Source organism: Eupeodes corollae, chromosome 2 (genome assembly GCF_945859685.1).
Source record: "Eupeodes corollae chromosome 2, idEupCoro1.1, whole genome shotgun sequence".
Taxonomy (NCBI): Eukaryota; Metazoa; Arthropoda; class Insecta; order Diptera; family Syrphidae; genus Eupeodes; species Eupeodes corollae.
Genome location: NC_079148.1, coordinates 121,262,578 through 121,406,756, shown reverse-complemented (window position 1 = coordinate 121,406,756; position 144,179 = coordinate 121,262,578). Strand labels below are relative to the sequence as shown.

Here is a 144,179-nt window from a genome sequence, read left to right as displayed (position 1 = left end):
ATACATACATAATTATTCAAAATATGTTACTATAAAAAATCGATATTGTCGGTTATATTGTTTGTTCTAACAAAAGAATTCTTTAGTGTTCAATACATTTTTAAGCGTTTCGAATTTTATAAATTCAATACAATTTTATATTTCCTTTGTGTTTGTTCTAAACACTTTTTGTTTTACTAAGCATTGGCCACCATTAACGAGAGTGAAATCAATAATAATTACATTTACTGTTCGTTTAATTTGTTCAATTGTTTCTAATATGAACAAATGAACATTCTCAGCTGGTACTTTCTTTGAAAAGTAAATCCCCAATAAATCTCACAAATCGAATCAAACAAAACAAAAAACAGACTTAAAATCATTATTTACGATACAATTTATTATTATTCATCATTTTTTCTTTATTTGAATTGAATTTCAAGTTATTTTTAAAATGAACAACTATGTTTTAATAAATAGACCTTATTAAGATTGTTTCGAATGCCTCTTTTTTCTTTAGAATATAAGATTCGTTAAATTAAATTCGTTAATTTAAATACAAACTGGATTAATTTTGATAAAAAAAATTATATTCGTGATATTTCGTAAGCATTTATTCACAATATTATTGTTACAACTTATAGTTGACGATCCTCATACAATTGTTTAAAACAAAGTTCTTTATCATCTATTTTTATCATTGCTATGAATTTACTGTTTACCATTCAAGAGAAGTTTTCGAAAAGGAAAGTATTGAAAAAAATCACTATTTTTTGAATAAAAACTTAACTTTATGCGATATACTCGTAATCTTAGAATAAATTAAAACAGAGCTTAACCTACATATAACAGCAGCATGTTGATAGCCCGCAAAGGATACATCAAAAATTTTAACCAACTTTTATGAATATTTACAGGTGGAAGTTTAACAGCTTTTCGTGCGGCTCAGAAATTAGTAGTTATTTCTCATCTAATCAAATTCATTAAGATATAAATCAATGATTCTAAGTGAGATGTCTGTACGTTCGTTTTGACGTACGTATGTTCATATGCCCTTAAGTTCAGGATATTGACTCAAATATCTTTAGAACGAAGATGTTACTGGGAAGATAATAGTGCGGGTAGCATCCTAGTGTCTTTTTTCTAAAGGGGCTATCTGTAGCATTTACCTGCTGTGCTAAAAAATACCGTTTTTAATTTCCGTTCATTAGACGAAGAATTTAAAAATGTGTTATTCGTATAACGCGTATAAAGTGTCATATGCTTAAAATGTACCAGCAACATTTTTTTGGAAGAATAGATGTATTTTGAGTAACATTGTAAACTGCATCCATTGTTATTACAATTCTTTTGTATGTGTAGTTTTCAATCTGGCAATGCTTATTTCGAATTAAGTCTTTTTGGTTTGTTATTCCATAAATATACTAACTCCTAAACAAATTTTGCAAATCGTGGAGTTTATTATCAAAATATTGGTTATCCGAGCACAGGCAGTAATTCAAGCAACGATAAATCGGTTTCGCACCTCGCTTATTCAAGTGCATAATGGTAATTATATAGATGATTTTTCTTAAATATTTTGGTTGGCGGGCTTGCAAAACCCAACTTGTGCTAAAATTGAAGCTGAACGACCCTGAAATGGGCCCAAAACTAGAACCGCACTTGATTAAAAAAAAAATTGTTTAGCGATGAATCCCATTTTTCGTTGAAGAGGTACAAATTAGTCGTATTTAGAATGATCGTAATCAATAAGCAATTCTTATATTCCCAAAAAGTCACTGTTTGGTGTGTTCAAGGGAATGAGGTTATCATTGGTCCCTACTTATTTAAAAATGAAGTCGACCATAATGTTATACTCAATCCGGAACGCTAATAAGGCCAAGATTAATGACTTTTTGGTGCCCGAATTGAAGGATTTTCATATGGACTTCCTTTGGTTAAAACAAGCTGCTCTAAATGTCATACAGCCAATGAAATAATCAATTTATGGATCGTTTGTCTACGCAGATGAAAGTGGGCGATTAACGGCATGGAAGAGAATATTCGGCTCGTTGTAACTGACATATGTCCCTATTTTGGAATTTTGTGGAATTGATTAATTTTTAAAACATTATACCATTTTATTTCTTCTTAAACACTGGTTTTAACCATCAATTTTGTAAATTTAACGTTTTTACTTATGAAGCTTTGTTTTCCAGCCTATCTTTTAATTAAAATTAATTTCTTCATATGTAAAATAATTGTCTGCACAACAAAAGTAAACTCTCATTGATTTCTTACAAACCGTCAGTTAATTTCTTAATTAACTTCTACCCTTCTAATTGTTTCTTCTATTCAGATCTTAATTTATAAACAATCAAACCAATTAATCCCAAATTAAATAAACAAATAGACTCAACAAACTTTTATGTCTTAGACCCACAATACTCGTGTAAGAATTCCAAACACAATGTGAGCTTCTCAATGACCCATTTAGGCTTGATAAAGGTTATATTCTGTTCTGCTATAAAAAACATGATGCCCTTTTTAGAGAAAAACCTATACAAACTTTAACTCATGTCTAAAGTCTATTAGTTAATTACCTCAATCAACAAATTACGAGGTCAAACTGATTCGGGAAGAAGTCAGATAATGTAAGTGCTCGAACCTACTCCAACTTTCATGTAACTAACATTTAGATAGTTAATCGTAGTCATCATTGTCATTGCAACACATCATTCCACGAAACCGAAAACTAAGTCAAGAAGAGCACACTTTCGTCTGGAAAGTAGGTGAAGCAGGTTTGAAAAGGTCTTGAAGGCTTTTTCTTTTCTTTTTGTTGTTGTTTTGTGAAACGAATTCGCACTCCAAAAACAAACATGAAAACTCTAAGAGCCACCAATTTTCGTGTCTTGTTAGCCGCATTAGGCAAACAATTTGCCTGCAATTGCATCGGGTTAATTTCGCTGAGTTCACTTTTGGGCTCCATGGGTTATTTTCACCCGGTGTCGGTGCTGCGATGTTGGTGCGACTTTGCGACCTCAACAATAGTGAACTGATTTAATCGCTAATTGTGCATGGGATGAGAACATCAACTTCAAAATCAAAGTATCGCCTTTGAAGTAGACTTTGGTTGCGGATGATGATGGCGGAAAGGATTCCCACGTTTCCACCGCATGAACTCGCTCGAAGAATGCCGTATTTCGACAAGCTTTACAGTCGAAATCTTTACGTTACGCTTCCAAGAAGCGGCATAGATTTGGTATAAATGCACTTCGTCTGACGTGTGGTGTTTCCATTCATTACATTTGACGTTAACAGCACACGTACACAGTACCTATGTATATAACTTAAGTCAGTGAGTAGTGTCAGCGGATGTTCAAACAGTGAGTTTTACGGATGCGAAGTGAAGAATATTTATGAGAAATCCTGATGAAGTCTGAACAAAATATATATGCAGCAAGTCAGACTGTCAGAGTGTAAGCAATTCGTAACCAAACCAAACCACACTCGTTCTGGTGCAATTGATGGTAGCTTAAGTTTGTTCTTCAATTAGAAGATAGAGGGCTCCATCTTCAAATAAGCCATTGGAGATGTCAGTTTCTAGACATTGCATTCGTTTGTTAGTTCATTTGTAAGTTTGTAGTAAGCTAGTTGAAAGAAGTTAATAAAAAGAATAGCTTGACTCTTGTTTTTTATCATCAGGTAGGAATCGGTCTCGACTGAATTGGTTTGACCTTCCTAGTTTTAGTTTTGGTTTCGGATGCGCGCAATAACTGCAAGATGCACAATACGATGCGATGTTGATCGCTGTTGTAAGTAAGTATGTATTCAATTAGGAAATGCATCCGACTTAAATTATGACACGACATCTTGACTTGCTTTGAGAGCATTCAAAATAAAAAGATGAGTCATTGTAACTCAAGCATTGCAACATAATGCTGTATACTCAGCTATAGCGTATTTTAAGAGGTCAAATTTTGGTGAGAACTGAGAAAGATTGTTAAGAATGTTACAAGTTTGCCAGAATGGTTAACTTGTTATGTAAGCTGATTTAGTTTTGCGTCTGCGCAGAAGATTTATAATTTATAGCAATGTTGGTATTCTTAGGAATTGTCAGAATCAATTATATTTGTTAATTTAAACGTCATTTCATCTGAGATTTGACATAGCTGAATATGAAGTTTCTGGCAATGTTGTTATCAGAAATAATAGGCTATTATTTTAAGATAATTTTGACATTTTTTTGCTGACCGATTTGACAATATGGTAACATCTGACAATCGGCATTAGTTTAAACTAAACATCTGCATCACGGAACATATTTGGTCATCTTCGAATTAAAAAATTTAAGGGCTCTTTTCTGACATTTGTAATCTTTTGAATAGGGGTGATGTCAACATTATTTTAAAATTAACACCAGTTGATAGCTTATTATTAAATTATGTGTTTTGTATGTATAAGACCACCATACCATACCATACCTAATTTGCAAGCATTGTTTGTAGTTTCTGTGAGAAATGATTTGGTGAAATTGAACTCTCAATAAAGATTAATTGTATTTTTTTTTTGCATAAAATTTGAAAGGTATAAATGATGTAACAATGTGTTATGCTTTCCTTCAATTTATGCAATGGTATCATGTCCGTGTTGATTTAAATAAGAATTGTTTTTTCTATTGTAAAAACTTTCATCGACCATTCTGCCTTTTATTTTATTTAATTTTTTTAACACCTTCTTCCACATAATTAATTCATTCATACTGTCTTGTCTATGATGGTCGTGACTTTTGACACATAACATTTAGCACATCAACCATGATTTTTTTAGGGCAATGCTCGATGAATAGTTTAAAATATTTCTCCTCTTTTTCGAATTCGAACAACAATTAAAAATTTGAATGAAAAAAAAAATGAAAGTCTATTCTTATATCTGATAAATACAACGGTAATGAGAAGACGAATTATTTTAAATGAAATTGAAATTTTCAAAAATTTAGCGAATGGGTGTTGATTAGAAATTTTTCAGCGATAAATTCTTCAATTATTATAAAATTTAGTTGTATGACTTATCATTTCAACATAATTATCGCAAAAATTAATTAAAATTAAAATCATTATAGTTCGTTTGATTTCGATTTATGTACCAAATGAAATGACAACAAATTATAACAAAATGTTTTTAACCTCTTCTTACTAATAGCTTTATGCACTCAACAAATAGCATAGCCTGGTTTCCATTCACCTAGTTTTAGTCTTATTCTTAGTCTTAGTCTTAGTCTTAGTCTTAGTCTTAGTCTTAGTCTTAGTCTTAGTCTTAGTCTTAGTCTTAGTCTTAGTCTTAGTCTTAGTCTTAGTCTTAGTCTTAGTCTTAGTCTTAGTCTTAGTCTTAGTCTTAGTCTTAGTCTTAGTCTTAGTCTTAGTCTTAGTCTTAGTCTTAGTCTTAGTCTTAGTCTTAGTCTTAGTCTTAGTCTTAGTCTTAGTCTTAGTCTTAGTCTTAGTCTTAGTCTTAGTCTTAGTCTTAGTCTTAGTCTTAGTCTTAGTCTTAGTCTTAGTCTTAGTCTTAGTCTTAGTCTTAGTCTTAGTCTTAGTCTTAGTCTTAGTCTTAGTCTTAGTCTTAGTCTTAGTCTTAGTCTTAGTCTTAGTCTTAGTCTTAGTCTTAGTCTTAGTCTTAGTCTTAGTCTTAGTCTTAGTCTTAGTCTTAGTCTTAGTCTTAGTCTTAGTCTTAGTCTTAGTCTTAGTCTTAGTCTTAGTCTTAGTCTTAGTCTTAGTCTTAGTCTTAGTCTTAGTCTTAGTCTTAGTCTTAGTCTTAGTCTTAGTCTTAGTCTTAGTCTTAGTCTTAGTCTTAGTCTTAGTCTTAGTCTTAGTCTTAGTCTTAGTCTTAGTCTTAGTCTTAGTCTTAGTCTTAGTCTTAGTCTTAGTCTTAGTCTTAGTCTTAGTCTTAGTCTTAGTCTTAGTCTTAGTCTTAGTCTTAGTCTTAGTCTTAGTCTTAGTCTTAGTCTTAGTCTTAGTCTTAGTCTTAGTCTTAGTCTTAGTCTTAGTCTTAGTCTTAGTCTTAGTCTTAGTCTTAGTCTTAGTCTTAGTCTTAGTCTTAGTCTTAGTCTTAGTCTTAGTCTTAGTCTTAGTCTTAGTCTTAGTTAAGTAAAGAAGTACATTTTTTGTCATTATTATAGTTTTTGCTAGCATTGCTCACATCAAAAGATTATATTTTTAAGTTCAAGTTATTTATTGAAAGAGGTCGTAACGTACTCCTAAGAATATTATTATTTACTGTTCACCTTTTGTGTTTTTGTTGGGTAACTATTTGGACTAAAATATAATTTACTTTATTCTTTTATCTTTCGACAACCAATCAAAATATACCTTATGCTTCATATCTAAATAACTAGAGAACATATGACAAATGAACAATTAACATAAATAGGTTAACATATCAAACGATGTTGCCGATAAGAAGAAAAAAGGTTATCAAATTTTTGTTTTCCTTTTGAACAATATAGATTTATGATTGACAGCTGAAATTATAAAGTGTGTTACTGATGTTCTATAGAATCGACTTTTCATTAATGAAAATATATTCATTTGGTTTATGCAATGCAGTGATAGTTTATAGTAAAATAAACAAGAAAAACTAAATTAAACCCAAAAAATAAAAGAACTTAGGAACGAACACACATACGTTCATACATATGTATGTATATCACAACTCATTTACACCTCGACTTCCAGATAGGAAATGCAAAACGTGATGTTCTAAGTTTTTGCTTTTTTCTACTTCGGGAATGGACTTTTGGTAGTGCTATGTAACGTTTAGGTGAAGCATCTACAACTTATAAGTTCAAATTGAAATGCTAATGAATTTAAACATACGTACATAGGTAACCATCACTTCTACTTCCACGTCCATTCTCTTTCAGCCCAGAACTATTATATCACGATACTGCTATCACCCTCAAACTTCTTCCCCCCCTTCACTTTGCGTAGATTAGTCTAAACAAAAATAAGTATTCGAGTGCATCGGTAAGTAAGTAGCCAATGCTTCAAAATACCGTGAACATGTTATATGTTACCTATGTGTAAAAATTGTATGAGTAGACTTTAAAAAAAAAAAAGGAATTTCACCAAAATTATTGTTTTGATGATGATATTGTTTTTTTTTTGCCAAAATAAGAATTTTCTTATTTTTTTCATTTTCAAATGAGTTTACTTACGCTGGACTTTATCTTAGCCGAGGCTCTAAATCTCGCATCCATCTAATACTGGGTTATTTCTCGGGCGAAGCTCAAAATTCAGCAGATAAGTGAATCATTTATTCAAGATTTCAAATTCCGATATTTTTCAATAAGATTTCATTGGAAAACCCAACCAAATAACTATCGATCAATGGCTAAGGATCAATGGCTTATTACACAATATACGGTTTTGACCGTACGGTGAAACACGATATATGCAAGGTTCCTGTGCTTAGTATACTTTTTCACAGGTTAAGTTCGAAGTCTGCCGCACAAATAAAGTCGTATGATGTGAAAACATGCATTTCGTCACGTAGCCAACTAAGCTTATCGTGCCGTCCAGTTAACGTATATCATAGTAGCATTAGACGGTTGCTTCACGGCCGGCGCGACGTGCTCTCCTTCGCGCGTCTCCAACAAAATGTCGCCGTCCGGTTTTTTGTCGTACGTTCAAAACTGTGTAGTGTGAAACGAGCAATATTTTTTGATTATAATGCTGTATGCTTTAAATTGTTTTTTTTTTTTTTTTTTTTTTAATATTTTAACTTCGAATATTGTTTAACAAAATGTTGTATGAACGAACCAGTGTGTCACAAAATGTGTATCTCAAAAACTGTGTTCTATTTTTATTTATTTGCATAGCTCTGGTATTTTTCTTTAGCACAAACCCACAACTCAATGTATTTATTTTTATTTGAAATTAAATCTAATGAATAATAAATTGAACTAAATATACTAATCCATATTTACAACATCACTGACGGAAATACAAAAAAGTCAAAATTCGTGTAACTTTATATAATTTAACAATCAATATCTTCATTGAAAAAAAGGCATTTAAATTATGAATGGAATCGAATTCTTAAATATTCTTAAATTGATGTCAAAGAATTCAGAATTCTGATCATCCAGAATTGTTTAATATAGAAAATGAAATACCTACAGTGCTTGGACTTAAAGCAGTTTGAACACAGTATTAAAGTCCATTAAATATTTCGACTCCAACTCGAATTTACTCGTATATTACTTTTTACCGATTCTTATCCAAATTGTCCTACTCAATGGAATAATGTAAAATTCTGCATTCAACAAGCATTCATAACATTATTCTTTTAATTTAGCAACTATTACAAACAATATTTAAAGCTAACAATACCCGTGTTTTTCTGGCATTCTATAAATAGTGTAGAAGACAATTCCCAAAAAAAACCCATCGGCAGTAGCCAGATTTTTGTATTTAAAATTTGGTACAACTGAAAGAAGACCAGTCAGAAAAATAATAATAAAAAAAAAACCAATATAAGAAAGTTTTGTGCAAAAGTTAAAATTAACTTCAACGAAAAAACTGGCTAAAACATATAAAGTGGTCAATTTTCAAGAAGAAATGGTAAGAAAACTTCTGCAAATTGAGATTCTATAAAAAAAGGTAATTTAACAATTGCAGCTTTGACATAAAATAAAAACTTCAAGAAGAGGGTTTGTTCGTAGACTACTACATTAACATGTGGTGTTGAAGTGAGCCTGAAGCTCGCCTTAATTCTTTATATTTAGTTCAATTGAGCTTGATTCGACTCGATTTTGATGATTTTGTAAATCTAGTAGAATCAATATTATCACAATTATTCTACTTTAATTCTCTTCAATTTCAAAAATACAAAAATTTGAACAGGACAACAAATTCGAATGTATTACAACATTTTAATATGCTCAATTTAGGAATTTGATTATTGATACATGATGCAGAATGACATTTTTTTCCATTAAGTCCAAAATATCGGCAAACATAAAGAAGGATTGAGCCCAGAGAGCCACTCAATTTATTGAACGAAGTAAAGACTCAAGTTTTTTCATAATTTACGGCTTGGAAATATAACGGGTTATCCATTTTGCGGTATAGGGCTGGAATTCGACATCTGTCAAACTAAGTTGTTGAACCTATTTTTTCAGTTGAAAGTCTGAAAATGAATCGCTTAACTATCGCACAACGTTTACAAATTGTTAAAACCTACTACAAAAATGATGATTGTGCCACAACCACATGTCGTGCCTTAAGAGGAGATTGTGGTTTAGATAATCGTTTAACTAAGAAAGGAATTTGTTAAAATTTCAGGGAAATTTACGTAACCAACTGGATTAAATTGGTTACAGATGTTGTAAGGCGTGTGCATAATCGTTTCACTTGTACCACTGAACATATCACTGCTGTGAGTGAAAGTGTTGCCAAAGACCTGAATGTGTCGATTAATCATCGTTCTCAGGAATTAGAACAGTCAAACAGCACTTTATGGCGAATTTTGAATTTGGATCTACACCTTCCTGTCCATATAAAGATCAGCTCACACAACAACTGAAGCCAGCTGAATATTCACAACGTCGTATATATGTCGAATGGGTGCTTGAACAACAGGCGTGCGGTGGACGATGGCTGTTTTCGAACGGAACTTTTTCCAGCGACGAAGCATATTTCTCACTCAGTGGGTTGTGGGTGGGTATTAGAATCCTCAAGTTATTGAATTGAGGCCATAACATCCACAAAAAATCAGTGTTTGGTGCGCTCTTTGGCCCGGAGGTGTTATTAGACCTTACTTCTTCGAAAACGACAATTTGACGACTCTCACCGACAATTCCTAGCTTTAAGGTCATATGATAACCGACTTTTGTTTGCCTGCTATTGAAGAATACGACTTGAGTAATATGCTGTTTCAACAAGACGGTGCAAGATGGCTTTATTGCAAGAGACGTTTTCGGGCCGCGTAAAAAACTGTCCGTTCGTTGAAACCAACATTTCTAATAAGATAAAATAAGTTCGAAACAATAATCTCAAGTTTTTGAAAAAATATTTGAGTCGAAAATCAATTTTTACCAACTTTTATTAGTTTTTTTGTTTAAGTTCTTATTTTTTGCAAATAAAACCGTCATTTCGATTTTTTTTGAATGTTTAAAACAATATGGTTTAAAAGATAAAAGTAGTTTAAAGCCAATATCTCAAAGTTTTGCTGTTTTGAAACCGTAAAATGGACAATCCTTCAATAACAGCTTCTCTAACTTAAAGAAACTGATCAATTATTCTGTAAATATGTTCAAGAGTATACATATTTAAGTATTTTATTGAAACTAAATGGGAACAATTAGTTTTGAATAAAGGAATTAAAAAAATTGTGAGCGCAATCTCGAAAAATTCATAATTGAATTTGACTTGAATAAATTGCGTATGTTGAATTTATTTCAGGATTGAGAAAAATGTTTGCAATCAACAATCATTTGACATTCAAATAATCACAATCATTTTTTTGTTGTTTAATTTTTTGACTTCAATTAGAAAAGCAATATTCTGACACTATTCAACTTCAAAAAAGATTTATAAGAGAATGTAAATGAAAAACAAATAAGTTTGAATGAGTGAACAATGAGTCCATTCAAAATTGATTGCATTCTTTAAGAATTTATTCTAAGAAGATATTTAAAATGATACATGTTAGATAAGTTGGAGCTTACTATGGATTAAAAATGCATTTTTAAATTTAATAGAAATCTAAGTTGATTGTGAAATTCAACTTAGAATAAGACAAAAATCATGTGCCGGTGGTGTTTAAAATAATGTTTGCCTGCATGTTTTTTGATTTTTGTGAGTAGATACATTATTTTTGTTTTCGTTATTTGCTCCAACAAAAACGAGGTAGGTAAACGATTTGTTGCTTTTTTGTTGTCTGGATTCCGGTCGAATGTATGTACAAGTTGTATATTAACAAATAATGGAATTGCTTGCTGTATCCATCTATCTCTGAGGTAGAAAAAAACATGGAAACAATGATGAGTCCCGAGACTGCCGGTCTATTGTCGTCGTCGTCGTCGTATCGCATAGATACTTTTACTACCGGTCGGTCGCTGTCGTTGATATGGTGGAGCTTTAGAGTGCGGTTGCCGTTGTTGGATGATCGGTTTAAGTTCAATTTTATTCCGTTTTTTTTTTAATTTATTAAATTTAATTTCACTTTGAGTTTTAATGTGGCTTTCCATTTAAAGAGCAATATTAACACTCCGAGAATAGCGTTGTTATCCCCACCAAAACCCCATATTCATGCTGCTGCCGTATTCCAGACTACACCATCAGAACTACAGAATATGCACTGCGAGTATCTAACTATAACTCTATCTTAACAATTGTAGATACATATGTACTTAATGGATACGCACCAACAGATCACTGATCGTAACGTTGTGGAAGGAAAATTCAATTTTCATTCACATGGTGTACCAATGCTGTTATAAAGACCATTGACTTAGTTTTTCGTACATAAAGTTCATTCGTAAATTTCCCACAAAAAAAAAGTGAAACAAAAAATACTTAAATAAAAATTGTATCTAAACACTCATATATGAGTACATACCTTCCTGAATATAGTATCGCAGCAATAAACAACAACGACGTACGGCCGCTAGCAGCGGTGACGACGACGACGGACGTAGTAAACACCAGAACTGGATACACTGGAGAAGACTGGTTGGACAGTTAGTTGATGACTTTTCAACCATCCGGAAGGTAGCTATAGAACAAGTGTGTCTATGAGATACACTTTTAGTATCTAACAAGAAGTGATCTTGCATAAAAACATATTAGGCAGCTAAATATTTTAAGCAACGACGGAAAAACAAACAAAACGCGAAAAAATGTCATATTTTGAAGTTGTGATAAGTGAAAGAACACACTTATGATGCGGTGAGTCATAAATATACATACCTACATACCTATCTATCTATCTACATGTAGCTGCAAAAGATAGATATTGTATCTATCAGATAATCCTCAAAATCAGATTTGGTTGATTTACGTATTCCTTGTGAGTGAAATGCGATCATTTTTGACGTCAGTAGTCATACAGTCATTGTGCTGATTGTTTGTGTTGGATTAATGAAAGAAAGTGCAGATGAATTTCAATTTTAAATCAATTCTTTTGTTTTTTTTTTATTTTATTTAATCGAAATTGAAATCTAGATCAACATCGTCAGATGTTGTAGCCGTTCGTAGTCGTCGTTGGCAGCTTGGAGCACGGTTCCGTTTGTCCACGGTTCTGTACGTGACTAATTGCAATTGTTATTTTTTCTTCACTCACGAGTGTCAGTATATTTTGTATTTTCTACTAACTACTTACAGTTAGAGTTTGTTTCATCAAAAAAGATTCTTTCAAGTGTGATACTGTGATAAAAGTGTGCAAAGCGAAAAGCTTGTTTTTAAAAACTAATCAACAACTATTTAAGTTTCCCACTTAAAAGGCGCCATTTGTTGAAGGTTGAAATTAATTATCAACAAATGCATGTCTATATATATATAAATACAAGTTTATCATCAGAAGAAGTTACAAAAATAAATAACCGTATAATTATTATCTTATCGTTATATCGTGAAACGTATTCGGTTGAAATAGAGAAAGATAGATAGCTTCATTCTCTTAAAAGTTTTGGTTAAGGTGGTAATTAGTTAGTTAATAAACTTCTAATGATAGTGATGTTTTATTTCTCAACTAATTTTAACACACATGGGTTGGTTAATATTTTTTTATGTTTAATTTAATGATCAGTGATGAGATGTCATTAAAGTTGTGATTTTTTGTCAAATGTTTTTTCTAACCTTTTCTTAAAATTTTTATAAAAAAATACATTTCATGTGATTTTTGTGAAAAAAACGAAAAGAACCTGCAAATAATTAAAATACTCGTTTGAATAAAAAAAACAATCAATGACAGTCATGTTCTATTATTAATATACCTTTTATGTGTTGGAACAATTTCAAGTTAAATAATTAAATAAATAATGACACAGTCAATCAACTTTGTTTTTATCTGAATTTTTTTCTTTCATTTTACAGATATTAATTTCGCTGATTGTGGAAAAAAAAGACAGCTGTTTAAATGAGTTCTTTGAAAAATAAATAATACACACTATTTGAAAAAAAAGAAAATTTATTACCTTTTTAACGATGTCAACAGCAACTGGTATTGATGACGCTCAAGTCAATGTGGAAGATCTGCCGATGGAATTTAAGGTGAATATTATTATTCTGCTTTAATTAAAAAAGAACTAATAATATTGATTGTGGTATTATAATTCCTATATAAAAAAAAAAATGACAATGTTAATTTAATTTCCAGAAATTTTTTTGCTATTACAGAGGACATTAATACAATTGTTAGAACTAACAAAAAAATTGTTGACATTTGTCACTCTTAATTTTTTTTTTAAACAGAACTTAGACCAACATTTCACAATTTTTCATCATAAAATATTAAAATATTTACGTTCTAGACTAATTTATGTTCTGGCCTAGTTTTTCAATATATTTGAAAGAAAGCTTAAAATGAAACCTGCATTAAATCACTTAAAATATCATTTATGTATGACAGCAATTTATGAAAATCATTGTTCTATTATTTTCAAGAAGATAATATGGTCTATTCATGATTGGAGTATTTTTGAAAATACAAAACTTATAGAGGCAATATACTCGTACTTGCTCAGAAAATTAGGTACATACCAGTTGAATATTTAAATAATTTCAATTTCTGTTTCTGAAAAAAAATGTTTTTTTTTTTTTATTTCTGCATAAAAAAGAGCCAAAAAATTAAAGGCTGGGATGCGACCCACACTGATAACTTCCCATCGCGTCTGTCGATTTGTCTTGCTTAGAAGTTTCTCTACATGTACTCGTATCAATTTTTACCAAATTTGCGTACTATTTGTTGTAGATTTTATTTTGTATGAAAAAACGGATTGTTGGATTTTTATATAAAAATGACTGAATATCGAAATCAATATTTTCTGTGCAATAAAATAAGTTTGAAGCCAATATTTTTAATTTTTGAAAAGCTATTTGAGTCGAAAGTAAATTTGTACCAACTTTTGTTATTTTTTTTTAGGTTTTTATTTTTTTTACAAAAATTGTCAATTCGATTTTTTTTCAAAATTTTACTGAATGTTAACAACAATATTTTTTGAAAGATAAAAGTAAATTAAAGCCAATATCTACAATTTTTGAAAAGATATTTGAGTCCAAAATCAATTTTTACTAACTTTTAAATATTTTTTTTGGGGTTTTTATTTTTTGTAAAAAAAAAACTGTCAATTCAATTTTTCTCAAAATTTGCCCTAATGTTGAAAACAATATTTCTTATCAGTAAAAATTAGTTTGAAGTTATTATCTCAAATTTTTAAAAAGATATTTGAGTCGAAAATCATTTTTAAAAAACTTTTGTTATTTTTTTTTCGGTTTTTGTTTTTTTTTTTAAGATATTAATGAATGTTGACAACATTATTTTTTGAAAGATAAAACTAAATTAAAGCCAATATTTAAAATTTTTGAAAAGATATTTGAGTCGAAAATCATTTTTAAAAAACTTTTGTTATTTTTTTTTCGGTTTTTGTTTTTTTTTTTTTAAAACTGTCAATTCGATTTTTTACAAGATTTTACTGAATGTTGACAACAATATTTTTTGAAAGATAAAACTAAATTAAAGCCTCTCAAAGTTTTGAAAAGATATTTGAGTAGAAAAACAATTTTTACCAACTTTTATTAATTTTTTGTAAAAAAAAAACTGTCAATTCGATTTTTCTCAACATTTTTCAGAAAGTTGAAATCAATATTTCTTATAAGATAAAATAAGTTTGAAGCCTAAATTTTAAGTTTTTGAAAAGATATTTGAATCGATATTCAATTTTTACCAACTTTGTGTAATGTTTTTTTTAGATTTTTATTTTTTATAAGAAAAACTACTAATTCGATTTTTCTCAAAATTTTATAAAATGTCAAAAACATCATTCTTCGTCCACAAAATTATTTTGGAGATGAAATCATATTCTAGTCGTAAAATTTTAGAGGTGACAAGTTTTTTTGCAGTTTTTTTTTTATTTATAAAAAAAAATGGTTAAATGAATTTTTTTTGAAAAAAATATACTTCTTTGATATCACATTACAATATATTAAATAATATTTAATTCAAGTCTCTAGCGTTTTTGGTTAGTAAGATATTTAGGGTTAACCAAAATGTTTACCTTTTTTTCAAACTGCCTTTTTGCATCTCTCTGCCTTATTATATGTATAACAAAATTTATTTGAAATCGATATCTCTTCTAGTTCTTGAGCTATGGAGGACGAAAAAAACGTCGCGAACGTACGTACACACGCACGCACAGACATCTTTCTAAAAATCTTTTATTCAGACTCTAGGGACCTTGAAACGTCAAGAAATGTCAAAATTTTCAATTTGACAAATCGGACCCATTACAATAACTTAACAAATTGTATTTTAATAATGTTATACTTTGAAGAATGAAGTTTTTCATACAGGTCAAATTTTAAAAACAATTAAATTGTCAGTTTTTTCTTCCAAGAATGAATTCCTGACAAAATACAATAAATAGGTTTAATTTTTCTAATATTTCGACAGAAAACATCTTAATCTAATTATTGATTACATATTTAACGTATTTCTGACAATTTGACAAATAACAAAAAAAAATGTCAAGGCAATTAACATCAAAAATTATGTTTTTGATATATTTTTAAAATAAATGAATTTCTAAGCAACTTTTTAATAAAAATGCAAAAATTCTGATTTAGTTTTGAATTTTCTTTTTTAATTAAACCACTTAAAATTATACAATGGATACAAATTATAGAAAATTGAAAGTTCTGGGAAGTTAAAAAAGTAGGGCTATATAATCCATAATTTGAATGACAATTTCCCATAATACTTGAATACAACAAACGGAATTGTTTTCTCAAGAATCAGTGATATCTCCAACTTTTTTTAATCTTGTATCTCCAATTTTCCAGTCTTGCAAAATTATGAATTCGGTATGTATGCTGATGATGATGTTCTCATACGATGAAAATCCTGTTAATCCTGTTCAAAAGAAAAAGAAAGGAATGTTTTTACCCAGACGTAATATCAGTTTTAATAACTGTAAAATACCGTTGGTCAGCTCCGTCAAGTATTTAGGTATTTATTTAGAGAAGAAGTTAACCCTCAAGGTCGGTATAAAAACGTTATATTCGATTATTAAGCAAAGAATACACAATTTATTTGTAATTTTTAAAGTCGTTTTTCAAGCAATACTATTTTAAGGATCGCCCGTGTTGGGTCATTGTGCTATAATGCATATTAGCAAAAATAAAAAACGATGCTCAAACTTTCTTGGCATTTGTCAACCAAAGCCTTACACAGCACATAGAGACAACAAACATTTTACAAATATATAAGAAAATTCAAATTTTCAATAAACATTTTTCTACAAAATGTATACTAAATGAAAACTCTCTAATTAGAAATCTAATTTAAAACCGTCAAATTATTTTTAACTTCCCATAGGAAGTTATTGTAATGGGTCCGATTTGTCAAATTGAAAATTTTGACATTTCTCAACGTTTCATGGTCGAAATAAAAGATTTTTAGAAAGGTGTCTGTGCGTGCGTGTGTACGTACATTTGTACGTCCGTACGTTCGCGACGTTTTTTTTCGTCCTTCATAGCTCAAGAACCAGAAGAGATATCGACTTCAAATAAATTTTGTTATATAGATAATAAGGCAGAAAGATGCAGAAAGGGCTCTCAAAAAATTGCGTGGGTGGCTTTTTAACAAGCAGTTTGAAAAAAAGTTGAAAATTTTGGTTAACCCTAAATATCTTACGAACCAAAAACGCTAGAGACTTGAATTAAATTTTACATAATATATTGTAACGTGATGCCAAACAGGTATATTTTTTGAAAAAAAATCAATATAACGGTTTACGACTGAAATATGATTTCATCTCTAAAACAATTTTGTGCAACAAAGAATAATGTTTTTGACATCTGATAAAATTTTGAGAAAAATCTAATTGAAAGTTGGTAAAAATTGATTTTCGACTCAAACATCTTTTCAAAACTTTAAGATATTGGCTTTAATTTACTTTTATCTTTCAAAAAATGTTGATGTCAACATCCAGTAAAATTTTCAAAAAAAAAATAAATTGACAGTTTTTTTACAAAAAATTAAAAACCGAAAAAAAATTAACAAAAGTTGGTAAAAAATAATTTTCGACTCAAATATCTTTTCAAAAATTTGAGATAATAGCTTTTAACTAATTTTTTCTTATAAGAAATATTGTTTTCAACATTTGGTAAATTTTTTAAAAAATTCGAACTGACAGTTTTTTTTACAAAAAATAAAAATCTAAAAAAAACAACACTAAAACATGGTAAAAATTCATTTTCGACTCAAATATCTTTTCAAAAATTAAAAATATTGGCTTCAAACTTATTTTACTTCACAGACAATATTGTTTTCGATATTCAGTAATTTTTATATAAAAATCCAACAGTCCGTTTTTTCATAAAAAATAAAATCTACAAAAAATAGTACGCAAATTTGGTAAAAATTGATACGAGTACATATAGACAAACTTTTAAGCAAGACAAATCGACTGACGGAATGGGAAGTTATCAGTGTGGGTCGCATCCCAGCCTCTTTTTTTGGAATGTTTTAGCTCAAATTCATAAATATTAAGCTACAATTTGACATCATTTCTCTGTGCTATGCAATGGCTTAAAAATATTCTGAATTCTGTAACTTTCTCTTGCCGATAAAATGAAATATCTAAAATTTCCACTCGACCCTCTTTTAAATGATATTTTTTTGTGTATTGTGTAAAGCATTGTTGATATAGCATCATTTTTGTAGTTTCGAGGATAAGTAAAGTACTCATAAAATTCAATTTTTCAACACAAAATCCATAAATATGTCATTAAAAGTATGAAATTTTTTAAATAAAATTTGTCAGCATTTGAGTAAAACAAAAAATAAGCGTACGCCCAAGTGCACCCTTTTTACATGTCTAAGGAGTAAATGATATGGTGATGCAGTGACACATTAATTTGTTCAGAATTCATATTTTTTCTACTGTACATTTTTAAAAGTTATTAGAAAGAAAATTACAGTCGTCTTTTTTTTCTAAATTTAGTTTTAAGATTATTAAAAGAAAAATAAACTTCAAGAGAGTACCTTTCCGAATGCAGACAATTTTGCGACATACGAGTATGTATAGGAACTATATATGCATTCGCACAGAATTTCGAACTCGAGTTTTTAATCAAACATGGCATTACGATGGTAGAGAAGTCCAAAAAAGTGGGTCCCACGATTCCGTCCGTATGCCTGTTTATTTGTCCTCGCTCCCAGATCCCAAAACCATTGAGTCGATTGAGTTCAAACTTGGAAATTAAGGTCTTAAGCCAAATCGAGTTAGGTGTATGTTTACCTTTTTTTAAAACTAAAATTACAAGTGGTACCCATGTTCAAAAATCGAAAATTACACTTATTCTGAGATTTTTTTTCTTATTTCAAGAACAAAAAAAATGCTTGTATTGCTTTAGAAGGGAAGTCACCCCATAGAACCGCTATTTTTTTTTAAGTTTACTTAAAAACTTATAATTTTTTTTTCTGCTCAAGCGTTATGATGTCTCAATAATATTTGATGATTAAAAATGTCATTGATTCTATTTTAAAAAAAAACCCATATCTAGAAAGTAAGTCATTAGTTTTTTACTGCATATTTAAAATATCTTTAAACTCAAATAATATTATATAAAATTAGTTTTAAAAAAATCTCTCTTCAGATTTTCAAATACAAATTTTGAAAAATTAAGATTTTTTTGAGAAATCAAATGGAATATACATTTTTCAAGACAAAGACAGGAAATATTTTTAAACAGACTCTTTTTTGTCACGTAGTTCTGTTTTTAAATCTAAAAGGAATATGGTCTCAATTTTAAAACCAGTAATATTTGCACGAAAAAAAAAAAAACAATCCTGCTAATAACAAAACAATTTATGTTCCGTCATGCTTCGTCAAATTAAACTTTTGTTCATTTCTGTGACACAAAAGAACAATTTTTGATCCAATTCTATATTTCCTTTTACTTACATCCGGTGACTACTCGATATGCGTCGACGCATTGCTCTCGGAATTAACTCTTCCTACGATAATTTCCTCTTTTTTTTGTTAATTGTAAGCGGATGCAAATTTATTTTCTTTTTTTTGACGATGACTGCTGACTTCGTCTGTCTCATAATGTTATTTTTCATTTCGAGCCCTTCCCGCCATTTTATCGTAAGCGACATTTTCAATAAAAAAGAAAACTTAATTATTAAAAATTGCTAATAACACATAGAACCTTGGAGGCTGTTGCTATTTCTTAACTTAAGGATAATTACTCATTTTCAATACTGACTATGGGCACAAGTTGTTTCAAGGACCAGCAGTAAGCTTTTGATTTGTCGTTTACGATAAAATTAATTTTGGCGCTTACAATAAATTTGCGGGAAGGGCTCGATTTATCGTGCACTGAAGCCTATCGGTAATGGTCAAATAAAAATAACTATACATAAAAGTACTCGCTTCATACACGAATTTCATGGTCATTACCGGAACAATATAGAGTTGGTCAATAACCGGAAATTATCTCAGAGAGAATCGAAAAACGGTGTTTTTTTATTGAAAAACGCAACATATTCAAATACCATTAATTATTTTATAATAGAAATATACGCAATAATTAAGTGTGTTTTAACAATTGATACGTTTAAGTTTATGATTACAATTTATTTATGTTTTTATTTTGTTCATCAATAGGTCAAGTATGTTGGCTGTGAAGTATCTCGAGGCCTGTGGGGCATCAAGTACACTCGACGACCGGTCGATATAATGGTTGGTGTTGCCAAGAATCTACCACCCAACAAAGTACTTCCACATTGTAATTTAAAAGTATCGACATCCGGTGTTAATGTAGACATCATTGCCCCAAAAGCCAGCATAAATAATTGGAACTATCCCATAGATACCATCTCGTATGGTGTTCAAGATCTCGTCTATACTAGAATCTTTGCCATGATTGTAGTCAAAGACAACAATAGTCCGCATCCATTTGAGGTGCATGCCTTTGTTTGTGATAATCGGGCAACAGCCAGGAAATTGACATTTGCTCTAGCTGCAGCATTCCAAGACTATTCGAGGCGTGTCAAGGAGACTGGGGAGGGACACACTGATAATATTACACCGACTCGGCAGAAGTTTGCAATTGATTTGCGTTCACCGGAGGAACTTCAGGAAAATCTTGACGAAGAAACTGAAGCTTGATGAGAAAAATTAGGAACATTATAAAAAGTGTGAATATATTTTGATATTGTAAATAAATTGTAATTTGTTTTTTCATATATTTTTTTTAAAGAAATCTAAAAGATAATTTTTATATATTGTATATTTGAGTTTGACATACAGCAGAAAGTTCCAAAAATAATTATATATACATATTTATTTAAAAATTTAGGTAACACAATTTAATGTTTGTATTTATTAAATTTTATTGAAAATGTGTGCATTTACGTTCTATATTTAATTTGTTTGTATAGAAAAAGAGTAAGTTTTTTTTTTGTCGTGTGGTGTTTAACTAGTCGTTTAAAGTTATTTTTTATATATGAATGGTACTAAGAATATTAAAATATTTGAAACAATGTTTTTTTTTATTTTGTATTGCAATAAAAGTAATTTGAATTTGTTTTCTTTTATTCTTCCTATTTTTATTTTATTTTCATTTCCAGTTTTGAATTCTTGTAATAGAACTGATATCAATATTTTGTGTTTCTTAGAAGTTCCTTAAACCTTAATGCGTCCTTTCTATTTCATACAAAATTAACTTGAAAGAATTTGAAACAATTTTGAAATAAATGATTGTTTGGATTGGGCAGACATGACTATATCTTCAGCACTGAAAAGGCAAGTCGAATTGCCTAAAAAAAACTTCGATGAACATAACATTTTCTTTGAGTTTCAGTTTAATTATTTTGACAACTTAACTGCTCAAAACATACTCTTTCACATCAGATAATTTTAGAGACGTTTTACGTATTTTAAGTTTAATTTATTTAACATTATTTGGTACTGTTTTTCTTGAATAACTCTTGAATTATGTCGGTTATATTAACAAAAAGATTTTCCTTAAAGCTATAACTTTTCTTTTCGAGTTCTTGGAGTTTCAGAAATTTTATTGAAATGTCAAAAAACTCTAAATCCCTTTAGATCTAGTCTTTCCCAAAACTAATTTTAAAGAATTTCAATAATTTGGACTCTTTATTTATTTTACCGTAGTTTTAGTTCATTAGACGTACAATCAAAAACTACCCGAAAATAATGTATCATTTTTTTACATTCTGTCAAATATTAAAGTATGAAAATTTATCATTTCTTTGACTCTTAAGTCTTAACCTATTCAAATGGGAGTGTGATAAAATTAAGTCCTTTAAGTACCGTCTTAGCCAATCAGCCCTATCACGAATCCAAAAAAAAAACTATTACCAATTAGATTCGTAATGAAAAATCTCATACAATTTTGTATTACTAAAATTTTTCTTGGTAAGGTTTTTCGGAACTATTAAAAGTTTACGATTTAGATGTAATTCATGATAGGCCTTATTGTTCCCAAACCAAATGTAAAAATGAGGCTGGGATGCGACCCACACTGATAACTTCCCATCCCGTCTGTCAAATTGTCTTGCTTAAAAGTTTGTCTATATGTACTCGTATCAATTTTTACCAAATTTATGTAGATTTAATTTTTAATGAAAAAACGGACTGTTGGATTTTTATATAAAAATTACTGAATATCAAAACAAAATTTTCTGTGAAATAAAATAAGTTTGAAGCCAATATTTCAAATTTTTGAAAAGATATTTGAGTCGAAAATCATTTTTTACCAACTTTCGTTAATTTTTTTTAGGTTTTTAATTTTTTGTAAAAAAACTGTCAATTCGAAATTCAAAATGTTACTAAAAGTTGACAACAATATTTTTTGAAAGATAAAAGTAAATTAAAGCGAATATCTCAAAGTTTTAAAAAGATATTGTAATGTTTAATTTTAATTAAATTAACAGCATGCAAAATTAAAAAACTTAAAATAATTTGAACGTGCAATTTAAATATTTAAGCATGCAAAGCAAAAGAAAAAAAACATAACTTCTTCGATTGACTTATTTATTCAGACTGTACTTAAGATTAAGACATTCATTTCAAAAGAAAGCTTTCTTAAAACAAAGAAACAATAAATTTTAAGTTCTGTACATAAAAACAGTTTAAATATCATTCGATCATTGAGTAATAATTTTATACATAAAATAGTTTATGTTTCGAACGAAACATATGTTCAAAGCTTTTCTTTTTATAAAATTTCTTTAAGCTGAACATAATATCGTAAATCAGCGTTGCCGTGATACATTATTTGTATTATTTAAATAAAGTTTAATTGTAAGAGATGAAGTCCCTTACAACTCGGTCATCCTGACCTTAAATCGTCCTCGATTTACGACATCGTGTTCTTACACGTATAATGTACTTAATATAATGAATTATACATTTTTTAGTATTTTGGAATCTTTAAATACATATTACATGTATGTGCATAATTTGGAAATTACATAGTAATTGAGTTTAATTTATCATTTACATTTAAAAATACAAACATTTAAATAATATTATTCTTTGAAATGGTTATTTATATAAAAAAAATATCATTCTGTTGAGATTGTAAGGATGTATGTGCGTTTTTTTTTTTTTTTTTTTTAACATTTGAAGTAATGATAAACAAGATATAATAGTAACATAAAAGAAAGTAGAAAATAATATAATATACATTTTTTAAACATTGATGTATGCAGTTTTAAGCTTATGTTGAATTATAAGGTTTCATATTTTCTGGAGAACAAACTCCTTTGTACGGTAACCGAGATATTTGTAAATTATTTAAATCCTTTATGATATATCTATCATTCGGTAAAACTTTAACGACTTTAAATGGACCCTTATACTTGGCCAAAAACTTTTTATTTGTTCCGGGAGTGTTTACAGTGTTTTTTATTAAAACAAGATCACCAATTTTATATTGATTAGGATTTTTGTGTCGTTTATCAAAAAGAATTTTATTGTGTTCCTGACTCTTAACAATTTTTTCTTGTGCATGCTTCCTTAGTTCATTTAAGTCTCTAGGTTTTTCTTCAATAATGTTGTCTTCTAAATATTCCTTAACGTTATCTTTGATAACACCTTTTTGGGAAACTCCAAAGAGTAGCATACTAGGGCATACACCTGTACTTTTGTTTTCGGTATTGTTTAAAGCAAATTCAACCTTTTGTAAAAACTTAGCCCAATCACTTGAATCACTTTCGCACTCTTTTGAAAGCATGGGAGTTAGACACCTGTTAATTCTTTCAACCTGCCCATTTGACTGCGGGGAACTGGTTGCAACTTGTATGTGCTTAATCTCATGTTTTTCACAGAAGGTTAAAAAATCATCGGAGGTGAAACAACTCCCCCTATCCGAAATAATACGCTTTGGTGTGCTATAATACGAAAAATACGATTCCAGACATTGAATAACTTCTTTGGTTGTCGTACTCTTCACTGGATATAATTTTGTAAATTTTGAAAAACCGTCAACAATCACAAAGATGTGTTTCTTATTATTGCTAGCAGAAGCAGGCAAAGGACCATAATGGTCAACGTGGATTGTTTGAAATGGCTTGTCTCCTTTAGGGATATTATGCAACACCCCCTCTTTCTTTCCGCTTAGTGGAGAAAAATGCATACACTTTAAACAACTACCAATAAATTCCTTAATTTTATTTTTCATTCCTGGAAACCAATATGTTTTTTTCAGGAAATTAAAACATTTTTCTACACCTAGATGGCATAGTGCTTCGTGGTGTGTCTGGATGACATTCTTCTCCATCTTCGCTGGAACATAAAAATATAATTGTTTGTTTATCTTTCTATAAACTAATCCATTAATAAGGTCATAAGATGGACTATCCCTCTTTTCTAACATCTCGACTATACGTTTCAAAATTGGATCTTTAGCCTGGGCTGCAGCAAGTGCGTGCTCAAAGGACTCGGTTTCGACAATTAAAATGTTGTGACACCTACTAAGGGCATCAACATGACCCATCCTCTTGCCATCTCGATGTTCGATAACGTAGTCAAAATCTGATAGCTCTAAGGCCCATCGAGATATTCTTGGATTCAAAATCTTTTTTATTAAGTGTTTGGGTCAGTGATTTGCAGTCAGTGACTATTTTAAATCGAATTCCAGTTAAATAAATGCGAAATCGTCTAAGGGCATAAATAATGGCAAGTGTTTCCAATTCATACGAGTGATATTTGGATTCCTGTGCAGTTGAACGCTTTGAAAAGAAGAAAATCGGATGAAGGAGGTTATCATCTTGACGCTGCAACAATACAGCTCCAAAACCTATACTACTGGCGTCACAGTGTAGTTCTGTTTCGGCCTTGGGATTGAAAATTCTTAAAAGTGGAGCGTTCAATAGTTTTTCTTTTAATAAATTAAAAGTCTGCAACTCTTTTTCACCAAATTCAAACTTCACATCTTTTTTTAAAAGATCATTTAGTGGCTGTGCTATTAAAGAAAAATCTTTAATAAATTTTCTGAAGTATGAACACAAACCTATAAATGAATGCAACTTCTTTTGGTTTGTTGGAATCGGAAAATCTGAGACTGCTTTTAAACCGTCACTATTTGCACCTATGCCATTTGCTGAAACTATGTATCCGAGATATTTAATTTTTTCATACATAAAAACACATTTATCAAGACGAAGTTGTAAATTTTTCTCCGAAATGATATCCAAAACTTTTTTTAAAATCTTAAAATGTTCGTCCTTTGTTTCAGAAGCAATCAACAAGTCGTCAACATACACTAGAAGTTGTCCACTACTAATAAGATCCTTAAAAACTTTATTTATAAATCGTTGAAAAACTGAAGGCGCGTTTTTTAGCCCAAAAGGCATTCGAACATATTCGAATTGACCCAAAGGAGTCACGAATGAGGTAAATTTTATAGAATCCTCGGCCATTTTAACATGGTGGAAACCACTTTTAAGGTCGAGAAGCGAAAAATATTTTTTATTTCGCAACCTATCTAAATGGTCTTCAATAAGCGGTAAGGGAAAGTTATCCTTTACAGTTATTTTATTTAAATTGCGGTAGTCCACACATAATCGCAATTCACCTGTTTTATTCCGGGTCAAAACGATTGGTGATGCAAAAGGCGAATTACATTCCCGAATAATATTGTTTTTTAATAAATCGTCTAGAATTTTATCTAATTCAATTTTATGAGAATATGGAAGACGTCGAGGTGCACAACTAAAAAAACTGTTAGGGTTAGAGACAACTATTTGCATTTCAAAATCATCTGAATAATTTGCACTAGTTTTTGAAACACTCTCGAGAACCAAACGTTTTAACTCTACTTTCTCGTCAAAATTTAAAAGTTCGTTAATATTTAATGAAATATTTTCATCACGTAAATCACATACATCAATTTTTAAAATTTCATTTTCAAAATCTAAATCATCAAAATCGTAATCATAATTATTTTTTGAATTATTCGAATCATAATTAGTTTCATAATCATTTTCATTATTATTTTTATGTTCGGCAATTGTTTTGAAATTATTTCCTTTAACTAATTTGATTTTAGATTCATGCAAAAAATCTCGTCCTAAGATAATTGGATCTTTCATAGTTCCATCAGGAACAACATAAAGACATACATTTATAAGTTCACAACTAAACTTTACATAACATGCAAATTTACCTAAAATAATCAGCCTTGAATTATTTATACCATAAAAGTCATTATTTGCTGCTTCCAAAAATGTCATCATAAAAGGTGGCACGTATTGCCGCTGGATAAAGCTAATAGGGCTCCCGGTATCAATCGTAGTCATCACATGCAGGATTACCCGAACACTATCCAAACTCTTAAATTGGAACTCCAAAACGCCATGAAATTCATTCATCAATGTTGAAATATTGGATGTCATTGGTTGGTCATCTTTTTGCACCATAAGCACCGAAGATGATTGCGGACAATCGTTCAAAATATGGCCCATTTTTCCGCAGCGGAAGCATGAACCTTTTGGTCGACGTGGTTTTGGACACTTTGGGGAAATGTGTCCTACTTCATTACAATTGTAGCACTTTATTTTTGATTCGACTCGCGGCTTTGATTGTAAGACAGGTTTATTATACGAAGAAGTAGATGGCTGTACTTCGGTTTTCATTTTTTCGTACCTCCGAAGAATAGTCTTCAACTCAGCGATTGTGTTAGCCGTAAGCATAAGCTGTTTATTGAAGACGGAATCTGGAATTCCCTTAATTATGTAAGCAATCACATCTTGCTCGTCTATTTCAGCTGAAGAAGCTATCTCTTGCATGGCCAGAACATATTGCTGAAAACTCTCGCTCTTACATTTCCTTCGCTGTCGCAAAGCATTGTGGACATCGGTTGCAGTTGTATGGTGGTGGAACTCTGTCAAAAGTCCATCCTTAAGCTCAACCCATGACCTGAATGACTTTGATCTTGCAAACAACCTTGCAGTGCCCTTGAGCAGGCGCTTAAAATATATGAATGACTCAGACTCATTTAAATGATAGATGACAACAGCGTCGTCGACATTCTCAATCCATTTTTTAATTGGATAATCGTCATCACCTGAAAACGTTGGCAACGAGTCTTCAATATCGCGTGATGTACATCCACCTGTTGGACGAATTTCTCTAGCAGGGCTATTAAGTTCAGCTAGCCGTTTTTCTAGCGCTAGAATTTCCTCCTTTTTTCGAAGTACCGCACGAAGTCGATCTAAACGTTGTTGCACAAAATTTTCTTCGTCTACCAAATCGTTGTCGGCGACGGCGGCGGCAGCGCCATCGTCATCGTCGTCATCGTCGTTACCTTCGACAATATCGTTTTCTGGATTGACAGGGAAATAACCCTCGATTTCATTTTGCTCCATAGCAGAAATGGCTTCATTTAAGCGAGCTTTAAGAGCAGATTTTAAGCCATTTGTAGCAAAACCCATTTCGTCTAATTTCAATTTAAGATTTGGAACAGTAGAAGTTTCCACAAATCTCAACGCACGTTCTTTAGCATTCATTTTCATGCAAACAATTTTACGTAAAAAAAAAATATAGCAAATTAATTACTGGGATTTTTATTCCACTTCTGATTTACTGTAATGTTTAATTTTAATTAAATTAACAGCATGCAAAATTAAAAAACTTAAAATAATTTGAACGTGCAATTTAAATATTTAAGCATGCAAAGCAAAAGAAAAAAAACATAACTTCTTCGATTGACTTATTTATTCAGACTGTACTTAAGATTAAGACATTCATTTCAAAAGAAAGCTTTCTTAAAACAAAGAAACAATAAATTTTAAGTTCTGTACATAAAAACAGTTTAAATATCATTCGATCATTGAGTAATAATTTTATACATAAAATAGTTTATGTTTCGAACGAAACATATGTTCAAAGCTTTTCTTTTTATAAAATTTCTTTAAGCTGAACATAATATCGTAAATCAGCGTTGCCGTGATACATTATTTGTATTATTTAAATAAAGTTTAATTGTAAGAGATGAAGTCCCTTACAATATTTCAGTCGAAAATCAATTTTTACCAACTTTTATACATTTTTTTTTAGGTTTTTATTTTTTGTAAAAAAACATTGTCAATTCGATTTTTCTCAAAATTTGTCCTTATGTTAAAAACAATATTTCTTATAAGTAAAAATTAGTCAGAAGCAATTATATAAAATTTTTGAAAATATATTTGAGTCGAAAATCATTTTTTACCAACTTTCGTTAATTTTTTTTAGGTTTTTAATTTTTTGTAAAAAAACTGTCAATTCGATTTTTTTCAAAATGTTACTGAAAGTTGACAACAATATTTTTTGAAAGATAAAAGTAAATTAAAGCGAATATCTCAAAGTTTTAAAAATATATTTCAGTCGAAAATCAATTTTTACCAACTTTTATTAATTTTTTTTAGGTTTTTATTTGTTGTAAAAAAACTGTCAATTAGATTTTTCTCAAGATTTTTCAAAATATTTAAAACAATATTTCTTATAAGCAAAAATAAATTTGAAGCCTAAATTTGAAAAGATATTTGAATCCATATTCAATTTTTACTAAATTTGAGTAATGTTTTTTTTTTAAGATTTTTATTTTTTTATAAAATAAAAAGGTCAATTAAATTGTTCTCAAAATTTTATGAGATGTCAAAAACATTATTCTTCGTTGCACAAAATTGTTTTGGAGATGAAATCATATTTAAGTCGTAAAATTTTGGAGGTGGAGGAAATTTTTTTTTCAGTTTTTTTTGATTTATAAAAAAACCGTTAAATGGTTTTTTTTTTCAAAAAATATATTTGTTTGATATCTCATTACAATATGTTATATAAAATTTAATTCAAGTCTCTAGCGTTTTTGGATCGTAAGATATTTAGGGTTAACCAAAATGTTCACCTTTTTTTCAAACTGCTATGGTACAAAAACCACCCACGCAATTTTCTTGAGAACCCTTTCTGTATATTTCTGCTTTATTATCTGTATAACAACATTTATTTGAAGTCGATATCTCTTCTGGTTCTTGAGCTATGGAGGACGAAAAAAACGTCGCGAACGTACGGACGTACTAACGTACGTACACACGCACGCACAGACATCTTTCTAAAAATCTTTTATTTTGACTCTAGGGACCTTGAAACGTCGAGAAATGTCAAAATTTTCAATTTGATAAATCGGACCCATTACTAAATACCTAAATACGTGTACTTTTCAGAAAAAAAACGTAAATCAAAGTTCATTTTCAAAGTCACCACCATAAATTTACCGTATAACATATTTTTCAAAACAATGAAAGCATCAAATTCAAGATTTTTGAGAACTTCATACAGAGTCAAATAAAGTCTGAAATAAGTTATCTCATAAGTGATGAGAATTTCCGGAAACTAAGTGAGATGCATCTAGAAGATACAAATTGGTACTTTGCAAATACAATTATAAAAAACTCTTTTTTAGTTTTTTTAAAAATATTTTCAAAGAATATCCTATGTATAGTTATATAAAACCTGATGTTTTGGACAAAAATTAAGATTTGATAATTGAATTTAGGACAACTAAATTCTGTAGTAAAGTTATCCATTTTGTGGTTTCAAAAGTATAGGCCTGAAATTCGACAACTGTCAAAGTAAGTTGTAAAACCAATTTTTTGGTGTTCAGAGTCTGACATTTACGAAAGTGGATCGCTTAACTATCGAACAACCCACACAAATTATTGAAACTTACTACAACTGAAGCCAACTGACCATTCACAACGTCTTAGATACGTGAAAGAGATGCTTGAACAACAAGCGGTGAACGGTGATTTTTGGAACAAAATTTTCTTTAGTGAAAAATCAAATTTCTCACCAAGTGAGCAGTCCCGGTTTGGTGCGCTCTTCTTCCAAAACGACCGACGGTGAAACGACTGTCAACGTCAATTCGGAGCGTTATGGTCATATGATAACCGACAGTTTTTACCTGCTATTGAAGAATAAATTTAGAAGTGGTTTCAACAAGACGGTGTCATGTGCCACACCACTCAAAACAACAAATATGGCTTTATTAGTAAACATTTCCTGGCCATGTAATATCTCGTAGCGATAATCATGCCCAATATGTGTCAAAGTGGTCAAAAAACACCTCAAAAGAATCGATGCTTGCAACAATCGCGGTAGTTTAACATAATGTCAACGTTTAAACTTTATATCAAAAAGGAAATATCATGAAACAAATATTTTATATGAGTTTTATTTACGTTTTCTGATGTTTTGGATAAAAATAAAAAGTTTAAATTTAAATTCAGGACAACTTTATCCAGGGAAAAAACTTAATTTTGCTGAATATTTTATTTCCAAAAAAAAATTTACTTGAATTTATGTTTAAAAAAGCTTGATTACAAAAGTTCTAAACAGTTTTCACCATTTTGACGCCAAACGGAAGTTGAATGGTGCATTATTTTAGTTCTTGTTGTGTTAAAACCTTAACACGCTGCATATTTTTAGGAGATAAATAAGACTAAATTTATCATCAAAAATAATATTATTAAGAAAAAAATGTGCTTACTTTAAAATTCTTGGACTATTAAACGTTAAACTGTAGACCTTTAAGAAAAAGCAATATGTTTGTAATGTAATCTATAATGAAAATAAATCAATTTTGTTTTCAATAAGAGGCTAAGACTTCAAAGATTGCAATTACCTCTTTATGGTTTACACATTAAGTTGAGTATGCAACGAATTTGCTATAGTTATTTTACTGCAATTAGTTGTTTTCAATAAATGTCTTGACATGATTTCAAGTTTTAGCATTAGTTTGAAATCACTTTTATCAATTTTGAATGTATATATGTAAGGCTACGTCTAGAGCGGATATTTAATGTGAGACTGGTGTCAAATTAAGACTTAGACTAAGCTAACTACAATATGGATTTTCTACCACACAAGCCATTTGTTTACGATTTTTCAATAGGTGACATTAATAGCAATGTTGTAAAAACGCTTAAATATCCTTGCAAGATGTCGACTTCAAATGACTTCTAGAACACCAATTTCCCTGTATACAAATATTTGTATCGGTGCAATACTAATCCATCTGACGTTTAAACAATCAAAACGGTGTTTTTAGGAATGATGAATACAAAATAACAACCCTGTCATTTCTTGAACATAATGCGAAAATTAAATTAAATACTTTTTTCATTATTTTAAAATTAAAAGTGTTTTAAATTAACCATGTTCTATGTTCTATAGAAAATCAGTTGGATCACTATTGCACACACCGCTTCAAATAACCTATCTAATAATAAGCATCTCTAGAAAAAGTTTTTGTTAATATTAAAGATAATAAATTAAGCTCAGCATAGGTATAAAACATTTCCCACTTTTTCAAACACATCAGCAATAAGAAACCACCTAAGACTAAGACCTTTAGAAAGTTATTAAGTTTTTTCGACACAAATCCGATTTTTGCACTTTAAATTGTAGATTAAATTTAAAAGTAACTAAACTGATTTTGTAAATATTTGGCAATTAAATCTTTCATTTAATACCAACTTCGTATGCATATGTAATGTTTACATGTATGTAATACACTCTAGGTTCAAAAAATTGGTATTTCAGTTTTTGAAGCCTTAAGACAATTTTATCGATTTAGTCTCGTAGTATAAATTGAACTCATTTCTCTGGTATCCATATCTTTTTAGACAGATCATATGTGTTATTACATACGAAGATGGTTTAAATAGAAACAACCTATCAAATTCAAATTGAAACTCAAACCACAGCTTTTTTTTTAATAAAGTACAAAAAAAAAACAATCACTTTAATTTTTGTTCGCTCAGTTAAATTATGTATAGTAATCACATTTTTTGTCTTAATATCTACGGTGTATCAGCAACGCCAGCTTCTATCCATTCTATGAAATTGGTCACTCTTGAATATACTCCAGGGACCATAGGTCTTGCACAACCAATACCATACGAAACAATACCAATCAAATGGAAACGCTTCGTTTTTTGATAATCCTTGTTTAAAAAATAGAAAGAAATTGTTTTACAATTGAGGTTTATAAAATAATAATTTAAGATACTCACTTCTGGAAACATAAGTGGTCCACCTGAATCACCTTGGCACGTATCCTTACCTCCACCCAAATCCCCAGCACATATAATGGCATTATCGAATTGCTTTTCTGACAAATATGTATTTTGTTTTTTGTATAAGTCCTTGCATACAGAATTTTCATAAATTGGAATTTGTAGTTCTTGCAAAATCTTAGCCGAAGTTCCACCCTCTTGAGTCTTACCCCATCCGGCAACAAATGGGTTAAAGCCTATCAATTTCTTCGAACGAAATTGTGGCTCAAATGGTATACAAATTGGTGTTACTTTGTCTACAAAACAAATTAAAAGATTTTTGCAATTGAAATCCACTTAATCTGTCAACACTCTTTACCTGAAAATTGTACATTTCGACTAAGATACAATAGAGCTATATCATTGTGGCCATCTTTTCTGTCATATTGAGGATGTCTCAAAGTCTACCGAAAAATAATTTGTAAAAAAATAACGTTTTTTGATAAAATAAAAAACATTGGGAGCTAGAGCCTACCTTGACAACAGGAACATCAACGTGATTAGCCTCATCGTCTCTACTCAGGTCGTGTTCACCAAGTCGTACAAAGGTCCTTAAAGAAAGATCAACAAAAATTTGTCAAATTTTCATCCATATCAAAATTTAACATAAAACATTGAATTCACAAAAACAAGAAGAATCGGAATTCGTAATTTTAATATACTCACAAATCTGCTCTAATGCAATGCGCTGCAGTCAAGACATGCCGACTTGTAATCAAAGCTCCACCACACTTAAAAGGAGATGCAGATAGTCCATTGTCCTCGTAACCAATCAAAGCAATCCATGGCCATGCTCCAACTTTGCTCGCCGTGCCACCAACGATTTTCCGATATTCATTATTGACAAATCCGCAGCCATCAGCCATTGTTGGTAGCTTCCGTGGAATCTCATCTACGTTTCTTGGAAATATTACCGAAGGAGTGGTAACTTGAACTCCACTTGGACAACAAACGACTGAATATTGACTCTCACATATTTCATTGGATATCCTCAAAAATCTTGCGAAGGTTTCATCTCTTGGATTTACTTTAAGTCGATCGATCAATTCTGGACATTGCGCTAGGGCTGTTTGGAAACACAAAATAATATGAATAAAATATTATACTAGCTGTCTTGGCTGACGTTGTTCTGTTCTTTTATTTAATTTTTTTATTAAATTTTAATAAAACTTACGTGCGCAAAATCCTGCCTTTAGATCTGGTCCTGTACAATCTTTACCAGATTTAGAGTCGCGATTTGTAACACCCTCCGTTACGGTCGGTTGAGGTGCGGATGTTGTCGCAGGTGTTTGTGGACGCTGATTTCTTGGTGGAGTTGGAGCTATAATAATTGGAGGTAACGTTGTTTGTGGTGTATTTTGTTGGAAAAATGGATTTCTTGGAGTGTTTGTTGTGGGTTCAGTAAAAAATTGTTGATTAACACCACAACATACCTAAATGAATTTTTGTGAATAAAAAACAAAGCAGAAGCCATTCAAGCAATTAATATACTCGTATACGTATTTAAGAAAATAGGACAAGGCTCGAGAGACATGGTAAACTATAAAAGTCAAGGCATTCCAAATGGAAGCTCTTACATTAAAAACTTTTATAAATTTGCATGCCTAAGGTCAATGCTGGTGCCGTGAAATAAAACTAAGTGAAATAAGCAAAACTTTCCAAAATTCGGGATTTTTCAATGCCGCCAATTTTCAGAAATTCGTACCATCACAATTAAAAAGAGTGAAATAAATTTAATTTTTGTTTTAAATTGCTCTTATTTCACTTGGTCGTATTGCATGGCACCATCAATGTTTTATTAATAAGCAATTATAAAAAAAGAGTATGCAAGAGAGATTATATCGTGAAAAGCAAATTGAATTAATATGGTACCAAAATTTAAAAAAAAAAAAAGGTAGAATAATTTCTCTGCATAAACGGTTTTTTTTAATAAGTGTATTTTTATGTTTACCACAGGATCTCCCCGAAAATTGTTATTTCCACAATTTCGTTTAGCTATTCGTAAATATCGCTCAGCATCAGTTCTTGGATAAATATTTAGTACATTTGCAATTGAGGGACAATAGCTTAAGGTTAAACATTGACCTATGTCATTTTCTGGAGTATAACATTGTTGACCTAAAATTTTTAATAAAAAAAGAAACAGATTTTTAAGAACTGTTGGCTAAGTAAAATTTTAAATTGTGTGTTTTTTAAATATTTTTAAATTCATCTCAAAAGGACTGTTGTCTTGAAAGAAAAAATATGTTTTTTTGGTCTTAAGAAAATAGAAAAACATCGCTTAAAGGGAATTTGCTTACATAACTTGCTTATAGGGACAAGGACAGACAGACGGATGGATTTGCCGAAATCATTTCATTTAATTCTGGTAATGTCGTTCATATCAACATAAAACCTCTTATCGGAAAACTTTATACCATCTATTTGTTTACATTTTGTCTTTAATTATTTCTCAAAATAAATACAACATCTTTTTTAAACAAAACTGTTTGATATCGTGATACTCGTATGTCTTGAATTTGATAAAGACTATAGAGCAAAAGAACACACATCTCTTAAACTTTTGAATAAGGTCTTTGGATAGGATCATAACAAGGTGGTGGTGGGCGATAAGATCTTGCAGCGACAAAATTTCGACAAAATTCAGCGATATTAAGAGGACTGGAAACTGAAAATAAATGTCCAGGAGTCGGAGAAAGTTCCGTTCCTGACACTGTTGGCTAGGGCCACGAGGAATACGTGAAAGAATTAGCGCAAGATAATCATCGTTGATCTTCACGTGTTATTCAACGTTGCCACTTCCTAGATGGAGAAGTTTTAGATGTTCCAGCGGCAAGTGTTAACGACGCTGTACCGGCTTATATCGAACAGCCGAATCTTCTTAGGTGCATTACTATTCCAAAGAGGTCCTATAGAACGGGTCTCGAATCAACAGAATTGTCAATTTCGTGAGCTATGTCTTTGACCAACTATTAAATTTTCCTAGCGTTCTATCCGAACGACGAGTATTTTGAGAGTGCATGACTGAGTGGCTTCATTCCACCTCTTCTTAGATAGATGCGGTGATAGAGAACAGATTGGCAGTTCCGCTAATCTACCACGTCAAACGACGAACCATGGATAGTCGACTCCTTTACAATCGGGACGTCATGCACAAGACGAAGCAGAGCTCCTTCTATTCAGTAGGGCTGTGATCGAACGGGACGGAACTGATAGGGTGAAGCAGGAGAACCAGTTTTGGTGGTTTCAATCGGCAGTTTATAGTGGGTAGTTGAGATAGGGTTTCAAGCCTTGGCTTGATATTGAAATAAGTTCTTTTTTAGTTTTCTAATAAATAAATGAAATAGAATTATGTTAAATAAATAGATCTTAGGGCCGTTAGAATTACGTATTAAGTAAGTAAGTAAGTAATTCATTTATTAACGGTTTTTAAAATAAATACATAAACATTTGTTTTTGAAATGAATTACGTATTATTATTTAACTTAGAGTGTCCGTATGGGACCAGTAAGTTAGTTTTAAGTTATGGTTAATTAGTCTAGGTTTATGAATTTTTGTCTAGCTTCAATGATAGTTTCAAGAATGAATTAATAGAAATTAATTTTTACAAAAAAAAGTGGGCGATAAGATCAAATATAGCTGACATAATCTACCCTTAAAATAACGCCATATTTCGATAAAAATAACAAATTTTTGAAGAAAAAATATTTACATAAAAGATAGAAGACTCAATATTTAAACAAAAACGCGTAGGTAAAAGATTTACATTTAAACATAAAAAGTAGCGATCACATCGTGCCTCATCACTCTTATTTTTTTTGCTGTGTTTTGTATTTTGTTGAATTAAAATCAGTTTCTAAGAACGTAAGAGTTTTTAGTTGTATGAATTTAATGGACATATACCACTATATATCATATACCACAATTAAGGAACGTGGACAACCCCTTTAGTGTGAGATACACGACCGCCAGTCTAACTTGATAAAATTAGATACTTATTCGTGCATAGAAGCACAAAAATCCAGTGAATCTTAATGCAAAATAAAATGCGCAAAGTATTCTAATAGATACAAATTCATACACAAACCTCGCAGAATTCTGAGGGAAAATATAACAGTTATGAGAATTATAGTAACGGTACAGCCTTATAACACTTGCGTATGGAAAATAACTGCAACTATTATAATAGTACTTTAGAACAGTATGAATCTATAACAATACCCATACGTCATCCGCACGAGTTTTCCTTTAATATTTATATTGTACGTAATAAAATAAAAATAAAATAGACTTTTTCATTTGGGTTTGGTCTATAAGTAACATTCATATTCAGTTTAAATGATGGTATCTGATAAAAATTTTGTAGACGATTGTATTTTCTTCAGCAAAAATAACACTGGTCGACAAAGGCTCATGGCAAATAAATGTCACTTTTCCGAAGGTTTTGATGACTTCGCTTCGGGCTTTTGAAATATGACTTTTTAAAGTTAAAAAAAAAACACATATATAATACTTTTCGACGCTATGTAAATTCATGAAGTACTTTTTTCAATGAATTTTGTGATGGTTGTCCAAATCTACAATCCCTATCTTCAAAATTCGGTTTGAGTATTTATAGTATTTCATACAGTTTTCAAACAATATTCATAAGTTGTTAGATTTCGCCTGTCTTTTATAATGAAACGCTGAAAGATTTATGCTAAAGCGGATTTAAACAGAAAAAATCGAAATTATTTCAAAGTAAATTTTGTTTTTTTGTAACGAATCAGTCGTCTAAACAAAGGCATCACTTCAAGTATTTGAAAGTGCTCCGCGAAAATATTTGAAAAACTATACAAATTCCAAGACGGATTAGTTACTAGGTAATTTGGGCTTTTGATCTTGTAATTTCGATCGCAGTAATCGAATTTGAAATTCATGTTAAAAACTACAAACAAATTTCAAATAACTTTGTAGTTGTAAAGAACACTTTTGCATCCATTTGAAACGGTAAAAACACATAAATATTATAAATATTTACTCTTACAAATACAATACCACGAAGACCAGTGATAGTGACCATTGAAATATAAATAATTTTTATTTAATTCCTGCAAACGTTTAAACGTAGTACGGTGAAGTTAATTTGCAGTTGCTTTTTGTGCGCGAGTTTAATTTATTTTGTTTGTATACATGGATCGCTGGCTTAAGTCCGGATCTTTGAAAAAAGCAAGTGAATGCTGCACAAAAGCACCCAAAGCTGCTGAAAAATCACCAACTGACAGTTATATTGAAACAAAATCATAATTTACGTAAAATAATAATCCCCGGTTAATAACTTCTCCTTTTTAAGTATAAAATAATTTCAATGATTTTATTTTGTTTGTTCAATTTCGGTATTCCATTATATTTACTTATTTAAGTGCGAAGGAAAATGACGCAATAGAGACAGCGGGGTCAGAGATTTCTGAAGATTTTGAGTTTGATAATTTGCCTATTACTAGTTTCACGGTGATCAATGCTACAGACAAAAAATCAGTTAAAAGTAAATAACACGAATCATATTTGAATTTTGGATTTGCTGAGACAAGTGACAACAAACCCAAATGAATAATTTCTGAAACTGAAACGTCATTTTACAAGGATTCCTCCAGATTGCAAAAGCAAACCGATTGTTTCTTCAAAAGAAAGTATGCTGAACTTAATAAATCTCAAACTATTTTTACTTATCACTCAAAGACAGTGAACGAAAATGGGTTGATATCGTCCTACTTGGTAAGTTTCCGAGTAGCGCAAACTGGTGAAGCCCATACCATTTTAATAGTATTTGTGCGCTATCAATATCTACAGCCCTTTCAAGAAGATCTGCTCTTCTGCAAGAGTTGTCAGTTGTGTTTGATTGATAATTTGTTTTTATTGTAAATGACATACCATGGGTTAATTGCGTGGATTTATGCACCACGGTGTCAAGGCCATGACTCGAAAAACATCCGGTGCCTTCGCAAGAATAGAGCACATTATTGTTAGATGCACCAGTAGCCATTGCGTTCTACACCGCCATGCATGAAAAAAAAAACCGGTCTCCCTTAAAGAGGTGTTGGGCGAAAGCGTGAAAATAATTAACTTTATCAAATCACCGCCAAAGAAGACAAGCCTTTTAAAAGCTTTGTGTGATTACATGGGTAGTCTACAAACGTCTTTACTTTTTCACGCAGAAGTAAGGTAGCTTTCTCGCGGAAAAGCACTGACGCAACCTGGCTTTTCGAAATGAGAGCTGAAGTTATAACCTTCCTCATTGACGACAAGTTTGTTTTCGGGGAAATGTTGTGTAATGAGCGTTGGTTATTGAAATCTGTCAGATATGTTTAAAAAAAAAGAGGCTGGAATGCGACCCACACTGATAACTTCCCATCCCGCCTGTCGATTTGTCTTGCTTAAAAGTTTGTTTATATGTACTCTTATCAATTTTTACCAAATTTGCGTACAATTTTTTTGTAGATTTTATTTTTTATGTAAAAACGGACTGTTAGATTTTTATATAAAAAGTACTGAATATCGAAAACAATATTTTCTGTGAAATAAAATTAGTTTGAAGCCAATACTTTAAATTTTTGAAAAGCTATTTGAGTCGAAAGTAAATTTTTACCAAGTTTTAGTATAGTTTTTTTTAGAGTTTTATTTTTTGTAAAAAAAGTGTCAATTCGATTTTTCTCAAAATTGTACCAGGTGTTAAAAACATTATTTCTCATAAGAAAGAATTAGTTTGAAGCCAATATTTTTAATTTTTGTAAAGATATTTGAGTCGAAAATCAATTTTTACCAACTTTTATACATTTTTTTTTAGGTTTTTATTTTTTGTAAAAAAACTGCTAATTCGATTATTCTCAAAATTTGTCATAATGTTTAAAACAATATTTCTTATAAGTAAAAATTAGCCAGAAGCTATTATATAAAATTGTTGAAAAGATATTTGAGTCGAAAATCATTTTTTTACCAACTTTCGTTAATTTTTGTTCGGTTTTTAATTTTTTGTAAGAAAACTGTCACTTCGATTGTTTTCACAATGTTACTGAATGTTTACAACATTAGTTTTTAAAAGATAAAAGTTTAAAGACTAAATTTCAAGTTTTTGAAAAGATATTTGAGTCGATATTCAATTTTTACTAACTTTAAGTAACGTTTTTTTAAGATTTTCATTTTTTATAAAAAAAACTGTCAATTCGATTTTTCTCAAAATTTTATGAGATGTCAAAAACATTATTTTTCGTTGCACAAAATTATTTTGGAGATGAAATCATATTTTAGTCGTAAAATTTTGGAGGTGACAAATTTTTTTTTTCACTTTTTTTTATTTATAAAAAAACCGTTAGATGGATTTTTTTTCAATAAATGTATTTGTTTGATATCACGTTACATTATATTTTATAAAATTTAATTCAAGTCTCTAGCGTTTTTGGTTCGTAAGATATTTAGGGTTAACCAAAATTTTCACCTTTTTTTTCAAACTGCTATGGTAAAAAAAACACCCACGCAATTTTCTTGAGAGCCCTTTCTGCATCTTTCTGCCTTATTATCTGTATTACAAAATTTATTTGAAGTCGATATCTCTTCTGGTTCTTGAGCTATGGAGGACGAAAAAAACGTCGCGAACGTACGGACGTACGGACGTACAAACGTACGTACACACGCACGCACAGACATCTTTCTAAAAATCTTTTATTTCGACTCTAGGGACCTTGAAACGTCGAGAAATGTCAAAATTTTCAATTTGACAAATCGTACCCATTACAATAACTTCCTATGGGAAGTTAATAAATAATTTGAGTGTATCACTTCAGGGAAAGACAATAACTGTTTTCGATGCCAGTGACAAAATAGAAGCATTTAAAAATAAAATCCAGTTTTGGGCTGTATCTATGAAAAATCGAAACCAAGACAGCTTCCCAATGCTCAAAGAATTAAAAGAAGAAATAGATGTGGACATTTCCGATGATGTTTTAAAAGAGTTTCATATCCACCTAGTAGGTTTGCTGGATAGCTTCCTCCATTTTTTTCCAGACGAATTCCACCTGAACATTAAGGAAAACGTATGGGTACTGGTACTCTGCAGCGTTGGAAAAACCACCTTCCCTGACATCGCTGCAGTTTGAATGCTTGATTGATCTGACAACAGATACAGAACTTTTTGCAACAAAGAAGTCTTTATCAGAATTTTGGTATATGTTGAAAGACGAGTTCAGTTTACTCTCTGAGAACGCTAAAATAATTCTTCTGCAGCGACTAAAAAATATTTTGAACCGCTGTACTAGAAGATAAAGATTTTTACTATTCAAAATCAACAGACAATTAGTTTTAGCGATTATGTTATATTTTGTACGTTAGCATTTAAAGACATAGTTTTTGGTTTTCTTAAATATGTTCAAAGATTTCTATTTTAAAAAACCTTATGTGAATAATTAGAACAATTATCGAGCAACATTACAGTTCAGGAAACTTAATCAAATGAAAAAGTATGGGTGTGTTCGTGCGATTGAAATAAAATCTTAATTTTGTCAACCAGTTATATTTGTGAGCTGCTGAATTAAATTGCTAAATAATTCCATACCTTTTTTTGAATGTGAAAAAAACTAAATTCTTTGGTAAATTTATGTCAAGCAAAGTAGAACGGGCAATGTAGTTCTTACGGTCCAAGCATATAGCTTTGTACCCGTAAACAGTCTCAAAATGTTTCTCCATATTTCAATTAAATTAAATAACTTAGTATCTGCATCAACAATTCATGCTAAGTATCATAACAAAATGAACAACTATAAATGACGTCAAGAACTTCTTTCTCTATACAATTATTATGAAGCTTATATTATTTTTTGTTCCAAAAATATTCAAGCTGAACAATAATTTTGTAGTTATTTTATTTATAAAACAACTGTCTGTCAATGTTTTTTAAATGCATACCAATTATTTTTTATGTGAAGAAAAAATGCAATTGAAGTTGAATTAGTATTTGTTTTTCTTTTAATTGCTTTGACCAAAAAACTGCACTGTCTGAATTTTTGTAAAAATATGTAAAGCTACGTTTATTTGACGCCTTTTCATACTGAACAAATTTGTAATTCAACAAATTGCACCTATTAAAATAACTTCCAATGGAAACTTAAAAATTATTTTAATAGGTCTTATAATTCATAAACTCAATTAATGCTTATAAAGACAATAACACGAACAAACTAAGATGACTCAAATAATAGTTATGAACCGGCAAATTGTTAGGGAGCTGAGCATCATGTTAAAAGATATGAAATATTGAGTATATCACGCTATATTGATTTCTTGAGTTAATATTATTATTTTGAACATAATGATTTACTTTAAACAAAAGAGTTGAGCTCCGAACTTCAAATATATTTCAATTATGTTTAGTTTACTATTTTTTCATATTAAAAAGTTAAATATCATCAAAAATTGTAGTTTAACATGGAACAAATAAAATTCTTACAAAAAAGACATACAATCAGAATGCATCGCTTTTTATTTGAAAATTATAAAAACTATGTTGTGCAATGAATATTAAAAGTAAGAAATTTATATAATCGCTCATGTGTGATATTAAATAGTAACTCAGCAAAGATGATTGGTGTGAAAAATGTAATTCTCAACTTCTCAGCAAAAAAAAATAAGTGCATTTCGCAATAGTTTCGCATTCAAGGACAAATTGCAATTTTTATCATTTTAATATTTTCTACAGAAATGTAAATATGAACACGGTTCACGTGGATAAAAATACGAGTATTTCTTGAATAGCGAACCATTCGGCTAGGATCAAAAAACACATTAAAAAATACTGTTTCTGCACGTGGCATGTAGACAGTAGCGGTCGTATTTCAAAGACATTAAATTTTATTAGTTTTATTTACAAAAGTTTGATTAACTATTATAAAAAAATATAAAATTACCAACAATATTTTACAATATTATAACAGATTGAATTCTTTAAAGTTTTTATTTCTTATATTTATAACCAAATTCAAATTGAATGAATAAAATTAATTCAAAATCAATGACTTCATTTATTAAAGAGAACCGAGCATCAATTTTAACCAAATTTGCGTAAATTTTATTTTAAAGGGTGTCCCAAAATTAACGCAAGATTTGAATTAAAAAAAAACGCCGTTTTTTAGTCTTTTGATAGTTATATTTTTATTGATTCGTAAAGTACATAGGATAGGGTTATGTATGGAATAACACATCGGACAAATGGCCTCCGCGGCTTTGCATGCACATGCGCACTCTTTTGTTGAAATTTTCCATGACCATTCTGCATAAATGTGGCTGAATTTCGTTGGTGCAGCGTTGAATCTCCTCCTTTATTGCACGGGTGGTTGTGGGCTTGTTGACATAGACTTGTGATTTTAAATAACCCCATAAAAAGAAGTCTAATGGTGTTAAATCACACGATCTAGGAGGCCAATTTTGATCACCGAAACGAGAGAGTACATGACCAGGAAATGTCTCATGCAGTAATTGAATTGTTTCACGGGCTGTATGACATGTGGCATCGGCTTGTTGAAACCACATATTGGACACATCAATATTATCCAATTTTGGCAGAAAGAAATGTGTAATCATGTCGCGATATCGAGCACCAGTAACAGTCACTGCTTGACCAGCATCATTTTCAAAAAAATATGGCCCAATTATGCCTCCAGCCCAAAATCCACAACATACAGTCACGCGTTGTGGATGCATTTGTTTTTCGCCAGTCACATGTGGGTTCTCCGAACCAATTTTGGCGATTGACAAAGACATCAAGATGAAAATGTGCTTCATCGCTTAGGATGATTTTGCTCGAAAAATCAGGGTGCATTTTGAAATATTCTTTAATAATGAAGACACGTTGTTCTATTGTGTAAAGCTCCATTTTTAACAAACCTATACTGTTAGCTGTCAAATTGTTTTTTTTTTTTCAGAGTTGCCAACACTTCACTGCACAAATGGCGGCAAATTCAAATCTTGCGTTAATTTTGGGACACCCTTTATAATTAAAAAAGTGGACTTTTAGAATTTTATAAAACAAATTACTGAACGTCGAAAACAATATTTTCTGTGAGATAAAATTAGTTGAAGCCAATATTTAGAATTTTTGAAAAGATATTTGAGTCGAAAGTAAATTTTTACCAACTTTTACAATTGTTTGTTTAAGTTTTTTTTAAACTATCAATTTGTTTTTCTCATAATTTTACCAAATGTTGAAAACAATATTTCAATCGATCCCAATAAATTTTTACCAACTTATAATAATGTTTTGTTTAGTTTTTATTTTTTGTAAAAAAAACTGTCAATTTTATTTTTTTAAAAAATAAAAATAATTTGAAAGATATTAGAAAAAGAATAAACTCCTAATTCGATTTTTTTCAGAATTTGACCAGATTTCAAAAACGTTTTGTATTCGTAAAATATTTGAGGGGACAATTATATTTTTCCATTTTTTTGTATTTATAAAAAAAACCTTAATTGGATTTGTTTCCACATTACTATGTACTCGTATAGTTTAAAATGTCAACATTTTTAATCCCACAAATCGGAACGATAAAAATAGCTTCCTACGAGAAGTTAATAAGCCAATATTCAAGCTTAATTGATCCAAAAATATCTCACGAATAAAAAGTGCTATTGACTTGACTAAACAATTATTTCACACATAATGACGCAAAAATTAATAGATAAAATTTCTATCAAAAATTTTTGTCACAAACTTTTCTTATTACTAGCGACAATGTTTTTTGACATTTAGTAAAATTTGTAGAAAATCCGTTTCACGTAAAACCTACCAAAAAAAAAATTTATGTTCGACTTTAATATTCTTAGAACAAGGAAAGATATTAACTTCATAGTTTTTGTTTTCAATTTATACAAAATATTTTTGTGAGCAATTAGTAAAATGTTTTTAAAAAATTCAACAAACATTTTTTTTAACAAAAATTAAGAATCCCACCAAAAATACGATATGTATAACATATGCAATAGCTAAAATTAAATTAAAGTTTTTACTCGAATAGTTTTTTAAGTTATTAAAATGACAATTTACTTATTGGGAAGTATTCGGCGAGTTATAAACAAAATTTAATATTTTTTTTAATTTCAACACAATAAGTTTTATTTTTGCAAAGTAAATACATTGTTTTTCTAAGACTCATACTCATAGGCAGTGTTCCCATAACGGCATTATTAATGCTAGATCTAGCATTATAGAGAAGAGAAAAGCATTATGAAATCATAAAATAATGCTAAATGCTTTTCTGGCATTATTATTTTTAAGTTTTGCATTCTTGAATGCCAAAATTGATTTTAAAAGATTGATTTGATTATATCATATTTGAAAAAAATAAAAATCATCATCTTTTTTTATTACAAACATTCTGATCTAAGCTTAATAACGTCAAATCCCGAAGATTCACACATACGGTCAAAAAACTTATGAACTTTTGTAAGTATAAGTTGGAGCCTAAGCAAAGTATGAAAAACCTAAGGGCAAAGAGGACTATTTATATGAAGAACTTTGGGATAACTCGTTATTTATCGAAAATTATAAAATGGATAGTAAATTTATTTTTAAAAACTATAAATAAAAATGTGATAAGTCTGAATTATTTAAAATTAAATAATTAACTATGAAACATGTTCTTATACTTAAAAACATTGTGCTGTTAAGACGTATTTACATTTAAGTTTAGTTATTTTTGAACTAATTTTGTTTTTTTTTTCTTGTTATATAATATTATTTTGCATTTTTTAAGATGTTTGTTTTTTAATCATCGATATGAACGTCTTATATGGATTTTAAAATCTAGCATTTTGTTTTTTAAGCTCCCATAGCATTATAAAATTTGAAATCTAGCATTATGAAATTTGAGATTATGGCAACACTGCTCATAGGTACTTTATTTCGTTGGAGTGTGACCACTACTGTATGTAAATCTTTTTTTTTTTGATAAACCACAAACAAACAATAAAAGATTAAACAAAAACTAACCTAATGATGAATTCTTTCAACAAGTTTCTTTTTATATTAACTCGTTCGATTCTTTGTGGTTTTAAAATAAATTTAAAAAACAACAACAAAACCAGAATTTCACAAGAAAAATATAGATAATAATCTATCATCATTTATCAAATCAATTAATATTTCTATTATCAATATTCCAACATGAAAAAAGGTTATAAAACGTTTAGAAAACAAATTAATATAAGCATACGCAAATTAACAAATGGTTGGCCGAACTAACTGCAAAATGTATGAATATTTTACCACTTAATTGTTTTCAAGAGATTTTTTATAAAATGAATATAAATATCTTTAAAAAAAGCCCTGCCAAATATCCCCTTCATTATGTGATTATTATAAAATATGAATTTAAATATTTACTGCCGTTAATTATTAACCAAATAAAATACCGTAAGTATTTTGAGCAAATCAAAACGTTAATTAAGCAGAGCTCACACCAGTTTGCATTAAGTGAGTGAATTCAACAACAAACACAACAATAATTACTTGAATCTTATTTTAAAGGCAACCGATTGCAATTTTTTTGCATTTTAATTTGTCTCTAAAAGTATTTTGCTACTATTTTTGTATTCTTTAAACTTTAAGCACTCACCTTGACGAACACCTCGCTGTGCTAATCCTGGCACAACAATTAACGCTAATCCAATTAAATATATTTGGAGATTCATTTTTTTTTTCAAGCACTGATTTTTTAATTTTTGAAATTTTTTAACAAAATTTTCCACACTCTTTCTTCTAGACTTTCAACATTTAATTATAACACTTCATATCACTTTATCACACATTTGAGACACTTTAAAAATTAAAACAGAAAAAATCACTTCAATTGGTCTTGTACTTATTTCAAGAGCAACTTTTTTTTAAATAAAGCCGTCACGTTAATTCAATGCAATATTATAGTTAATGTATGTATCTAAATAAATAATTCTTATTTGGTAACCCGCTCGGGCAAACGTATCTGTTAAGACTGCTTAAATAAGTTTGATTTGGTTTGATTATAGAGTCTTCTCAATCTTCGACGAGTTGAGAGTTTTGCTAGTTGTTTTTGTTGTTTTTGATGTTGTCGATGTCATTATTGGAGGTAGGTATAGTAGAGGTAGGTACATACATTAAGTTATGAACTGGACACAAACTTATAGAAATGTTTATCTTTTGGAAAAAATATATATTCCCAAGCAAACGATGACGATGACGCGTTAACAGGTAGACACTTAACAGTGAGGTCGATTACTTAGATTTGAAAAACAAAAACAAATTGTTTATATTGTTGTGGGTTTTTTTTTTTCTAACGGAGGGGGAATAAAAAAAACCTCTAAAAATTACTACACAATAATTTTTTACACTATAGGAATATGTATATACTTATATCAAAATCTCAAGTACGAGTACTCGTTATTTGAAAGCTTGGTACGTAAACTTTAAATATGGCATGTATAGGTTGAAAAGTCCAAGTATAATGATCATGAGCAATACTTTAGTACCTGGTGAACAGTACTTCAAGTACTTTAACTTTGAATATCGTGTGGAAAATAATTCTGTATTTGCAACGAAGTTCTTGACATTATCCTTGTTTTATATTTAAAACTTGCTGTGTATTTTTTTTACAGTCATGGAACTTTTCTTGTGTAACAAATAAAAGGATTAATGATGTAATAAAAATTTTAGTTTTATTAACTCACAAATTTTGCATACAATTTAAAATAAACTTTGAAAAATAAAGCTTTATAAACGTCATCCTGTTGGTACCATTTTGCTTGCACCACTTTTTTGAGCATACCAGGTCTTATTACCTCAATAAGTAAATCGATTAATTATTTCTTTTTCAGCAGCATAGAGCAAAGATTTTACGTAACCCCTAAAAAGTAGTTCCAAAGTGTCAAATTGCACAAATAAGGTTACCAAATGTTAATTTCTTGGTAAGATTCGATGACTAAAAGTTTGGCTCAAGCAAGTGATGGTTGCAAGAACTTTATGGCATGTTGCATGTTGTTCTGGTGTACGAATTTTTTTTTTCAATATAGAATCGTTTTAGAATATTGCCTTTTGAAATTTATCTTGTCTTTTGTGGGTGTAAAAAACCTCTAAAAACATTGAGGTTTGAAATTTACATCAATTTTTACTGTGACAACTAACTTCTTAGGTTCTGTAAAAGCAGTTTAATTTGACAATTTTTGTCAAGTACAAATAAAATAGTGTATATATAGAATCCATATAAGCTTTATATTCTCCTGCGTAGGTTGAATCCACCTTAATTAGGAAACGGTACACGTTTGGTCATCAAAAAGATCACGGTAACTATTCTTGAAACCACCATTTTAACTAAAAAATTAAAGGAAGAGTGGCCCTGTTGCCACGTATTACAATAATATCGTCAGATTCTACCATAATCTTTTAGAAGGTTACAGTTTCCAATTCGTTTAGCTTTTGCCATGTCTATAAATAAGTCTCCAAGCCAAACAATGTTCATTTGTGATTTAGTGGCAGCTTTGCGTTGCATGTTCACTGCTAGGAAAACCGGTGAAACTATTTGTGTTAGCGAAAGACATCAGGTTAACCAAAAATATTGTGCACCGATTGGTGTTAAATTAAATTGAAATAAGGAGTATTGATAATTCAAAATAATAAATATTATTGTTAGAAGATTTTAAACTATCCGCCCTAGCTACCTCATTTATATGTTAAACTGTCACATGTTATTTACTAAAAACTTTTTCATATACTCGTTTGTTACGAACTTGAATAAAAATTTGGTTTTTGCTTTTCATCAATTGTACAAAAACTTTGATTTATTGTATTCAAAGTCCTTCCCCTTCAAATCCCAAGCCTGTACATTTTTAAACCAGTTTAAACGTTGCTATCTTCGTACGTAAATAAAAATTTCATTTTAATAAGGGGTAACGATAGTAGAAAGTCAGTCATAAAGGTCGCCATGTTTTTTACAAGTGGCATCTACATATGTTAAAAGACATGTCCATATCTGATGCTCTTCTACCGTTCCCCTTGAATAGTTTACAACAATCTAATATAACGAATAATATACACCACAGCAACGTGTGGACGGGTCAGCTAGTTCAAATATATTTTTGTTTTCATGTGAGGCAGGATATAAATGTTATATCTTCTTTTTTTTAAAGAATTTTGAATAAGAAAAATACAGTAGTGGTGCTATTAGAATTAAAAAAAAAATTCCTGAGCTCACACTTATATTTCCTAAAAGAAAGATTATTTTAATGCTACGCTTTTTTATCGAACTGACCTCACTGTGCATTGGTAATGAAATATTAAACACATATTAAAAAAAAAACTTTAATAAAGACACACCAAATGAACTTGTCGATGTATATTTTTGTACCTATTCATAGCAGCGGTCTTTCTTGAAGGTTAAAAAATAATGTATTACAGTATTATTCGAATACCAGTTTTTTTTTTCATTTTCATACTACAGAGTTAATAATTGGAGAACATAAATACAACCATTTATACATAATAATATGAAACACCGACTATACGCTTTACCTATTATTTAATAATTTTACTTTTTATTACAGACTAATTAGATCTGTCGCATGACGGTCTTTGAAATCTTTGACCTAAGAAATTCAAACTATATTAATCACCGCCAACTCTAAGCTTAACGTTAAGCAGTTTTATATTTAAAAGATCTATAACGATTATCGAATTTCAGTTATTTGACAAACCACATTCATAAACAGTGGACAAGTTTTTTAGTTAATGTTGGATAAAATTAAATAAATACAAAATATTACACTATTTTTAGTTTGGATTTTTGGGATTAATTAAGAAATTTTTTATAACACATGTTCGTACAAAATTTGTTCGTGAGATATAATATTGCTTATTATGATTCAATACTCATGAAGAAGGGAAACTGTTCTTGTAAAAAGTCACAGATTCGATGTTAAATGACAAATCGTTCAATTTAAAAACTTTTCCCGGGTTTTCAGTGGGTTCTTGATAACTTTGTATTAATACATTTAACCACAGAAAAAACTACATTCAATTTCTTAAAAGGTATTTTGCTAATTTGACATCAACGTAGACAAATTTTTAACAAAACTTTGCATACCCAACTCAAAACAGTCATTACGTACTTCGAATTTGCACCAAAAGTTCTAAGCTGTCAAAACTAATTCACGACTACTTTTTACAAAATTTTAAAAACCAAAGATTTAAAATGGTTTTCTGGGTGTGTTTTGTTGAGTTGACGCCTGATGACACTAAATTATCAAAGAAGCTGACCAAAAAACATAGAAATAATAGTACGATTAAAATGTTGTGTTACAAATTTGACACTTATTTGTTTTCTTTTCGTTCAAGTCGGAAAGTTTGCTTACAAAACTATAGAGCTCTGAATTTTCTTTATTTTTGATCTTGACATTTTTGTTCTTAATAAATTTTCTAAATGAAGCTTAAGCGTGTCTCAAAGTGGAAACTTTTGCATACCTATTTTAAGATTTTTACAAAATGTGTACCTATAATGTCAAAATCTAATCCAACGAAACTCTATCTGGTACCTAACATCCAATTTATTACATAACAACTTTTACATAAAAACAAAAATGGTCTGTAAGAAATATCTGATGTGAAAACGTGTTTTTTTACCATTAGAACTTAAGATGTCACTTTCAATGATAAACAGTCCCACTGTCAACCCATCGACACTCATTGATACTTCTTTGGAAATCTTAGAAATCATAAAATACAAGCGGCATATTTTTGAAGGATTTTTTAAGATTCTAGTCATCTAGTCTAAATGGTGAGTAAATGCATTGGCGCCTGCATTTTGTTACTGATTTATCACCTTCTCCGGATTGAGTTGTTCTTCGACAACAACAAAATTCACCCGAAAGGCGGATCTTCAAATGGTGAGCAATTAAGTTAATAGTTAATAAATTACCTACTAACTTATTGCGCCATATTCTAACGATGATTTATGGTTACATATTTTATAATTCATTAGATTATGTGTACAAAATAATTCGTAAGTGAGACATTACTAAATAATAGGGCATTTGTTTGTCGTCTATAGAATAGGAAGTAATATGATGACGAATAAATTATAAAGGACGTTGCCATTAAACAAAAGAAACTACCAAGAGGAACTACTTAAGGATATCTTTTTATAGAGGAACTTATTAAAATTCTAGAACTGATGGCATGGGTTTTCTACTTTATGCTAAATAAAACTTAGTGAAATATCTCATTTTATTGAGTAATTTATTGCGTATATATATGTATGTGTATGAAAGGCCATTAAGTTGTGGCTAAAATTCTGTTTATTTAAGGGAAAATCCCATATTGCGTGCAGACATTGTTCAATTTGGTATAATTTTTGTTGAAAAATATATCTCGTTGAGTTGTCGCATCCGCCTTTTAGAATATTGTCATTTGGTTGACTAAGTTTTCAGACAAGACAAAAATTTAATATTTTTGCTGTGATTTTGCATTTAGGTATGATTCATTAAATAAATTAAGTTAAACGGGTTTTCAATAAGGTTTATATAAATTTGTACAAATGTATGAAAAACAAATGCAAATTTTATTACTATCAGCGTAGAATTACAAACTTTATGGTTTTTTTGTTCAAGTTTTAGATTTGTAAAGCTTATCACATGACATTTGTAAATTAAATTGATAACAAAAATCGAGTTTAGAATTGAATTGAATATTTTGATGAATACTTTCACTGATGCTTTACAATAATTAAGTGTGTAAAAGGTGATTTACCAGGGGAAAATCATAAAATATTGATATTCAATTATACTAATACCGGTGGCAAAAAACAAGATTATCTGTATAGTTTCGTATTAACATATATATAGCGATAATTGATCGTCTAATTGAAATATTAATCAAATTATAATAGACTTGTCATAATAGCTTGCATGATGACATCATATACTTATCACTTGCTCATCTGCAAGTTGAAAAATAATTTGCAAAGCGCTCAATATGATTTCCTAAATAGAAATGGCAATTAAGGGTTCAAAAAATCTATGTCTAATAATATGTCTAGAATACGGTAGTAAAGGGATTTTTCAAAATTCGAAGTCGTTTAAAAGATGCTGCATCCAGGTCCATGAAAAAATATGAAGTAAAGTATCTTACATACATACATCGGAGATGGTGAAAATAAAGCTTACAAAGGGATCCTAGTTATCATATTTAATGAAAGTTTTGAAGGTAATTTGAAAGCAATGTCGGTTATGGGATGCCCTATAGGCCGCGAAGCCCATACTTATGTTGATAAACGTGATGAAAAGCGAATCTCACGTTCAGAGCGGCGCGTATATGATGTTGTTAAGCAAGCCAGAATTGATTCAAGAACAATCTGCTTTTGAAAGAGTTTCAAGAAGAAGAGGAAGGAATACTCTATGGACCAGGCATCACCGATTGAAAGGTAAGTTGATATGTTCATAGCTAAGAAGACTTGAAACTTTAAACGAGTTTTTCTCAAAACTGTATTTTTCAAACTTTCCTCCATCGTATCTCAAAAACGGATTAACTGAATGGCTTGAAATTTGATGGGTTGGATTCAGCACATGTAAACGCATGGAATGAACTATCGACGAGCGAAAATTCCAAAAACTTCGATTTTTTTATAGCAAAAACCAAAAAAAAAACGCAAAATTCGCGTTTTATTTTTGGTATATTCATTTGATGATAGTTCATTTAATGCATTTAGGCTCACAGATTAAAACGCCGTTTAATTTTTTTGTTTAGAAAAGCCAATCAGCCGGAACCGTGGAGGAAGTGCGAGCCCATTTTTTCGAGGTGGAGTTGCTCACACCGGTGTAACTCGTGTTCTTTACAATATTTTAATTCAGAATTTATATTTATACTGTTGAACTATGTTAATAAATGATAATAAACTTAATAAAGTTGTATCTATTTACTGGTCGTAAGAAATAAATCATAAAAATTCCTTATAAAATACAGGCCCTCACATGGGATGACCCCCTTAACAGATGTCTTTTAAAAGCAAGGATAAAGTAATAATTTTTATCTTTTTTTAACCCTGACCCAATTTCCTATTAGAAAAGATACAAATATCACACATTTTTTACCCTAAAAATATGCGAAATTATAAAATCGAATTTATATTTCGAATGGTGATATCTTGGCCTTTTTCTTATACGCATGGTTATGGGCTTGAATGGAATAGAATTTTGGAAACTTGACGGATTTTTGAAGCTTTCGTAAATTATTGAAAAGTTTGCTTTTGAAGCTTGAGCCAAAAAACGTGGTTAAACATTAAAAAAAAATGGATTAACGAAATATCAAGAAATATCCTTTACCGAGAGACATGTACAGCACATTTTGCGCGTGCATTCATCATTTCACGAAATTGACCTATGAATTGGTCACTTCTTTCGAGTGATTTGGCACCTTTGGACTACCTTTTGTAAGGGTTCATAAAATGTCTATTCAGCGAGGATTTATCGTTTATAAAATAAAATTCGAAACATTATTAACAAAATTAAACCGGGTTTGCTACGAAAAATGGTGCAAAAAGAGAAATCAATGTTAGAAGTATGCAATTTATGAGCCAGCTAGCAAAGGTGCAAAAAAGAACCTACTGGGGGCTTTAATACCAGAAATTATTTTTAAACAATCAATGTTAGAAGTATGCAATTTATGAGCTAGCCCTATTTATAAGCATTCAAAAAAAGTTGTATACCTCTAAAACAATACTCGCTATATAAAGTAGATCTCCTGTCTCACTATATGGTAGAACTAGAAGACATTTTTAGAATTCTTTTCTTTAAGGGCTTTCATTTTAATATTTTATAATGTAACTAAAACTAATCTAAATGTTTATTTTAGAGCCTTAAGCCAATTTAACATTATGGCCGAAAAAAGGTAGAGTCGCTGGGCGTTTATCTCAATACTGCGTTTTTTAAGTATTCACTGGTCAGACAATTTTCAGACGATTGATTTAATTGGATGTTGGATGTTTTCTTAATTTTAAATATTGTTTAGAAAGATTTTAAAAAGAAATGAATGTATGAATGTGAAATACACTGAAGGGAGCACCCATTATAATTCTTCACAATAACCAAAAGTAAGGAAGCCTTATGGTCAATATTCCTACTAATTAAATATATATATAAACTTACTTTAAGTTGGAACACAAGAAGTAGAACAATGGCGTGCGTCTTTTTTGAGAGAAGACAGTCTTAGGAAGAAACCTTGAATGAAGGATCGCCAATTTGATATTAAATTGCCTTTTAATTCCTAATACTCGTCTTCAATTATTTCTTGTTTTTGACTCACCTAAAAAATGCAAGGCTGTTTTAAAGTGTTATTAAAAATTGATTTTCTATTAAATACAAAAACTTTAAATATCTTCAAAAATCAAAGAAATATTCTTTTTGAAGTAAATTTACTTTGGATGTTCTAGAAATGATATTTAAACACGAATTTCAAACACATTAATGTCCCAAAACCAACTAACTTCTTCACAACTTATTTGCTTACCTTAATTTGTTTGTATTTAATTTGTATAAAGATAATATAATGCATCTATTTTCTTGAATTCAAGAACCCAACAATTTTCATGTTTGACTCCTTTAAGATCAAAATAATTTCAAAAATACAATTTTTATATTAAATTCAGTTTTATTTTCTTACGAAAAGATAAACTCATTTTTCTGACAAACTTTATTTTTTCTGGGATTTTGCATTAATATTTTTGTCTTGATCCGTCTCGGAGTAGAATGAGTTTGCTACAAATATTTTTGCTATCTCTGGACTTTTGAACTCTTACGAAATTTACAGGATCAGTTTTATTCTTTAAGTTAAAAAGTTCTCAATATTCACTGAAATGTAATTTGATTGTAAAACAATAACTTTCGAATTCGATTGAATGGGCTTAATAGAATTTACAAATAATTTTATGAATAGATGTTCAACTATCCGATATCTTTCAAAAGTTATAAATAAACGAGCTCCAAAATAGATTGGATTCCAAAACCAATATTTTACGGACCTATACCTATAATTTATTTTGATGACTATTATGAATAAAATAAATACTTATCTATCTATAAATAAATTTTGAATCTTTTTTATGACGGTGTCGTTGATGACACAGTCTTGTCTTTCAATCAAATCAGGCTGTGCATATTAATTTGATAAAACATTTTTAGTTTGTGATGTTGATTCGGATCGGAGCTATCAAATCATCATAATTCCTTGTGATTGCGTCCATCAAAAAGGTGTGTCTATCATGTTATTGCCTTCTAACAAAATGAACTCACTTGAAAAAAAAAGCAACAACAAAAACACAAATCAATAGCATCACGTTTGCCATCGTTTGCGAAATTATTGGCTACCGTTTAATTAATTGATGGTGTACTATATTTTTATTTAAATAGTTGTTAATACACCTAGAGGGTATTTTAAACGATTGAATGACACATACAGCTTAAACAGATGATGTATATAAATCGATTTAAAACACATCTCTATATTAAACACCACAGATGTACATTAGCTTGTAACACAGATCTTACAACTCAAAACTTGTTGTTTATATATAGAAGAACATTATTGTAGATATAATAAAATGCTTTTCTCATCTACAAAAGACCAGGTAGTAAGTACTTTTCATAGATCAACAAATTATTTATTCTTATCAAGTACAAGATAAATACATTTTCAATTTTCACATTTTATTTATATATTCATAAGATTGCCTCCTGCAACAGCTCAATGAGTGACACCACTTATCAATTTTTCTTATTTTATCTCAAATTTTTTACTTCAATTTGACAAATTGCTTTTGAAAATTCTATGAATTGTAATATTTGTGTAATTATTTATTCGAAATTTTATTTATTTTTTTATTCAAAAGAAGTGCATAGCGACGTATATTAAAAAGTATTTTTTTAATGACTTAAATAAAATGCTAGAATACTTGAAAACAATGAATTCCAAAAATTCATAAGTCAGAGTTAATATTTTAAAAAATAAAAAGTGTTGTTTATATGTGTCAGCATTTGACACATGAAAGTTTGAAAGTTTCTTTAAAAACAACACGAACATTTAAAAAGACAAGTTTAATCTACCAAGATCTTACTGTGGTCTTAGAGCACTCAAAACATTTAAATTCGTACAAACACTCTCAGTTAAACTCTCAAATATTTCTTTGAAATTTCTAAGAAAAAAAAAATTAAAACGATTTCACAGTCAGTCACTTTGAAATTCTTCATGAATACAAGTTGTTTTCTGACGGGAACTAAATTATAAATGTATAATGTAAAAATGTTTTTAAAATGTTTTCTTTTTTAAATGTTCAAATAATGTACCCACACAAAAAAAAAAACACAATATGGGTTTTGGCAATGAAAAGGTTTCATTTTGATTTTTACAACATTGAGAAATAAAACTTTTCTTGAACAAATTCGATACTTGCGTTCCTCATTTTTGTTAAAAATAAGCGTCGTCCAAGTATACATCTTTCAATTAGCAACATAATTAAAAGAGGCTGGTAAGCTAAGCACACTGATAACTTTTCATCCCTTCTGTCGATTTGTCTTGCTTAAAATTTTGTAGGTTTTCGTGTTTTTTTGACAGTTTTTTTTATAAAAAATAAAAATCTAAAAAAAAAACATTACTCAAAGTTCGTAAAAATTGAATATCGATTTAAATATCTTTTCAAAAACTTTAAATTTAGGCTTCAAGCTTATTTTATCTTATAAGAAATATTGTTTTCAAAATTTTGAAAAATGTTGAGAAAAATCGAATTGACAGTTTTTGTACAAAAAATAAAAACCTATAAAAAAATGTATAAAAGTTGGTAAAAATTGATTTTCGACTCAAATATCTTTTCAAAACTTTGAGATATTGGCTTTAATTTACTTTTATCTTTACAAAAATCTTGTTGTCAATATTCAGTTAAAGTTTGAAAAAATCGAATTGACAGTTTTTTTTTACAAAAAATTAAAAACCGAACAAAAAATTAACAAAAGTTGGTAAAAAATGATTTTCGACTCAAATATCTTTTAAAAACTTTGAGATAATTGCTTCTAACTAATTTTTTCTTATAAGAAATATTGTTTTCAAAGTTTGGTAAAATTTTTAAAAAATTCGAATTGAAAGTTTTTTTACAAAAAATAAAACTCTAAAAAAAAACAATACTAAAACTTGATAAAAATTTCAAAAATTAAAGATATTGGCTTCAAACTTATTTTATTTCACAGAAAATATTGTTTTCAATATTATGTAATTTTTATATAACATCTAACAGTCCGTTTTTTCATAAAAAATAAAATCTACAAAAAATAGCAAGACAAATTGACGGACGGGATGGGATGGGAAGTTATCAGTGTGGGCAGCATCCCAGCCTTCTTTTAAAATTGATTTAGTAAAAAAAGCACCCGATCAATTTTTTGAGAGTTCTTTTTGCATCTTTCTGCTTGATTATCTGCATTACAACATTTATTTGAAGTCGATATCTCCACTGGTTCTTGAGCTATGGACGACGAAAAAATCTTCCGGAACGTACAGACACACAGACATCTCTCTAAAAATCTTTTATTTAGACGCTAGAAATCTTGAAACGTCGAGAAATGTCCAAATTTTCAATTCCACAAATCGGACCGATAACAATAACTTCCTATGGGAAGTCAATGACACTTTTCTTAAGAAAATTCAATAGTTGCTATTTTTGTTAAAAATAAACGTCGTTCAAGCCAATACCTTTCGAACTTCTTTCTATTTTCAAACTGCAAAATAAGTTTATCTCAAAAATTTAATTTAATTTCTCAGGAAAACCTTAATTCATAATTTTTGTTTTCGAATGTTTTTCTTCAAATTAATTTTGTATATATATTTATTTTTAGAAATATTTTTGGTATGCTGTCATTTTATGTTTAAGAATATGTTGAGCCGGGCCAACTCCTAACAAGAACTTACTTTAAACTACTTCCGTTACTTCTCAAGTTTAAACTCAATCAACCCAATGGCTTAGGCTGTAGGAGCAGGATTGACAGACAGACGGACGGTATCGCCAGACTCCATTTTTCCATTTCTGCTTATTTATGTAACCTCCGAAGTGGACCTCATGAAAATGATGAAAATCCTGATCATTTTGATGTATTTCAATCAGCGAAGATGCGACATTTCTGGTGTTTTTCCGGTTTGTGTTCTTGTAGCAACTCGACCTTGAAAGCCTTCAGAGAATAATTTGTATGTAAAATACGGTGTTATGTCGTTTCTAGAATGCATTATTAAAAAAAATCAACGAACCTGGTAAGACTACGAGCTTAAGCATCAGTATTCTCAGTTCTTCCTAAGCGACGTACATAAATCCGGGTCTTTATATCCTTAAGGTTGCTATTACAACAGCTCAAAACTTTTGATATCACAATGACCGGCATAGAAGGTGCTTCACGGTGAAAGAAAAGTATAACTGAAAAATGTTCGCCATTTTTGTATTGAACTTTAACAATTACAAATGCTGCTCTGATTGCGGGCTATTTAAAATGTTCGACGCACAGATTTTTTAAAACTAAGAAATATATTCCACAAAATAACTTTTCTTCGTCTAAGTCTCATTGAGAGGTTATGTGAGATTTTTAAGATGAAAGATACAAATGGGAAACCGCACTCTTTTTGCATCCTTATTGTTTCAAACTTAAATTACCTGCTCGAAAGCAAAACTGTGCATTTACCTTATAAGTTCAATAGGTATCTGTTTTGCTATACTTAAAACACTTAATTTATAGCTAAATGGTGATAGATTAATAAACATTCTGTTTTAATTATATACTAATTTTGTACATAAAAATTAATTTATCAGCTCTAAATAGCAATAATTAAAAGTTTAATTTAAAAAAAACTAAATAAACGGAAGTTATATTTATATTGATAACATATTTGTAAAACCAAATTTATTAAAATTCATATAAATAATTAGATTAGTTTTGATTATTTACAAAATTTCATGTCACATTATTATTAATCCATTGCAAGTAAAAAGCAACACGAGTGTAAACTCCCGGAAAACCTGCTCGAGCACATTCGTATCCATACGAAACAAGGCCAATAACATAATAGTGAAATTTTCTCTCACTTGCTTTTGTTGATAAACAGAAAAGAAAACCACCAAATATATTATTAATTTTGGTAACATGAGTCACATCTTCCACAAACTTACTTGAGGCATCATGAGTGGTCCTCCGGAATCCCCCTGACAAGCATCGGTTATATAATTCCCTGATTCCCTGCACAAATGAGCTTAAGATCAAAACAAGAAATCAGTTCAAGGACATAAAACTCGTACCTTTAAAATTTATGACTTACCGTATTAGTCACTTGAACAGGCTTAAATTTTGTCGAGTAATTAGCCAAACAGGTCTCAGTTTCAATTATCGGAACTTGTGCCTCACGTAAAACATTCGATGGAACACCTTGAAATTTAACTGTACCCATCCAGCAACGAATGGATTATTTCCAACGAAATCTTGTTGCATGAATTTAATGTCCTCCGGCAGACAAATGGGGCTTATGAATTCTACGCATTCACATTTATAGAAAATTTATTAATAAATTCATAATTATGTATATAAGCTTTTATAATGAACCTGTAAATAACACTGGAGCGTTTAATTGGAGCAATGCAATATCATTTGAGATCGATTTGAGGTTGTACTGTTCATGGGCTATTTGTCGTTTGATTCGCACATTGACAGCACTGGCTTCCGTTTTGGTTAGATCATTTGCACCAAGTTGGACTTAAAACAGCGACGACGGATTGAAACAGTTAGCAGTTATAACGTAAGTTTTTGCAACCAAGCTTTGAGAACAAAGAAATTTCAAGACAGTTGGAAGTGTGCTGCCATTCTAGATAGGCTCCCAAAATAAATCATCAAATTATTTTCATAAAATAAAATTTGTTTCTAAGAAAAAGAGAAAATATTTAGGTTTATAAAACGAAACCTTGAATAAGAGATGGTCAAATTGATATTGAAACTCGCCTAAGAAATTCGTAATTCTTAAAAATTTCATACTCAAGCCTTAAATAAAACGAAAAAATTGGGTCCTCCGATTCCGTCCGTCTGTCTATCTGTCATCTCAAAACCTTGTTGATTTACTTCAAACTGCAAAATAAATGTTTTAAGCCGATTAGCGTAAGGCGTTTTGTTAACTTCCCATAGGAAGTTATTGTAATAGGTCCGATTTGTCAAATTGAAAATTTTGATATTTCTCGACGTTTCAAGGTCCCTAGAGTCGAAGTAAAAGATTTTTAGAAAGATGTCTGTGTGTGCGTGTGTACGTACGTTCGTACGTACGTTCGTTCGCGACGTTTTTTTCGTCGTCCATAGCTCAAGAACCAGAAGAGATATCGACTTCAAATAAATTTTGTTATACAGACAAAAAGGCAGAAAGATGCAGAAAGGGCTCTCGAGAAAATTGCGTGGGTGGTTTTTTTACCATAGCAGTTTGAAAAAAAGGTGAAAATTTTGGTTAACCCTAAATATCTTACGAACCAAAAACGCTAGAGACTTGAATTAAGTTTTATATAATATATTGTAACATGATACCAAACAGGTAAATTTTTTGAAAAAAAACTGAACTGAAAAAAAATTTGTCACCTCTAAAATTTTTCGACTGAAATATGATTTCATCTCTAAAACAATTTTGTGCAACGAAGAATAATGTTTTTGACATCTGATAAAATTTTGAGAAAAATCTAATTGACAATTTTTTTTATAAAAGATAAAAATCTAAAAAAAAATTGAATATCGATTCAAATATCTTTTCAAAAACTTGAAATATAGGCTTCAAGCTTATTTTATCTTATAAGAAATATTAATTTCAACATGTTGAAAAATTTTGAGAAAAATCGAATTGACAGTTTTTTTACAAAAAATAAAAACCTAAAAAAAAATTAATAAAAGCTGGCAAAAATTGATTTTCGACTCAAAACTTTGAGATATTGGCTTTAATTTACTTTTATCTTCCAAAAAAAAAGTTTGAAAAAATCGAATTGACAGTTTTTTTTACAAAAAATAAAAACCTAAAAAAAATGTATAAAAGTTGCTAAAAATTGATTTTCGAGTCAAATATCTTTTCAAAAACTTTAAATATTGGCTTCAAAGTAATTTTATCTCATAAGAAATATTGCTTTCAACATTTGATAACATTTTGAAAAAATTGAATTGACAGTTTTTTTTACAAAAAATAAAACTCTAAAAAAAACAATACTAAAACTTCGTAAAAATTTACTTTCGACTCAAATAGCTTTTCAAAACTTAAAAATATTGGCTTGAAACTTATTTTATTTCACAGAAAATATTGTTTACGATATTCAGTAATTTTTACATAAAAATCCAACAGTCCGTTTTTTCATAAAAAAATAAAATCTAAAAAAATAGTACGCAAATTTGGTAAAAATTGATACGAGTACATATAGACAAACTTTTAAGCAAGACAAATCGACAGACGGGATGGGAAGTTATCAGTGTGGGTCGCATCCCAGCCTCTTTTTTCTTTAAAAATCGAAGGTTCGAATTTTTCATAAATTAACCGATGCATTTTTTTTTAATTTGCACTTACGGCCCTTCTTTCCAAGGTCATGAAAATGCTGATTAATTATCAGCTTAGTAAATATTTTGCGGAACGGAGGCTTCTTAATGACCGGTAATACGGCTTTCGCTATCCCGAAAGAAAAAGCTAACCTTTTCGCTGAACATCTTGTCAATATTTTTAATCCTTACTCATCAAACGTGGCTGAAAATAGCTTACAGTTTGTTGATAAGATAGATGAAAGTGAAATACCAATTGTAAAACTTAAAGAAATAAAAAATATGTGTTTACATCAACTATCAAATAAAAAATCACCAGGTTACGATCTAATTACTACGCAGGTTATGAAAGAAATGCAATTGAAAGCCTTCATAAAACTCCAATATATAATATATGCATGCCTTAAGCACCGGTATGTCCCGCACCATTGGAAAATTGCTGAAGTAATTGTCATACCAAAGCAAGGTAAACCACTTGCAGAAGTAACGGCTTACAGACCAATATCGCTTATAAGTAGTATAAGTGGCAAAAGTTTTTGAAAAATTGCTTCTGAAGAGACTTAGCAAAATCATAAAAGAAGGAAGATTAATCCCAAACCATTAGTTTGGCTTTAGAAGTACACATTCCACGATAGACCAAGTTCATAGAATATCGGATGTAATAGAAAAAGCATTAGAAGAAAAACAAGTATGTTCAGGAAAACTTCCAGGCAGTACTTTGAAATATTAAAATCGTACATCTCAGACCGATTGTTTAGAGTAAGGTACGAACAAGAATACTCGGAATTGAAGAACATAGAAACCGGTGTACCACAAGGAAGTGTTCTAGGTCTTACCCTGTATTTACTATACACAAGGGATATTCGAGTTGGTAATCACACCATAATGGCTACTTTTGCAGATGATACCGCAATTTTGGTACCCGATAAATGTGTCTCTAAGGCAGCAGTAAAACTACAAAATGCCGTCGACACAGTGAGAGCTTGGACCAAAAAATGGCGTTTCAAACTCAATGAAACAAAATCTTCACAAAATCTTCTTTAAATCAAGCTGTACCTTACGCCAATACGGCCAAATACCTTGGAACGACTTTGGATGCAAAGCTTAAGTGGAAAGAGCACATCAAAAAGAAAATAGAAGAACTAAACTAACAACTCTGATTTATCAATCGAACACAAAAAAAGAGGCTGGGGAAGACCCACACTGATAACTTCCCATCCCGTCTGCCGATTTGCTTAAAAAGTTTGTAGGTTTTTGTGTTTTGTTAAAAAAGTTGTCAGTTGAATTCTTCTAAACAATTTTAAAATGTTTACCTATGATGAAATTTCAAAATGTATTTTAGTTAACGTGATGTTTAGTCGAAAACCTATTTTTACCAATTTTGAGTAATGTTTTTTGTAGATTTGAATTTTGTATGAAAAAAAAAACTGACTGTTGGATTTTTATAAATAGATTACTGAATATCGAAACCAATATTTTCTGTGAGATAAAAATAGTTTGAAGCCAATATTTTTAAATTTTTAAAAGGTATTTGAGTCGATAGTTCATTTTTACCAAGTTTTAGTATTGTTTCTTTTTTAGGTTTTTATTTTTTGTAAAATTAATTAAATTTTTTTTAAATTTGACTGATTGCTGAAAGCAATATTTCTTATAAGATAAAATTAATTTGAAGCCAATATCTCAAATTCCTGAAAAGATATTTTAGTCGAAAATCAATTTCTCCTAACTTTTATTGTTTTTTGATATGACATGACAACACTAACGGATTAATTCCAGCGACTGATAAGACCTCAGTAAAGATTTTAATTTTCGATTTGGAGGATGGTATAGTTACGAAAGATTTCGATACCACTATTTTTCATGACGGGTTAAAAATGGAGTGTTGGGTCGGGAATCTTCTCTGAGTCCTTAAATGTCTAAGTCAAGCAAAATTACTAGCATTTAAAAAAAGCATGCAAAATACTTAAATCAATTTCAAACCAAAAAAAAAACATGGCTATAAATTCAGTCACAACATCCTCTATACTGGGAGAAAAGGAAAATATTCCTCTTGGAGCTTTGAGGGGCAAAATTTTCTCAATATTACCGACATATCGGATTCTGGCCGATAGGAGAGGATACAGCAAGGTTAGGTATCCCTAACAAACTCAATGCCGGAGTTCAACATAAAAGTAAAACTGTGATTCATTTTCTCTGTAAATTTCCTTCCCTGGTCTGTCCTAGAATGTTATTGTTTAGCTTCTAAAGTGCATTTATTAAAGATCTAAAACAAGATGCCAAAAGTGACAGATGTCAAAAGTGACAGATATCGAAAGTGACAGATGTAAAAAGTGACACATGTCAAAAGCGACAGATTTGCAAAGTGGCATATGCTTAAAGTTTTAAACACACTCTGCTGAATCCACTGTCCATTATTTTAAAAATGAAAATTATAGTAAGCCTTGAAGTTCATAGTTTTCTATAAATACAACCCCGATCCTCCAAAATGTCATTTCCAAAAAGTTTCTGGAGTGACAACATTAAATTTGGAATAAAAAAAAATGATTTATTACCTTGCAAGAAACCTTTTAAGAAATGTGAGCAAAATTAGCTTAAAGAAAAAAACTGAGAGATAAGAAATGGCAATAAAGGGGAATATGATCTTATTTTAATATATTATTTGAGCTTTTGGAAATTCTAAAATTCAAATAATTTATTTTTTAATATGAGAATATTTTCTTTTTAAAGTTCAAGAATTTATTTATTTTATTAATTTCTTTATTTATTAATTAATTTATTTATTTATTCATCTATTTATTTATTTATTTATCTATTTATTTATTTATTTATTTATTTATTTATTTATTTATTTGGTGGTTTGGCAATATATTTGTTTAATTTCAGTTTAAATTTCTGAAATCAAACAAATAAATTACCAAACCACTGTCAATCACACTGTGCTCAGTAGCTCAAATGTGACAACTGTCAAAAGCTACAGATGCCAAAAGTGACAGATGTCAAAAGTAACAGATGTAAAACGTTACTTGAGACTTACACTAATCTAACTATAATATGGTCTTTCTACCACACAATTCATTTATGCACTTCAATATTTGATTCGAAAATCTAAGAAAGTTAAATTTGTTAACTTTTTTCAAACAGGTCTCAAGAATAGCAATGATGTAAAAACTCTTAAATTACCTTACAAGGTGTCGACTACAAACGACTTTTAGAACCCCTATTTTTCTTTTTGTGACGGTGACTGTTGAGTACCCTGTGTAAAAATTTGATTATCTGTGCAATTGTGGCCTATCTGACGTTTAAACTAGTTTTAACGATATTTTGAGGGACGATGAATTCAAAATTAATAACCATGTCGATTCTTGAAAAAATGCAAAAATTAAATTAAATCCATTTTTCCTGTTTTTAAAGCTACAGTTTTAAAATAACTTGTTTCTGCATTGAAAACAATTTACAACACAGTTATACCTCTATTGCACATATGTCCTCATATAATCTATCTGTTAGAACAATAAGCATCTTTTAAGGAAGTTATGTTTTTATTAATATTAAAGGTAATAAATTGAGCTTAGCATTCGTACTAAAAATTTCTTCCCCAATTCCAGAAGACCTTTAGAAAGCTATTAAGTTTTTTTGCCACAAATTTTTGTTCGTAAAATAGAAGATAGAATTTTACTTAGCTGATTTTGTGAGCATTTTACGATTGAATCTTTTATTATATACCAACTTCGTATGTATGTATTATGTGGGTACACTCTAGGTTGAAATATGTTGAAAACCTATTTAGATTTTGTAAACTAAAAAGTAACAACTTTTAAAAAAAAATGGAATTGTTTTAAACTCAAACCACAAATTTAATTTTTTTTAATAAAGTAAAAAATAACAATCTCTTTAATTTTTGTTCGCTCAGTTAAATTATGTATAGTAATCACATTTTTTGTCTTAATATCTACTGTGTATCAGCAACCCCAGCTTCTATCCATTCTATAAAATTAGCTACTCTCGAATATACTCCAGGGACCATAGGTCTTGCACAACCAATACCATACGAAACAATACCAATCAAATGGAAACGAAACACTCTTTGATAGAACTTATTTAAAAAATAAAAATCAAATAGAAAACAATTGTTTAAAAATGTTCGTATATGGAATACATTTTAGATACTCACTTCTGGAAACATAAGTGGTCCACCTGAATCACCTTGGCACGTATCTTTACCTCCACCCAAATCCCCAGCGCATATAATGGCATTATCGAATTGCTTTTCTGACAAATATGTATTTTGTTTTTTGTATAAGTCCTTGCATACAGAATTTTCATAAACTGGAACTTGTAGTTCTTGCAAAATCTTAGCTGAAGTTCCACCCTCTTGAGTCTTACCCCATCCGGCAACAAAGGGGTTTAAACCTATTAAATTCTTTGAACGAAATTGTGGCTCAAATGGTATACAAATTGGTGTAATTTTGTCTACAAAACAAAATAAAAGATTTTTGCAATTGAAATCCACTTAATCTGTCAACACTCTTTACCTGAAAATTTTACATTTCGATCAAGATACAATAGAGCTATGTCATTGTGGCCATCATTTTTGTCATATTGAGGATGTCTCAAAGTCTACAGAAGAAAATTTTGTAAAAAAATTGCGATTTGATAAAATAAAATTACTTGGAGCTGGAGCCTACCTTGACAACAGGAATATCAATGTGATTAACCTCATCGTCTCTACTCAGATCGTGCTCACCAAGTCGTACAAAGGTCCTTAAAGAAAGATCAACAAAAATTTATCAAATTCTCATCAATTCTCATTCAACACAAGATCGAATCCCAAAAATTAAGAAGATTTAAAATAAGTATTTTTATACTCACAAATCTGTTTTAATACAATGTGCTGCAGTCAAGACATGCCGACTTGTAATCAGTGCTCCACCACACTTAAAAGGAGATGTAGATAGTCCATTGTCCTCGTAGCCAATCAATGCAATCCATGGCCATGCGCCAGCTTTGCTTGCAGCACCACCAACGATTTTTCGATGTACATTTTTGACAAATCCGCAGCCATCGGCCATTGTTGGTAGCTTCCGTGGAATCTCATCTACGTTCTCTGGAAATGTTACCGTAGGAGTGGCAACTTGAACTCCACTTGGACAACAAACCACTGAATATTGACTCTCACATTTTTCATTGGATGTCCTCAAAAATTTTGCGAATGTTTCATTTCTTTGATTTACTTTAAGTCGATCGATCAATTCTGAACATTGGGCCAGGGCTGTTTGGGAAAAAAATTTAAATAAAATATTATACTAGCTGTCCCGGCTGACGTTGTTCTGTTCGTTTTTTTTGGTATTAAAGAACTTCATCTTTTTTTAATTGTATTTATTAGTAATTAAATTTTAATAAAACTTACGTGCGCAAAATCCTGCCTTTAGATCTGGTCCTGTACAATTTTTACCGGATTTAGAGTCAAGATTTGTAACACCCTCCGTTACAGTCGGTTGAGGTGCGGATGTTGTTGCAGGTGTTTGTGGTGGTTGAATTTTTGGTGGAGTTGGAGCTATAATAATTGGAGGTAACGTTGTTTGTGGTGTATTTCGTTGGAAAAATGGATTTCTTGGAGTGTTTGTTGTGGTTCAGAAAAAATTTGTTGATTAACACCAAAGCACACCTAAATGATTTTGTATGAATAAAAACAAAGCAAAAGCTATTTAAGCAATAAATGTATGCATGTTTTAAAAAAAATAGGACAAAGCTCAAGACATGGCAAGTTATAAAGGTCAAATTACAAATTTCCATATCCGGAGTCAATGCTTGTGCGGTGAAATAAAGGCAAGTTAGGTAAAAAATTAAAACTTTCAAAAATTAAGATCAAATTCAGGAGTTGGTCCTATTACACTTACCAAATTTTGAAATAAACCCAAAGTTGTTTAATATTACTTTCAAATTTTAAAATTTAATATAATTTAAATTTATACCCAAAATAATGCTGGTTGTTTTAGGTTGAGTACAAATAAGTTAAGTCAAAATATATTGGTGATATTTCACTCTTTTAAAGTACAATAAGGTACATTTTTAAAAATTGATCTTATTTGACGTGGCCTTGTTCCAAGGGTGTGTCAATATTTTATTAATAAGCAAAATAATAAAAGAATATGCAAGAGAGATTATAAATCATTAAAAATAAATTGAATTAGTATGGTAAAAAAAATTGAATACAAAAAAAAAACAATTATTTCTCTGCATAAACTGTTTTCTACACACAGGAGCTCCCTGAAAACTAATATTTCCAAAATTAAGCTATTCGTAAATATAGTTCAGCATCACTTCTTGGATAAATATTTAGTACATTCGCAATCGAAGTACAATAGCTTAAGGATAAACATTGACCTACATATGTCATTTTCTGGAGTATTGTATTGTTGAAAATGTTTATAAAAAAAAATAGATTTTTAAGGGCTGCTGGTTAGGTAAAATTTTTAATGTATTTTAAAGATTTTTTAACTCTCCTGAAAAATATTGTTTTCGTGCAAAAAATATATGATTTTTTCGGTTTTACAAGAAAAAGCGCCTCGCGGAAATCTTCTTACTTAATGTTCAAGTTTAAAATCAATCGACCTTATGGTTTAAGCTTAAGACAGAAGGACGGAATTGCCGGAGCCATTTTATCGAATTCTCTACCATCGTAATATCAACATGAAATCTCTTATCGGAAAACTCCATACCATTTCTTCAGAATAAATTGTTTAAATTTTGTTTATATTTTTTCTCAAATATTTAAACAATTGTTTTTAAATCAAAGTTGTCTAGTTTCGGGAAATCCGTACGGTACTGAGACGGGGCAAATATTATTCGAATTTTACAAGACTATATCGCAAATATTGTTTCCAGCCCTTAAAGCCACACACATCTCTTAAGGTTTTGAAGAAGAAATTTTGAAATGGTCACCTTGAGACTAATACTCCTTTAATCTCACCTAAGCGAATTCACATTTTCTCCAGCTGACATAATCTACCCTTAAAATTACACTATTTTTCAATAATATTAACTACTTTATGAAGTAAAAATGTTTACAGAAAAGATACAAGACAGATTTAAACAAAACCGCATAGGTGTAAGTTTTACTTTTAGGAATTTAAAAAGTAGCGATCACATCGTGCCTCATCACTCTTATTTTTTTGCTGTGTTTTTTGTTTTGTTGAATTAAAATCAGTTGCTGAATTTAATGGACATATATAGTTGTATGAATTTAATGGACATACACCACTATATATCATATACCACAATTAAGGAACGTGATCAACCCCTTTAGTGTGAGATACACGACCGCCAATCTAACCAGATATAAATTAGATACTTCTTTGTGGATAGAAGCACAAAATTCCAGTGAATCTTTATGCAAAATAAAATGCACAAAGTATTGTAATAGATACAAATTCATACACAAACCTCGCAGATGTTTGAATGAAATATTATAACAGTTATGAGTGTTAGAGTAACAGTACAACCTTATAACACTTGTGTGTTGAAAATAACTGCGACTATTATAATAGTACTTTATAACAATACCCATACGTCATCCGCACGAGCGCAAGTCGACAGGACTTTTCCAAATTGTTTTGTCTTTGTCTTACTCAAAAAATGATTTTAAAAAAAATCACATTGTGTAATACTTTTTAAGGAAATTTTAACTTATGAAGTACCTTTTTTCAATAAAATATGTAATGGCTTCCCAATTTCAAAATCCCTGTGTCTAATGTTCGGTTTAAATGTTTATAGTTGTTAAGCGGTCCCTAGACTATCAATATTATTGAACAATATATTGCACAATATTATTGACTGGTACCCCACACTAAACAATATTTCGCACAATAAATCATTTGAGAGTTTTTTATTTGTGCTTCAACATCATGCTCGATGATACGGATTATTGTTGTGTGGCAATTGCTCTTGCTATTTCATTAAAAAAAAAGAAAAAACAAACGCAGATGGATGAAGGACTGGTACAAAAAACTCATCAAAATTTATTAAATGAGCTGGCTTTGAGCGAACCCAATGATTTTAGAAATTTCCTGAGGATGGACGATGGATTTTATAATGAACTGCATGAAATGATTACGCCTATAATTATAAAGAAAAATACCAAATTGCGAGATGCTATTCCCCCTTCCCAGCGTTTGTCAATTACACTACGATTCCTTGCTACCGGAAATACTTTCGAAGACTTAAAATTTACAAGCGCAATATCCCCGCAATCGATTGGCTTAATCGTCACTGACATTTAATTCAGGGAGATGTTTTCACTACGAAAATTCAAAACAAATGACAAAATATTGCGCAAACACATCCACAGACTATACAATAAATTTGGTTGCACAATAAATATCAAAAGGATTTTGATTTCGTACAATATATTGCACAACCCTTCAATATGAGCCCTAGACTCTCAATAATATTGTACAATATCAAAAATTGCACAATAATATTGATAGTCTAGGGACCGCTTTAGATTTCGCCTGTCTTTAATGAAACGCTAAACCATTTGTGCTAAAATAGTTCAAACAGTAAGACAACAAAAGTCAAAACGGTTTAAAAGTAATTTTTGTTTTTGTTGATGTTATATTTTTTCCCTTAACCTTCAAATATATCGTTTTAGGTTTCCTTAAACTTTTTTCAAAGATTCATATTTTTTACCGATTGTGATAAAATAATCATCAAGCAAGATTCGATTTAAGGACAACTTAATCCTTTAAAAAGTATTGCTGTTTATTTATTTGTATGTCAGCTGTACATAGTTAAACTTATAAATAGTACAGGATATAAAACATTGATTTAAGATACAATTAACAAAAGAAGTATTTACAAACGTGTCAAAACAAAATAAACAAAAAAATAATTAAAAATGGACTAAAATTAAGAATTAAAGTTTTCAAAACAAAGAAAAAATTAAACATGTTAATTAAAAGTTATCTGAATCAAGACGCAGGGAAAATACAATTGAAAATGATCAATTTAAAAATATGTTTAGTTCAAGTTTGAGAAATATTCAAAACAAATTGCTTGAAACTTTCTGTTTTCTATTCTATTGGGAGGGAAATTATCTGGGTTTGGTTTGTTTATTAAAATTGGAAGAGCATTCATTTTATCAGGATTGAGTTTAAGTCCGTTCCGTTTTGACCAATCATTTATTGCATGTAAATCAATGTTAATTTTAGATATTGCATCCTTAAGCATCATCTCAGGAAAACTAATATATATTTGGACATCATCTGCATAGATATGAAACTCAAAGTAAGACATAACAGAGATCAGATCATTAATGAACAATGAAAACAGTGAAGGTCCAAGGATTGATCCTTGGGGAACACCATTATTAACAGGGAGGAACGAGGACATTCTACCATTACAAGACACGGCTTGCACAGGATTGGTCAAATATAAGTAAATAAGTTTTTAGTTGTGTCAGGAAGCTAAATAGGTTCGTCAAATTATCACAGAGAAGATTATGGTTAACACAGTCAAATGCCTTTGAAAAGTCAAGTAAGGTTATCACAGTTGTAAATTTATTGTCTAAACCATGTCTTATATCATCAGATACGTTGAGTAAAGCTGAAACACAACAATGTCCAGACCGAAATCCAGATTGAAAAGGATTCAATAATTGCTTGTCTTTAATATAATATTTTATCTGGTTACTTAACAGATTTTTAAGATTTTTATATAGAAAAGATACGATTGTTATCGTTCTATATTCCTTCTTCTTTCCTTGTTTTAGGATAGGGATAATTTTCGATGTCTTCCATAGGATGGGATATGTAGATGTCATTATAATGTGTTGAATATGTGCGTTATGTGGGAAAGTAGGAAGGGGAGGATTATTCTAATAAAAACAGGATGAATATTGTCAAACCCGGTGCATTAAGATACAATGGATAAAGTTGCTTTATCTACCTGATAATCATCTACGGCACTTACCGAAAAGGCTTTTGTAGTATCTGTGTTTGTGGGACAAAAGTGAAACAGAGAGTTTCTGAATTAAATTGCTAGAAACTAAATTTGTAAGTACACTAATGTCATGCTAAAAAGTACGGGCGATGTAGGTTTTACATCTTTTTCCTATCCAGGCATATGTCTCATGTACCTATTCATACTTAGTTAGTATATCAATTCTGTATAAGGGTGTTTTTTAGTGTGTCCATAATTTTTAAAGATTCTAAATTTGTACCCGTACTAAATGATTTTCCGAATTTCAATTTAAAAGGTTAACTTCAGTATCTACATTAACAATACATGCTAAGATCATACAAAGATAACATCCGAATTTAAACTTAAAAAAATTACATAACAATATTCCAGTTGAACAATAATTTTTCAATTTTTTTAATTATAAAACATCTGTCTATCAATTTTTCTTTTGAAATGCATACCAATTATTTCTTTATGTGAAGAAAAAATGCAATTGAAGATGAATTAATATTTGTTTTTCTTTTAATTGCCATAACCAAAAAACTGCACTGTCTGAATTTTTGTAAAAATACTTGAAGCTACATTTATTTGACGCGTTTTCATACTGAACACATTTTTAATTCAACATATTGCAACTATTAAAATGAGTTGCAATGGGAACTTAAAAATGATTTTGATAGGTCTTATAATTCATACACTCAATTGATGCTTATAAAGACGATTGCTTTGTAAGTCGATAGCACGAACAAATTAAGATGACTCAAATATTAGTTATGAACCGGCAAATTGTTATGGCAACTGAGCATCATGTTTAAAATTATGAAATATTGAGTACATCACGCTATATTGAATTCTTGCGTTAATATTTTTAATTTGAACATAATGATTTACTTTAAACAAAAGAGTTCAGCTCCGAACTTCAAATATATTCCAATTATGTTTAGTTTACTATTTTTTCATATTAAAAAGATAAATATAAAAATATTAACAATTGTAGTTCAACATGAAAGAAATACAATTTTTACGAAAAAGACATAAAATCAGAATTCATCGCTATTTATTTAAAAATTAGAAAAACTATGATGTACAATGAATATCAAAAGTAAGAAATTTATATTGTTATTTATTTATGTAAAGATTCTTGGTGTGAAAAATTTAATAAAATCAAAATATTATTTATTTATCAACTTCTTAGCAAAAAATAAGTGCAGGTCATAACAGTTTTGCATTCAAGGACAAATTGCAATTTTTATCATTTAAATGTTTTCTCTCAGAAATGTAAATACAATTCACGTGGATGAAATACAAGTATTTCTGAATAGCGAACCATTTAGCTAGGATCAAAAAATACATTAAAAATTATTTTGTCTGCACGTGGCCTGTAGACAGTAGTGGACGTATTTGAAAGAAATTACATTTCATTAGTTTTATTTTCAAAACTTTGATTAAAAAAGAGGGGGGGATGTGACCCACACTGATAAATTCCCATCCCGAATGCTGATTTGTCTTGCTTAAGAGGTTTGTAGGTTTTCTTGTTTTCTTGTCAGTTGAATTAGGTATAATAAATGATATGATGAAATAGTTTGATTTCAAAATTTATTTCTATTACGAGATTTTTAGTCGAAGAACAATTTTAGTACCATTTCTTAAACGTTTTTATTTTGTATGTAAACAAATACAAATTGGATGAATGAAATTAATTTAAAATCAATACCTTCTTATTCACGAGATATCGAGAACCAAAAATCAATGTTTACCAATTTTGCATACTATTTTTTGTAGATTTTAATTTGTTTATGAAAAAACTGACTGTTGCATTTTTATAACAAAAAATTTACTGAATGTAGAAAACAATGTTTTCTGTCAGGTTAAATTAGTTTTAAGCCAATATTTTTCATTTTTGAAAAGATTTTTGAGTCGAAAGTAAATTTTTACCAACTTTTAGTATTGTTTTGTTTTTAGGTTTTTATTTCTTGTAAAAAAAGTGTCAATTCGATTTTTTTAAGATGAAATTAATTTGAAGCTTCTCAAATTTTCGAAAAGATATAACAGAGTCGAAAATAAATTTTTACAAACTTTTAGTAATGTTCTTTTTAGGTATTTATTTTTTGTAAAGAAAAACTGTCAATTTGATTTTTTTAAATTTTACCAGATGTCAACAACGTTATTTTTCGTTGCATAAAATTATTTTGGAAATAAAATCATTTTGTATTCGTAAAATATTCGATACGACAATTATATTAAATTAATTAATTGGATTTGTTTCCACGTTACAATACATAATATACAATTTAATTCAAGTCGCTAACGTTATTGGTTCTCAGACATCTCTCAAAAAATCTTTTATTTCGACTCTAGGGATCTTGCAACGCCGGGAAATGTCAACATTTTCAATACGACAAATCATACCGACTACAATAACTTCCTATGTGAAGTTAATAAGCCAACATTTAAACTCTCTAGAAACACTTTTTTTGACATTTGGTAAAATTTGTAGAAAATCAATTTTACGTAAAACCTATTAAAAATTAGTAAACATTAAAGTTCGACTCAAATATCCTTGAGACAAAGAAAGATATTAACTTCAAATTTTTTTTTCAATTAATACAAAATACTTCCATTAGCAATAGGTAAAATGTTTGAGAAAAATACAGTTGATTTTTTTTTACAAAAATTTAAGTTTTACCATAAAAACAACACGTATCCAATAATTAAAAAAAAAACTTAAATACTTGCATAAAATGATAAAAGTTAAAACTTAGGTCCCAAGTAGAATACATTTTTTTTAATTTCTACAAAATAGGTTTTACTTTTGCAAAGTTAATAAATTGTTCTTCTAAAAAAATAATGCTAATGGTTGAAGTTGACCACTACTGTATATTAATCATTTTTTTATTTTGAAAAACCTTAAACAAACAATAAAAGATTAAGCAAAAACTAACCTAATGATAATTTCTTTCAACAAGTTTCTTTTTTTTATTAACAAAAACTCGTTCGATTCCTTGAGATTTTAAAATAATAAAACAACAAAACCAGAATTTCATACTAAAAATAAAGATAATAATCTATTATCATATTTCAAATCAATTAATATTTCGATTATCAATATTCAAACATGAAAAATGGTTATAAAACGTGTACAAAAAAAAGCGTAAGCAAATTAACAAATGATTGGCCGTACTAACTGCAAAATGTATGAATATTTTACCACTTAATTGTTATTATCAAATTAATATACAAATCTTTAAAAAAAAAACCTATGCCAAATATCCCCTTCATTATGTGATTATTATAAAATATGAATTTAAATATGTACTGCTATTAATAATTAACCAAATAAAATACCATAAGTATTTTGACCTAAACGTTAATTAAGCAGAGCTCGCACCAGTTGCATTAAATGATTGAATTCAACAACAATAATTACTTGAACTTTATTTTAAAGGCAACCGATTGTTTTTTTTTGTATTTTAATTTGTCTCTAAAAGTATTTTACTCCTATTTTTGTCTTCTTTAAACTTTAAGCACTCACCTTGACGAACACCTCGCTGTGCTAATCCTGGCTCAACAATGAACGCTAATCCAATTAAATATATTTGAAGATTCATTTTTTCAAACACTGATTTTTCAATTTTCGGAATTTTTTAACAATCTTTCTTCTAGACTTTTAACATTTAATTATAACACTTTATGTCACACATTTGAGACACTTTAAAAATTAAAACAGAAAAAATCACTTCAATTGGTCTTGTACTTATTTGAAGATCAACTTTTTTTTAAAGGAAGCCGTCAGGTTAATTCAATACAATATTATAGTTAATGTATGTATCTAAATAAATAATTCTTATTTGGTAACCCGCTCGGGCAAACGTATCTGTTAAGACTGCTCAAATAAGTTTGATTGGTTTGATTATAGAGTCTTCTGAATCTTCGACGAGTTGAGAGTTTTGCTAGTTGTTGTTTTTGATGTTGTCGATGTCATTATTGGAGGTAGGTATAGTAGAACCAATATTTTAATTGGACCTTTACATATAATCTATTTTGATAACTTTTATGAATAAAATAAATACTTATCTATCTATAAATAAATTTTGAATCTTTTTTCATGACGGTGTCGTTGATCACACAGTCTTGTCTTTCAATCAAATCAGGCTGCGCATATTAATCTATCATGTTTTATGAATTATCTTGAAAAAAGCAACAACAAAAATCAATAGCATCACGTTTGCTATCGTTTGCGAAATTATTGGCTACGGATTAATTAATTGATTTTGTACTATATTTTTTTTTTTAAATAGTTGTTAATACACCTAGAGAGGATATCGAACTTTTTTTTTAAACGATTGTATGACAAATACCTACTGCTTGAAAAGATGATGTACATAAATCGATTTAAAACACACTTATATCTAAAACACCACAGGTGTATATCAGCTTGTAACACAGATCTTACAACTCGAAACTTGTTGTTTATATAGAAGAACATCATTGTAGATATAATAAAATGATTTTCTCATCTACAGAAGACCAGGTTGTAAGTACTTTTCATAGATCAACAAATTATTTATTCTTATTAAGTACAAGATAAATACATTTTCAATTTCCACATTTGAATTATATATTCCTAAGATTGCCTCCTGCAACAGCTCAATGAGTGACACCACTTATCAGTTTTTCTTATTTTACCTAAAATTTTGTATTCAAAAGAAACATTGCTTATAAAAATTCTATGAAATGTAATATTTGTGTAATTATTTATTCGAAATTTTATTTATTTTTTATTGAAAAGAAGTGCAGTGTGGTTTTTTTAACGAATTGTTTAAATACTTGAAAACAGTGAATTCCAACAAATATCAGTTTCAAAAATTTATAAGTCAGAGTAAATATTTAAAAAAAATTAAAATGTGTTGTGTTTATGTGTCAGCATTTGACATTTGAAAGTTTGACATTTTCTTTCAAAACAACACGAAAATTTAAAAGGCAAGTGATCTTAGAGCACTCAAAAACATTTAAATTGGTACAAACAATCTCAGCTAAATTCTCAATTATTTCTTTGAAATTTCTGTGAATTTTACAGTCAGTCATTTTGAAATTTTTCATGAATACAAGTAATTTTTGACGGGAACTAAACTAATACTTTAAATAGCAAATATGTTTTTAACAATTACTACTTTTCTAATGATTTTTAAATATAAATTATGTACCCACACACAATAGAAACACATTTTGGTATTTCACAATATTTAAAAACGAAACTGTAAAGAAACTTTTCTTAAAAATTTGCTAATGTTGCGTTGCTCATTTTTCATTAAAAGAAGCGTCGTAGTCCAAATCAATAACTTTCTAATAATACAAATTACCAAGCTTGAACTCAATCAATGCAATGGGTACGGCTATATCGCAGGACTCACTTTTTTCATTTCTTTCTTATTAATGAAGACTCCGTAGTGAAAATGATGAAAATCAGAATCATTTTAATGCATTTCAATGACCACATCAGCGAAGATGCGACATTACTGCTGTTGTACCGGCTTGAATTTTTGTACCGAACTTTAACAATTAGAAATGCTTCCCCAGAGCGGGCTATTTCAAATTTTATTTTTGTAAAACCTTGAAAGTTTTTTAAACTGAGTAATATATTCCATCAAATAACGTTTCCTTCTTCAAAGTGTCATTGACATATTCTGTGAGATTTTTTAAGATGAAAGGTAGAATTAGGAAAACAAATTCTTATTTACCTTCTTATTGTTTCAAATTTAAGTTGCCCACTCGTAACCAACACTGAACAAGGATCTGTAATTCGCAATGTTCGTATTATGGTTATTTTCATCTGATTATTTAGTGAATTTACCTTAAAAATTTTATATCTATTTTGCTATAATTAAAACTTTACATTTAAAGCTAAATTGATAGAATAATAAACATTCTGTTTTAATTATGTGCTTATTTATTACATTATAATTAATTTAATTAATTTTAAAACAAAATTTATTAAAATTGATGTAAATAATTAAATTAGTTTTGATTATTTAATTTCATGTCATATTATTTTTAATCCATTGCATGTAAGAAGCAACACGAGTGTAAACTCCCGGAAAACCAGCTCGAGCACATTCGTATCCATACGAAACAAGGCCAATAACATAATAGTGAAATTTTCTCTCACTTGCCTTTGTTGATAAACAGAAAAGAAAACCACCAAATTTTTTATTAATTTTGGGAACATGAGTCACATCTTTCACAAACTTACTTGAGGCATCATGAGTGGTCCTCCGGAATCCCCCTGACAAGCATCGGTTATATAATTCCCTGCACAAATGAGCTGAAGATGAAAACAAGAAATTAGTTCAAGGACATGAAACTCGTACCTTTAAAATTTACGACTTACTGTATTAGTCACTGCAACAGGCTTAAATTTTGTCGAATAATTAGCCAAACAGGTCTCAGTTTCAATTATCGGAACTTGTGCCTCACGTAAAACATTCGATGGAGCACCTTGAAATTTAACTGTACCCCATCCAGCAACGAATGGATTATTTCCAACGAAATCTTGTTGCATGAATTTAATGTCCTCCGGCAGACAAATGGGGCTTATGAATTCTACGCATTCACATTTATAGAAAATTCATTAATAAATTCTTAATTATGTACATATTATGTTAAATAAGCTTTTATAATGAACCTGTAAATGACACTGGAGCGTTTAATTGGAGCAATGCAATATCATTTGAGATCGATTTGAGGTTGTACTGTTCATGGGCTATTTGTCGTTTGATTCGCACATCGACAGCACTAGCTTCCGTTTTGGTTAGATCATGTGCACCAAGTCGGACTAAAACCAACGACGACGGATTTAAACAGTGGGCAGCAGTTATAACGTACGTTTTTGACACCAAGCTTCCAGAACAAAGAAACTTCAAAACAGTTGGATGTGTGGCTTCAATGTATCCAAGTGCCGCCATCCATGGATAGGCTCCTAAAATAAAAATTGTTAAATGTGTACGGTATAGAAAGTGAATAAAGATAAACCTACCTTTTCTAGCCTCTAATCCTCCAACTACTCGATTGGTGAACTTATTCGATACCCCACACTCTCCAGAGGCTGGAGGGTTCATTGACTTAGTCGCCGCCGATGGCGAAGGTTTAGGATTAAAAGGTGATGACTGATCACCAGGAATTGGATTTATCACAATAAGATCATTTTGTGGGGCAATAGTTACTGATGGTTGTCCAGGAACCGGTGCAATAATTATGGGTTCCATATTTTGCGTCGTCATCTGAGGTATCGATGGCTGCGTAATTGGTACAGAATTTTGAATTGGTGCAGGCGATGAAGGGGAGTCAATTTGATTGCCTAAAGGAGAAAATTGAAATAAAGTAGACGATTGTTGACCATACCATGGATCTTGCTGTGGAGCCTGTTGTTGTTGTAGCTGTTGTTGTTGTTGAACATTATTGTTGGATCTTATTGTACAGCAAATCTAAATAAACAATAATTGAGTTAAAATATGCATTTTTCAGCTAGGTTCATTGAACACAAGTTAATGTGAGCTTGCGTCAGATTAAAAGATGATAAATCTGTTGCGTCTGGTTGAATTTTATTTTAAAAGAAATACAGAGCCTAACTACTTCTCTTTGTTTTTCTAAAATTTAAAAAATAGAAGAAATTCTTACCGAAAAACGAAAACCATCAAAACCGCAAAGACTCTGACTAATGAAGTTTTGAAAATCAATACTATCGGGAAACTTTCGAGCTTGTTCGTAGAATTCCTCGATAAGATATGGACATCCAGATACTGGGATACAATTTCCAGGACGATTCAAAGAGTCCACACAATTTTGACCTGACAAAGATGTTAAAAGCGGGAGATTTAATAAGATTTATCGACGATAGACAATGTAAAAAAGTGGGTCACTAAATGTTAGCCTGTGCATCTATATGTTAAGGATTTTGTGTTTATCTATACAGAAAATAATTAATAATATTTAAATTTAATTTCGAAGGGTATGTTTGGTAAAATCGCTTCATCTGCATTGATTCTGCATGGGCTTCGATATACATAATTATAACTCAAAACATCATTACATTTTTTAGTTTATGTCAGTTTAAAAATGATGTACATGAAAATATCACTTCGAATCATCTAGAACTTGTAGAATGTCGCTGTAGTCCACTTACTTTTTAATTTGAATACAAGGATAACTTGTTATAATTTCGGTATTTCTAATTTTTTAGATACTTGTTTATGATATTGGCCCAATTAGTAATGAGCGCCAAACGCAACATGTTCAAAAATCAGAAAAACCACAAACATTTTTTCGCTTATTGGTATTTTAACTGAAGGGGAATTTTGTAATGCAAGATCCAATTTTAAGGAAAATAAATTAACTACAATTTGAGCTTGAAATTGTATCTGTATTCGTAGATGTAACGGATTTTAGAATACAGTTGTTCAAAATTAGCTAAATACTTAATACGTTTCTTACAAGAAATCGACGAATTAATATTACAATAACAAAAACAGATTTCCTATAGGACTTTACCATAGCCCTGGAGTGAAAATATTGGACGAAAAGAAGAAACAAATTGTAAACAAAAAACAAATAGTTTTAATTTTTGTATGTGACCAATATCAATTTAAATTATTGATCAAACACCGAGAATCCAAATCTAAAAATAAATTTTAGTTTTTGAAAAAATTGCATCTACAGTACTATTTCTTAGTGAAGTCTTTTCCTGGACAGAAAGAGCCTTTAACGTAATTTTTTGTGTTTCTTGAGTTCATTTCGAACATTTCGAAAAATTAACAAAACTGATAATATTGGTAGTTTTCTTTCATGTATTCCTGATATGCTTGTTTCTTCGCCATAAATACACCCTACGTTTTTAAGCTCAATCAATTTTCTTCTTTTTAAGCCCAATCGCGTCTCTGTACATCCATTATTTTCCGAAATACAAGTTTTCCAAATAGTTTTCTTTTTTTTAATTGAATTTTACTGTATTCTGATTTGTTATTTACATTTTCGTTTTTAAAACTGTGTATTTGTTACATACATTTATTTACACACAAAATAATGATTATATTATGCAATTTTTGTTTTATGTCAAGGCTTTAATTGTTCTCAAATCAAACATAAACATCAACTTGGTCAAAATTATAAATCATTGTCAAGGTTTCAAGTTATTAGCGCTAGTATTTGTCAAACTCAGCTGACGTCAGAAATTAAATAATATATATTTTTCTTTACGACAAAATTTGGAAAAAAAACAGCGGCAATATTGTATTTTGGGATGGAAAACAACTTTCCAATGAGTTTCAGACCTCAATGGGAGCCAAGCAAGGATGCGTTTCAGTCGCGCTACTGTTCAGCCTATACATAAACGATATAACAAACTCAGTTAGAGTGCTTAGTGGAAAATCCATTCCTGGTCTCATGTAGTCTTCCTGGCCTGAATGATGAATAGACTTCAGTGCTATTGAAAAAGTCTGGAATTAAAGTCCAAAATAATGATATTTAGAAGCGGTGGATGGGAGATACTCTAGAGTGGTAAAATGGACTTTTCAAGAGAAAGCCGTAGAAATAGTTAAGAAGTACAAGTATCTGGGTATATTGATTACCTCTAACCTGAATCTCGATAGACACCTCCAAGCTAAAGTAGCGGAAGCTAAGAATGCAATGTGTAACGTGTGGAAAAGCTGTTATTTGAGAAATGACGTTTCACATATTGCTAAATGCAAATTTTTTCGAGCAACCGCAACTGATACATGATGTTCGATTCAGTGGAAAAGTTTTTCCGTTTTTTTTTATCAAAAGCACCTTAAGGCTGCCAAATACGACATCCAACTATATGTTGCACCAAGAAAAAAAGGAACAGGCACAATTTTTCTTGCGCTAAGTCACATTATTAATTTAAGAGGAGCATTCGTTGGGGCGAGGTATAAAATGGCGAACGATTGCTAAACAACTTTCTTTAAATATCAACTGAATATAACCTTTCTTTGCTTATTTCGAAATTTGATGACTTGTTGATGAAATTTGGGAACAGAATGTACGATCAGTTAACTAAGGAAGCGGAATCATCATTTTATTATAGAGCTTACTACTGTAAAGTTAACCACATTTTTTATAAAAAAAAGACCTACTCTTTAAATCCAGAGGTAAATTTCTCAGCTAAACTTTATTCCTGACCAGTTTTTGGGGAGTTTGTTTGAGTGCTTTACGATAAAGAACATTTAAAATCAATGAACGTTTTAAATGTATACAAAATTGTATGCAAAATTGTGGAATTTCATTTTTGAAAACGTTATATTAGATTTTTCTTTAGTAATTTTATTATACAAATTAAAATGTAAATTTCAGTCTGGTAGATTCCCTTGGCCAAACCATTTAAAGACTTAAGATAAACTTACAAAGAAAATTGTGAACATTATTAAAATATTGAACTAAACTAAACTAAGCTTTTCGCAACAAAGTCCAAACTTTAGAATGAAATACAATTTTCATCAAAAATAAATTAACCATTACTCTACGAAAGTACTAATATTTACGAATGATTCTGTTGTGTATAGTAATCACTTGTTGGAAAAACAAAAAAACTGTAGTTAAAAAGGTAACAGAACAACGATTAACAAAGCTTTGAAAGGCAAAGTATTCAAGGACGAAGGATCCAAGAATTGTTTTGTATCCTCCACAAATTATACTAAGGCAATTTTGTTATTCTCCTTACAATTTCTAAATTTAAAACACCATTCATCAAAAAACATAAATTTATTTATTTTAGAAAACTATTAAATATTCTTTGGCCATAAATAAATTTCTTTGTGTCAAAATGTTCAACAATGTCTGCTCCTCAAAATATTTTATTTTTCGAACAAAACAAAATTGGAAAAAGAAAATGTGTGCTAAAAGTTTAACTCCTTCACTTACTTTTACTCTCCACTACGATTCCAGGAATAAAAGGAACTACAATCACAATTAAAACACACATCATTTCGTCTATATAAAACACGTCTATAATGAGATAACTTTTTCTTAATTTTTGTTTTTTTTTCTTTTCAATTTATATTCAATTTTTTTTTTGTTGATTTCGAATGATATTAATTTTTAAAAACACTTCTTCTTTTCCGTTTGCGACGGTTATTTAAAGATGAGAACACCATCATTTCCGATCCGACTGGTCCAGCTTGCCGTTTAACAGCATTATTAAATCTTGGATCTATGCAGGGACAATTAGGATTAGGCCGAATTCCTCCTGGGAGACAAACTACTGGAAAAGCTGGACAATTTGCTGGCAATGTTGTAGCGGTTGTTGGTATTGTTGTTGGAATCGTGGTTGGTGTCAAAGTTGTAGGAAGAGTTGGTCGAACTGTTGGAACAGTTGGCTGAGTTGCTGGAGTTGGTTGAAAAGTTGGTACTGTCGGTGCAAGAGTTACGCCTGGAGGCAGAGTTATTATTGGAAATAATGCCGGATTATTAGCATAGTACGATGAACAAAGACCCTTAAGGTTCGCTAAATAGGACAAATATGGCCACAAATATATTTTCAAACAAAAATCTCCAATCAACATTATAAACTTTTCTAACTAACACTATAGTGGGTATTTAAGTTTTGTAGATAGGAACTTTTCCTAAACCGATTTTTTGAGTATTTTTTCTTTTCTTCTATAGGAGAATCTTCATGTCGCACTATTTGTTGATGGAACCATCAACTACTGAATACTAACCGATAAAACCTGCGGAAACAATTTTAAAGAACTTCAACTCGATGCAGACAAATTAAATAATAATTACTATCAAACATTGTTGTTGTACAAAATGATCGCAGCACATAATAGTGCATTTTGAAGAACTAAAAAAACTAGAGCAACGGGGTGTTAAGGGGAGTAAAGAAGAGGGTGGGTGGCTAGAAAAAACATAAATTATAGTTTCATTCTTTAAAAATGATTCATTGTGTAAATTGTGTCATGCTTGAAACAACCACCAATGGATATGACAAATAAATAATTCCAATCAAAATAACTCGGCCAGTTGCTTTTTTTTTGTTCTTTAGGGACCATATTGGATCCATATTGAATCGGTGTAGGTACTAGGTCTGTGCCATGTCAACGTACATCAGACCAACAGCTTAACATCGTCGTCGGTCGTCGGACTTGGCAATCTTGTCAATCTTTAGCATTAACCAAATGAATAGTGTGATACCCATTAACCTGGAAATTCTTCTCTTACAAAAACGAAAAATGATTTACCTATGAAGTTTAATCGTAGGTTTAATTATATTCAATAATTATTTTGAAAGCAACAATGTATAATTTGTTTAACATTGGGCGTGAAATGTTATGCATATGGCTGTGGTTGAAGTTAATAGGTTGAGGGGAAGAGTATAGGGTAATTTAATAAACATTAACGCCACCTCGTTTTAGCTGGTTTTTTAATGACCATTAGAATATTTAAATGATGGTCAATCAAAATAAAGAAAGGTGATATAGATTAAAGTATTCGATATATTTTTTTTTTTAAGTAAATAACACCTTTAACGTTTAATTTAATCTCAATAAAATTATAATTATAATGTGGACATGAGTGTTTTTTTGTCTATTTTTTTTTATAAACTCAAATATGAATCATTTGAAACAAAAACTGTGTACCTTTCTTTTTGCCAAGAAATAATTGCAATTACAGCAAAAATTGTGCACAATTATTGTACATGCAGACATAATTACTCCGAATCATTCATAGATCCGAATTGTCCGATATTTTAAATTAAATACTTATTTTTTTACGAAGGAAAAAATTTAAGTCTTTTTTTGTTGACAAAAAAAATAACTTTGGACAGCTTTGATTTAATAACGAAAGATCACAAAGATGCTTTTGTTATTTCGCTTTGTACTCAAATTTAAGAAAAAAAATAATTTTGTACAAATTTTGTAATTGGATTTTTTTTTTATAAAAAAGGAGATGATATTAGAGATGGAAATTAAATGAGAACGGTCTATAAGTCTCATCCGATTGTATCTAAAAATTCATCAAAGTTAAGATCGAAACGGAAATGCAAATTGTTGACCGTGTCTCATCAGTTTAATGAAAAATGATTCATCCCACTCAACAAGCAAATAAAGAAAAACAAAACCCGATAAATCTATCCATCATTCTCCGATTTGCATACTTTTTGTCAGGATTTCAAAATATGGAGTTTTAAATTGGCACATGAAGATTTTGTTACTTTATTATCAAAATGAGTGTTCTTTAACTCAAACGGTGCACGCATTTTACGATAAACGCTGTGGTCCTTGACAGTCGACTCTTCAACGTTTGTTGGCCAAATATGAGACGACTGTAAACAATCAACCAACACCCGTACGTTCAAGGAGCGCAAGATCGGCCGAGAACATCGTCGCGATCCGTAACACTGTACAACAGAACCCGAAGCAGTCTATTCGTCGCCCTCCACAAGAACTGAACTTGGGCCTACAACCGTACAAGATCCAACTGACCCAGGAGGTCAAATTTTATGACCATCAACAACGCCGTTTGTTCGCTGACAATTTTGGCCGAAAAATCATCTTTAGTGCCGAGGCGGATTTTTAGATGAATGGCCGTTTATGGGACGACACCAACCCATGCGTGGCTCACCAGGCATCCTCAAAAAGTTACCGTTTGCTGTGGATTATAGGCAGGTGGCATAATTGGTACGTACTATTTTGAAAACGACGTTAGTGAGGCGGTCAACGTCAACAGCGAGCGCTACATAACGATGATAACTAATTTAACCGCCCTTATTGAAAAACCCTATGTGCATATGCTTGACATTTATTACTCGGTTTTAAAAGAAAAGCTTAATAAAATTGAAACAGCCATATACTTTTGAATAACATTTTATTTCATTATAAGGTTTGGACTTTGCCAATAAGTATGAAAAACAATACTATGAAAATAGCAGTTGTAGAATATTATTATTTGTAGGTTATTTTAAATTACTTTTTCACGTATTTCTGTCGATACCTCAGACTTAAATTGAGAAATGTTGTTTTTTAATACGTCTAGAGTTTGAAAATTATTCGGTTTTATGCTTACTATCAAACGGTTTCGCATCGTGAAATTATATCAAATCAAAAAATTGTTCATGCAATAAAGTCATACATTCATTTTGTGTGGCTTGTTGCCCCGTCTTTTAGGAACCCAATATCGTCCAAGTCAAAGTCTTCAATCGGGTGCCGACAAAAACTGAGGTACACGACATTTTCAATTGGTGCGAACGCCTGGCTCAATTCAGATCATTAGCAACTTGGAGCCGTTATTTTGCACAGGCCTTTTGAAGTAATACTTCCACTTTCATCGAATTCCTTCACAATTTTACCGATTATCGGTTGATTGTTACGGGCGTCGCAAATTGTCACATAGTTCCCGAAAAATGGGTGTATTTGAATCACCAATTTTTTATTAAGTGTAAATAAACATTATAATGTCCGATTGTTTAATTACCCTAACTAACTAATATTATGAAAGTTCAAATGACAACTAAGGTTGACAGTTGTCAAATTCCAGCGATATCAATTTGAAACCACAAAATGAATGACATTAGATTTAAGTATATCTTAAAACCTTAAAAACTATTCACGAAACGAAACCTAAGCTAGATTGGAAGAGACTTTAAATCAAACTGGTGTAAAATTATGGCAGCGAGACGGGTCTTAGTTGAACGAGGCTTAAACGATTACAACTCGAGACTAATGTTTATCGAATTTCACGAGACCTAGACGAGACTAGAAAATATTTCGTACGGTTTTGCTTCAAAGTAGGGCGGTTAGCTGCGGCTCAAGATGCAAAAATTCAATACCAGCAATCGTTAGAAATTTTGCACATTTTGATCTTAAAAAAATTAATTGTAAGAAAATGTTGTTTGATTTTTTAATATGAAATAAAACACTGAAAAAACAACATCGTCAATTTTTCAAAGAAGGAATTATTCAATCATTTCTGATATATGTACATACATATAGGTTATTAAAAATTATGTGTTATGTATTATTATTTTTAAAATGTTATTTAGTTATGAATATTTATATTTTAGTTCAAAATTAATTATGTTGCTCTATTTTACTATTTTACTTTTGTACTTTATATTTAAATGTGAGCAAAAAAAACCGTGTGTCGTGTTTAAAACTAGCGGACTTCACATTCAAAACCCACAACCATCTCGTTAACGACTAAATAAATCACTCTACAATCGAATCAACTTTGTATTTTATCAATAGCGTGCATCGAAAACCACTTCGAACCGAACCACTCGAAAACCAATATTTCATAACTATTTATATTTAATTCTGATATTAGTTAATGAATCATTTTAATATTTCATTGATTAAAACTTACATTCTCCGAAAGAAAAATTTAAGCAAAACAAAATTATTTTAAAGAAGAACACATTAACCGAATTTATTCGTGAGAACATTTTTGATTTAAATTTTCCGTCTGTTTGAAAAATTTCAAACAGTGACTCGTTGTGAAAATTTTAAAAAACTCTAACCGACACACTATAAACAATTGCAAACTTCTAACTTCATTAAAACCACACTGGTGAGGGCGGCGTTTGGAAAATTTTAAAATGAGACAATATTCATAATTTATTTAACATTGAATTAAAGTTTTGAAAAGGTGTAGAGCTGATGCTCTTCGTGTGAAATGGAAATACCCCATATATTGTTTATTATTGTACTTTTCGTGATTTAATGTAATATTTTTTGTTTTTGCTTTGCTTTGATGTTTACAATTTAAGCTTACGCAGTAATCAAATTTAATACATATTTTCATTTGATGTTAAATAGCGTGAGAAAAATTAACTTTTTGTTCGAACATTTGTTTGTATGGTCACTGGGCAGTATATTGTAGATAATAACCTTATCATCAAGAATCAGACGGGATTGTGGAGTGAGTAAATGGCAATATTCTATTTATACATTCAAAAATTTAGAAGTTTTTTTAGTCCAGGAAAATTAGAAACAAAATGACTTTACAACTCGTCAGAGTTTAACTTGTTAAAGAGTTTCATTTATACGTCTTTAACACTTCCTAAAATAAACATTAAATTTAAAGTCGCCCAAAAAATGTCGGGGTGAAATGATGCTACAAGCAAATTATTTAAAACTTATGGCTTTTTGTTGGAAAAAGTTTAGACCTATAAATTTTAAGAAATTAGTGTTCTTTTTATTTTGAAAATGTCACTTATGATAAATAAGCGAAAAAGGTCGATATGGTAAAAAAAAATGTTTTCTTAGGGTAAAGAATATTTTATTTGGTTTTGAAAAATTTTTTATTTTAAAATTAAATGGCACAATATTGAAAAATATATTTTTTATTTTTCACTAAATGATCTGATAGACAGTGATTTTTTCTTACATTATGCTTTAATAACAATACTGTCCGTTAACTCGTTCTTAAATTATAGCGGGTCAAATTAATTTGTTTGAGAGCTCCCTAATGAAATTCAAACTTGGCGATACTTTTCCGAAGTGAATGTCTTATTTCCCTGGACTATTTCTTTAAGTTTATTAAGACCGTATATATCCTTTGTGATGAGATTGGCTTTTTTAAATGTTTTCGTAACTGACTCGCAAGGTTTTTGATAACATTTTGTAGAAAAAAACTATATTCCAATTTTAAAGTAGAAACATTTAAAGTACAGAACTTTGATTTTGGTAATTTTGGAGTAATATTTATTTTAAATAGTTTTATTCTTTTTCAACTAATTCTCCAAAACAATCAATACATTTTTTCAAGCCTTTCCACCAATTTTGGGAACAGACCTCTTAAACATTATTTTCACTTTGTCTGAGTTGAAAATAATTCTTCAAGAAATTTATTTTTATTAACAAGTAAAAATTAGTTCTACGTATGTCAAATAAAGACTATACATTGTACAGTAGTTGACCCATCCATTCATTGCATTGGGCAGGTTCAGGCAACATCAGGGACTTCATTTGCAGTCAACTTCATTTCTTGAACGTACATTTTGATCAAGGCAACTAGATAGTTTTTCAAGTGTCAGGAATTTCAAATTCAGACCTTTAGTTCGCAAACCTCTACTTTAAGTTCATAGTACAAAAAGTTCCTACCAACAAAATTATTGTCTACAAAACACTCCTCAGGCAAGGTAGAAGTCCACCACGCTTTGTAATTTGTTTTTTTAAGTTCACTTGACTTGATAGTAAGGGAGGTTTTTCTTGACTAACTTTCCAATAAATTTTCAATTAAAGTTGCTTAATTGTTAATCAGATAGGGCAACGGCCTAGTCACTGATAAAGCTTCGGTTCCCATCGATCACCAAAATCAAGCATCAGTGAGCGTGGTTAGTAGAAAGATGGGGGACCGTCTCGAAACCTACCGCGTGCTGTTGTCATGTGTTCTTTCTTTCTGTTGTTCTTTCTCTTCTGTCCTTCTGTCTTGTATTAATGTCTTGTGTTGTTATCACCTTACATAGCCTTAGTTGCTCAAGGTGCTGTGTTCTCTACTCTGCACATTTATGTGCACATTTATGTGCAGAGTAGTGGGAAATGTAATGTAATGTTAATCAGATACTAGAAAGTTGCCTTACTTTCAAGTCCCTTATGTCGTCTGAGCCTGCCCATTGTGAGTGGTATAAAGGCTTCATTCCCGGGTACGGCAAAGAACCAGCCGATCATTTGTTTCGAAGGACTTCGAGCACTAACAACTTTTATTGGATGTGGTTTATCTAGAAATTCCCTTACAGTCGACTCTGTTATTCTGTTAGATCCATGACACAGCTGTGCAAATATTTCATTCATCAGTCAAGTACTCTCCACCACAGATTTTTTTTAAGCAATCGACACTTAATCCTTTTTTCAGCGAGTTTGGAAAATATGTGGATTTTACGTTGTTAAATAAGTGTCCACAAATGAATGTTGATGTAAAATCATTCTCAATGTTGAAGGCAGCCTAACTGCGTCCAGGATTAATATCATCATACCAGAATTGTATAGTACCATGGAATGAGGCTTCAATCTTGCCTTCATTAGACACGTCGAAAATCACTTTACGAATATGAACTCTTTTCAATTCTAGTTTACGAAAATAAAACTTTCAATTAGCTGTAAACAAAATCAATTGAGTTTTAAGCCCAAAGACCAAACTGCGGATAGTACTATTGGACCTTAATTTTTTGAAAACGGAGATGGAACGAATGTCACTGTAAATTTGGAGAATCAAGGTCTTATGATAACCGACTTTCTTTTTGCCTTCCATTGATGAATTCGATTGGGAGAATATGTGGTTTCAACAAGACGGTACTCGAGCGAATATGGCTTTATTGCAAGAAACATTTCCTGGCCACGTAATTTTTCGTCGTGGTGATATTAACTGGCCACCAAGATCAAGCGATTTGACACCGCTGGATTTTTGTGTGGGGCTACGCGAAAGACCGTGTGTATGCAGATAAACCTTTAACTCTTGAGCACTTAAAAACCAACACTCGTCAAGTTATGGCTGAGATACCGCCCATTATATGTCAAAAAGTGGTCGGAAACTACCATAAAAGAATCGATGCTTACAACAATTCGCGTGGTGTCAAGACATTTTATAAAAAAAAATGTTGTATGTGTTTTATTTACGTTTAGTTTTGAAAAAAGTTGTGGAAATAATAATAAATCCTCAATATTACCCCATATTTAATAATTACATTCTTAAAAATAAAAACTATTATTTTTAAAAATACTGTTTCCTTTAATTCTTTTGTTATTGCATCACCCAAAGGATTTGACAACACAAGTTTGCGTAAAATAAATGAAAATAGTTCATACTAAATTAAATATTCATCCTTAAGTAAGGCTTCTCGTTGAGAATCTCGAAATGAATCAATTAATTGCGAAGCCATATAATAAACTCCTATATAAAGACACATAGAAGCTGGACCAATCATCAGTATCATTCAGGATGTCTTCTCTTCTTCGTTCAGTTCTTGTATCAGCAGTTCTTCTTCTCGTTATTGCCATGTGCAATTGCCAGGTTTAAAATATTAACACCTCTTTATCGCTTTGTTTATTATAATTTAAAAAAAATTACAACTTTTATTCGATTTTAGTTAACTTTTTCACCTGGCTGGGGTAAACGCTCATCTTCAGCTGGTCTCTTTGAACCACATCCAGGCAATTGTCGTAATGCCAATGAAATGTTAATGGACATTTTCAAATTCGTTCAAGTAAATTATTTTAAAACAACAAATAATAATATGTAAAAATATTACAACTTATTTATTTACTTTTTTTACAGAACGAAGCTCAAATGTATTTGGACTGCAATCAACAAAAGTAAAATTAATCTTGGCCCTTACAAAATATCAGCGTCTTTTCTTCTTCTTCTAATAAACTAAATGATGTCGCATAGGTTCCGCGCTTTCTGTTTTTTTTTTTAATTTATATAATAACAATTATTAATCAAAAAAATTGTGTGCTCCATAAATTATATAGATAAATATGATACAGTTATAATCAAATTAATAAAATTCAACTGATGCAATGAGATACTTGAGTTTTTGCTTCTCATTTTAAGAACAGCAACTTTTCCTGTTTCATTTAACAATGACCCAGTTGGAATTATCAATTATTAATATTAATCCGGTAAAGTCGCTGTTTTACTGTTTTTTTTAATTTTCAGTTCTTAAGAAAAGCTTTTCCTATTTTCTAAAAAAAGAAGATTAGTGATTAAATTACTTACTTACTTAAGGTGGCGCTACAGTCCTGTGTGAACTAGGGCCTCACCCAACAAACTTCTCCATCTAGCTCGGTCCCTAGCTAGATGACTTGGTCCGCGGTCTTCCTCTACTGCGCTGTCCTGTGGGTGTGGATTCGAAGACTTTCCGGGCCGGAGCATTGGTTTCCAAGCGCTCTACGTGACCCAGCCATCTTAGTCGTTGAATTTTTACCCTTCTGGCCAAGCCTCTACAGCTCGTCGTTCCATCTTCTCCTCCACTCCCCTTCGATGCATACGGGACCGTAGATCACACGAAGAACTTTTCTCTCGAACCGACCCAAGGTGCTTTCATCCGCTTTTGTCAAAGTCCATGCTGGGATGATAAGGGTCTTATATAGCGACACTTTGGTCCCTCGAGAGAGGACTTTACCACTCAATTGCTTTTTTAGTCCGCGAAACAGCGGTTAGCAAGAGTTATTCTTCGTTTGATCTCAGCGCAGGTGTTCTTTTCTGCGTTTACAGCGGAGCCTAGGTAGACGAAGTCCTTGACTACCTCAAAGTTACGTCTGTCGATGGTGACGTTTAGACCAAGACGTCGGTGTTGTATGTCCTTTCTTGACGACAGCATGTATTTTCTCAATACTCACAAAAGCCCCATTGACATCACGTTAAGTTCTTCCGATTATGTCAATGTCATCAGCATATGCTAGTAATTGGACAGACCTTTGAAAATAGTGCTTCTAGGGTTGACGTGTGAGCTCTGCACTATTCTATCAAGCACGATGTTAAAAAAAGTCGCATGACAGCGCATCACCTTTTCTAAAACCTTTTTTGACATCGAAAGGTTAAGTTAAGTTGTTTCCAACCTTTATGGACATCCTGTACAAACGGACGAGTTTGGCAGGTATGCCAAAACTAGACATGGCTCTATACAGCTCGTCCCTGTAGATGCTGTCATGTGCGGCCTTTTTCTAAGTCTATGTTGAATGGATCATCATCCTGCCTGACGGCGGAATTCGGTTCGTCGTCGCCGTTTTCAGTCTGCAGAAGTGGTCCTTCCATATCCTCAGCATTGTCTGCGGTTCCACTATGATGTTTTCACTTTCATCTTTGCAGCCTTCGGTTCTAGGTTTAAGTACCTGTGAATTTCGTTTCACCTGTTCATAAAACTTTCGAACTTCATTCCTGCTTTTAAACCTCTCAACATTTTCGACCCCACGCTTTTCATGCCCTCTCTTTTTCCTTCTGAGAAGTCGTTGTTCCTATCGCCTCTTCTGCTCAAAGAGCTCATAAACAGCTCTCGTACTTTTATGCAGCGCCGCTTTGCGTGCCTGTTGTTTGGCTGCATTTGCAGGGGTTCCTTTTTGGTGGCTGCTTGAAACCCAGCACATCAGAAGCGGCTTCTCTGATTGCATCTTTTGGCAATGTTGCCACTGGTTTTCGATACATTGTGTTGGCCGCACAGAACTTCGAGAGAGGTTACTAGTAACTCGGTCGGAAAGGATTTGGCGATCTCTTGCGATTGCAGCCGTTCGAGGTTGTACCTTTTCCCAGCGATTCCCTGTTTTATCTTGGGTTTATAAACTCGAAGTGCTACCTTGGCTACAAAGAGGTAGTCGTCCGAGTCGATGTTAGCTCCTCGGAAAGTTCGGACATCCATGATGCTGGAAGCGTGTCTGGCGTCGATTGCAATATGGTCAATCTGGTTGACGGTAGATTGATCTGGAGAACTCCAAGTTCCTTTGTGAATGTTAAGGTGTAGAAAACGCGTACTGGCTACTGTGACGTTTCGCCCCGCAGCAAAATCTATGAGCTTGAATCCTTTGTCGGAAGTGTTGTCGTGTAGGCTGTTTTTCCCGATGATTCCACCCAAGATGTCTTCCCTTCTTAGCTTGGCATTAAAATCGCCCAGGAAAATTTTAATATCGGAGTTAGGACACTACTCAAATGCTTTGTCTAAGAGCTCGAAGGACATATTTTTTTTTGTTGTCATCTTTCTCTTCTGTGGGGGCGTGCGCACATATCGGGCTAATGTTGCCGAATGGTCATGAGGCGTTATTATATTCTTTCGACAAATATTACCTACTGTATTCGCTTCAATCAAAGCTTTTGTTATTATTAAGTTAAATCTCCTCTCATTTGATCTTCAACTTCTGTCCAAGCTAAACAAACTATTTTATTATTTTTATTGTTCGTTTTATTCGTTAAAAAAAATTACATAAAAATACATATTGCTATGTTTCATAATAATAATAATTAAACTTATAAAATATGTAGAAGTTATTATTTATTACTCTCTTTTGTTTAAATACAATTTCAATTTGGCAACAACAGCAAAATTGTGTAAATTCTTTAAGTTTTTCTTTTTGTATAAATAAAAATTTGAGAAAAAAGCACTTAAAAATACAATTCTTGTAAATATTTTATATATTGCATGCTTTTGACTTTTTTTCTTGTTTGTAAAAAATTACTATCAATAAAGCAAAAAACATTATTTATTTAATTTTATTGTTTGAACACTCTTTAGAAGCACCGCCAAACATGTAGAAATATATTATTAAAAATTAACAACAACAATAAAGTACCTTAATGAAAAATGAAAAACAAAAACAATTCTTTTTGTGCGAATAGAGAAGCATTAATTTTTTGAGCGAACGACAAAACAAAAATATACAAAAATAGCAAATTTTTGATTGTTAAAAATATAATTTTAGTTTTAGATTTATTCGTCGCTTTTTGATTTGATTTATTTGAGATTTTTTTTTAAATTTTATTCAGGCACTAAATTGTAAATTATTTTGTTTAAGTATTTTGTGTATATAATTTATAAATGTATCTGTGTGTTTTTTGTATTTTAAAAAATTGATTTATTTTACAAAAATTAAATCGATGGGTTAGAATTATTTTTTTGTCTCTTGTTTTTATGTTATTTTGAAAAATTTAGAATAAATATTATGTTTTTTTTTTAATTAATTAATTTAGCTTTAAGCTTTAGTAAATATTTGTTTACTAATGTTTTCTTTTTTACGTGCAATGGCGCGCGCAGTGTTAGTTGGTGTTTATTAATGTTAGTCTTTTGATTATATTTTGTGTTGTTTTTCAACATAAAAACTGTAAATAATTTCGTTTAAGTAAACTATGTTAAATATTTTGAAGCTAGGATTTTTATCCGTTTGAAAAATCCATCAAATATTTGTGATGTATGAATTTTGGCAGTATTTTTTTTTAAATATTTTATTTTTCAAGATAACAAAAGAATTAAATCACGGACATTTCCTTTGCTTCGTGTTAAATACAAAAGAGTCGACAGTATAAAATGCGAAACTTAAAAATGAATGATTGCTACACTCTAAGACAAAGCTAAACTGACGATGCAAAATTTCTAAATCGTTGCGGCTTTGACTAGATGGTGAAAAAATGGCAGAATGTTTGTTTTGTTGAGAGGAGTCGAAATAAAAGACTGAAATGTTCTAGTTTATTACATTTTAAGGATAAGATTTCATGGATTTTGGAAGCCAATTTCCCCTGTGTCAGTTTTTGACAGCAAAGCTCTTTCTAATAGGTGACCACAATTGGACTCCGATATTTTTTGGTTTTACATCATTGAACTTTTACCTTTAGGGCTAAGTGAGAGATAAGGTATATGACAATGCCACACATTCAATTAACGACGTTAAATATGGAGTGCGTGAAGTTATCGAAGGAATACAGCAACAACTATAGGAACATTTCATAAAAGGGATATAACGGTGCTACCGTAGTTATGCCAACCATTTAGCTTAAATTGTTTCTTATTTTGTTAAAGCCATAATATACCTCTTATTGTAAAGCGTTACATTTTATAAAGGGTCATTTTTAGCTTTTATCTTTTTGGCAACACTGGTTTAAAGAGCTGACGCACGTTTCGTATTTTGTTTCACTGTCAAACATCTTCAGTTTGGTCTAGAATTTAACCATGAATCGTCTTACAAACGAACAACACTTGCAAATTATTGAATTTTATTATTAAAATGCGTGCTCTGTTAGGAAAGTTCATGGCGCGCTTCTTTCCATTTAATTGTGTTCAGCGACGAAGCTCATTTTTGGCTCAATAGCTACGTAAATAAGCAGAATTGTCGATTTGGGAGTGAATATCAGCCAGAAGCATTGCAAAAGCTACCAATGCATTCAGAAAAAATCACAGTTTGGTGCAGTTTATGAGCTGGTGGCATCTTTGGAGCATACATCTTCAAAGATGATGCAAATCGCAACGTAACTGTGAATGGCGATTTAACGCCTCTAGACTATTTTTTGTAGCGCTATGTTAAAACTCATGTCCATACAGACAAGTCCGCTTCAAGTGACGCATTGGAAGACAAGAATGGAGCAATGGACCATCTGAGGCGCAGTCAAGGTCAACATTTGCATGAAATAATCTTCAAACATTAAATTATATGGACCGTACTATTAATTCAAATAAATATTTCATGCATTTTTTGAATTGTATGTGTTTTTTTTTTTGAAAAACTTTCCTATAGCTTTTAAAAAATCACTCTTTAAATTTGTTAAAAGTCCATACATTATATTTCTAGATCACATGGGTAATTTTTGAATTAATTTAAAATTTAAAAAGTGTTCTTCAGGAGTTACAAAAATAATGTTTGCGTACAAAATATTGTTTCAAAAAATTATTTTTTTTTTAATTTTGACCGCTGCGAATGGACTGTCATCTTATTATGAAGGAACATTCACATTACAAAAAAAATTAAATAAGAGATAGAAACCCAAGTTTTGTAAGGTATGTTAAGCATTTAACATTCTTGATGTGCGGCTGAAAAATAACCTCTGTACGTGACAGTACACTCGAAATTGAGCTCAAAGGTAAACAAAAGGACATATTCTGTATTTCGAATATCACTGCAGAATTATTTGAGGAAGGGTATACAACGATTTATTTTGTTACTGTGAAAGGTTGAATTATGCTTCAAGAGTTCTAGTTTTAGAAATTTTAACACAATTTCTCCAAAAAACAAAATTGTTTTTTACTTGCTTGCTTTGTGAACTTTTCGTTCTTTCCGTGTCTTTCATTTTAAAGTTTCCATGTCGACTCATTTCGTTGTAGATTTCGTTTTCTTTTTTCGTGTTAATTTGTATTTGGTGTTGAAGTTGCAATATTATTTTATGATTGCAATTTTCATTATTGTAAAATGAATATTCGAAGTATAAAAAATTATTGTATAAATCTAATTATACATAAATTATGTTTACAGACACACATATCCTTAATATTACTTTAAATAGCGATTGCATTCAATATTGGTGTTTCATTATATGGTAGGTATTAATTTCTTTTAAAATACAAAAATTGTTAATGTTCTTTAACTGTTTTTTGTTTTTCTTGTGTTTTTGTTTTTTAATATAAAATTTGTCTACGTAACTTACACGCAAACTTTTCGATTCCTTAATACTTTTCCCTCTTTTTGTTTTACTATATATTTTTTTGTTGTATGTATTCTGTTTTGTCTTAAAACAAACAACATTTTTTCTTGTTTTTCCTTTTATAGTTTTCCTCCATAAATGGCCGTTCGTTGATTTGAAATTTACGAACAATACGAACTAATTCGTGAAATGCTTGGTCAACATTTACTCGCAATTTCGCACTACACTCAATATATGGCATAATTAAACTTCGACTAATATTTTGTGCCTCTTCCAGTGACACTTGCCGTTGATGTTCTAAATCACATTTATTACCAACCATCAACATGGGAAATTCATCTCTGTCCTTGACTCGTAATATTTGTTTTTGGAATTTGGGAATCTCATCAAAGCTGGAATGATCGTTCAGCGAGAATACAAGAAGAAATCCCTCACCAGACCGCATGTATTGTTCACGCATTGCACTAAATTCTTCCTGGCCAGCTGTGTCAAGAACTAAAATGATAAACAAAAATAAAAGATTAAAATCTTGTGGGTTAAACAACTTGTATATAAGACTTACTGTCCAATTTTGCAGGAATGTCATCGATAACACATTGCTTTGTGTACGAATCTTCAATTGTGGGATCATAGTCAGTAACGAAGTAACTCTAAAAAGATTAAAAAAAACGTATTAAATAAAACATAGTGATTTTACTTCTAGAACTCCCAACCAATCTTCTTGAGCGCCATTATGGATAGGATGGAAGGGAACCTAAATTGTATGTATTCGGCATAAAACTTGAAAAGAAACCTTTTATGAAAAGGATTAATCTCTTGAAGAATTTACCAATTGTACTTTAGAAGTTATGCTCCTGCAAAAATCTTGTAGGTGGTACAACCAGAAACAGAAACTAAATAGGCTATGATCTTATTATGTTAAACACAGGAATAATAATCACTTACAACGACAACACCGAGCTTGCTCTCCCTCACGTTGCGTAAAGCTTAGTTTTTGAAAATTACCTAAAGTATTTACATACATAGAAGTTGCTCTCTCGTATTTGAGATCCTCTTTGTAAGCTAACAAGACTTAACAAATTCACTACTTTGTTATCCTTTGGTATTGGCTTTGCCTATCTAACCTCCAGTTTTACAGTGGAAGTTTAAACTCCACATTCGGTTTAAACTTCAGTTAAAGAATTTATTTAGTTTCACAGTTTCTTTTAACCCTTGAACTCAGTCAAATTTGTAGTTCAAGTTAACCGAAATTATTCTGTCGTTTGAACTTCAGTTCAGCGTTTGGAACCACTTCTTATGGTGACATTTCAATTTGACAGCTGTCATCTGATTTTTTGAACAACTAAAATCAATACCCGATGCATATAGGATAACCAAAGCCACCACGAAACGCTCATGATGATCCTATTATAGACTTTGATGAAGTGACATCTAGGAAAGATAACCTTAGTAGTGGTCGTCCGACATCTTAAAGGGATGCATTCAGACGAACCTTATCTACAAGTATACACAATTCTTTCCATGAATGATTTTTAATACCTCTTCAATTGATCTACCGTTTACTTGATTAAACGACTTCTTAATTTACTGATTTTTGTTATACCATTCCATTGATGATTTTTTATCAGTAGTCTTACGCTTGAGCCCCGGGACCGGACGACATACAGTCTGGGTGTATACTATCTTTGGAAAGAATGTATTTAAAGAAGAAAGTAAACCGTAGCTTTTTTCGTTTGCTTACAGATTGACACTTTCCTCAGTTAATATTAAACACAGTGCGATCAATTCAGATTTCAATGGAGATACTGATTTTCATTTCTTTTGAATGTCTGCGAATTTCTGTGAGTGGGAAATAATAAGTCGAGTAAAGTTTTCAACATTCTTGTTTTGCGGCTAAGGAAATAATACTTAACTGTTTTTAGGGAACACTGATGGAAATTTTTTAAAGAACAGTTATTACAGTTTAAGTGTTGGAGAGAAATGCAACTGGTTCTTTAACCACAAGCCCGAAACACAAGGCGATACTCGAGAGATAAAAATGTTGTAAATATACCATACCATCTTTAGAGTTCTTTTCTAAATTATGACTAAGGGACAAACTCAAGTTGGTAATTGCAGAATCTGCCCAGGTATGAGGATGGTACTCGAGTTTGGGATAAATAAAGCACTAATAGGTTACAAACATATGAGAAGGATAAACATAACTTGTTGCATTTGGGGCGGAAGATCACTACACAAAAGATGGTGTATGATGCATGTCAAATGCACATACCCAAAACTAATAGCTTCTCGATGCAAGTATCAGCTATGGAATTTAGCATTGGGAGAGATCAGACCCCTCTTTAACCGCTATTACCAGAGGCCCCCAAATTGCTAGAACATCACTTAACCTCTATTTATCTATTTTCAAGAAAAAAAAAATATTTCGATACAATTTTAGATGCATACAATATAATCAGAATTCGTACTTTCCTTGCTGAACAATTTAAATCACATTCCATTATATTCAAATTAAAACACATCAATCAAATAATTATTTCACTTGAAAGCAGTTCCGCCCATAGACAATCTATGATGACCTACAGAGCACGAACAAAAGTGACAGGTAGATTAGATACTGAATTAATATCACAATGAAGTAAGTTACTGGAGAAATGTGTTGAAGCGGATTGTAGCTGTTGTAAAGTTTCTAGCTTCGAGAGGGCTTCCATCGGATCTTCCTATAACGGGAATTATTTGGCATTGAGTTGTTTAGCGAGTTTGACCCGTTTCTCGTAGATCATTTAATCAAATTTGGAAATCCAAGAAGTGGTCATGCGTATTATCTTTCAGAAAATATATGTAATGAATTTATTATGTCATGGGAAGACGGGTTTTGAAAACTGTTGTAAAAGAAGACAAAATGGCAAAATATTTATCAATTAGCGTTGATGGTACAACCGATCTGTCTCATGTTGATCAACTAACATTTATTATTCGTTACTTGAAAGTTCACGAGCCTGTTGAAAGGTTTTTGGACTTTATTCCAATTAACAAACATAGATCTGATAATTTAGCGGAAACCATACTGAAGTTTTTGGAGGATCAAGAAATTTCGATAACAGATTGCAGAGGCCAAAGCTACGACAACGCGGCAAATATGTCAGGAAGGTTTTCTGGTCTGCAGGCAAGAATAAAAGAAAAATGTAAATTTGCCACTTTTGTACCGTATGCAGGGCACTCATTAAACTTGGTAGCAGTGCATGCCACTGAGTGTATCTTAGAAGCAACCAAATTCTTTGACATTATTCAAAAATTGTTTAACTTATTTTTCGGTATCCTCTCATCGATGTAGTGTGTTGACTGCTCATTTAGGTCCAACAAAAGTTTTAAAAAGTCGTTCCCAAACAAGATACTCACAAAAGCCCCAGTGACCCCCCCATTGACACGCTGAGTTCTTCCGATTATGTCAATGTCATCAGCATATGCTAGTAATTGGACAGACTTTTAAAAGATAGTGCCTCTAGTGTTGACCTGTCAAGCACGATGTTAAAAAAATCACATGACAGCGCATCACCTTGTCTAAAACCTTTTTTGACATCGAAAGGTTCTGTTAAGTTGTTTCCAACCTTCATGGAGCAGCGTGAATTCTCCATGGTCATCCTGCACAAACGGACGAGTTTGGCAGGGATGCTAAAAATAGACATGCATCTATACAGATTGTCCCTGTAGATGCTGTCATATGCGGCCTTGAAATCGATGAAAAGATGGTGGGTGTCGATTTTGTGTTCTTGGGTTTTTTCCAGAATCTGCCGTAATGTGAATTTTTGATCAACTATGGACTTTCCTGGTCTAAAACAACACTGATAAGGACCTATCACGTTGTTGACGATGGACTTTAGACGTTCACATATTACGGCAGAGAAGATTTTATAGGCGATGTTAAGTAGACTGATTCCTCTATAGTTGGTGCAGTTTTCTCCTTTTTTCTTCCTGAGGTTAGAGAAGTTTAAATCAAAAGATTATTTATTCACATAAGGAAAAGTACCGAAGAAAAAATGGAGCTTTGCGGCACACTAGAGTCTACTTTAGTGTTTTTAATAATAGCGTAAAAAATAACCGGCTATTTTTTGGCAACGGCCTAGTCACTGATTACCAAAATCAAGCATCAGTGAGCGTGGTTAGTAGACATAAATCTACCGCGTGCTATTGTCATGTGTTCTTTCTGTCTGTTGTTCTTTCTTTTCTGTCCTTCTGTCTTGTATTAATGTCTTGTGTTGATATCACTTTACATGGTCTAGTCGCTCAAGGTACTGTGTTCTTTACTCTCTACATGTATATGCTGAGTAGTGTGAAACGTAATGTAATGTAACGGGCTATTTGAAGTTAGATTCAGACGACGAAGGGACTTGAAGGTAAGGCAAAATTTTAGCATTGGGCTTTATTAGAAAGTTTACTGAAAAGTTAGTAAAAAAAAAACCTCTCCAACTATCAAGTCAAGTGAATTTATGTCTTTGAGCAGGTTCAAACAACATAAGGGACTTCATTTGCATTCAACTACATTTTTGTGAACGCAAAATAGGACCTAGACAGCTAGTTAATTTTTCAGATGTCATTAATTTCAAACTTGGACCTTAACTTTTCTATCTTTTACCTGTCGATAATGCAGAAAGCACTAAAAACATTGTTATTTTCCTTACACAAGGTACATGTCCATAAGTAGTTGTGTTTTGCATGGTAACGAAAAAGTACTATTCCGTATTCAATATGTAGGAACCACTTTACACAAAACTTTAAATAAAATTGTGCATTAAATAAACTAATCACAGAGTAGAAAATTGAGCTTCAAGTTGAATGTTAAAACATGATCTGCTAACATTCTGACATAAGTAGACTTGAATTGATAGTTAGAGAGATTTTTCTTGGCTAACTTTTTAGTCAGCTTTCCAATGCAGATGCTAGAAACTTGAATTACCTTTATGTCTCTTATGTCGCCTGAATCTTCCCATTATTTTCTAGATTTAGTTTTAAATTTATGAAACATGAATATCTGCTTAAATTGTAACAAATTGTAAGAAGTTTAGCTTGCAAATGTAACATAAATGAGTCGAGTTGCTGAATGCATAGAACTAAGAAAATGTATTTATTTATTCATCTACGGATATAAATCTCACAGATTACTAACAATTTTGATATACAAATATAATTCAATACTTAAAGCTAATTTATAATATGCTTTGCAATTGGATTTTAAATTCACATCTGTTTGTAAAAAAAACCAAATTCATTACATATAGTGTTGAAAAATTGTATGCATCTAGAAAATGCTTCGTTGCAATCATCATTACATCTATGATTAGGATTTTTTAATGAAATGACGAAGACGCAATCTTCTCTCCGAAATATAGATTTCAAAATTATAAATGATTTTTGGGCATTTGATACGGTATGAAAATACATCATAGACAAACAGTACACATTGAACAGAACGACTTTTTGTTAACAATCAAGTTCAATCAAAGCACATCTTGACGGATATGTAGGAGTATCAATTCTCCATTTCAGTTGCCTAACAACAAATCTTGTGAAAGCCTTTTGAACTCTTTCAATACGAGTTATCCCAATGGAAGTAGAAGGACACTAAAAAATTGAACAACACTCAAGGATCGGACGAACTAATGACATGTAGACTGATTTCAGAGCATAAGGGTTAGAAGACTCGTTGCAGTTTCGCTTAACGAAACCAAGCATTAAATTAGCCCTTGCAATTACATGATATATATGTAACGAAAAAGACAACTTCGAATCAAAAATGACTCAAAGATCACGAATCTCAGATTTGCGATCAAGAATCTGGTTGAACATATGTTAGTTGTGGATCATTGTTACTAAAATACGATGTGCCGTAAGCACATTACATTTTGTGATATTTAATGGAAGGATATTCCTATCACACCAATCAGATAAAACATTTAAATCATTTTGAAGATTTTGCTGATCAATTCTATTTTTGATACAAAGAAAAATTTTCATGTCATCAGCATACATCAAACAAGATGCATTTTAAAGAAGAGAGGGGATATCATTAACAAATATATTGAAAAGAAGTGGTCCCAGATGGCTACCTTGAGGAGTCCCCAATTTCACACATTGTGTTCTTTTATAAAGCTCGAAGTTTAGCTAGAAGAATTTCATGACAAACAGAATCAAATGCTTTTATAAAGTCTGTGTAGATAGTATCTACCTGATAACCTGAGATTCTAATGAATCGACGACATATTTACAATAAAGCATGAGATTTGTTGAAGTAGATTTGCCTGACATAAACCCATGTTGTTCAACGCAAATATGCTCTTTTATACTAAAATACAAACGATCTTTTACTATAAGCTCAAATAATAAAGGTATTGCAGAGAGCAAGAAATTCGCCAGTACAGAGAGATTTATTAAAAATTATTAGTAATGGCAACCCTAATGTGAATTGACATTGATTCAGAACCAGAGATGAAATTCCATCTGGACCAAGATTTGAGCTAGATTTTAATTTTAAGATACCATTAAGAATGTCAGACTCAAAGAGATGAAGTTTTGAGATATTAGCATTGCTAATGCATACATTTTCTGTTTGATGAAGTTTTAATTCGGAATGTTGAACATAAACCGACTTAAACATTTTGAGAAAAGTTCACATGAACTCTGTAAATCAGAAGAAATACTACCATCAAATTTCATATTTTCTTGAAGAAAATAAAGAACGTTTATTTCCATTTAAAAAAGTCCAAAAGGCTTTGGAATCTGAAGAAATACGGCTTTGTATGTTCAATATGTATTGCTTGTGCAAATACTTGTTTAGAAAATCATATTCTTTACGAAAAGCTTTCTGTCAGCTTCGGAATTTGATTTTCTAAATTTGCTAAAAGCTTTATTTTTAACATTAACTAATCGTTTATTAGACTAAGGTGTTTTTTAAATTTAATAAATGAACCCTGGTAACACTAGAAAAACGCCAATTATTTTGTAATGCGTTTTTCTCATCGCAATTTATTGTCAACCTTATGCCCTGAGTTAATTGTTTTATTAAGACAACGTTATTACTTTTTTTTGTGTTGTATTTTATATTCATATACCTATTCCAGTATAAATTGATTTATTATTCGAGATAAAATTCGTTTGTTACGTACGCTACTCAGAAAATAAACAATTTCAAGTGCAAATGAATTTTTAAGAGGCTTCATAATGGAATTTATATTACAAACAAAAATGCTACTGTCTAAATGATGATGTTACGAGGAAGATAATTCAAGTAGTTCATATTATGAAACTCAAGAGAAAAAAATGTATTTTTGCATTTTGATGACTATAGAGGAAAAAAAGTTTCATTAAATTAATCAGGAATGTCATCAATTGGAACCTTGAATGTAACAACAAAATATACAAAATGCATTTTAAAGTATTCTATCATTGGCCAATTGTTCCAATCAAATCGACTCTCTTTTAAGCATACTAATGCTTTGCTTATCTCCAAAAGTGCCAATAAAAATATTAACATTTCTACCACCCGCACCACAGGCTAAATAAGGCGGCACAGTTGGGGCAAGACCAATAAATCATAAAAACAGAACACACAAACATTAGTTTTTTGGTTGGCATTATTGTTTCTTTTCTCTTCACCCCTCGGCTCAGCTCTGATCAGATACGATATGTGTTTTAGTTTAGTAGGTAGAGTATGTTTAAATATTCTATTTAGATCAATGATCAACCAGAATTTAAGAATAGCGATAGCGAGAGAGAAGCGCAATGGCCTGGCCTTGTGTGTTGTGTTTTTTTGTGTGTTTTTACTACTGATGATGTTGTGTATGTCATCGTGCGAAACTTTGAATTTCTCATTATTTATAGATGTGTTTTATTGAATTTTTTGAATTTTATAAACTACGCCCTCGAGGTGACCAGCGATTACGATAATTCTTTACTTTTGTTTTGATAACATTAAAAGTAAAGAAAAGTTTGGACAGGATGTGGTGCAGAGTTGTAGTGGTTTTAGAACTGCTGTTTTTTTTTGATAACCTTTTAATTTATAATTGGAACAGTGACGTCAGAAACTAAAAATAAACCACAAATCACTTTTATTTGATGCGATGCGCGTATGTTTCGGTAAGCAGCTGTTAGAACTACTTGCCACTACAGCAATCTTAAAAATGCCAGACACGAACTGCATAATGAGATCAGACTAGTGGCACCTTAAGCATAGGATACATCAAAGAGGCATACGGACGACGACAAGAAATTCAGAAATTCATCAAATCACATCTCGCGTACACTCGTCTCGCCGTTGTCATCACCACATCACTCGTCAGCTCGACTTCCTATGACAAATGCCATTTCGAGTGTGGGCGATTTTTGGGTGATAGCATAAGTAGGTACCCATTTGTGGTCTTGAACGCCAACTACAAACCACTCAAATAAAAGATTAGGCAACAACAAGCTATCTATAAAATCCACTTTAAATGTTAGATGTGGCTTTGGGACTGCTCTTTTTTATGAAACTTTTATAAAACAACAATTTCTTGTACCTGAATAAATTGTATTGTTATTGCAGACTTGCCCACACCACCTCCGCCGACGACAACCAATTTGTAGGTTTGCGTCTGGCCAGGACCTCCGTTATTTTGGTGCTTGGACATGGTTTTTGAGCTTCCGGTGTTTTAAATTGCACAGAAATTCGAATTTATAGTTTTTTTCTTTTATTTTTGTTCGTACAGAAGTCAGACAAAATAATATTTAATAAAAAAAATAATAACGAGATGTTCCACGCCCGAAGCACTTTTTTTCTTTTCCCAAACTGACAGATTTAGCGATGACGTTTCTCTGACAGATATTTTTGGTTCGTTGCTTTTCCTTTTGTTCTCTGTTTTCGCAACATGTGGCGGTTATCAACTTTGTTGCGAGTAGCTAGAAAAGTGATGTAAGGCTACATTGACACTTTATAAAAAGTACTAAAAAAGTAGTTTTAAGGAAAATGAAATATTTATTTATTTATTCAATGAAGTAAAATAGTAGATTGTTTAAACATTAGATTTAATTAACTATTTAGTTTTATGAATAACTATTACATTTTTCCTATTAGATATTATTTACATTAAATTTGTTTGATAAACTTCACCAAACTGTTTTAGTTTTTTTTTTTAGTTTTAGATGTATTAAAAAATAATAATGAAAATGTAAAAACTTGATTTTTTTACAAATAGTTCTAAAATAAATAAATTATTAGGAGCACTTTATAAGTATATTAAATAGTTTTTGTATTTATTTCATCATTTTATGGAGAAAAAGAATGTTTGACATTAAGCTAGCACAACAGTTTATTAAATTAAAATGAAAAGGACGTTTTTTTTTAAACCCATCATATGACTTTTTAGAAACACAGCAAAGAAAATATATTTCGAATGAAATAAAACTGTTCCTTCTGTATTTCGAAGTTTTTTATTTATATCGTTTGAAGACGGCTAAGCAGTTGTAAGAAAAGTTGTACTAAATTTTCAAACAAGCGCATTTAAATAATTCATTGTTCACCGTGATTTAAGAATGCGATGAGTGTGTCGCGGAGGGAATCATGGTCATGTTGACATTTCTACCACAAAAGTGTCAAAAGTCCTGTGTTCTTAACTCTGTACAATTATGTGCTCAGTAGTGTATAATGTAATGAAATGTAATCACTTAGAATGGGTGCGTTCAATCTCAGGTAGATAGAGTATTCGGATACCTTTTGTTAGTGTTTTACGTGTAAAAAAACAGCTGGTCCAAACAGCTTAAGCAGTATTCACATGAGAGCGACCAACAATCGACGAATGAATTACAAAATTTGAGTTTATATACGTTTGAAGACATATTTCCACACAAATTCTTAACAAAACGATAGAAATATAGTTTGTATTTGATTTATGATGCATACTTTTACTTTTCAATATCATATATTAATAAATTAAATAAAACAAATTTATTCGTCGACAAAAAAAAAGTAAATAAACAAAATAATCGCACCTACTTAACCTAAAAAAATCATTCTTGTTTTGGTTTCGGTGGTGAATGGTGCTCTTCTGTGGCTCCTTAAAAAAAAAATATTTTTCCAGCAGTCTTATTAAGGGAACATATTCTCTTCTTTATCTTGTTTTGTTTATTAACAAGGACACCAATAACTTTTTTTTTAAACAAATATAGCTTCGACCGAATTTTCTCAATCGTTTGTTTTTAAAACAAAACACAAAAAAAAACAATAGTCAAAGTCAAACTTTATTCGCGACGAATTAAAAACTTTCATGTGAAAAAATGTCAAAATCGACGAATATTCGTGCATTCGTTGGTTGTTGGTCGTTGGTCATGCTCATGTGAATAGTGCTTTAGATGTCAAAAAAGGGATCCAAATCCAAAGGTATCCGATAATTTCTGGTATACATATGTGGATATCTCACAGAACAGCTGATTCAACGTATGGTTGAATTTGAAGGATCCCGAAAATGTATTTCAAATGTGTACGTCTTTTTGTAAAAATTCAGTGAATTATGAGAATTTTTCATTGAAAACTTTATTTTACAATCATTTTGGACCTCAAAATTTAAATGTTTGAATGCTTTTTGTGAGCAGCTGAAAGTTGTTTTTATTTTCTTTCAGCTTTCATAAAATAAATAGGGTCGCGCAACAGTCCGTTGGAGTACTAGAGATTAGTGACTGACAACTCTCAACCATTCCTGTGTGCGAGTACTGTTGTCAGGGATGTAAGGGACCTACAGTTTTTAAGCCGAATCCGAACGGCAAATTTGAGAAAGTACTTTTCATGGCAAGAATTACTCTTGGAAAATTTCTCAATTCCTCGCAAGAGGCAGTACCCGTGAAAAAAAACTTTAGCTGGCATAGGCAGGGATCGAACCCAAAACCTCTCGCATGACAGTCATGCCACGGGAACTACGTAGCCAAAATATCTGACTTTATTCCAATTTTATTTTTATTCCATACGATTTAAATGATAAAATGGTCGCATACACAAAGCTAGTGGCTACGTAGTCAAGGGATTCTGATTGGCTAAATCTAACTACAAAAGTATTTGAAATTTCCCCTCCGGAGAAGTGCAAAAAATTCGGCTACAAAGTTAATGGAGAATGATTTTTACGTTTCAGAATCAGCTGCTCGGTAAAGACACACAATTTCAAAATGAAATAAATAAATCGTTCATCGATGGTATAGTAATAGAAAAAATTGGATGCCCGGATTCAGTCAGTCTTTCTGTCTGTCCGGGCTCCTACAGCCCAAACTTGAAAATTAAGGTTTTAAGCTTCGCGTTAGGCGTTTTTTTAATATTTAAGGACGAAAAAATAACAGTAATCCAATACACATTTTTTGGCCAAACATCAAAAATTCGAATTTTCTCAAAAACCAATCGATATAGATTTTTATTAAACTTTTTCTGAATTTGAGGCTTCCCTGAAAAAAATTGTTTATATTGCTCCAGAAGGGTACCTCCATAAAACCGTTTTTTTTTGTTAAAGTTTCAACTGATTTCAGTAATATTTGATGATCAAAAACGTAATTGTTTTTATTTTTGATTTTTTCGAAATTCGATATCTCGAAAATAGGTCGTTTCTTTACAAAGTTCTAAATTACTATTATTATAAATTACTTACTAAATATATTTTTAAACTAAAACTGATAAAATATACATACACAGCTGGTCAAAAAAATAGGTGTGAGAAAATTTTTGGTATCCACTGTTGACTTTTTTCTGATTAGCGGTTGTTTTGAATGCAAGTAATGCAACCAATTTTTTTTTAAAGAATAGTTATTCTCTCTATGAGGATGCTAAACTTTTTGCATTTAAGTAATGTAATGCTAAGAAGTTGTTTGTGTTGGAATAAGATTCTGTGTGTTCTAGAAGTTGGCCATAAAAATAGGTGTGCTCCAAATAAAATCCAATCTTCAATAAACTCTTGAGGTGGGTTGTTTAAAATCATTTTATTACCTTCAAACAATGGTTTTTCATTGATTACTGTTTGAATATGGGTCGTAAAGTCCACTGCTCGCCAGAGAAAAGAAAATTAGTTCGGCGACTTAGAGAAGCGGGCAAGACCTACACAATTATTGCGGAGGTCCTAGGTAGATCTCAAAATTTAATAAAAAATGCTCTTAAGTCCAGAGGAATACGCGAAAACAGAGACCGGCCGAAAAAAACTTCAGAACTAGAATCTCCCAGGAAGATTCGCCGGAAAAGTTCCATTCCTTAGGGCTAGCAATATGAGGTCCAGAAAATTATTTACCATGCTAATTGGAACGAAAAAAGTTAATTTGTTTTTATCGGGTTCTGGGCTCAATTTAAGGCGACCAAAAGATAGGGACTACCACCCCCCTATACACCGAAAACTATTAAACACGCAGGAGGGAATATAATGGTGTGGGGCTGTTTTTCCTGGTACGGTGTAGGTCCTATATTCCGTTTGAATAACATCTTAACAAAATACGGATAAAGTGATATTTTGGAAGATGTCATGTTATCGTTTTCTGAGGAAAACTTGCCCTGCCATGACACTTTCACCAAGACAACAATCCTAAACATACCGCAGGCCTTGTGAAAATTTGGTTTCGATAGAAACAAGTATACGTTGTCCCATGGCCAAGTCAATCACCCGATCTCAATCCTGTTGGGAACTTGTGGAATGAGCTCAAATGTTAGTTAGGGGGTCAATATTTTACTAATGTAAACCAACTGTGGGAAGCGTTTCAAAGAGCAAACATGCTGAAAGTTAATAGAGCCAATGCCGTGACGACTTTTTAAAGTTTTGAATAATAATGGAGGATACTCAGGTTATTAAAGTAAGTAAAACAAAAATTGTGATAAGATACAGAAATTTTTGTTAAAAACGATAATATTACTAATTTTGGAAGGCACACCTATTTTTGTGTCCAAGTGAAAAAACCTCCATCCGGAGTTTTGGGGCTATATTATCTATAATTGTAATGTATTTGAAAGCCTTTATGTTTTTTTTATCTACTTAATATATAATATTTAAAAATATGTACGTAAAAATAATATTTAACATGAAAAAGGAATAAAAAATGAATAAATACTTACTTACTTAAGGTGGCGCTACAGTCCTGTGTGAACTAGGGCCTCACCCAACAAACTTCTTCATCTAGCTCGGTCCCTAGCAAGCCTCCGCCTCAATACTCACAAAAGACCCATTGACATCACGCTGAGTTCTTCCGATTATCTCAATGTCTTCAGCATATGCCAGTAATTGGACAGACTTTTGAAAGATAGTGCCTCTAGTGTTGACCTGTGAGCTCTGCACTATTCTTTCAAGCACGATGTTAAATGACAGCGCATCACCTTGTCTAAAACCTTTTTTGAATGAATTAATACAAAAATTAATTATCATACCTATTTTTTTGACCAGCTGTGTATGTATACAAAATAAATTTAAAAAAAAAAACAATCTAACAATTTTCAATTAAACAAATTTAAAAATTTAGGTTTTTTGAGAAATCAAACATTGAAAGTTTTGAAAACTAAATTTTTTTGCAAGTAAATTTTTAATTTTAAAATACAGGAAATATTTTTTAACAGACCCTTTGGATACATAAGCAAGTTCATGCGACCCAGTCGTGCATTTTATTTATAAAACAATCGTTTATAAAATATAATTTGCTCAATATCATTTTTGCTTTTGAAAAATTCGATTCAGGAAACAATTATCACAAATTTTTAGTACAATTTTGTTTAGGTTTAATTTTGTTGACAAAATTTTTGTTTTTAAAATTTTCGAGCTATAAACATTATATTCAGTTTTTTTTATTTATAAAAAAACACTCGGATAATTTTGGTATACCCGTAGCTCTAAAAACGGGGAATTTAGATTCTCAGGATCTTGAAAAGTTGAGAAATCTCTAAATCTTCAATTCGAGAAATCCACAGTAGACTCCGATGAGAATTACCCTTCTCAACACAGAATTTAAGTACAAGCTGTATTTAAAAAGATGTTCAAATGGTAGACATGTGCATTCAAGAGGACACAAGCGTCCACAGGTTTTTCTCAAAACCCACCTCTGTCTATCAACTCCTACTCTCACCTCCCCGCGGTGAACATCGGGTGCCTAGTACCTCAACTGGAGATTGGGTTCCAACCCCAGTGGAAAGTTGTTGGGGGCAGCAAACGAGAGAGGGGGGAGAGGTGTTTCCACTAAGGCACCTCTCCTTATCCAGGCGGCAGCGGACGAATTCTCGAGATAGAATCAACGGTGGCGTCTACAGTTCCAGTAAGGTCGAACTACTTAGTGAACACCTTATAGGGCTTCTTCGACATATTCGGAGCCCAGGCTTATAAGGAGCGGTTCATCCGGCTCCCCTTCCTTGGAGTTATACTAAGGATCTGGCCCTCCAGGTTGGGGGTTGTGCCGTCGGGGTGACTTCCTGGCCACGTAAAAACATCATAGTTTCGAAGCAACAACAAGCCTCGGATACGGACGGATTCACTGTTGACAACCCACGCAAACGAAATAAGGACAACGAACTTCGGATATGTACGTGGAATGTTAGGTCCCTTAACAGACCACGTGCAGCCGAACAATTAGCGGAAGCCCTAAACTGCTGCAAGGCAGATATTACAGCCATCCAAGAAGTGCGATGGGATGGACCGGGTAAACGCAAACTAAAAGACTGCGATATCTACTACGGCGACTGCTACCGAGAACAAAGACAGCGTCTATTTGGGTGTGGATTTGTTGTTGGAACTAGGCTCAGGCAAAAAGTCTTGAGTTTCAACAGTGTGAGCTAGTGCATCACGACAATCCGCATCAAGGCTAAATTCGCCAACATAAGCCTAATATGCGCGCATGCCCCAACAGAGGAGAAAGATGAAGACACCAAAGATATGTTCTTCGAGCTCTTGGACAAGACATATGAGCAGTGCCCTGGCTATGACATTAAAATTGTCTTAGGAGATTTTAATGCCAAGCTAGGAAGAGAAGACATCTTTGGTGGCATAATCGGGAGATACAGCCTGCACGACACCACCTCCGACAACGGATTCAGGCTGGTCGATTTCGCTGCGGGGCGAGACGTTCTGGTAGCTAGTACGCAGTTCACGCATCTTAATATCCACAAGGGGACATGGAAATCTCCTGATCAATCAACCGTCAACCAGATTGACCACATTGCGATCGACGCACGACACTTCTCCAGTATCCAGGATATCCGAACATTCCGAGAGGCCAACATTGACTCGGACCACTACCTCGTTGTAGCCAAGGTACGGCTACGGATATCCCGATCCAAGCCAAAACAAGGAGGTACTGTGAGAAGATTCGACGTTAGACGGCTACAATCGCAAGAGACTGCCATGTCCTTTTCCGATCGAGTCTCTAGTAACCTCCTAAGGAGTCCTATGCTTCCTGCATTAAGCATTGAAAACCAGTGGCAACATTGCCTTGCAGCCATCAGAGATGCCGCCTCTGAAGTGCTAGGTTTCACACGGCCACCACAGCGAAACCCCTGGTTTGACGACGAATGCCGGCAAGCGCACGCAGCGAAACAAGAGGCATACAAAACGGCGCTGCACAAAAGGACTAGAGCTGCTCGCGAGCTCTACGAGCAGAAGAGGAGAGAGGAACACCGGCTTCTTAGACGGAAAAAAAGAGAGCATGAGAAGCGCGCGATCGAGGAGATAGAGGGATGTCACAACAGGAATGAGGTTCGTAAATTTTACCAAAAGGTAAAAAAAACCTCCCAAGGGTACCAGCCACGAACCGAAGCCTGTAAAGACGATCAAGGGAACATCGTAGTAGAACCACAGTCGATGCTGAGAATATGGAAAGATCACTTCTCCAAATTATATAGAACCACTCAACCTCGGCGACGCAGATCAACAATTCCGCCTACCCGACCTTGACGAAGTGAAGATAGCTATATCTAAACTTAAGTCAAACAAAGCTGCTGGAGCTGACGGCATCACCGCCGAACTATTCAAAGCAGCAGGCGATGACTTGGTAGGGAGCATGCACCAACTCATCTGCAAAATTTGGTCGGAAGAAAGCATGCCCGATGAGTGGAATCTCAGCATAGTGTGCCCGATACATAAGAAAGGAGACCCTCTAAACTGCGCCAACTACAGAGGCATCAGTCTCCTTAACATTGCGTATAAGATCCTCTCTGCCGTATTATGTGAACGTCTGAAGCCATTCGTCAACAACCTGATTGGTCCTTATCAGTGTGGCTTCAGACCAGGAAAGTCCACTATCGACCAAATATTCACACTACGGCAGATCTTGGAAAAAACCCAGGAGCTTCAAATCGATACCCACCATCTCTTTATCGATTTTAAAGCCGCGTATGACAGCATCTATAGGGAAGAGCTCTACCGAGCAATGTCTAGTTTTGGCATCCCTGTCAAACTTATCCGTTTGTGCAGAATGACGATGGAGAATGCACGCTGCTCTATCAAGGTCGGAAAAGATCTTACCGATGCATTTGATGTCAAAAAAGGTTTCAGACAAGGCGATGCACTGTCATGCGACTTCTTCAACATCGTTCTGGAAAGAATTGTGCAAAACTCAACCGTAAACACTAGAGGCACAATCTTCCAAAGATCCATCCAATTACTCGGATACGCAGATGATATTGACATAATTGGAAGATCAAAGCGTGATGTCAGTGGAGCGTTTTTGAGCATTGCGAAGGAAGCGAAGAAGATGGGTTTAGTGGTCAATGAGGGCAAGACCAAGTATATGCTGTCATCAAAAAAGGACACTGAACGACGACGTCTTGGACAAAACGTCACCATGGACAGCTATAACTTTGAGGTAGTTAAGGACTTTGTCTACCTAGGCACCGCTATTAATGCAGACAACGACACCAGCGCTGAAATCAAACGAAGAATAACTCTTGCAAATCGCTGCTTCTTTGGACTTAGAAGGCAATTGAGAAGTAAAGTCCTCTCTCGAGCATGTAAAATCACCATCTATAAGACACTCATCATCCCGGTTCTCATTTATGGCGCTGAGGCCTGGACCCTGTCAAAGAAAGATGAGAGCGTCTTAGGATGCTTCGAGAGAAAAATTCTTCGGGCGATTTTTGGTCCCGTACGCATAGATGGAGAATGGAGGGGAAGATATAACGACGAGCTGTACGGGCTGTACAGCGACACTGACCTAGTTAGCAGAATCAAAGTCCAACGGCTTAGATGGCTAGGTCATGTAGAGCGGATGGACATCAACGCTCCAGCCCGGAAGGTCTTCGAATCCAATCCCGAGGGACGGCGCAGTAGAGGAAGACCGCGACTCAGGTGGCGCACCCAGGTGGGAGAGGACCTCAACCAACTTGGCGTGCGAAACTGGAGACAGCTGGCTGGAGACGCTTGTTGGTTGAGGCCCAGGTCCGCCCCCGGACTGTAGCGCCACCTTAAGTAAGTAAGTAAGTGTATTTAAAAATGGATTTTATTACCTACATATGCCCAGTCGAATTCGGTTCAAAGTTATAGGTACCCTCTTCCAATGCAACCATTCCTTCAGAAATCTAATCCTATTCAAAATGGATTTGTGTATCCAAGAGGCATATATTTCCCTCCATTTTGGAATTATAAACAAATAAAAAGGTGTCTATTAGTTTTCGGAAAAATTAAAAACGGAATACGGCGTAGCAGGTTTCTTTCAAACTTTAGTGCCACAAAATCTTTTTATATTTTCTCACGAAAGTAGAACTGCTACCACGTATGTAATGTACCTACATGATAGCATATTTCAGGTATAAACAATCAAAACATTCTACCCTATGCTCAAACTTTGTAACCGGAAACCTTTAAGCGCATTCATTTTATTATTAAATGCTATCATCATCAAAACAAGCTGAATGCATTTAAGACTATAAGTGGGTTGGTAGGTAACTAAACAACATGAACGTACATAATAATGCCACTATGGATTGTGGCCTCTCTAGGTACATACCTACATAAGCAAAACAGTGACGCCAGCCAAATTACCTCGTTAAAACATATTCCAGTATAGTTTTTTGTTTTTATTAAAACGAAAAAAAATCACTTACGATAAAATCATTTGCACTATCAGCCAACTAGCAAGCATGTCCAACTAAGCATCAAACATCTCCGACGAATCACTTCTCGCCACATGATACTTCCTCGCATCAACCCAAAAACACAACAAAAAAAAAGCATACCCCAACCATATGCTTTCTAGAAAAATATCTTTAAATAGTCACATACAAAAAGTATCAACTCTTACGTGTTCATCTCACCATTGGCTGGCATAGATTTATATTCTGGACAATAATCACGTTGTACTGATAAAACAGAAGAAGAAGAAGAAAAACCAAGATAACCCCTGAGGGTCAAACGCCTTCTAAAACCCAAAAATTGAAAATGCATGCCGCTTCCGCTTTCGTTAGTTTTAAAAATATCTTTTTATTTTTCGATTCTTGACAGAAAATAAAAATACAATACATTTGTTTTTAGGAAATGCAACAAAAAGATAAACGACATCCATACTTTTGATCTGTCCATGACACTTCCTTTGGCAGAGGAGAGAGCTCGTTTTAGGAGCCAATGCGGCTCCCACAATCTCCAGGAGCTTCCTCGCAACTTATTTATAAACATTTTATAAAATTTTTCATCTACTTTAAAAACTTACACAACTAAGAGTAAAAAACTAAAAACAAAAATTTGTTAATGACGCTGCTGCTGGCACTGGAGCAGTCTCCAGTTGTAAAAGAGAGAGAGAGATTTTTGAATGTGTAGACTCCAGATTGAGATTCATCGTCGTCATAGCTTAAGTAGTAATCTTTGATCAGAATGGCTAGAGAGAGAGATTCGGGCAAGTGGGCCTAGAACTCGTCATGGCGGGCAAGAGCCTCCCCGAAGTCTGTGGCTTGCGATCCGACGAACAAGTCGTACTTGTCCAGTACTTCTTCTTTCGTCAGCTTTTCGTCTTCGTTCTCGTCAGCCTCAAAGAGCAAATGCCTGGCCTCGCTCTCGGCGTGGTCAAAGTCTTTGGGAACAATCCAGGCTCGTACCTCCTCCTTGTCCAAGAAGCCATCTCCATCGATATCCCTGTGTTGGGCAAACGAATCGCGTTCCTGGATAACCCAGTCTGGTTCTTGGTCGTCGGGCTCTGAGGAGCGATACATGTCTCCGATGTACTCTTCCACAGACACCTTTCCGTCCTTGTCCTTGTCGATGTCTTCGATGGTCTCGATGATGACAATGTCCCTCATGGTTGGGTGATCTTCTGGGTGCAGGAAGGCAGTGAATTCCTCTCTGGTCAGCTTATCATCGTTGTCCTGGTCAGCAACACCCCAACGACGACGATCGCGGGCGAGCATTCGCTTATAGGAGATTCCGTGCTCCTCACGGTCAAGCTCCTCGGGGTCTAACTCATCCAAGAACCCATAAACATTGTGTCTATAGACTTCCCAGTGAATCGAGCTTTCATTGAGAGTGTTGTGTTGCTTCCACATGCGGCCGACATCCTCGTCAATGTATCTCCGCTGTGTGAACTGAATCCATTTCTTGAGTTCTGAAAGATTGATGAATCCATCCTTGTCGTCGTCGATTTTGTCCACAATCAATCCCAGGCGACGTTTGCTCTCTTCCGGCGACAAAGTGTCGAATTGTTTGGCTTCGTCTTCGCCAAGGAACGCTTCGTGGTCGTATTGGGTGTTATGTTCCTCGCCATCGAAGTGACTTTTGTGGGCGGAATCATGTTCCAGTGGATTGTGCTTGTCGTCGGGTTTTGGAATTGCAGACGCAGCAACAACCAGACCGAACATCAACGTCAGCCAAACGAAATCCATTTTTCAGGTGCTATTTTGGAAGCACTATTGTTTTAGGTCACTTTTGAAAAGATGACAAATATAAATTATAATCACAATTACCGCCACTGATGGTGGATACTATTTAATTCGGAAGCAAAATCTGGATTGGTTCTTTTTTGGTTTAAAACAAGAAGAAAACAGTCCGACTGCGAGATGGAGATTCCAACATGATTTTGTCCAACTCACACAAGTTTGACATTTGATATTTTGTCGGCAGGGTAGGGCATTTGGATGGTGTTCAGAAATGTAAATTGCGGAAGTAGATTGTGTGTTTACACTTCGTTTGCATTTAGATGTTGATTTTTCATTTTCTTGAAAATTTTTAATTAATTCTCAAATTTTGTTTAGATTTTATGACACATTAAAAATTGATATTGGTTCACTAATATTGAGGAAATACAGTCAAATACTGAATATTAGTTGCAAAATTGTTATCGTTTGACATTTAACAAGTAAACTCGACAAAAAACACGCCATAATTAAAAATGAAACGATATACGATTTAAAAACGCATTACAATTCTGAAACTAACTAAAAATAGCGAATGAACAATTTGACCTGTTGGGCAAATTAGTTATAAAAAGAATAAGAAGAAGATTCCACATCGATCAGTGATGAGATCAATGTTCATGAGTATGGCAGCCATTTGCCTGATATTGTTTTTTACTATTAAATGTTAATCTTACTAAGATTATACTTATCCCCTAATTTTGTTTTTAGAAATAATCTTTTTGAAAATAGACAAAATACAAAAACGTTGAAATGACTTTTTATTTACATAATTTCTCTTGCTGTAGTCTTACCCTTACAACCTACATTACCTACACCCTTCTCTATTGATTCCATCTCCTCCTTTGTATGAAAACCACACGATTGCTGTCAGAAAAATCAACTTTCAAAAATTTTATTTAAAAAAATAACAACTGTCAATTTAAAGTCTTTTGTGTTAATTTTTTTCCAATTACAACAAAAAAAAGAATTCTCAAGAAAAAAGTACAATTTAAATATAATAAAACAAATATTGTGTATCATCCTCCAGAACGTATTTCTGCTTTAAAAAGCAAGAAAGGAAAATCTAAAGTAAAACACGGAACCCATTCGTTAAAAACAAAAAACAACACGCGATAAACGTGGGTGAAACTCTCGTTTGAATGCTTCAAACTAAACTCAAGAAATGACTTCAAAATCTAATGGACCTTATCTACCAGTTCCTGAAATTCGTGAAGACACTGTACTACAGCATTCCTATAAGGTGAGTGAACTTAAAAAAATATTTTAAGTTTAGTACTCTTAATAATGTCTCATCCCATCAGTCGAATGTAAACAAAGATGATCCCTTCCGGATGAAGCCACCCAAGCTGAAGCCGCGTTACCACGACTTAAATTTAAACCGCAGCCAAAGCTCCCTACCCGCCCATTCCATTTCGTTTAAAGACAGCAGTGGCTTAGTTAGCGATTCACTGCAATCGTCCGTCTACAATCGAAGCTCGGAGGAATCCTACTTCGAGCAATGCTTCCAAAAGATCTCAAAAATTGGTGAAGGATCCTTCGGAGAGGTGTTCAAAGTACGCTCGAAGGAGGATGGTCTATTGTACGCCGTCAAAAAGTCCAAGCAGTTCTTCCGCAGCGAAAACTATCGACAGGAACGTCTCGAGGAGGTCAAGCGCTACGAACAGTTCTCAGACAACGATAACTGTGTGCGTTTGTACGAAGCATGGGAGCAGGACGATAGGTTGTACATGCAGATGGAACTTTGCCAAGAGTCATTGGATCACTATTTGGGAGTGCGTAAACGAATTCCCGAAGAGAAGATCTGGTCGATATTACTGGACCTGCTGTTGGCTGTGAAGAGTCTGCACGACAAGAATCTCATCCATTTGGACATTAAGCTAGATAATGTGTTGATCGGAGACGATGGAATATGCAAATTAGCTGACTTTGGACTCGTGATAGATGTCGATAGAGTGAGTTAGAAGATTCTTTGACTTTTTAACTAGACTTTAATTGTTTTTGTTTTTGTAGGCGAATCGTCATGAAGCTACTGAAGGCGATTCTCGATATATAGCTCCAGAACTAATGCAGGGACATTTTTCGCGAGCAGCTGATATCTTTAGCTTGGGCATTGCCATGCTGGAACTCTCGTCCTACATTGAACTCCCACCAAATGGTCCGCTTTGGCAGGAGCTACGAAGCGGAATTCTTCCAGAGGATTTTATGCAACGTACGATTATTTTTTCTAGCCATCTTTGGTGGCTTGATGCGAGTGCTCCCAAAGACTACTACTTTATAATTTGTTTGTGTTTATTTTTACAGCAATATCTCCAGAACTGAAACAATTGATCAAATCAATGATGACACCAGATGCAATGGCCAGGCCAACAGTAGATGAATTGCTTCGCAATAGAAAATTAGTTAATCTTCAAAGGCGACGAAGGTGGGATCTCTTTAGGAAAGTTGTAAGTAGTTGGGAATTTATTTTTTTAAATTGATTCTAATCTGAGCTTTTTCAGAAACAATCATATCGAAAGTCCAGACGTGCCGTTTGGTCAAAATTGTGCAATTTTAGAAATGTTATCTTCAGATTATTTGTTTCGTTGATAACGAATTTAAAAATTAAAGAACCCCCAGTGACGAAAATAACAAAAACAACAACAGCGACACCAGGAAAAGGAAGAGGAGATATTTCTGTTATGGGAAATATAGAAAATAGTTTTGTGACGGATAATTCTTTTGACATTTCTTACAACCAAGCTACACCCACACATTTTGGTGATGCTTCAATGAAAATTGTCAATTCAACGCCCCTCAATCATCATCATCAGAGTTTTCGATCGCGAAAGGATCTCACAAAAACTAGTTTTAGGTAAGTTACTTAAATTAATCATTTGTATCGAACTCCTTTTTAAAACAGTTGCATTTTCAGACTTGATTCAATTGATGCCAAACACGAAAGCAGCAATATTTTGAGCTTCGAGGACTACGATATTACCCCAAATAGCATCTCTTTGGTTAGGAACCAAATTGATTCGTTAAGAGGAAAAAAACTTTTCTCAAAAGTAGATGATTCAGATTCAGATTGAAAATTTATAATTTCAATTAAATTTAACAAACTCAAAAGAAAACTATTTTTTTTTTAAATTATAAAATAAGTAAAAATATTTACCTATTTACCTTAGAATCAGTTTCTCTGCAATTTAAAGCAAAACTAAACAAAAATTATAAAAACACTAATCTGTTTGCATTGTTTTCTATTTTCTTATATTTCTATTTTTGTTTTATCAAAATGTTAATTGTGTATAAATTTAAGAAAACTTTAACTCGAAAAATAATCTATTAAAATTATGAAAGAAAATTATAAATACAAAAATTTTATAATAGAAAATAAAAAATAAATAAAATTGTTGCACTGTTTGTGATATGTATTAAATAAAAAAAAAGAAAAACGAAAAGCAAAACAAAAAACTTAACACACAAAACAGGAGATGTTTTTTATTCTTTTGGATTTTTGTACTTTTCTTTTCAGTTGATTGACAACAGATTAAACTTTGCCTCTTTAATTCTAGATTCTTGAAAATAGTTAAATGCGAAAATTATGTAAAAATTTGGGGTCAGTTGAGTACACATGCTTGGAATATAAATGTGGGACTTGAGTTTGAAGACCAAAGTCAAACGTGATTCAAAGATCATTTGTGAGTTACTGTTTATGGAGCAAGAAAGCGATGAAAGTGTTTCTTATATGAGATCATTTGGGGGTGTGGTATAACTTGCCGGTTGGTACTGATTCAACACTATATCCCATTTAAATAATTTAAAAATGGTATTTATAACCATTTTAATAAAAATAAAAACTTTTTTTGTGTTTACATAAAATGTCTTACACTAAACAAGATCGATCTTGAGCTGATAAACTAACTTTGTAGTCACTTTCATGCTGATTACTGTTTTCAATTTTTTTTGTTGCTTTGGTTTAAACCAGATAAATAAATTTAGATTTTTAATGTAGATATCCATGTGTACTTTGTATTTATATAATTGGAGATATTTTTTATTACTATTTATGAACTGGATATAACTTTGTGAAGTGTTAATTAAAAATTAATCAATAAAATAGTCGGGGAAAATTATTGCATTTGTGTGTTTGTATGACAGAAAAGTTGAAAAGCGTAATTTATTATGATTAAAGAATTAACGCACAATATAACTTTGTATATCTTATTTTTTTAAAGAGGAAAAGTGGTTAGCTTCTTAATTAACAGTTTTTTTTGGAAAAAACGTCTCGATGTATGGAGACAATATAAGATGTGGGTGAATAATCTAAGTCATTGTAAAAGTTTTGTAACAATCGCGTTTTGATTTCTGGTTTTGCCAAGAAACTAACATTTTTTTACTTGAGGTTAAGATAAAAAGTTTAGCTAATGATCAAAAATATTATTTATGTATTTTCTTATTATATGCGCACAATCAAGGGGTTACGCTTAGGTACCCTAATAAAATTGAATCCTATCACGAATGTCTAAGGGAATTTATTTTCTCTCTTAGTATTTTCTTGTTTCACATTAAATAAATTTTCCTCAAACAAAAATAATAATCTGCAATTTTGTACATTTTTTTTTATTGGTGACTATCCAGAATAGTAATTTCGTCGGAATGTTTCCCTCACTCAAACAGCAACGTTTAAATGATTCTTAAAAAAATCCATCGGAATTATTTGCTTTTGGGTTAAAAATTTAGAGAGAAATTTATTTTACGATTGAATTAAAAATTCCGATGGGAACAAAATCTTTACAAACAAATTTCGAAGGAAAATTTTATCCTCTTTAAGTTGTTAATTAAAATGTGTTGGAAATAGTAAATGGGGGTAAGTACTTCAAATTTGTGGCTAAAGAAAAAATGAAAATGATACGTCCGCCTGAAGCGTTTAATTTTGACACGAGTAGTACGTTGGAATGTCATGCAAAAGGTCCTGGGTTAAATTCCTGCTTGTGTCACCTAAGTTTTTTTTTTCTACGGGTACGAGTGATTTTTGTCATGAAAAGTACTTTCTTAGATTATTCGTTCGGATTCGGCTTTAGAATTGTAGGGCTATTACGATTCCATCCCTGAAATAACTCCAAAGGTTGAGAGTTGATCATCTACGAGCTGTTGCAGCACCAAATTTTTTGTATAATTCACGAAAAATGGTCTCTTATGAACATATCTATATAACTTAAAGTTGTTGTTGTTTCATTCTAAATATTCAATTGTAAAGCTGTTTAGTTTCCTAGAAAAAAGTTCTAAACATGTGGCATTGCAAGAGAGTTAAGCTTTGGCAATAGTAGATTGCATCGAGATACGACATTGGACAACGTTCTGAAAATCAACATTTAATAAGATATTGTAGATTCAGGCGAAATAAAAGTCTTGGAAGGTAAGGTAAGTTTCGAATATCTGATTGGCAAGCTGCCGCCTTCCAGTTAAGACAGTGGGAAAGTACCAAAAACATTATTGTCTACAAAACACTCTTCAGGTAAGCTACAAGTCCATCACGATTTGTATTTTGAGAAATATAACTTATTTCGTTTTCAAATTGACAAGGAACCCTTTTACACAAAACTTTACATTAAGCTGTGCAGAAAGTAAATAAATCCTAGAGTAATAAAGTTCAGCTTTCAGTTCAAATTATCAACTGTCATTTTGGCAGAAGAAGACTTGACTTGAGAGTTAGGGAGATTTTTCTTGACTAACTTTCCAGTCAACCTTCCAATAAAGTTGCCTTAATTAATTAGAAAGCAATTAGGCCGATCAGGTTCTAGAAGCTAGTCGGCTGAACCTGTCCAATCTCCCTTATGATCAAGTCAAGTCTGCTTATGTCAAAATGGCAGCTGACCATTTTTTATCATTTAACTGAAAGCTGAACTTCATAACTCTGGGTTTATTTCTTCGCTGAACATTTTTATTTAAAGTTTATTGTAAAAGGGTTAGTTTTTATATCAGAATAGGACTTATCAAACTTATTATGGTTTTGGTACTTTCTGCACGATTGACTGAAGGTAAGAAATAGTGCTTGAAATAGTATGTTGGTATGTTAAGTATGTTGGTCTAATTTTATATTAAAAGGAGGCTGAAGCTGCCCATCAAGGAAAGTTTTTTGCAATAAGAGAAAAGATACTTATTTAAATTCTTTAAATTCACTACAAAAATGTTGAACAGTTCGCAAAACTTAAGTGGGTCGTTATGAAGCACCTGCTAGTATACCAATAGTAAAACTAATGGACAAATTAGAGCTTCTGGGATAAACAAATGTTGAGCACTGTTGTGTTCAATTTGTTTGATAGTATTATCAAAATGTAACCCAAAATACATTTGAGAGAATGGCAAATCAGGATTTTTACATCCGTATTTATGTCAATATTTTCAAGTTTTATGGAATTTTTCATTAACCTCAACTTAAAAGATTTCATACCCTCGACTAAGAGGTTGATTTGTGTTGTGTCAGATTGAAATATTCTCTTCAAGTCGTAAATTTATTTTTAAATTTAATGCAATAAAATTCAACAAAAATATTTTTTTTTTTAAATAGTAGCCTTAGGATTAGGCTCTTCAAATGAACTTAAAATGAAAAAAAAAATCAAGTAAGGGATTCCACAGCTCTATATAACATTTCTTAAGAAAGCCATCGGGTTTGACAAACTTTTAAAATTTGATGTTCATCAACACCAAGTGCCTTCTAAAAGTTTATGAAATCTTTCTGTTTTTTTTATCTATGACAGAAGTAAAAATATATGTCCTTTAACGATTTTTCAATATGTCAAAAAAGCAATGCAATGATATAATAGAACAATTATTTTTATAACCAGCGAATGTTAAAAGGTGCTATATTTTAAGTTGGAGGTGGTAACATTTCAGAAACCAAAAAATTGGTAGAAATACCACTTAAGTGGTAGAAGTCCCATCACTGCGATGTGTGTAGCTTAGTAGCCCTTAGTGTTTGACAAGGATTGGATTCTTCATCGAACTTTCAGATTATCGATTCCCTTAATGAGATCACACCTTATTTAACATAGAATCTTATGTCTTAAAGCTTTTAAAGTTAAGTCAAACAAGAACCAAAGTCGTTCAATGATTGGCAACGTATTATCTTCGCTGATTTTGCATCAAATAGATCCTGATTTTTTTTTTGGGCTAGCTGTGTAAGCGGACCTTAGTCATTCAAAAACGAATCTGTGTACTCTTCCAAAATGTATTAAAGAGCTTAAAGATAGAATTCGTGAAGTTATCCAGGACAGAGAACTGCAAATACTCGAGTTGTTGACAGCCGGCGGCTGATATCGTTTTTCTTCGTTAGTTTGCTATGCGATTCCCTCTTTAGCTGGGGGTACTATCATCAGCGAAAAACATTTGTGGATTATTGATCTTATGCACAAGCATTTGTGATATGATAAGAGAGCTAAATTCCTAACTCTATATTATTTAAATAAAGCATTTAGTCAAATATATCTCACTTCTAACTGCATTTAAATACAAATTTTATCATAAAATTAACGAAGCAATAAAAAGCCAATTAAAATAAAGCACAAAACGAAAGACGAATAAGAAAAAACATTTATTATATACTCAAAACTTAAAGAAAAAAGAAATCTTTTACTTTTCTCGCTCAGTTCCGGATGCCTTGATATATCGTGCGATTGATATATCCACATGCTGCAATGATCATGTACCTATCTTCATGTACATATTTTTGTATAGGACTATGGCCAGTGGGCTGAATGTATTTTATATACATATTTATATATGTATGTTGCCACTAAATTATAAACAAAAAACCTACCTGCAACAACGATATACATAGGAATGGCATCAGACCATGCAGCATTGAATTCTGGATGCCTGCCAACAACTGCCAAGCCATCAACAATTGGTTGCTGTTGCTTACGGTTCCAAAAAGGCCATTCTCTGAGTCATTCACATCATTGCCATTAATTTCACTTTCACTAATGTAATCCGTTTCTTTATGTTCAAAATACCACACCGCTTCAGCGAGCAGGCAGCTCGCAGAGGCATTTTATGGTACCTTTAAGTATAGTCACATCCATAACTGACTTAAAAGTGTGCAAGGGCTTTCTGGATAGTTTCTGGAAGGTTTTTTTTTTTATTTTTAAAGTTCGACTCGTTTTGATAGCCAAAGGCAAGACACCTACTCGTATAGTTGCACAAACAAATGACGTGCTGATGGGATATCCCAGTAACCCTCCTCTCCCCCTTTAACCTGGACAATCACATTTGATTGATGCACTCTTAGCTATAATATTAGCCTATAGGTATGTAGGTATAAGAAATTTTATGTTATGTGGGTTTGGTTTTCAATTTCTTTGGAGCCCGAATTGAACGAACACGGATGTGGATGGCAGTTTGCCAATTTAGTGATTTGGAGCTCCATCGCTGCGTGACAAACAACGACACGGCGGCGCGGCGCGGCGTCACGCGGCGCGAGGTTTTTCAGATTGGCGGATGGTGTGGCGTTGGTGTTGAGGCATTGGATTTTCTGTTACTTTTTGTTGTGCAACATGTGGAAGCCATCATCAAATGGCATTAGAGAGCAACGACCGTAAGATTAAACTAATTGGCGTAGGTTTTCCATATAAATGTACCTAAACCATGAAATAACTTAAAATTCAACAAACATATTTATTGACATTGAAAAGATATTAAAAGTTGGTCAATAAGATGCATATTAACAACATACAAAGCAATTGAAGGCTGCTGTCAATTCGATGTCAATTATTTCAATCTAAGGTTTGGAAGAAGTATGTAAAATGTAACGTAATATAGATATTTATCAAAAATTTCAATGTTATATTTTACAGATGCTGATAAATTGAAGACATGCAAAAAAGTATTGTGAAACCCACTTTAATGAAGACATTATTATTTATTTAAAACAGTTTATTGTTTATGTTATTAACTTCCCATAGGAAGTTATTGTAATCGGTTCAAATTTGTCGAATTGAAAATTTTGACTTTTCTTGACGTTTCAAGGACACTAAAGAATCTAAGTCAAAGGTTTTAGAGAGTTGTCTGTATGTGCGTAAGTTCGTACGTTCTTTCGTCCGCACATTTGGGATACAATTGTTCGTCGTCCATATCTCAAGAACAATTAGAGATATTGACTTCCAATCGATTGTGTTTTACAGATAATACCGTCGAAAGATGTAGAAATGACTTTCAAAAAAAAAATCAGAGGGTTTTTTAACTTCCCATAGGAAATTATTGTAAAGGGTCCGATTTGTCAAATTGAAAATTTTGACGTTTCTCGACTTTTCAAAGTCCCTATAGTCGAAATAAAAGATTTTTAGAAAGATGTCTGTGCGTGCGTGTGTAGGTACATACGTCCGTACGTCCGTACGTTCGCGACGTTTTTTCGTCCTCCATAGCTCAAGAACCAGAAGAGATATCAACTTCAAATACATTTGGTTATACAGATAATAAGGCAGAAAGGGCTCTCAAGAATATTGCGTGGTTGTTTTTTTTTACTATAGCAGTTTGAAAAAAAGGTGCAAATTTTGGTTAACCCTTAATATCTTACGAACTAAAAACGCTAGAGACTTGAATTAAATTTTATATAATATATTGTAACGTGATACCAAACAGGTACATTTTTTGAAAAAATCAATATAACGGTTTTTTTTATAAATCAATAAAACTGAAAAAAAAAATTTGTCACCTCCAAAATTTTACGACTGAAATATGATTTTATCTTTAAAACAATTTTGTGCAATGAAGAATAATGTTTTTGACATCTGATAACATTTTGAGAAAAATCTAATTGACAGTTTTTTTTACAAAAAAATAAAAATCCAAAAAAAAACATTACTCAAAGTTGGTAAAAATTGAATATCGATTCAAATATCTTTTCAAAACTTTGAGATATTGGCTTTAATTTACTTTTATCTTTTAAAAAATATTGTTTTCAACATTCAGTTAAAGTTTGAAAAAAATCGAATTGACAGTTTTTTTTACATAAAATTAAAAACCGAATAAAAACTTAACAAAAGTTGTTAATAAATTATTTTCGACTCAAATATCTTTTAAAAACTTTGAGATAATAGCTTCTTAATATTTTTTCTTAAGTTTTTTTTTTTCTTATAAGAAATATTGTTTTCAACATTAGGTCAAATTTTGAGAAAAATCGATTTCACAGTTTTTTTGGTAAAAATTGATTTTCGACCCAAATATCTCTTCAAAAATTTTAAATATTGGCTTCAAACTAATTTTATCTTATAATAACATCAACATTCAAAAAATTTTTAAAAAAATTCGATTGATAAAAGTGTACGTTCTATTTAATTATAATAAGTTTACTATTCGGTAAACGAACTAAACGGTGATTTTTTAAGAGCTTGAGAACTTTAAAAAAAAAAAAACACATAAAATTTGCAAAATCTCATCGATTCTTTATTTGAAACGTTAGATTGGTCCATGACATTTACTTTTTGAAGATAATTTCATTTATATGTTGACCGCGGCTGCGTCTTAGGTGGTCCATTCGGAAAGTCCAATTTTGGGTAACTTTTTCGAGCATTTCGGCCGGAATAGCCCAATTTCTTCGGAAATGTTGTCTTCCAAAGCTGGAATAGTTGCTGGCTTATTTGTGTAGACTTTAGACTTGACGTAGCCCCACAAAAAATAGTCTAAAGGATTCAAATCGCATGATCTTAGTGGCCAACTTACCGGTCCATTCCTTGAGATGAATTGTTCTCCGAAGTTTTCCCTCAAAATGGCCATGGAATCGCGAGCTGTGTGGCATGTAGCGCCATCTTGATGAAACCACATGTCAACCAAGTTTAGTTCTTCCATTTTTGGCAACAAAAAGTTTGTTAGCATTGAACGATAGCGATCGCCATTCACCGTAACGTTGCGTCCAACAGCATCTTTGAAAAAATACGGTCCAATGATTCCACCAGCGTACAAACCACACCAAACAGTGCATTTTTCGGGATGCATGGGCAGTTCTTAAACGGCTTCTGGTTGCTCTTCACTCCAAATGCGGCAATTATGCTTATTTAAGTAGCCATTCAACCAGAAATGAGCCTCATCGCTGAACAAAATTTGTCGATAAAAAAGCGGATTTTCTGCCAACTTTTCTAGGGCCCATTCACTGAAAATTCGTCGTTGTGGCAGATCGTTCGGCTTCAGTTCTTGCACGAGCTGTATTTTATACGGTTTTACACCAAGATCTTTGCGTAAAATCTTCCATGTGGTCGAATAACACAAACCCAATTGCTGCGAACGGCGACGAATCGACATTTCACGGTCTTCAGCAACACTCTCAGAAACAGACGCAATATTCTCTTCTGTACGCACTGTACGCAATCGTGTGGTTGGTTTATTGTCCAATAAAGTTAACTGAGTGCGAAACTTGGTCACAATCGCATTAATTGTTTGCTCACTTGGTCGATTATGTAGACCATAAATCGGACGTAAAGCGCGAAACACATTTCGAACCGAACACTGATTTTGGTAATAAAATTCAATGATTTGCAAGCGTTGCTCGTTAGTAAGTCTATTCATGATGAAATGTCAAAGCATACTGAGCATCTTTCTCTTTGACACCATGTCTGAAATCCCGCGTGATCTGTCAAATACTAATGCATGAAAATCCTAACCTCAAAAAAATCACCCTTTATCAAACTTTGTATGATAGGATTTTTTTGGATAAAAGTACACAAATTTGTTTGCTAAACTTAACCAAACGTCTTTGTGACTCTTAATTACAAAATGTTTTTTTTAAAGAAAATACACAAACCGTCACTTTTAAATTTTTTTCCAACTTTAAAAAAAGCTGATAAATAACAAAGCTTTAACCAGATAAATTAAAGGGAAGTTCATGCAGACTTTGTGTAAACTTTCTACAAGTTGCAAATACTTTTCAAATTTTACGAAACATTAATAATAATTTGTTTATAAAATGAAATAAATTTTAACGCAATGTCTGCCATTCTTCTGAAGATAACAAAATCATCTATTTCTTGTTTTATATATAACAATTATTTTTATTCGATAAAATAAGTTTGACTTCGATACCTGTATTTTATTTGTTAGCGAGATTTTTAGTCGAAAACCAATTTTTAGCAATTTTATTTTTTAGTTTCTTATACAAAAGTAGCGATCTGATTTTTATAAGAACATTACGTTGACAACAAAATTCGGCACAGATTGAACATTTGTGTAGTATTTTTAATGGTTTAAAGCTTTATAAAAAACTGATAGTTGGATTTTTATTAAAATTTAACTTTATTTAAAAATTATATTTTTATAAAAAACAATTAGTTAAAAGACAATATTTTTAATTGTTGCCAAGACATTCGAATCAAAAACCAATTTTTTCGAACTTTAATTCTATTTCTAACAAATATTTGTAATTGTCAAGAACGTTATTCTTTTTTGGTTGTAATGTCATTTCTTTTCCAAAATATTTGAGGTGACAGATATTTTTACTAATGTTTTTTTTGATTTATAAAATATCTTTAATTGATTTTTATAAATTTACACCAACTTGGTATGACGTCGAAATGTACAGGGTAATCCCTTTTGTGGTTATAAAAGTAAACGTAAATAAAACACATATAAAATATATTTTTTTATAATACAAATTTCTTTTTAACTTCCCATAGGAAGTTATTGTAATGTGTCCGATTTGTCAAAATGAAAATTTTGACATTTCTCGACGTTTCAAGGTCCCTAGAGTCGAAACGTTTTTTTCGTCGTCCATAGCCCAAGAACCAGAAGAGATATCGACTTCAAATAAATTTTGTTATACAGATAATAAGGCAGAAAGATGCAGAAAGGGCCCTCAAGAAAATTGCGTGGGTGGTTTTTTTACCATAGCAGTTTGAAAAAAAATGGTGAACATTTTGGTTACCCTAAATATCTTACGAACCAAAAACGCTAGAGACTTGAATTAAATTTTATATAATATATTGTAACGTGATATCAAACAAGTATTTTTTGAAAAAAATCCATTCAACGGTTTTTTTATAAATCAAAGAAACTGAAAAAAAATGTTATGACTAAAATATGATTTTATCTCGAAAACAATTTTGTGCAATGAAGAATAATGTTTTTGACATCTGATAAAATTTTGAGAAAAATCGAATTGACAGTTTTTTTATAAAAAATAAAAATCTAAAAAAAACATTACTCAAAGTTAGTAATATCGACTCAAATATCTTTTCAAAAACTTGAAATTTAGGCTTCAGACTTATTTTATCTTATAAGCTAAAATAAGCTTGAAGCCTAAATTTCAAGTTTTTGAAAAGATATTTGAATCGATATTTAATCTTTACGAACTTTGAGTAATTTTTTTTTTAGATATTTATTTTTTGTAAAAAAAACTGTCAATTATATTTTTCTTAAAATTTTATCAGATGTCAAAAACATTATTCTTCGTTTCACAAAATTATTTTTGAGATAAAATCATATTTCAGTCGTAAAATTTTGGAGGAAACAATTTTTTTTTTCAGTTTTATTGATTTTTAAAAAAACTGTTATAATGATTTTTTTTCAAAAAATATACCTGTTTGGTATCACGTTACAATAAATTATATACAATTTAATTCAAGTCTCTAGCGTTTTTTGTTCGTAAGATTTTTAGGGTTAACCAAAATGTTCACCTTTTTTTCAAACTGCTTTGCAATTTTCTTGAGAGACCTTTCTGCTTTATTACCTGTATAACAAAATTTTTTTGAAATCGATATCTATTCTGGTTCTTGAGCTATGGACGAAAAAAAGAACGTCGCGAACATACGAACGTACGTACACACACACGCACAGACACCTTTCTAAAAATCTTTTATTTCGACTCTAGGGACCTTGAAACGTCGAGAAATGTCAAAATTTTCAATTTGACAAATCGGACCCTTTACAATAATTTCCTATGGGAAGTTAAAAAAAATTGTTTAGCAACTTAGATCGACCGCAAAATATAATAACCCGTTAGTGTAATGTACAATTCAATAGAAGTTACTGAAGTAATTGGTTTGATAGATATTTGAGGTCAACTAAATTTTTTTTACTTTTTTCAAAATTGTTATAGTTAAAAAAAACTTCGCATTTCATTTTTTTTTTTTTCAAAACTCTATCTGTATTGTTATATATCTCGAAAAACCTTTCTTTTTGGGACCTTGAAACGTCGACAAATGTCAAAATTTTTAAATTTCGCGTATTCAATTCTTCAAAAAAAAAAACGTAATTCCTGGACTTTTCAAAAATAAATGTCTATTACATCTTTGTATCAACATTACGAAAAATATATATATTTTCATTAATTTGTAATCAATTAATTAATTTAATTTTGACTTGATTTCCTTGATAATTTATAAAAAACACCAGCATAGACATCGATTTTTCATAATTAAAAGGTCATTCAAAACAAAAAATTAAAAAACTCGTGAACCTATAAAGGACCAAAATTTCAAAAATCCATGCAATTCAAAATTACGAAGTACCGAAATTTCGTATTTTTTTGTATTTCGATTACATTAAACATTTTGAACTCAACTCTACTATACTATTTGTTGGGTATTTTGGTTTTCAGCCAGAGTTTATTCAACTACCTAAATAGCTAAAAAAACTATTTAAAGCCTTTTTTTGATAGAAAAATTGAATTAACAGGCGCATGAAATTTGTGATTGGAATTGGTGCAGCGGTTAACTTTATCGTATCCATAAAGTTCCCCTTAATCATTGTATTTGTGTCCAGTCGCATTTGAAAAGGGTGGGAGTAAGAGGTTTGAATAATGTCGAAAAACTCTTAAAAATGTTAAGTTAATAAAAAGAATAAGGTTTAAATTTGTAATATAAAATAAGAATCCAGAGTCTGTAAAAATATCTGATTTGAAAGGGTGTTTTTTTAGTGCTTATACTTCTACCAGAAATTAACCTTCAAAAAATGGTACGCTTATATAAAACTTTGTCAAAAAGTTTGATGATTCAAGACAACTTAGAATCAAAAGAAGTCACACACATATTAAAAGTACAAGGGAGAATAAAGTCATGTCCTAAGTTGTACGATAACTTCTTCGTTAATTTGTTTTTAAGAAAAATACTTTGAAGAGCTATCAAAATCGTAAGAATTATTTTTGGATTCAAATAACTTTCCAAAATAACAACGATATTGATTTGAATTCAATTTAATTTTAAAACAATCACGTTATTGATAGTTTTGGGGGTTTTAGACAAATCTAATTATACTTAAAAAACTACAAACAATATAAATATTGTTTAAATAGCTTTACGTTTAATTGATTGCTTACATTACCAAGCTTGAAAATTTACATTTTGTAAAAATGTTGAAGAAGTTACGAGTATGAGTTTACATTCACACCCAGACTGTTGTTTTATAATTTTTTTTGGCGGAAACGTCTGTGTTCTATGTGACATGCCTTAATTTGAATTTCCTTTATCATATTCAATAAACAATAATCTGATCTGCTTACAAAAGACAATATTTATATACACATATTTTGTTTCTACAACAGATATACAAAAACAACAATACATAGCGAAGAACTCTTATTCGTAAACATGACATTTTTATACTATTTTTGTTTTTCATCAATATTTCCTACAACTATACGATATTTTTGTTGTTAATCATAGAATAAACGATAGGTAACGTAAACGTTATCGCATCATTCGTATTTAAATATAAACCTATAACTATAACACAAATTTTATCTCTTAAAGGAAGCTGTTGTCTAACGCTGATTCAGAAGGTTAAAAGTTTACATAGATAACATTCAGTTACTACAAAATTATAAGTAATTTGAAATTTGATGAAATATTTTTGAAACAGTTGAAGTTTATAAACGTTCACGTTCGTGTTAATCTCCTCTTATTAAAATGGCTCGAGTTGCTCTTATTTTTTTGTTCGCTTTTTGCGTTTTCCAAGTAAATTTTAATAAATTATATATTTAAAAAATTACAGTGTTGCTTTACTGAAAAATAAAACGATAACTATTTTAGCTTTCAACAGGAGCCCCATTAGATGAACCTGCAGCTGCACCAAAAACAATTGAAGATTCATTAAAAAATCTACAAACAATGTTTGAGTCAACCTTTACAAAGGAAAATATTGAAGTATGATTTTCAAAAAATTAGTTAAAATTTAAATAATATTATCAGACAGAAACAAAATTTAAAGATATGTGAAGTTACTCATGTTATTTGTATGTTATTTCTTACTATGTGTGCATAGTCTTATAAAATACTAGGCTAAGTTTGAATGCAAAATTTAATTTTAAACATTATCTATGAATATGTACTAAGTTAACATTTTTTATTGAATATTTATTTTGCTAAATTGTGATTTTTGAAAATTTAATTTTTTAGAAAGTCCAAAACGATCTGGTGAAATTTGGTGAAAAACTTGCCGAGCATGGAAAGCAGCTAAAGGAGAAAGCCGAAGAAGGATTCAAAAAACTCAATGAAGAAAACAAAAATTAATAAAATAACAAAGAGATAAATTTTTTTTTTTTTTAACTAACATCGAAAACAGTTTTTACAATAAATATCCAATAATAAAAACGAACAAAATGATTTTTAATAGAGGATAAAATAAACAATTTACTTTTATTTAATTTAAATAAAATTAAATAAAAATAACAATGTTATTATATTTTATTGTTATCATTTTTTTTTCAGTAATAAGATTGAGGTATTTATTGTTTTGCCTCATCTGTTATTTAATATTGACTAGTATTTCATCAAAAATAAGATATTGATGATGATTTCCGATTTAGCTGCCAAGCTATAGCCTAATCCTAAGGTGCTTGAAATAGTTGAATAAAAGCGCGTTCTGAGTTAAATTTACCTCATTTGTTATTAAATAAATCTGAAAAAAGGTGATGACATAGAGAAGTAAGAAACTTTGGTTGCCTTCTTTTATCCTGGCCTAATTGAAATTTTGCCTGGTTAAAAGTGGTAGGTTTGATGAGTAATTATAGACCTTATTTCTTATTTAATGGATTGGAGTTTCAAAGTAAGGATTATTTAATTCTATTTCGAACAGTAAAGGGATGCCTTAAAAGTTAAGTCTTTGGTAAGCGTAGAAAAATAATTAAATGTTTTATTTATTAACTTCTCATAGGAAGTTATTGTAATCAGTCCGATTTGTCAAATTTCACATTTTGACATTTCTCGACGTTTCAAGGTCCCTTGAGTCTAAATAAAAGATTTTAAGAACGTACTTTCGTACGTTCATTGACATCTGAAAAAAATTGTGAAATATTTAAGTGACAGTTTTTTTACAAAAAAAATAGAAACCAAAAAAAAAAAAAACATCACTAAAAGTTGATAAAAATTGATTACAGTACCAGAAATAAAAACATATAAAAAGCATTGCTAAAACTTTTCAAAAATTGACTTTTGACTTAAATATCTATTTAAAAATTAAAAACATTGGCTTCTAACTAATCAAGTCTTATAGAAAATATTTTTTTAGATATTCAGTGAATTTTGTATAATAATTGACACTCAGTTTTTTTATACAAATTAAAATACACAAAAAAATAGTACGAAAAAGTAGCAAACATTTATTTTCTCTTCTCAATATCTCGTGAAGGTGTTAATTTTAAAATAATTTCATTATGTGTTGAATTATATTGTTAAACTTAGGTGCCTTAGAAAAATCCAAAGAGTCTGTTTAAATTAGAAAAAATTTTTTTGGTATTCAAATATTAAGAATATAATATTACTTACTTACTTAAGGTGGCGCTACAGTCCTGTGTGAACTAGGGCCTCACCCAACAAACTTCTCCATCTAGCTCGGTCCCTAGCTAGATGTCTCCAGTTTCGCGCTCCAAGTTGGGTGAGGTCACCTTCCACTTGTGCGCGCCACCTGATCCGCGGTCTTCCTCTACTGCGCTGTCCTGTGGGTGCGGATTCGAAGACTTTCCGGGCCGGAGCATTGGTTTCCATGCGCTCTACGTGACCCAGCCATCTTAGTCGTTGGACTTTTACTCTTCTTGCTAAGTCTACGTCGCTGTACAGCCCGTACAGTTCGTCGTTCCATCTTCTCCTCCACTCCCCTTCGATGCATACGGGACCGTAGATCACACGAAGAACTTTTCTCTCGAAGCGACCCAAGGTGCTTTCATCCGCTTTTGTCATGGTCCATGCTTCTGCACCGTATAGCAGGACGGGGATGATAAGGGTGTTATATAGCAACACTTTGGTCCCTCGAGAGAGGACATTACTACTCAATTGCTTTCTTAGTCCAAAGAAACAGCGGTTATAAGAATATAATATTAATATGCATTTAAAATTCGATTTTCATAAAATTTTGTTGGCCAAACAGAAAAGTTTTTGAGCATTAAAAATAAGTAGATAATATGAAAGCTTGTGCCCATAGAAAAAAAAATATTGAGATTAGTTGATGAGTTTCAGAGAACATTTAAAAACTAAATAACAGTTAATGAGACCCTTCTAGAGCAATACAAAAGTATTTTTTTAATCGAAAAATACATTTAGAAAAATTTTTAAAGAAAATTTAAAAAAGAGGCTGGGATGTGACCCACACTGATAACTTCCCATCCCGTCTGTCGATTTTTCTTGCTTAAAAGTTTGTCTATATGTACTCGTATCATTTTTTACCAAATTTGCGTACTATTTTATGTAGATTTAATTTTTTATGAAAAAACGGACTGTTGGATTTTAATATAAAAATTACTGAATATCGAAAACAATATTTTCTGTGAAATAAAATGAGTTTGAAGCCAATATTTCAAATTTTTGAAAAGATATTTGAGTCGAAAATTAATTTTTACCAACTTTTGTACATTTTTTTTTAAGTTTTTATTTTTTGTAAAAAAGCTGTCGATTCGATTTTTCTCAAAATTTGTCCTAATGTTGAAAAAAATATTTCTTATAAGTAAAAATTAGTCAAAAGCTATTATATCCAATTTTTGAAAAGATATTTGAGTCGAAAATCATTTTTTACCAACTTTTGTAAATTTGTTTTCTGTTAATTTTTTGCACAAAAACTGTCAATTTTTATTTTTTTTCAAAATTTTACTGAATGTTGAAAACAATATTTTTTGAAAGATAAAAGTATATTAAAGCTAATATCTCAAAGTTTTAAAAAGATATTTGCTTCGAAAATTAATTTTTAAAAACTTTTATACATTTTTTTTAGGTTTTTATTTTTTGTAAAAAAAACTGTCAATTCGATTTTCCTCAACATTTTCAAAAATGTTGAAAACAATATTTCTTATAAGATAAAATAAGTTTGAAGCCTAAATTTCAAGTTTTTGAAAAGATATTTGAATCGATATTCAATTTTTACCAACTTTGAGTAATGTTTCTTTTAGGTTTTTATTTATTATAAAAAAAACTGTGAATTCGATTTTTCTCAAAATTTTATCAGATGTCAAAAATATTATTTTTTGTTGCACAAAATTGTTTTGGAGATGAAATCATATTTTAGTCGTACAATTTTTGAGGTGAAAAATTTTTTTTTATCAGTTTTTTTGACTTATAAAAAAAACCGTTAAATGGATTTTTTTAAAAAAAATATATTTCTTTGATATCACGTTATAATATATTATATAAAATTTAATTCAAGTCTCTAGCGTTTTTAGTTCCTAAGATATCTAGGGTTAACCAAAATGTTCACGTTTTTTCAAACTGCTATGGTAAAAAAACCACCCATGCAATTTTCTTGAGTGCCCTTTCTGCATCTTTCTGCCTTATTATCTGTATAACAAAATTTATTGGAAGTCGATATCTCTTCTGGTTCTTGAGCTATAGAGGACGAAAAAAACGTCGCGAACGTACGGACGTGCGAACGTATGTACGTACACACGCACGCACAGACATCTTTCTAAAAATCTTTTATTTCGACTCTAGGGACCTTGATACGTCGAGAAATGTCAAAATTTTCAATTTGACAAATCGGACCCATTACAATAACTTCCTATGGGAAGTTAAAAAGAGTTCAAACCTAACTTTTTCATTGCAGTTCTTTGAATGACAATTTACAAAAAAATTTAATTTTTAAGGTATTATTCAGACCACCAAAGTCTCTTTTTTGGATTATTTTTGACCGTGAATTAAATTATACACCAACTTATCACTTAAATCAAACATTAAATGAATTTATCTTGGTCCATTTTTTAGTATAAAAATAATTAGCAGTTTGTAGAAAGTGTTTTCATGTTTGCTTAATTTCATTTCCTTTCATATAACCTTCTATTTTGGTAAAAAATAGAAATTAAGGTGCACATATTTTTGTTTTATTAAGGTACTTTAGATGCCATCAACCTTTATACCAACAAAAAAAAAACAAAAATTACATTTCCTCAAAAAGATCATAAGCGTTTCAGTCATTAATTTTAATTTTACTATAAAGACCGCAAAAACTGTTGCTTTTCGTTTTAAAACTCATGCATTAATTTTATTTTGAAAACTAATACCATTGGTTTATATTACTTTCATATATCCAAAAAATGCTATAAAATTCATAAAATACCATAAAAAGGGAAATATAACTAGGAGGTGTATTCGCTCTAAGTATTTATTAATATTTTGTTAAATCATTGAAAATGATCTTTTTTTTAACTTTCACTATCACCGTAATGCCTAAGATTTATTGATCTATGCTAAATTTAACAAAAAAAGATTTGTTTTGTTTTTCTTTCTTTCAGCTTAGCACTAATTTGAATGCCATAATTTAGCCAAAAACCAATTTTGTGAATATTTAAATCTACTTAATGTTTCTATTTGCCAAAACTTTTTTTTCCAAGTTATAAAAAGGTGTTTAAGGAACCAAAATTCCGATCTCTTTTCCATAAGTATATAATCGCATATATTGATTTTAATTTTCTCCTCATTGAGAAGAGATTGTAAAAACAAAAATTGAAATAAAAATAAAAATAAACCAAAAACCGGACCAGAATAAAACATTTGCAAAAATACAATATTTATGTTAATTCCTCCGTGATGATGTTATGTTTGTGTATAGCTGGCGGTATCGTGGTCGCGGTGTATTAATTCCATTCTTTGGCATCTCAGAGCCATAAAATGTCCGTTGTCTTCGAAAGTTCAGGCTGCGCTGTTTGTTGTTGCGTTCGCTGCTTTGGCCGGCACGCCACGCACTATAACTCCACAGACTAAGATATAGAATCGGTACTTTTCACTTTCGATTTGGTTATGCAAATAAGCAATAAAAAAGACCAAAAACAAAAACCAAAGAAATAAACAGACAAACCTGGAAGAGAGATTCTGTTTGCAGCTTGAACGAATATCTCGTGCGTCGTGAAATAGGTATACCTGCCTACACACCAGGCCAGGCATCAGAAATCCAACCATTTTGGCGCATCTTACCAGAAATCAGACGTTCTTGGATTGGCAGTGAACAAAACAGAAAATACAAAGTGTTATTTAGACTCCTGTTAATTATGATGACAGATAGTTTGGGCCCATCGCGATGGTGATGGCGAAGTATTCTCAGGTCTTGAACGTTTAATGAATAGTTCCAACCTTCAATGTTTACTTATGTACGTTTAAATTTAGAATTAATTTGAGGTCGAGATAGCTTTCTTTCTATAGATGTATTTTTTTGTAAATTGGACAGCAACGGACAAAGTTTTGGAAGTTGTGATGTAACATTATTTCGTTTTATGTTTAACATTTCGAATAGAGAGTATCTTTCGCAGATTAGACATCATCAGTTCAGGTTTAGGTTGTAAAATTAGGAATTTAGGTTTTGTGGAACGATAAATTGTGGCTTATACGTAATAAAAAATAATAGATATGTTAAAAAGACCTTGAGATGAACAAAGGTTTATGATTTTCTTGGCACTAGACAAGACAGAGTCGGAGAGAGTGAAATATGGTTAAATTCTTTTGCAAAATAATAGAAGTAAGAAGACTAATTCCGAACATAAGGTTAAGGTTTAGAAATAAACATTTCAAGATAGACCAAGTACATTGGATTAGGTATGTGGAAAGGGCACTTGAAGAAAAACAAGTATGCTGCGTTACGTTCTTAGATGTTGCTCAAGCATTTGACTACGAATTAACACAAACTACATAGGGATTTTCTCAGGCAGAAATACGATATACTGAAACCTTATGTTAGGAATCGATTCGTTATAGTACGGTACGTCACAAATTACTCGGAATTAAAGAAAATATAAGCAAGTGTACTTCAAGAAATTGCCTTAGAACCTTTTATATTTTATATACAAGGGATATTTTAGTGGATATCATGGCCGACTTTGATGATAATACTGCTATACTGGTGTCAGATAAATCCGTTGTAAAGCATACGGGTAAAAATTGCAAAATGCAGTTGATAAAGTAACTCTGACATGTCTATAATAAACAAAGTAATGTTATAAAGGGTTTTTCAATTGGCGCGGGTAGATTTTGATGTCCCGTGGCCGCCATTTTGTTTTTGTGAAATCTGTCAAATCTTTTAGTTATTATTCAGTTGCTTATGCCAAATCATCATAGCAATTTACACGATTGAACAGCATGTTCAAATGATAAAACCTTAACATCAAAATGAGTTTTCGATAACGCTAACGTTATGCGCATTGCAACCATTTTACGGTAGACGTTGTGGCCCTTCACAGTCTTTAGTAGCCAAATTTGAGACGACCGGTTAAGTAAACAATCAGCCAACGCCCGTACCTTAAAGGAACGCAATATTCGTAGAGGAAATCGCCGTGATCCGTAAAAGTATATAGCAGAACCCTAGAGAGTCTATTCCTAGCCGTGCACAAAAACACAGACTTCAATTTTGAGAATTTTTTGTCTGGACTTGCATCTACACCCGGTCAGGATCTAACTGACCTATGAGTTCACTGGGTTTGTTTGCTGACTGGGATTCGAATTGTTTGGATTTTGGCCGAAAAATCATCTTTAGTGACGAGGCGCATTTTTGGATGAATGGCTGTGTATGGGACGACACCAACCCACGCAAGGCTCACCAGGTGATAATGCATCCTCAAAAGTTACCGTTGGATATGAAATTTGAGCCGGAGCGGCGCCGTAATTGGTCCGTACTTTTTTTGAAAACGACGTTAGTGACGCGATGATAACTTATTTCTTATGACCCAAATTGAACCATATGGACCTAAACGACATGTGGTTCCAGCAGGACAACGCTCATTTGAATAATGTCATATTTTACACTTAATGGCATACAAAAATAATTTATTATTTACATATTATGTTAATACCTCACACACAGCTTGTTTTATTCCATTTTAACATCTCCCACGCTTATTGAAAAACCTTTTATAAACAAGTCCTAAAACCATTTGGATTTATGTCATTTAACTATGATGCTGCAAAAAAAAAAACAAATGTTGAACCTATCCAAAACATTCCAAAACAAAGTCCATCGTTGAATAAAATATAAATGCTCCTTGGTATATAAAAAACAGCTATCTACATCGTGGCCTTTAAATTGATATAGTTACAGAAGTAGTCAAAAAACAATCTGTATCAGATAATCAGCGTTTTCAAGGTCAAACTAATTTCGAAATGGAAACCAACTCAAATGTACTAAGTAATGTTCACATATTAAGAAGAACCAAGCCTCATGAGTTGATAGGCTAAAACATATAAACATTGAATTTTTAGTTAAAAAAAATCATTTGTTGATTTTTCAGATACTGGTCCTTGGAACCGATTCTTACCAAATGTCTTTTGAAGATCTCTATCGGATAAAGAAAAAAAATACAATTTATAGATTTAGAAGAAACAATCGAAAGAATTAAAGCTTACAACAATCAGTGAAATTTTTATTGGAATTTTAACGAGTCACTGTGGCGAATACTCGTTGTTTTTTTTAGAAACAAATCAAAGCTTAATGTTGAATTCGAATTAAATCATATATGTACGTATGAATTGTTTTAATAAATATCACTTTTTGTAAAAATCGTTGTTTTTTCGTATGCTTGAAATTATTCTATTTTTTTATGAATGATTTCGAACTTTTATAATTTAATATATATTTAAACCACGTCTTTTAAATATTCATTAGCCCAGAAGCGCAAATAACAGATATTGTCTCCTCTTGTAAATTTTAAGTATTTGATTTAAAAGGGTTTCATCCGAAAAACCGAACGTGTATGAGCCTTTTAATTCAAAATAAAATCTTTATTAATTTCATATTTTAGAAACCTAATACACGCCTGTAGTATATTAATTAGCTTATAGGGTACATATATAGATCTTCATATTTAATCAGGCTTGAAAACTACAGTGGAATAGCAGATAAGAGTTTTTAATTTAATAGCTTCGAGTTACGTTGAAGTCCAAAGTCCGTCCTTTAGCGAATTCTGTGAAAAACATACAAATATATTACTTTAGACTTTATACCAGAAAACATATGTATGTTTCAAAAATGTAATCAATAGTAACTCTTGCTGATTAAATCACAAGAGATCATCTTATAATTTGGTATGCGGAATTTAAGAAAAATAAATATCTTAAAGTGATATAGCGAGGGCTTTATTAATGCCCAACCCCAAACCTTGCTCCATTGAGAAAGTGAAAGTGGATTAAATTTTGTCCGAATGATAAATCTTGTCTGCGTCATTCAAATGTTGCGCAAAGGATACACAAAGTCATGCTGCTCGTGTTTTATGAATCATATCAAGTTTTATAATTTACATATTTGTGAATAGTCTTGATCGAGCATGATTTGAATGCCAATTCAGTTCAAATCGTTCACCCATTCCATATAGGGAAAAATATTAGTTAAATATGAATTAAATTAGCTATGTGCTCCACCAACGCACGCGGTAACTCCGACGCTCTAGTGACAAACGGATTTGATAGTATAATATCCAATAGAGTCAATGAACATCGGAGCTCAATGGGAAGGTACTTATGGTTGTGGACACGCTTATGTGTTGCAATGAACCTCGATTGCGTCGAGCTCACCAGCTGAGTCACACCAAGTGGCGGTTTTAATGAATACGAAATTAATAATATATGTACTTAGCTGTCGCTTACAAAATTACTGTCGGATAAGGTACAAATACTTGCACTATCGTACTCAACTTGTAATAATTTTTGTCAGCTCAGACAAAACAATAACAAATAAATAAATATTTAAGACATTAAAGCATATTTTAAAGTTTCGTGTTGTTAAATTTTAAGTGGTTATTAAAATTTCCTAATGAAAGTGAAATTTACTTTCTGTAGTGTCATAATGCACCGCAGGTTATGTAATTCATTTTATAGGACATCGACGGCGGGGACATGTTTGTTATTTATGGCACGTATCGTTTATGATTGATGTGGATCTACTTAAAAGAAACATATTTACGAGTGTGACCGATGATATTAAATCGGATCAGAAACAGAATTTTTCCTTGACATATTATATTCAAATAAATGCAAGTTTCTCTGAGATTTCTGAAATGTCATCAACAAATGATCATTGTTATATTTTTCAGGGTAACAATTAGCATTACAATGGATTTTTGAATGAATAAGTTTAGTACAAATAAATGAATGAATAGAAACTCTTAAAGATATGTGTTTTTGCAGTTTTTCAATCTTTTTTTTAATTTATAGGTATGAATATATAATTAGGCTTATTTTTGATGGCTTGAACTTAACCTTTGCTTAAGCTTTGACATGTAGATATATTTTATGATGGTGAAGATTTTGATGAAAAGAATTTCGATAGTGAGTTATTATTATTGTCATGAGCAATAACCTTGTTTGGATTTTATGAAAAACAATAGACACAAATCATAAAACAAAAACAATTTATTTGGGGTAAAATTGCTGAAAATTCATTTTTTAAATGTTTTTTAATCTTACATTTGCTTTGTTTTTAAATCGGACGGAAATGTCTTAATAAAAATTGATATGAAATCCGTAATTAATTTCAAGTTGGTGATTTGACACTAAGCTGACGTATTTAATAAATCGATGCTTTAATTCGCAAAACCAACTAAACACTTTCACGTATTTTTGAAAAGAAATAAATCAAATACAAAGGTTATGTTCAAGTTGATGTAAATGAAAAGTTGCGGAGTGTACATAGGAAGCGTCCTTTTCATTTTTTTCTTCAGAAAAGGGGCTGAAACTAAAAGCAAATTTCGATTTCATAGAATTATAATCAAAAATTATTTTAAAAATTGGGTGTAGGGACGTAGGTACTTATAATGTGGATACTGAAAATCACTGGTCTTAGATATCAAAAAAAGTTGGTGGTTTAAAGTTATAATCCAAAATTCGAAGAGTTGAGTCTGAAATCGTCGAGTCGATTTCCTCTACCACACTTTCGTATTCCATCCTGCTTATTTTCGATATAAGATATGTAACTTCGTATGATATTTTAAAATACCACTTTTTTCAGGCGACTTTCGAGTCAGAATAAAATTTTAATTAATGAAAGAAATTCTTACGAAAATATTCAAATTGATTATTACAATTTGAATAACTACTCTTTACTATATATTGAGGGTTTTTTAAATACAATTTTAAAAAAGAGGTTGGGATGCGACGCACACTGATAACTTCCCATCCCGTCTGTCGATTTGTCTTGCTTAAAAGTGTGTCTATATGTATTTTTACCAAATTTGCGCACTATTTTTTGTAGATTTTATTTTTTATGAGAAAAAGGACTGTTGAATTTTTATATAAAAATTACTAAATATTGAAAACAATATTTCCTCTGAAATAAAATAAGCTTGAAGCCAATATTTTTAATTTTTGAAAAGCTATTTGAGCCGAAAGTAATTTTTTACCAAGTTTTAGTAGGTATTGTTTTTTTTTAGAGTTTTATTTTTTGTACAAAAAACTGTCAATTCGAATTTTTTAAAAATGTTATCAAATGTTGAAAACAATATTTCTTATAAGATAAAATTAGTTTAAAGCCAATATCTAAAATTTTTGAAGAGATATTTGAGTCGAAAATCAATTTTTACCAACTTTTATACATTTTTTTCAGGTTTTTAGTTTTTGTAAAAAAAACTGTCAGTTGGATTTTTCTCAAAATTTGTCCTAATGTTGAAAACAATATTTCTTATAAGAAAAAATTAGTAAGAACCTATTATCTCAAAGTTTTTAAAAGATATTTGAGTCGAAAATCATTTTTTACGAACTTTTGTTAATTTTTTTTTCGGTTTTTAATTTTTTGTACGAAAACTGTCAGTTCGATTTTTTTCAAACTTTAACTGAATGTTGACAACAAGATGTTTTGAAAGATAAAAGTAAATTAAAGCCAATATCTCAAAGTTTTGGAAAGATATTTGAGTCGAAAATCAATTTTTACCAACTTTTATACATTTTTTTTTAGGTTTTTATTTAAAAAAAAAAAACTGTCAATTAGATTTTTCTCAAAATTTTATCAGATGTCAAAAACATTATTCTTCGTTGCACACAATTGTTTTAGAGATGAAATCATATTTCAGTCGTTAAATTTTGGAGGTGACAAATTTTTTTTTCAGTTTTATTGATCTATAAAAAAACCGTTATATTGATTTTTTTCAAAAAATATACCTGTTTGGTATCACGTTACAATATATTATATAAAATTTAATTCAAGTCTCTAGCGTTTTTGGTTCGTAAGATATTTAGGGTTAACCAAAATTTCCACCTTTTTTTCAAACTGATATGGTAAAAAAAAACCACCCACGCAATTTTGTTGAGAGCCCTTTCTGCATCTTTCTGCCTTATTATCTGTATAACAAAATTTATTTGAAGTCGATATCTCTTCTGGTTCTACAGACGTACGGACGTACAAACGTACGTACACACACACGCACAGACATCTTTCTGAAAATCTTTTATTTCACCTCTAGGGAACTTGAAACGTCGAGAAATTTAAACATTTTGAATTTGACAAATCGCACCCATTACAATAACTTCCTATGGGAAGTTAAAAATAATTTCTAAACAGTGTGGTGAGTATTCTTACAACTGATGGAAATTCCTTTAATATAAAAACATTATCATTCTAAAAAAATCTATTTTTTTATATAAGTACGAATAGAAGATCTAAAATACTTTTTTACTTTTAAATATAATTAATACATTTATAAAATATCTATTTATTTATATTTGGAAACAGTGCAAGACATATCTCAGTAAATAACAGTTTTATCAAAGTGAATATATTAAGATTTTATATAAGCTTAATAATGCATCAACGTTACTCATTATTTTTACTTAAAGATGCATAATTGATACAGATATCAAGTATACAAATATCTACAGTTAAAATTTAATGAATTTAAATAAACAAATTCAAATTTACGTAATGTTTTGGCTCCATAATACTTTCTAAAAAGAACAACAAATTTAAATTGAATTCCCTTAAAATGTGATTCGTATTACTTAATCCGCAGATTGAAAATGAAAAAAAAAAAATGATGGCCAATAAATTCATACAATTTTGAATTCACCTATAAAATTTATTCGTTGAAAGTAAAAGTTCTTAAGAATTTTTATTATTATTATTGTTACGAAATTTTGATCAAAAAAGAACACAAAAAAGAACGAACAACAAAATCTCCAGACAGTGCGTATTCCCATCATATGCCATGACTTCATCACAACAGTGATGAGGCCATGACCTATAATCATAATTTGAACAAAATAAAATAAGAAAAAAAAACCTCCGTTGACGATGTCTTCTCTGGCGATGGCGGCAGTAGCTCGCAGTTAACCCATTCACACAACGTTAACTTCTTTTTTCTTCTTATAATCGTTTTATTTTTTGGGAACCCGCATGCTTAAAAATAGAATCCGCCAACACAAGTGAAAGTGATATGACCATCCGGGGAGGCCTTAGATAGACTTCAAATGAAATGGGAATCGATAATCATGATGATGGT

At 31.3% G+C, this 144,179-nt stretch overlaps 8 protein-coding genes and 1 long non-coding RNA gene across 12 annotated transcripts; 3 read left to right on the top strand and 6 right to left on the bottom strand.

The window, feature by feature from the left end:
• The first annotated feature begins 11,054 nt into the window (after positions 1-11,054).
• LOC129944523 (uncharacterized) lies at positions 11,055-20,784 on the top strand. 4 transcript variants are annotated; one of them, XM_056054011.1, is made up of 3 exons: positions 11,055-11,729; positions 13,053-13,229; positions 19,853-20,784. In XM_056054011.1, exons 2-3 carry the CDS (start codon positions 13,164-13,166, stop codon positions 20,354-20,356), a joined length of 570 nt encoding a protein of 189 aa, XP_055909986.1. In that variant the 5' UTR covers positions 11,055-11,729; positions 13,053-13,163; the 3' UTR covers positions 20,357-20,784. The 4 variants fall into 4 exon arrangements, with proteins under 4 accessions (XP_055909986.1, XP_055909985.1, XP_055909987.1 ...); XM_056054010.1 differs by having other exon boundaries at positions 11,055-11,906; XM_056054012.1 differs by lacking the exon at positions 11,055-11,729 and adding an exon at positions 12,011-12,260.
• On the bottom strand, positions 11,150-12,464 carry LOC129944527 (uncharacterized). Its single transcript, XR_008781458.1, has 2 exons — positions 12,340-12,464; positions 11,150-12,268 (listed from the first exon to the last, which is right to left on the bottom strand). It is a non-coding gene; the product is annotated as an uncharacterized LOC129944527 (long non-coding RNA).
• A 10,688-nt stretch (positions 20,785-31,472) lies between the features above and the next one.
• On the bottom strand, positions 31,473-74,239 carry LOC129945223 (uncharacterized). Its single transcript, XM_056054882.1, has 15 exons — positions 73,901-74,239; positions 65,816-65,962; positions 65,278-65,677; positions 65,094-65,169; positions 64,941-65,025; positions 64,580-64,878; positions 64,362-64,501; positions 45,444-45,595; positions 33,761-33,927; positions 32,984-33,242; positions 32,476-32,875; positions 32,285-32,360; positions 32,129-32,213; positions 31,768-32,066; positions 31,473-31,698 (listed from the first exon to the last, which is right to left on the bottom strand). Exons 1-15 carry the CDS (start codon positions 73,974-73,976, stop codon positions 31,555-31,557), a joined length of 2,805 nt encoding a protein of 934 aa, XP_055910857.1. The 5' UTR covers positions 73,977-74,239; the 3' UTR covers positions 31,473-31,554.
• Positions 74,240-76,292: 2,053 nt separating this feature from the next.
• On the bottom strand, positions 76,293-81,396 carry LOC129944521 (venom serine protease Bi-VSP-like). The gene is made up of 7 exons (XM_056054007.1): positions 81,298-81,396; positions 78,043-78,212; positions 77,402-77,849; positions 77,051-77,344; positions 76,757-76,968; positions 76,619-76,690; positions 76,293-76,538 (listed from the first exon to the last, which is right to left on the bottom strand). Exons 1-7 carry the CDS (start codon positions 81,359-81,361, stop codon positions 76,404-76,406), a joined length of 1,395 nt encoding a protein of 464 aa, XP_055909982.1. The 5' UTR covers positions 81,362-81,396; the 3' UTR covers positions 76,293-76,403.
• A 71-nt stretch (positions 81,397-81,467) lies between these two features.
• Positions 81,468-82,173, bottom strand: LOC129945222 (G8 domain-containing protein DDB_G0286311-like). Its single transcript, XM_056054881.1, has one exon. It carries the CDS (start codon positions 81,936-81,938, stop codon positions 81,468-81,470), a length of 471 nt encoding a protein of 156 aa, XP_055910856.1. The 5' UTR covers positions 81,939-82,173.
• Positions 82,174-89,128: 6,955 nt separating this feature from the next.
• LOC129944525 (adipokinetic hormone) lies at positions 89,129-89,900 on the top strand. Its single transcript, XM_056054016.1, has 3 exons — positions 89,129-89,385; positions 89,462-89,578; positions 89,650-89,900. The coding sequence occupies exons 1-3, from the start codon at positions 89,314-89,316 to the stop codon at positions 89,689-89,691; spliced, it is 231 nt and encodes a 76-aa protein (XP_055909991.1). The 5' UTR covers positions 89,129-89,313; the 3' UTR covers positions 89,692-89,900.
• Positions 89,901-95,451: 5,551 nt separating this feature from the next.
• Positions 95,452-104,295, bottom strand: LOC129945790 (ras-like protein 2). The gene is made up of 3 exons (XM_056055710.1): positions 104,037-104,295; positions 96,050-96,137; positions 95,452-95,982 (listed from the first exon to the last, which is right to left on the bottom strand). The coding sequence occupies exons 1-3, from the start codon at positions 104,145-104,147 to the stop codon at positions 95,573-95,575; spliced, it is 609 nt and encodes a 202-aa protein (XP_055911685.1). The 5' UTR covers positions 104,148-104,295; the 3' UTR covers positions 95,452-95,572.
• Positions 104,296-113,887: 9,592 nt separating this feature from the next.
• LOC129946004 (calumenin) lies at positions 113,888-115,504 on the bottom strand. The gene has a single exon (XM_056056007.1). The coding sequence runs from the start codon at positions 115,304-115,306 to the stop codon at positions 114,338-114,340; it is 969 nt and encodes a 322-aa protein (XP_055911982.1). The 5' UTR covers positions 115,307-115,504; the 3' UTR covers positions 113,888-114,337.
• A 754-nt stretch (positions 115,505-116,258) lies between these two features.
• On the top strand, positions 116,259-119,090 carry LOC129946003 (membrane-associated tyrosine- and threonine-specific cdc2-inhibitory kinase). The gene is made up of 6 exons (XM_056056006.1): positions 116,259-116,579; positions 116,641-117,291; positions 117,350-117,548; positions 117,641-117,783; positions 117,838-118,190; positions 118,251-119,090. Exons 1-6 carry the CDS (start codon positions 116,502-116,504, stop codon positions 118,405-118,407), a joined length of 1,581 nt encoding a protein of 526 aa, XP_055911981.1. The 5' UTR covers positions 116,259-116,501; the 3' UTR covers positions 118,408-119,090.
• The last annotated feature ends 25,089 nt before the right edge of the window (positions 119,091-144,179 follow it).

Excerpts from the sequence above, each read along its gene's own strand:
- LOC129944521 (XM_056054007.1), bottom strand. The coding sequence starts at position 81,361 with ATGATGTGTGTTTTAATTGTGATTGTAGTTCCTTTTATTCCTGGAATC. Across the intron at positions 78,213-81,297 it reads AATCGTAGTGGAGAGTAAAA|GTCAAAATTGTGTGGACTCT; the intron begins GTAAGTGAAGGA and ends CATCTTTGTCAG. Across the intron at positions 76,969-77,050 it reads CGCTCCAGTGTCATTTACAG|AATTCATAAGCCCCATTTGT; the intron begins GTTCATTATAAA and ends GTGAATGCGTAG.
- LOC129945223 (XM_056054882.1), bottom strand. The coding sequence starts at position 73,976 with ATGAATCTTCAAATATATTTAATTGGATTAGCGTTCATTGTTGAGCCA. Across the intron at positions 33,243-33,760 it reads ATTTTCGGGGAGATCCTGTG|GTATGTTGTGGTGTTAATCA; the intron begins GTAAACATAAAA and ends AAATTCATTTAG. Across the intron at positions 31,699-31,767 it reads GACCACTTATGTTTCCAGAA|GATTATCAAAAAACGAAGCG; the intron begins GTGAGTATCTTA and ends TTTTTAAACAAG.
- LOC129944525 (XM_056054016.1), top strand. The coding sequence starts at position 89,314 with ATGTCTTCTCTTCTTCGTTCAGTTCTTGTATCAGCAGTTCTTCTTCTC. Across the intron at positions 89,386-89,461 it reads TTGCCATGTGCAATTGCCAG|TTAACTTTTTCACCTGGCTG; the intron begins GTTTAAAATATT and ends ATTCGATTTTAG. Across the intron at positions 89,579-89,649 it reads ACATTTTCAAATTCGTTCAA|AACGAAGCTCAAATGTATTT; the intron begins GTAAATTATTTT and ends CTTTTTTTACAG.
- LOC129944523 (XM_056054011.1), top strand. The coding sequence starts at position 13,164 with ATGTCAACAGCAACTGGTATTGATGACGCTCAAGTCAATGTGGAAGAT. Across the intron at positions 13,230-19,852 it reads ATCTGCCGATGGAATTTAAG|GTCAAGTATGTTGGCTGTGA; the intron begins GTGAATATTATT and ends GTTCATCAATAG.
- LOC129945222 (XM_056054881.1), bottom strand. The coding sequence starts at position 81,938 with ATGTTGATTGGAGATTTTTGTTTGAAAATATATTTGTGGCCATATTTG.
- LOC129945790 (XM_056055710.1), bottom strand. The coding sequence starts at position 104,147 with ATGTCCAAGCACCAAAATAACGGAGGTCCTGGCCAGACGCAAACCTAC. Across the intron at positions 96,138-104,036 it reads TAACAATACAATTTATTCAG|AGTTACTTCGTTACTGACTA; the intron begins GTACAAGAAATT and ends TAATCTTTTTAG. Across the intron at positions 95,983-96,049 it reads CATTCCTGCAAAATTGGACA|TTCTTGACACAGCTGGCCAG; the intron begins GTAAGTCTTATA and ends TTATCATTTTAG.
- LOC129946004 (XM_056056007.1), bottom strand. The coding sequence starts at position 115,306 with ATGGATTTCGTTTGGCTGACGTTGATGTTCGGTCTGGTTGTTGCTGCG.
- LOC129946003 (XM_056056006.1), top strand. The coding sequence starts at position 116,502 with ATGACTTCAAAATCTAATGGACCTTATCTACCAGTTCCTGAAATTCGT. Across the intron at positions 116,580-116,640 it reads TACTACAGCATTCCTATAAG|TCGAATGTAAACAAAGATGA; the intron begins GTGAGTGAACTT and ends TCATCCCATCAG. Across the intron at positions 117,549-117,640 it reads TCCAGAGGATTTTATGCAAC|CAATATCTCCAGAACTGAAA; the intron begins GTACGATTATTT and ends TTATTTTTACAG.